The 127,341-nt window shown below is 35.7% G+C and overlaps 1 protein-coding gene across 1 annotated transcript; it reads left to right on the forward strand.

Moving 5' to 3' along the window:
* The first annotated feature begins 12,246 nt into the window (after positions 1–12,246).
* HCRTR2 (hypocretin receptor 2) lies at positions 12,247–98,387 on the forward strand. The gene is made up of 8 exons (XM_045843904.1): positions 12,247–12,472; positions 69,810–69,988; positions 73,251–73,494; positions 80,256–80,371; positions 90,839–91,059; positions 93,681–93,802; positions 95,777–96,004; positions 98,383–98,387. The coding sequence occupies exons 1-8, from the start codon at positions 12,247–12,249 to the stop codon at positions 98,385–98,387; spliced, it is 1,341 nt and encodes a 446-aa protein (XP_045699860.1).
* The last annotated feature ends 28,954 nt before the right edge of the window (positions 98,388–127,341 follow it).

A 127,341-nucleotide genomic window follows, 5' to 3' on the forward strand; every position in this document is an offset into this window, starting at 1 on the left:
CCTAAATTTCTTTCTTCAGTGTTGTGTAGATTTTTGAGTACAGGTCTTCCGCCTCCTAGGTTAGGTTTATTCCTAGGTACTTAATTTTGTGTTATAGTAAATGGGAGTTTTTTCCTGATTTCTGTTTCTGATGTTTCGTTGTTGGTGTACAAAAATGCCTTTGATTTATGAATATTGACTTGCATCCTACTGCTTTACCAAATTCACTTATTAGATTGAATAGTTTTTTGGTGGAGTGTATAGGGTTTTCTATGTGCACTATCATGTCATTCTCACAATGATAGCTTTACTTCCTCCTTTCCAACTTGGATGCCTTTTATTTCTTTTTCTTGTCTGATTGCTGTGACTAGGACTTCCAATACTATGTTGAATAGAAGTGGTGAAAGTAGATATCCTTGTCCTTTTCTTGATCTTAGTGGGAAAGCTTTTAGTTTTTGCCCGTTGAGTATGATGTTTGCTGTAGGTTTTTCATATATAGCCTCTATTATGTTGAAGTATGCTTCCTCTATTCCCACTTTGCTGAGTGTTTTTATCATAAATGGGTGTTGTACCTTATCAAATGCATTTTCTGTATCTATTGATATGATCATGTGATTTTTGTCTTTCCTTTTTTTATGTGATATATTACATCTATTGATTTGCAAATATTGTACCATCCTTGCAATTCCACTCCTGGGATTATACCATAAGAGTACTGAAACAACAATTCAAAAGAACCAATATACCCCAATGTTCATAGCAGCACAATTTACAATAACTAAGTGCTGGAAGCAACCTAAGGGCTCATCAGTACAAGAGTGGATCAAAAAACTCTGGTACATTTATGCAATGGAATACTACACAGCATAAAAGAAGAAGGAGATAGTACATTTCTTGACAGCATGGATAGAACTAGAGAACATTATGCTAAATGAAGTAAGCCAGTCAGTGACAGACAAATACCATGTTATCTCACCTCTAAGTGGAACCTAATTAACAAAACAAACAAGCAAGCAAAATATAACCAGAGACACTAAAATAAAGAACAAACTGATAGTAACCAGAGGGCTGGGGGAGGGCAACAATGGGGGAAAGAAGGGGTAGGGTCATCAAGGAACATGCATAAAGGAAACAAGGATAAAGCCAAAGGGGGGAAGGATTGAGTGTGGAAGGTGGGGGTGATTGGGATGGGAGAAAGTGGTGATGGGAAAATGTAGACAACTGTACTTGAACAACAATAAATTAATTAATTAATTATACCACAAAACTACAGTAATCAAAACATTGTTATACTGGTATAGAAATAGAAATATAGACAAATGAAATTGAATTGAGATCCCCCAGATGAATCCATACATGTATGGATAATTGATTTTTAACAAGAGTGCTAAGGTAATTCAATGGGAAAAACAGGGTTTTAAAATAGTTTTAATGGTTAAATGGTTATAGACTTATTATAAAGCTATAGTAATTAAGACAGTGTAGTATTGGTAAAGGAATAGACAGAAAGATCCATGGGACAAACATAAACCCAAAAATAGACCCCCATAAGTATAGTCAACTGATCTTTGCAAAGGAAAAAAAGGAATACAATGGTGAAAAATACTCTCTTCAACAAATGATTTTGGAACAACTTGACATTCACATGCCAAAAAACCATGAATCTAGACAAGGCCTTATGTCCTTCACAAAAATTAACTCATATCTTTCACAGACCTAGATATAAAATGCAGAACTATAAAACTTCTACAAAATAACATAAAAGAAAATCTAGATGACCTTAGGTGTGTTTATGAATTTTTAGATAGAACACCAAAGGTGTGATCTATAAAATAAGTTATTGATAGACTAAACTTTATTAAAATTAATTCAGTGCTGTAAAAGACTCTTTCAAAAGAAGGAGAAGACAAGCCAAAACTGGGAAAAATATATACAAAAGACACACATAAAAAAAAACCTGTTATTCAAAATATACAATAAAAATCTCTTAAAACTTAATAATAAGGCAACATACAACCTGTTTTTCAAAATGGCTAAAGACATTAACAGATGTCACATAAAATAAGATACACAAATAGTAAATAAGTATGTACAAAGATGTTCTACATCATATGTTATCAATGAAATGCAAAGTAAAAAAAATGAGATACCACTACACACCTATTATAATGGCTAAATTCTGCAACACTGGTAACATCTAATACTTGTGAGGGTGTAGAACAACAGAAACTCTCATTCACTACTTGTGGGAATACAAAATGGTACAAGCCACTTTGGAAGTTTTGTGGTTTCTTCTAAAACTGAGCTTAGTCCCACTATATAATCCAGCAATCCTGCAGCTAGGCATTTATGCAAAGGAGTTGAAAATGTATGTCCACACACACACAACTGCACATGAATATTTCCATCAGCTTTTTTCAAAATTGCCAGGACTTGGAAGTAACTAAGATGTCCTCCAGTAAGCAAATAGATAAACTGTGGTACATCCACATAATAGAATACTTTCCAGTGCTAAAAAAAGAAATGAGCTATCAGCCATGGAGGAAATTTAAGGCCATATTCCTAATTGAAAGAAGCCCATCTGAAAAGCCTACCTAGTATATGATTCTAACAATATGGCATCCATAAAAAGGTACGACTGTGGAGAAAGTATAACGATCAGTGGTTTCCAGGAATTTGGAGGGAGGAAATGCTAAAATAGGTGGGGCACAGAGGATTTTTAGGGCAGTGTGAATACTATGTATAATAATTTAATTAAGGATGAATATTATACATTTGTCCAAATCCATAGCATGTACAATACCAAGAGTGATCCCTAAGGTAAACCATGGACTTTGGATGATTATGATGTGTCCACATATATTCATCAGTTGTAAGAAATGTACCACTCTGGTGGGGTTTTTAATGGAAGAGGCTATGCATGTGTGAGGTTGGCAATATGTGAACATCTCAGTGCTTTCCCCTCAATTTTGCTGTGAACCTAAACCTACTCTAAAAATAATAAAGTCTTCAGAAGTGGAATTAAGTTAATCTTAGTAACACAATAAAATGGATTATTTATTTTATAGGAAAAATCAGATCATGTGCCTAAATAAGCCCACTGCTTACTGCTAAGGGTACATTTTTGTTATCTTAACAAACATTATTTTCCAGGAAGAGCCCAGTCTAATAAGCTGAAGGAAAAATAATATTTATGGAAGGGGACATCTCAGTGAACCAAGGGTAAAGTACGGTCTCATGGGGCCAGGGACCAATCTTTGGGAAGGCAAGTATTGCACTTTCACTTTCCTTCTTGGGTGGTTATCCTTCAAGGTGGTTGAGGGTCATATGCAGTTCTCAGGAAAGAATACCAAGAATGGGAAAGCACCCCAAAAGTTATGGTCTACACTTTATAACTGTATTGAAACCTATATTTTTCTACTCTCTATTATTATGTTTCCATTTTTTTATTGTTCAAGTACAGTTGTCTCCATTTTCTTCCCACCTCAGCTCCCCACCCCACCCATCCCTGCCTTCCACCCATGAACCTACCCCCTTTGTCTTTGTCCATGTGTCCTTTATACATGTTCCTTGATGGACCTTCCTCTATTTTCCCCCATCATCCCTCTCCCCCGCCCTTCTGGTTACTGTCAGTTTGTTCTTTTATTCAACATTTCTGGTTATATTTTGCTTGCTTATTTGTTTTGTTAATTAGGTTCCACATATATGGGAGATCATATAGATTCCATGCAATCCCCATTAAGATACCAATGACATATTTCACATACATAGAACAAACATTTCAAAAATGTATATGGAACCATAAATGACCCCGAATAGCCATAGCAATTTTAAGAAAGAAGAATCAAGTAGGAGATCACAATATCTGATATAAAACTATGTTACAAGACCACAGTAATCAAAATAGTCTGGTACTGGCATAAGAACAGACACATAGACCAGTGGAACAGAACAGAGAGCCCAGAAATAAACCCAAATCCCTATGGTCAATGAACATTCAACAAAGGGGACAGAAGCATAAAATGGAGTAAAAATATTCTCTTCAAAAAATAGGGTTGGGAGATCTGGACAGCTACACACACACAAAAATGAAACTTGATCACCAACTTATACCACACACAAAAATAAATTCATGGTGGATAAAAGACTTAAATATTATGTTTCCATTTTAATCAATTAACATTTTAAAAAGGAAAAATAACCTTTAGGTTATGGGAAGAACTGAATTAATAGATTAGCACATTAGATGAAGAGATGAAGTCCTTTCCTGGCTAAAGATTTAGTAATAAGCAACAATATATACTTATATACTCAGACATTCCCATGGTTTTCCATAAACCAGGGTGGCACATTTTTATAGTTTTTCATAAAATATTTAACTTTTGAAAAGGAGGCCCTTCCTTTAATTCAGCTCGGGTCTGATAAAGTGACCGTGACTGACCTATAGCTACGTGCAAATTGCTGTGCTGAGTTCCGGGATACAGAAGTGAGATGATGTTTATGCCCTTCGGTGCACAGCAGTGACAAAGATGCTTGTACCCAAGAGAACAGAAAGACACTGATTTGTTTTGGGGGAGACATCGACTTGAGGAGTATGAAAGTTTCACCTGTGATTCTGCTCTTCAACATTACTTAAAATATAATAAGAATTTTTAAATACACAAAATGTATCTCATTATACACATGCTTTTTAAGAATCAAAACTTGAAATATATTTACTACTAATAAAGTAAGCAGATGATCATACTAATTTTGGGGAGTGGTGTTGGGAGTGCTTTTTTTTTTTTTTTTTACTGTGGAAACAGAATAGAGAATGCTCTCTCCCCCCCAAAAAATCTGGAATGTAATCGTGACTGCTCTGCTCAAGGACTCTGGCACTTTCTAGCTATGTGACCTTGGACAAGGTCTTTAACCTCTCCATGGCTCATGTTCTTCATCTATAAAGTTGATACACTTCATAAGACCTCCTCAAGTTGTGAAGATTGATTTAGTTAATGCATATATAAGGTGCATTGCATGCATTAACTAAATGCAGAGCTTGGCCCATGTAAGCTCTCCATGAGTGCTGACTGTTCATGTCTCCCAAACAAGTAACTGGCTTTCAGCTGGTACCACCTACTTCTCCCAGCCCTTTCATAATCTGAATACCTTTCTCATTCTTCATTTCTGAGCTTAAATAATATGTCCTCTGGATAGTTTTCTTGACCCCACTTTGAAAAAGTAGATGGCTCTTCTTGCACTTCCAATCCTTTCAAGGTATACACCTAAGGGCATTTGCTTTACTGAATTAAATTACTTGCCTACTTCTCCATGCTCTTCATGAGACAAAAAAACCGAGTAAGAGAGGAACACCGTCTGTCTGTGCTCACCTTGAGTTAGAATTAGAGCAGGAGTTTTTCATATTGTTAAACAAAAGCACCATGAGAGGGAAATGCCAGACCTTATAATACAGGATAGAAGAGAAGAAGGAACAGAGAGAACCTTATCTGAAATAAGAAATGATTAAAAGAAGGAGGGGGTAAAAGCGGATAGAAAGAATAAGAAGCACAAAGAAATGTTCTGTAATAACTTGCAACAAATTAGTTTGTTAATTTCTGAGATTTTTAGGGCAGGAGGTTATTCATTCTCAGTAACCCATTCAAGAGTCATTCCTGATAGTAACAAGTTATCAGAATCACTTTCTCTCCTTTTATCTGAAAACAAGATTTCTAGACTTCCCATGATTCAGGGACTTTTCCAGAAAAATTTATCTCAATGCTATATTGTAAGAAAATGTGGTATTTGATGCCTAGAGATGTCAGATAATTTCCATGAAAACTAATGTGTTTATTCAGGAAATAAATAAGCTCAGTCATTACTGAGAGTGTTCAGGCTTGATTTGAGTTTCATTCTGACAGATAAGAAGGAAGGAAAACAACTTATTTTCAAATAACAGAAAGTCAACAGTGGGACACCTCTCTCTTTCTTTATTGAATGTATCCTTCAAAATAGACAGAGAAAGAAAACTAAACCTCCGCACACCATTTCCATGTAGTCAGCCTTCCTCGTGGAAGTAATAAAAAAAGATGTCTGCATTCTAAATGATGCCTATTAAAAGTATTTGAATAATATCCAACTCCCCTCAATTCCCACAGCCACTACCTTCCTTCTGGCAGCAGAATCAACATATTAGCATACTACTTTGAACCCTTATCTCTTGCCTCACCCTTCTTTAATTATTCTCCACATTACTGCCCGAGGTTGTTGTAAAAGCCTGACCTTGCTCACTTCACTCTGCTTTCTCCATACACTCCAGGTTTTCTCCCATTTCCACGTCTCCACGAAATTCTGCTCCCTCTGCCGCCCCCCACCCTTAACCAACTAGTGATCTCCTTTGCTTCAAGAGGGTCAGCTCAAGAGTGACTGTCTCTGAAGGAGAGCCATTGATTCTGGTTTTCTCCAGGCTGGGTTGGTGTTTTTTATTTTTTTTTTTATTTTCTCATGACACTGTGCATCCTTCTACACTACAAGTTCACAGTTATTCTGTCACCAGGGGACTGTGAGATCACTGAGATTGCAATACATCATATTGATCTTTATGCCCCCACCCCCCCAGTACTTAGCTAGACTCCTGGACACATAGAACATACTCCAAAATATTTACTGAAGTGCATCCATAAAGTTATCCATATTATAGAACTGTAAAAATATGGTCTCATACCAGGGATAAGAATGTAAAATCTGGGACAGCCCATATAATCTGAGATCTCAGAGCAGCCTAACTTCAACCACTGAAAGGAAAACAAAATTAGTGTTGAGTTTTATTTTTCTTTTCTTTGTCATTTTTAATATATTTGGATTAGTGGGAGAGCTAAAATAAAAGTGACAGGCAAACATTTAAGTTGGGTCATTATACAGAATTATGCAGACTATTGTGAGCTACATTTAAAAATATTTTAACACTTAGAATAATTGGTATGTATGGCAAATAATATTCATGTCATGAGAGCATATAGTTTTACATTCATTCATCAAACATTTTCAGATCATTTTCTATGTAATAGACATAGTTCTAAAAGTATCAGTTCATTTAATTCCCATAACAATCTTAAGAGGTCATAACCAGACCAATCTGGAACTTAACTTTACTGTCTTGTGATATTAAGCTGACTCCTTTCCCCTACATTCAGCAGAAAGATTTTAAATTGAAGAGAATAAAAATACACAACTAAAAATTCTTTTCAAATGTCCCAAATGACATCAAAAGATCTCAGAAAGAATGAGTGCTGCAATAGTTACCATCTCTAATGTACTAGCAAAAGATAAATAATAATTTGAAGTTTTGAGTAGGATTTTTGATGGCATTAGAGTGCCACGTATTTAAAATAAATCACTTGATAAATTATGGACAGAAGGCAATGGATTAGTTTCAGGATCAAGATAAATCCAAGCTTGTCACAACATAAAGCAGATGACAGAACAGAATCTTGAAAAGAGTCTTACTTCTCCTTATTTAACACATTTAGTAAAGAGTGATGATTAATTGCAGATAGAAGACTTAAAAAGAGCATACCAAAGTCTAGACACATTGAAGTGCCACAAAATGAAAGTTAAGGGCACTGAGTCCTTAGTAAATGGCACACTGGGTCCGGACTTACGGACTGTCAACAGTGAGGAAGTTGCAAGCATTAATGTATATAGACTGGCATTGAAGTTGCAACAACCTTTCCAATTTTGAAAAGAATAGTACATGGAGGTGGAAAATATAGATGTTTATAAATCATAGGAACACATACACCACACGACAAAGTTAGCAGAGTTGTATCAATGAACTTGAATGAAGCTACAGAGGGCCTGCTTGTCAAATTTACTGATGACAAGAGGTCTGGAGAAATGACTAATGCTTTGGATAATAGGGTCAGCATTTAAGAAGATCTGGTTAAACCTCAAATTAATATGATTAAATTAATAATATGCATATATCATTTGGATATACTACTTATACACCCATCTTCACAAAGGCTTCTTTAACCATCTTTTTCTAATATGGCCTTCAGGATTCTCCACTCACCATCACTTCACCTGTTTGGTTTTCAACACAGCACTTACCCCTTTCTAATATTTTTGTTATGTAATTATTAGGTGATTTGTTTTCTTTCTAACTTCATTGGAAAGGAAAATGCATGAAAGTAGTAACCTTGATTAACTTGTAGTATCATTGAGAGTATAACAGGAGCACTAAATAAATATATGTCAAAAGATAAATGCTTATTTACTTATTTATTCCCTTCTCTTAAAAACAAATTTGGGGTCAAGATAGAGGCATAGGTAACCATGGCTCATCTCCTTGCATAACTATAGCAAAAAATTATACTAGATTCCATCAAATATCACCCAGAATCATCAGGAAATCAAGCTATATGGAAGTCCAATACCAAGGAATTAAAGAAGCCACATTCATCTAGAAGTAGGAGGGGTAGAAATGCAGAGATGTATGGAGAGGCATGGAGCTGTGGAACAGGCAGTCCCACACCAATGTGTGGTAGATAAAAATCAGTGGGAATATCTTGGGAGTGAGGGATCGCAGCCCAGCACCAGACCACCCAGCCCAGGTCTCCAGTGCCAGGAAGATAAGTCCCCATAACATTTGGCTGTAAAAACCAGTAGGGGTGGGGCCACAGACGAAACTGCAGGATTTTCAGAAGTATCCTCTTAAAGGGCTCACAGCAGACTTAGGACTTTTGCAGACTCGCTCTCTCTGGGATTCAGTACCAGGACAAGAGCTGGAAGGGCATCAATGGTATACGGGAAGAAATTAAAGTGACTGGCATCAGGGCAAGGGCTGGGAGACAGCTTCCTCCCACACAAAACTCCAAAGGTCAGGCAGTGGCATTGTCCCCTCTCTTAGCCTTCCCCCACACAGAGCCACAGACAACCTGACAACACAGGTTGCTCTGCCCTGGAGATTACCTAAGGTTCCATCCCATATAATTTACTGGTGTGCTTTTCTACAATAGGCCATGCTACTAAGGGAGTCACAGCAGCTCTCCCTAATACAGAGAAACAAACACAGGGAGGCTGCCAAAAATGAGGAGACAAAGAAATATGGCACAGATGAAACAATAGAACAAAACTCCATACATAAGAAAAACTAAATGAAATGGAGATATGCAATCTACCAGATGCAGAGTTCAAAATACTGATTATCAGGATGCTCGAGTAATCCATTGCATACTATAACAGCATAACAAAGACCAGGCAGAAATGAAAGTTACACTTAGTGAAATAAAGAAAAACATACAGGGAACAAACAGTGCAGGGGATGAAGCCAAGAATCAAATCAATGATTTGGAACATAAGGAAGAAAAAAAAATTCAATCAGAAGAGCAAGAAGAAAAAATAATAAAAAAAATTGAGAATAGACAAAGGAGCCTCTGGGACATCTTCAAATGTATGAATATTCAAATAATAGGGGTACTGGAAGGAGAAGAGGAAGAGCAAGAAATTGAATACTTATTTGAAAAAATAATGAAAGAAAACTTCTCTAATTTGGCAGAGAGATCAGATATACAAGTCTAGGAAGCACAGAGAGACTCAAACAAGTTCAACCCAAAGAAGACCACACCAAGACACATCATAATTAAAATGTCAAAAGTTAAAGAAAAAGAGAAAATCTTAAAAGCAGCAAGAGAAAAGGAGAGAGTTACCTACAAAGGAGTTCTCATAAGACTGGTAGCTGATCAAAAGAAACTTTGCTGGCTAGAAGGGTCTGGCAAGAATTATTCAAAGTGATGAAAAACAAGAATTTACAACCAAGATTACTCTATCCAGCAAAGCTATAATTTTGAATGGAAAGGCAGAAAAAGTGCTTCCCAGACAAGGTAAAGCTAAAGGAGTTCATCTTCATCAAGCTATTATTATATGAAATGTTAAAGGGACTGATTTAAGAAAAAGATCAAAAGTATGAATGTTAAAATGACAATAAATTCACAGCTATCAACAATTGAATCTAAAAAAAACAAACTAAGCAAATGAACAGAACAGAAACAGAATCATACATATGGGGATATTTGGACAGTTATCAGTTGGGAGGAAGAAGGGGATAAAAGGTGGGGAAGGTACAAGGATTAATAAGTACAAATTGGTAAGTACAAAGTAGACAGGGGGTGTTAAGGATGGTATAGAAAACAGAGTAGCCAAAGAACATATATGCACAAACCATGGTAATGAACTAAGGTGGGAGGGAAGTGCCAGAGGGAACAGGAGGTACTGTGTGGAGAGGGTGCAAAAGGAGGAAATTGAGACAACTGTAATAGCATAATCAATAAAGTATATTTAAAAAAACAAACTTGACTAGGAAAAATGGGTACATACAATAGTATTTATTATGAAAGATGACATCTGTAGAATAATAGATGCACCAAGCTGGGATAGAACTGGATGGCTTTGTGACTAGTCACTTGACCTTTGATAAATCATATAATTTCTTCAGGAACAGTTTTCTCATCTGTGAACAGGCCTAATAACAGCCCCCCCGCCGGAGGTTTTAAAGTGCACAAAATAATTTTGTAAACTCTAATGTACAAAACAAATGTGAAGAATTATGACTGAGGGTTGGGGTAGAAAGTGACTAAATGCTCAGTATGAATCCTCAATGTGTTGTGACTTTTGAAAAAATAATTAGGTACAAACATTGTTTGCATCTAAATAGTCGTTTTGTACTGGCAAGACCCACACCACGTTCTTGTATTTCCTCTTAGTTGCATGTTATGCAAGGTTATTGACAATTGTCTAAGGAAGATCAAGCAAATATAGGTTGTAGAGATAGTGCCATTTAAAAAAAATGGAAATAATTGGAGAAAAAGTGAATGCAAGGAGTATGGAAAGGGGAGGGAACTGTGGTGCTTATTTTGAATATGTGAAGAATTGTCTTGTGGAGGATTTATTCCATGTAGCACCAAGGTGCAATCTAGGAACTGGGGATTAAAGGCAAAAATGAAAAAAACAAAAAAACAAAACCCAAAAACAAATGTTGGTTTTAGACCTTGTTTCAATGTAAGGACCAGTTTTCTAAACTTTACAGCAGTCCTATAAGGGTGAAGATAATAAATTATGGTGGTTGCATCCAAATTAGGTAGGGACACATCAGCAATGTTATCAGAAGGCTTCTAATCTTTAGCTAAAGGTTAGCCTATGATTTCAAGGTCCTTCCCAGTCCAAATGCAATATTCCAAACACACTCATTGAGAATGAAAGGATCCTAAGCAAAACCCAGACAAATCCCAAAAGACTTAGAGACCAAATAAATTAATGAGAGAATGACAGGTGATATCAGTAATGAGTCAATGAGGAGAAAGACCAGTGGGGTGTGGTATTCACCAGAGAAGGAGCACTTCTGCTTATTTCACTCCATCCTGCAGAGAATCTGTTTCAGGCTGTTGGGTATGTCTCCTCTGCTTGACAACATTAACTAGGAGCACACTTATGACCCTTAGTGCCCTTTAAGGATTCGCTGCTGTATTTCATATGACATGCTGTTGTAAATACAAATTCCAACTAAATATATCTTATATAGGGTCTTATTCCCCAGCTCAGAGGATGGAGAGAGGAAGAGATGCCTTAAAGATGCAGCAACTGCTAAATTGGCAAAGCCAAACACAAATGTTAAAATACTTCTCTGAAATTACTTCTGCATAGTCCTGATGGAGGAACACAGTGGCTCCTCCCCATTACCTTTATATTTACATGAAGGAGACAAATGCATCAATAAACCCTGTGTTAATCATGTATTGACATGCGCGCTATGTCCACAGACCTACAGTATGTATGGTTTATACAAACTGCACGTGAGAAGTGGAGAAGAAAAAAGTAGAAACGAGGGAGATTGAACCCACAGAGAAACAGGTTAAAATAATTTTCATTACTTTTTTTTTCTCCTACTTCAGCTCTCCGTCAGCACGGGAGGAGGCTGTGGGCTGCAGACTCAGTGCTGGAATGAGGAGTAATTGAGCTTGAGCACAGACTGAGGTAGCGTCTCCTCCTCTCGGTGTCATTGCTGCAGCCTCTGAGTCCCAGGGTGCAAAACCGTTCGCAAAGACAGTGAATGCGCCGCAGAAGTTGCCCAGCATAGGACTCCGGAGGCATTGGCTCGATAACTTTTCACGTCATTTTCTGCTCTGGAGCCCCTTCTCGCCTCTCCACGCAGCCTTTCCCACCGCGACTCACCAGTGCTCATGGGGAAAGGGAAGAGCAGCTTGCAGCACTGAGCCGACTGGACTCTAGCCCGTGATGTCCGGCACAGATTTGGAGGACTCACCTCCTTGTTGCAACTTGTCATCTGCTTCGGAGCTGAATGAAACTCAAGAGCCCTCTTTGAACCCCACCGAGTACGATGAAGACGAGGAATTCCTGCAGTACCTGTGGAGGGACTACCTACACCCGAAAGATTATGAGTGGGTCCTGATCGCTGGGTACATCATCGTGTTTGTGGTGGCTCTCATTGGGAACGTCCTGGGTGAGTGTAGTCTGGAGAAGCCCTCCAGAGGGCTGTCACTTCCCCTTCGCCCCAGGCTGCAAAGGCTCGGAGACCCCTCCCTCGCGCTCGGACGCAAACAAAGAGGTCGCTGTTCTCGGGGTGGGGTTTTCTACTAAAAAAAAAAAGTTTTTGGTTTTTAGGAACCAGGACCAAGCCCTGGAATGGTGATTCCTTTTTTCTGCAGGGAGAAGCGGGGAACGGCGTTTCTTAGGCGACCACCTGGGTTACAAGTGCCAGCAGAGTGGCAGCGATGGGGATCTCCAGGTGGATTTTGAGTATGGGGAAATTAGTCATCCTTCTGTGTAACGTGGCTGGGTGTTTGGGGGTCTGGGGAGAAGTAAAGCTGGCAGAAAGCAAAGCTGTGCCTCTAAGGAGCAAGCTTGCTTCGGCTTTTGAAGTCACAAAGGATTTGCAGACGAAATAGAGTGCCCTTCGGCGCGGAGGTTTAGGCTCTGTCTAGAGGTGGTAATAAAAGGGTAGGGTGTAGAGACGGAGGAAAAGCAGGGGGTTCATTCATGCACTGTAGCTGATTTACACAGGAACCGTGCTGGGCTCAAGTAAGGAGAGGCATCTGAGAAAAGTGCCAAAAAGATGACAATCAATCACTCATTCATTCATCATTCATTCATTCATTCACTCGACCAACACGGCCCCACCCCCCACACCCCCACTACTGCCCCGGACGTTTGTTGCCACGCTTGGGAAATATTTGTAACTGATTTTTTCCCCCCAAAGATGAGACCAAGCTTAATGCTAGGCTCTCTCTATTTGTCTCTGTCTAGGTTTGAATGTAAACCTCCCCTCTCCCCACCTTTGCACAATTTCTGAGGTTTGGGGAGTAGGTGCAACGGTGATATGGTGGCTGAGGTGGTTGAGTTTATTAGGACAGCTGGGGAATACACTTAAAAAGCAGCTTTGCAAGGGACAGGAGGATTTAGCATGAATTGTGAGTGGAAGGAGCCACGTACCTGGATGAATGAAGAGTAGGAGGCGTTTCCTATGCAGAGGGCAGTGTGGAGGGAATCTCTGTTGAAAATAACAGGAGGAGATGGAACTGTAAAGGGGGGACGGACTAGGAGAAGATGCTTTTGATTTTCAATTATAAAAATGGAAGAAGAGGAGTAAGGTGAGAGGCTGAGAGGCTTTGAAGCCCAAAGCAGAGAATTTGTAGCTGCAGTGGAGGATAATAAGGAATTTATCAGGCTTTCATCACTCACCTCATTTTTACCTTCTCTCCCCAAGTATGTCAGTCTGGTCAGAAGGCACTGAAAGTCTCTCACTCATTCAACAAGTGGAGTAGTAGGTAGTATGTTGATGGACAGGTGTTCTGGGAAAGTTGGTAGAATAGTATGTGATAAGAAAAATAAGACTCCTCTGAGAACTTTAGTTTTGTTCTTCCTGTATTATTTTGGACTATTTTTGTTGGATTTTTGAAGATACACATAAGGAAATCTTTGGGGGATGTAAATAAGATGGAGAAAGGTGAAAATATACATGGTTAGGGCCCTTTGTTATAAGGATACATATATTAATATAATACCTTTCTTGTTTTCTTTCTTCTTGTCATCCTTAGTGTTACAACTTTTAAGACATGGCCACTAGTATAGCAATATTTCCCTGCATTATGCCAACACTTAATGATAAGTGAATATTCCAAATTGAATATCTGTTGAGTACCTAATGCGCGACAGACCCCTTCATATACACTCTTTCACTTAAGCCTCAAACTAACCCACATTTAACAGAAGAAGAAGCAAGGCTTAGAGAAATGAAAGGACTTATTAAGGAACATGATTCAGATTCGGTTCCATTTCATCTGACCTCAGATCCAGAATTCTTCATTGATATTCCACTCTATAGCTGAAACTATATAAGGAATAAATTCCTGACTCCTGATTGTCTGCAAGCCTATGAAACACACTTCCTGTTCTCTTCTGTACCTATGTTCACTGCTAATAAATTACCACAAGAGGTTAATGGTTCTGTCATTCTCTCCAACAAAGACTTGGTCATAGAGAATTGTTATTGCAGTGCAGCAAACTTTTGACATGTCTTGCAGGAATAGCTACAAATCATAACGATTTCCCTTCTCTGATTTTATTTCAGGCTTAATTTCTGTGATAAAAGTTGCCCCACTTTGCTGTTATTTCATTACAGCTTTGCACAGACCTGTGAGGCCTATTATATCCTAATTGAGTAGTTTAGGGGCGTCGGCTTGCTTGCCTGGGGAATGCTTTAATCTCAAGAAGGAAACACCTCTACAGTAAGAGGACTTGTTTCATTAGGTAAAGGAAGAGAGCACTGTCCATAGTGCCAAGTGCTGAAATAGCCAATTGCATTCAGCTTAAAAAGAAATATTTACTCAAAGCACTCTGCTCTCAAGATGCTGACAGCTATTTTCCTCAGCATTGAATGACACTGAGATTGTCTCTGGCTGAACTGAAACCTATTCTTTGCTGACATATTCCCTGAGAGTTGATGAAGTTAAGTTTGACATTTAAACAAATGAGCAGTGTCATTACTCACAGACAGCTTCCTGCTCTTTGATGTCACTCTTAAATTTGCAAAATGGATTACATTGAGAATTGATTTTTCCTCCCTCTGGCATATGTAATTCTATGCAGAGAGTAATAAGATGTCACCTTACTTTGTAAGATAAAAAGGCAACATTAGGTTTGAAGGTGAAATACCACAGTGTAGATAGCATATGTAATCTCTGACCCTTTGGGTCCATTCACTGTTTGCACTTGCATGTAACTGAATACTTGGAAAATCTCAATCTTACTGAATTTACAAATGTAACATACTGGTTAGAAGGCATGCCCCCCACTGCCCTTTTGTGAAGTCATATAACAGGATGACAAAGTCTTGATCATTCCCACGTTATTTTCTTTACTCAACAGTTCCTCTCTTTCATTATATGCCCTCTCCACTATCAGGTGCTTTTTTCTAGAGATAGAGAGCAGTTTCCTGAACAAAAAAGTGACAAAAGTCATTAAAAATAAGGCAAATACTCTGCTACACAGAATTTCACTAGTGTTGCATTCTAATAAAAAGTACATGTATGTGTAATTACAGAATTTAAGTCCTAGAAGACAAGGTGGGGCAGGGTTCTTTTTGAAAACAGTACTTTTCTCATAACTTTAAAATTATGCCCTGCAAAACCTATCCCCAAGTACATCTTGTACTAAATCCAAGTGGCTGCATTCAATTATTTAACCAGTATGCTTTGAGCAATATTATGTTTTTAAAATTAATGTGTTTTGGGGGAGAAAGCTCTTGGGGACACTCAAAGGAAAATATTTAATTTCCTGTTTGCTATTCTTTTGAGTTGAAACTGGATGGAGAGATAAGTTCTAGTCAGTTCAAACATTAAACTTTGGAGGAAGTGAGTAATTCTCTGCCTTTTTTACTTCTGCATTTAAAGATATCTTCATTTTTACCTGGAATGCTTTTATTTCTCCTGTTGTTGTTTCCATATGAAAAATGAGGAGAATATTCAACAAATGACATGAGTTCACCTATGCTTTTTGCTTCTTGTGTGACCATTAACAAGTTACTAACCTCTCCAAATCTGTTCTTTCCAACTTAAAATTAAGGCTGATAATATCTGCCTTATAGAAATCTGATGAGGCTATAATATATAGATATCCTGTATGTAGATATATAGAGAGGAATATATATGTGTATATGTGTGTGTGTGTGTGTGTATGTAGGTATGTATGCATGTATACATACTAAATATATGTGTATATTGTATATGTTTTCTCAACTCACAGTAAACACTAAATGCTGTTTTGTATGACTTCATTCTAACTGTTGAATATAAGCCACTTTCTATCTCTCTGTCTGTGGTTCTGTAGCTCTTTATGGCCTCTGTTCTAGCCTTTTTCTGAATTGAATGTTTTACTAAAAGATAGTAAAATTGATCTTGCCTTTTCTCAATTGAGTATTTTGCTAACTAAAATCAAGTTGGCCCATGTTACTCTCTTTTGTCACACCAGCTCTAACAGGTGCTTCATGCCTTTGTACTGAGTACTTAACATTGCTTTCCCACCTCTCTGTGAAAGTCATTCCTATCATGATATTTTTTTCCTCTGACACACACACAGTTTCAGTGTGCCTGCACTGCATCCCATTCACAGAGATTTGCATTGTTGGTGGGTTGGTCTACCACTGTTAATGTTTTAAGCAGCACCCACATACACACAAATGCACACTGGCAATAATATGTTGGCTTAGCTCAGTTAAAGCACACTGCCTATTAAGGATTTACCCAATAACAGTTAACCTAAGTTCAGTGGATGGGATAGGAAGAATGTCTGTAATAGGATTCCTTCTTACAGAGCTAATCTTATGCCCTGATTTTGGAAGTGGCAGTTACAGGTTCTCACTACTCCTCAGTCTAAGAAACACTTCTTTGATGGCTCTCCTAATCCCCAGTTCAGATCTGTCAGTATGTGCAAACCCACCCTTTCCTATGCAGGAAGCAGAAAGAGAATAAAGATAATATATTACTCATGTCTTCCAGGACTCTGTAGAAGTCAAGAATAGTGACTGTAAAAGGTAATATGAATATACTCAATAAACTTTAAATGTGTGTTTTTAGTTACAGAGTGCAAAACATGCTTAGCTGAATAAGAATTAAAGTGATGCCTCCACATTTTTAGTAAAATCACAACCACTTAGTTTTACTGGGTAAAATAAATTGTGCTTTCGAGTTGCACAAAAGCTCAGTGATAATTTTTTAAATGTCTGTCTTAAATATAATAGCAACAATTACCATGAACAGACACTAATTAGATAACATGTGCTACTGATCATTTGAATGTAATGGACTCTTTCTATAGTTGAAAAAACATGAGTAAAGTGTGATAATATAAATAATACCAATTTCCAAAAGAGGCCAAATCTGACATTCAAACACAAATGCCGTATTCCAGGTTTTTAATTTTATTAGGGCATACACATGTATTTTATAGATATATATGACTTAGTCATTGAAGAGTTTAGAATATATTTGCAAATCCTCAGATACTGCAGCTATATTAGCATTCCAAAGTCTCTGAATTCTCACTCAGCTCCTACCATTTCAGGAGTATCCATCACTGGTGTTATTTCACTAGTGAAAGACGATGTTTCCATCTTTCTTCTTTCAGCATTCTGACATATTCCCCACCATGAGTGATGTTGGCTTCATTAATTAATGGCTCACTGGTAGGGGTCAGTCAATGTCGTGTGGTGGGTGAAGTGGAGGATATTCATCTCGAGTTCCTTCCCCCACTGCAAAGGAAAGCAAAGAATATTTATTGAGTACTATGTGCCAGGCTGCACAATTAATGTAACTATTTCATTGATGCTTTATAACAAGCTTTTAAGGAGGAAATTAATAGCTTTGTTTTACAAACAAGAAAACTAAAATCCAAAGAGCTATTTTAACTGATTCCAAAGTTTAGTCATACAGCAAGTAGCAGCACTAGGTTTCAAATACAAATTTATCGGGTTCCATGGCCCTTTTGTGTTCCATTACTTTATCCTGTCTCTCTCTTTTGCTTCTAATTCTGATTGAGAAACACAGATGAACAGAAAGTGGAAATGATACTTAGGTGTGCCCTCTAGACAATTTGCAGAGTTGTTCTGGCATGTTGCCACACCAGTTCTCTGACAGACTATAGCTGTGAGCTCATCTGATAAACTGATCAAGGTCAGGCTCGTGTTACCTCAAAAGAGAAAATTTCAAGGTAAAGTAGGTGCTGCCAAAAATGCTTTTGCCTGGTCAAGGGGTGAGTCACTGGATACATGTTAGATAATTCTGGCCAAGGATTACGTTGTCATTGAAGGTGCTATGTTTAGACATGATTTAACACTGAGGGTCTAACACTCACTATCTCACATGATCTAAAGATCTTTTTTCCCTTTTTTTAAAATTACTTAATTAATTAATTTATTTTTAGTTGAATTTTTAGGGTGACACTGGTTAACAAAAATCATACAGGTTTTAGGTGCACAATTCTACAGCACATCTTCCGTATGCTGTATGCGTGTTTACTTACTGCCCTAAAGCTACCCCAAGTCTAGTGTCTGTTCAACACCATATACGCCCCCCACACCTTCCTCCACTTCCCACCATCCCCCTCCACCTGCAGTCACCACACTGTCATCTGTGTCCATGAGTTTTTTCTTTCTTTTCTCTGTTGCTCAATCCCTCCACACCTGCACCCAAATCCCCTGACAGGTCAGCCTGCTTTCTATCTTTTCAAGTTTTCAATCCTATACATGCATTTTATTTTTTCCTTCCTGTGACATAATTAATGTTAACTTTGTAAAAATGATAAGTTTCTTTTGATTTGACTGAATAGGTCCATCTTTATATCACACAATACATTCCTAGAGCATAAGGGTGTTACCTTTAGACACTGACAATAGACCACTTTGAGATGCTACTAGATAAAATGTACAATGTATATGACCAGTATTTTAATAGACGGTTTGTGGGACTGAATTTGTTCATTTCACCTTTGTTCTGAAAGAGAGATGATCTCTTAACAAAGTAAATGTATTTTATATGTATATTTAAAATAGGTTATGTTTTCTCACAAACAAAAAAACAAACTTCAGAATAAATATGCACTTTATTCTTTAAAAATATTTTGGGATTGTTAACATTGAGTCATTTCCAGTAACCTGCTTTTAATATCAAATACGAATGAACAATATTCAATATTTACATGGCATTTCACTCTTCAGAAGATATTGTTACATATATTGTCTAATTTATTCTTCACTACAATATTAACAGGTAGGTCTTAATTAGTGAAGAAATAATTCAAGTACTTGAATCACCTTAAAAAAGTTTGAGTAGATGCAAATATGAAGGAGTCGTGTGTCAGCCTGGGAGGAGTTTGTTAGTTTCCTATATAGAAGAGGCCAGGATAGTGATGCTAACCATGCTTGTCTGGCCTTCAGCTGCAATGTCTTTGATATCTGGTTTTTTAATTTATTTTTTAACCTCTAATTTGGGACATTTTATCTCATGACATTTCAATGTCTTTTTTTTAAAGATTTTATTTATTTATTTTTAGAGAGGGAAGGGAGGGAGGGAGGGAGAGAGAGAGAGAGAGAGAGAGAGAGAGAGAGAGAGAGAGAGACATCAATGTGCGGTTGCTGGGGGTTATGGTCTGCAACCCAGGAATGTACCCTGGCTGGGAATTGAACCTGGGACACTTTGGTTCCCAGCCCACGCTCAATCCACTGAGCTACACCAGCCAGGGCTGATATCTGGTTTTTTTAACAGTATGTGTTCAAATGTACACTAACCAAACTCACAAACCTGGCAAAAAAAAAGAAGAGTTCTAATGTTTTAATTTAAAATAGGAAGTTACTCTCACAAGCTCTAGAATGCTCAAAGTCCTTTCAATCATCACAGCCTCTTTCTGTAGGCATTGCTGTATGAGAGCTTTATTGGTCTGAATAGCTAGACTATGCCATACTGTCAAATAAACCCTGAATTCTCACTGGCTTTGTATCACAAAAGTTTATTTCTTGCTTATGTAATAGCTAAAGTGGGTTGGGGAGTCTGTTTTACCCACTAACTCATTGTCCAGGTGTCCTCCATGTTTTGTGCACCACCTTAACATGTGGCCTCTGTGGTGACCAGCCTCCAGGATGGCCCCACCTCCAGGTCTTCATGCCCATGTGTAGTCCCCTTGTCACACTGTGCCAGGATTGGGCCATGACCAAAAACAGCACAGGGGGCAGTCTGTCACTTTCAAGATTACATTATAAAAGGTTACAGCTTCTGCTTTGAGTCCCCACTCTTTCTCTTGCTCTTGGATTTCTTGCTTTGAAGAAAGTAAGATGTTTCATTGTTAGCAATGCATATAGTAAGACATTGAAAAACCCATCCAACAGCCATAGAGGAAATATGGCCTTTCGACAACCACATGTATGAATGTGAAAGCAAATCTTCCAGCCAGGTTGATTCTTGAGATGCCTGCAACAGCACCCTGAACTGAAACTTAATAACAGGCAGAACAGTCTAGGTGAATTTCTTCCTGATTCCTAACCCTTTAGAAGCTATGAGATAATATGTTTGTTGTTTTAAGATTTTTTTTTAATTTGGGGGTAAGTTGTTATATAGTCTCCTAAGCTTTCATGGTAGCAGAAATGTGAACTAGAAAAAGTATACTGGCTTTTAACTACCTATGCCCAAAAGCTACACATGTCAACTGTACCCCTAATCATTTGGCCCAAACCAAACACATTTTATCACCCTACCTGCAAATGGGACTGAAAAATGTAAAGGAATCCTGTCTTTGTCATGGAAACCATGCAATAGTTAAAAGTATTTTTAACTTGTATAGACTCAGAATAAGGAAATTTAGCAATCATATTCTTAATGGCATAAGGCTAAGATAGCTGATAGCTATAACCACTTCACACTTTAGATCTCTGCCAGTAAAAATAACTTATAATATTGGGAAACTTTTCTAAGTTGATTATCATCTAAGAATCTAGAGGAAAAGATAATAGAAACCATGAAACCTACACTCTAGGTGGAGAGACAAACATATTAATAGATTATTTCAATATAATGTGGCAAGCGCTCTGGCAGGATGTAGGATGTAGTGAAAGTATATAGAAAGAGTACTTCATTCCACTTGGGGGATTAGAGGAAGATTCAGGAGGAGATGACACATACACTGAATTTTAACGCTTCAGTTAAAGTTATACAGGTGAGGAAAAGCGGGTAAGGATGTCCTAAGCAGAGGAAACAACATGAGTGAAATCAAAGATGCGTGAAATAGCATGGGCTATGAAGAGAATGTTAAGCAATTGGGTAACTCAAGTGTAACTGAGGATGAGGGGAGTCTAGAGATGAGGCTAGAGCATTAGTAAGGGTTGGGTTAGGGAAGGCCTGTGTACCTTACTGAAGGTCCTGGCTGGCTTTGATGCTGTAGTTTAAAGAGAGTCTTAAGAGGTTTAAAGGAGAGTGCTGCCATTGGTGTGCATTTTTCATGCAAGCATCCTGGGGTTAATGTAAAGAAAGTCCAAAAGGAGGAAGACTTGTGAGGGTTTTACACTGATGTTGGGGCTCATTAAATCAAGCTGGCTTCAATAAAAAATATTGATAATAAAAGACAATAAAAACTATCTAAATAATTACTTCTATGGAGGTCTCTATATGCTGTATAAGAAAGAAAAGGAGAAAAGAAGAAAGTGAGAAAATGAAAAGTAAAGGAAGGAAAAAGACTAAAATTAGAAAAAATGTTGGTATTTTTTGCTTTACAGAATATTTAAATTTGAGAAGAAATTTCTGTTTAAATTATTTTTATATTTTTCCTGAAGGATGCATATAAGAATTGTACATGTCATGGCTTTATTAATATTTTCCAATATTCTATATAGTTTTCACTAAAATCATTTTTATAATAAATTTTTTGGGAGGTTTCAAAAAGTTACAATATTCCTAGTCACCCATTATTTTGGTCTTTAGATCATTTTTTAGGCTCAAACTAATATCAAGAAGATGGAAAATTTGAGTTCTAATGAATTTTTTTAATACTGTCTTTTAAAAAAATTTTTATTACTTTTAGAGAGAAGGGAAGGAAGGGAGAAAGAAGGTGAGAGAAATGTCAATGTGTGAGAGAAACTTCAATCAGTTGGTTGCCTCTCCCAGGCCCCAGCTGGTATGTGCCTTGCCTGGGATTCTAATCTACAAACTTTTGGTATTCGGGACAATGCCCAATCCTCTGAGCCACAGCAGTCAGGGTGAACATTTTTATATTTTCAAATGAAATCCCTATTTTTTTTACTGCAACGTACTTAGAATTGTCTAAAGATGCTCATTTAAAATTTATTCTAAATGGCATTTTTATCATTAAAATAATCAATGAGCCCCCATTGACCCCAGGTGAGTCATGAGGGAATTACAGGAAACATTTCTCTACAAGTTGACTTGACATTTCAAAATTTTTAAAACTGTGGTTGGCTTAAAAAACTTTTAAACAGTGGAGTAGCAAGATGTTGTATCATAAAGTTCTACACCAGAAATTTACACATTATTAACAAATGTTACACCCAGTACATTTATTTTTTAAAATTAAAATAAAAGTATATAGAAAGTTTTAAAATAGAAAATAAATAAATAAATAAATAAATACTTTAAAAAAGCTTTATTCACTACTCTTAGTTGACAATAGGAATACAGTGGAGACTAAAAATTATAATATCCTTTTCTAGGTTTTCAGTGAGTTTTTTTTTCCTACTGAGACACTCTAAAATGAATTTATAAAGGACATGGTTTGTAACCATGTGAGGCCTTCATTTTATCACTACATTTCTAGAAATGGGGTCAAAAATGCACTGTCTATATTAATTCATTTCATCAATTCAGAATGAATTTGATGAGTCATCCACTTCGGTAGAGAACTATATTGCCTATGAATTCTATTCTGAAGTCAATTTGTCTTTCTTAAAATGTGCAAATTGTGCAAATATTTCTGGATAGATGTACAAAGATATGCTTAAGTGCTTATGAAACCATTTGTCATTGGGTAAAACTGAGTCAACTTTTCATTATGATAAAATAGCTTAAAAGTTAATCTTTCCAATTAGAATACTTAATATAAAAATTCCTTAATTTTAGAAAGCTTTAAAATACACATTAACAAATCTCACTAACTGGTATAAGAAAGGACTTCATAACTACTGGGACATTTACACGCTTGGGCTTAATTTACACCTCAGACACAGGAAGCCTAGAAAGACCTTGTTCTTTGAAGTCATCAGAGATGGTGGTGGTGACTCATAGATTCCTGAAAGTCCGTAACCCAAGTTTATAGATTTATATGTTTTGTTTTTCCCAGGCATAATGAACTTTGCAACTAATCACTGAAAAAAGCCAAACAATGTCAGTGGAAATTGACGAGTAAGATTTTAAGAACTAAAAAACTCATAACTAAAAACCTGTGTGTGTGCGCACAGACACATTTGGGGGACTGCCCTGGCTGGGGACTGAACCCAGGCATGTGCCTTGACTGGGGATCAAATGGCAACCCTTAGCTTTGCAGGACAACGCAACTAACTGAGCCACATTAGTCAGGGCCACCGGAGTTTTTTCATGCAAGAGTAAGAAGCTACCTTCTTTGAACTTTAAACATGCCAAAACTGGTATAAGGCCTTGACTTTCCCAGAGTTAAGAGCTATTTTCAACTACCCTCTGAGTAAAAGAACTAGCTTTTTGGAAGCAAAAGAAAAGATAAAAAAAAGATAAATATACCAAAGATGCATAAGTCCTTGAATTAACATTCTTATAAGAAGGAGTACCTCTTGTTCTCATTGATTGTTGTGGCATAAGTTCATTCTCTTGAACAGACTCAATATATTTCTGCTTTAGAGCCTTCACTGTTTCTAACCTCTCTGACCCTCTCATGGGTGACTCCTTCTCAGGTCCCCTGTCACATCTTTTGACAAGGTCTCTATGAAGGCCCAGTCTGAATTATCAGCCCCTTCATGTACCATGATACCACTTCATTTTATTTTGTCATAGAACTTATTACTTTTGAAAATATACTCTTGGTTTATTTGTTCATTTTTCTGTGTCTCCCTTAAGTATCATGTAAGCTCCATGAGGAGAGATCCTTTATTTTTCTCTTTTGTGGATGTGTCCTCACTGTCTAGAACAGTGCTAGGCATGCAGCAATTTTTAGCTACCAAATAAAGTATCAGATTTCCACCAAGAGAAATGCTTTAATTATGAGTACATTAAAATAGGCAATAGAGGCTTTACATTTTTTCAATATACAATTTTAAAATAAAACCTCGGTAATCTGAATTATGTTTGTGATAATTTTGGTCAATATCTTAAGGAACACACTCTTTAAAATGAATATTATATAGTTACTAAAGAAATGTTTTGGGGACCATTTGCAAATCTCTCTCCAGCACTGAAATTCCCTTAACATTACCAATAAACTATCTGGCTCTTGTCAAGTGGGATTTAAGACTGTGCTACAGCAGGTTTTTTGTTTTGTTTTTTTCTCCTCAAGGAAGTTATACCAAGATCCTTCCAAATAACATGACATGTTCTACAATAACTGCAGGGAACACATAATGTACACAATTCTTACTTAAGCCCTCTTTGCTCTTTGATTTGAAGTAATTCTTGGTGGTTTTCTTTTATGTTTTCATAAAAGTCTAAGGAAACATTTGACCATTTATGTCCCATATGCAGGAAGAGAGCTGAGGCTGAATGTTACCAGGACCCCACACTTTCTGCAATAAAAAGAGCCAAACATACCTTCATGCGAGCCCCAGATGTTTCAAGGATGCCCACAGAGACTCAGCCTTAAGAATCCTTTTTCATTCTGCCCATTGCCAGTGACATGACAATTCTAGTCACAAGTACATTAGACAGTGCAGACAATTGAAAAAAATCTATTTTCAGATGGAGCACAAGAGCAGTGTTGGTAATAACTGAATAGTTCAGATACTTCATTTAATGGGGAATAAGAGGGAAGAAACCCTTTTGACTAACTCTGGACCTCATTTTCCTGAAATATCCATTAAAGTTATAAATTTTTAAAAATGAAAGTGCTGTCTTGCTCAGAGAAGGGAGGCATTGCTAGGAGACCCTTGACTAATTAAACCAATTTAACCAAAATTTCTTATTGCTGTGAATGAAGTAAATTATAATAGAATTTACATGTTATTTTTTGGAGTTGTTATATGGCCATAATTACATAACTCTTTAACATTTTAGTTAATCCTACAACAACCTGTGTAATTGGGCTATTATTCACTCTTCTTTCAGGTAGTGAGTGACATTTAATATTAGAGAGCTGCTTTTGTGTCACTTGTTTGAATAGCTGTCCATGTTATCACTTTGTTTCCCCATTTCTGAGTACTAAATAAAAACAATGCTCTGTTCTCCCTTTCCATTCCCCATGGGACAATGCAACTATGAAAGTGTGTGTAGCAAGTTGAGAAACAGAATGTGTGTAGTTTAAGAAAAATGCACAAATTTTTATGTGCATTTTTTGGTAAACTCAACTGAAAGAGTCTGAAGATTCAGTGACTAATCACCAGGGCTGCATTGGTCTGTAACTCAGTGCAGGAACCTGGATGCAGAGAAGGGAAGAGGAGCATCAGCAAAAGTCAAGCCTAACACAGATTTTCTCTGCTGATACACAGGTGTTCTTGAGACTTCTCTGAGTGCTCAGTCACAATGGCAGTATCTACCAACTGTTGGTGTGATTTGATGTCATGCAAATATACCTTTATCATCCAAATGCAGGTAAAAGCAACTCAGTGCAATTGTAGCAGCAAAAGGTGCACAAAATATAAAGCAACCTGAACCACCACACAGGTTTTCCAGGGCTTACCTAATTTGGAGCTATTTCCTTTTCTTATTTCATTCAGCAAATATTTATTGAATGCCTTCAATGTGAAATCTGTTCTATTACATTCTGTGGAGGAAACGGAGAAGTGAATGAGGCCTGGATCTTACCTACAAGGAATTTCTAATCTTGCAGGAGAGACTGACATGTAAACCGTAGACCATACTGTGAGGGTTACTGAAGAAGCATACGCTAAGTGTTAGAGCATGGAAACGTAAGAGTTAGATTTGAGTTGGGGTAGGAAGTAGCATTTGAGGTATTGTTGGTATATGAATACAATTTGAAAAGTTCCAAAGGGTGAAAAGAAATTGTACCTAAGTTGATGCAGTAACCAGAGTAAATTTATGCTTGCTTACAGATAGATAAATAACTAAGCTGAAAATGTCATTCAGGGAATTCCTGAATGTAAAACATAGATTTTCATGAACTTTTCTGAGTAATTTCAAGTAGCAGAAACTTCACATAATCTCCTCTGATGTTTTGTATTCCTTTTATGGCCTTATTTTGTGGGTATCGCCACACAGATACCTGTGATGTTATATTGTGGTAGATTCAATGTAAAAAGTCTTAAATCCCTAGAGTTGTCTGAAAATAAGCTCTGCTATATCAGAGCTCCCAAACGAAGATTAATATAGGGCAATGGTAAGAAGTGGAAGTTATTTGAGACCAGACACTGGGAAGCTACTTAGGAAACTGTTGAGACTTTTCAGGCAATTGATTACAAAGGTGAAACCAAGGCAGCGAAATTGAATATGGAAAAAAATTAAACAAATATACAAGACACTTTGGAGATAGATATTGACAACCCATCAAATGTAGGGAATTGAGAAAAACATAAAATAATCTTATGATTAATAGACATTTTTGCCCAAAGAAAGAGTATTGATTGTCTTATTTGTCATTTTCTTAATATAGGCAAGCACTGTAGAAAGAAAATCAAGTGTTGTGAGTAAAGGGGTCAACACGAATTTAGCCAAGGCAGGAAGAGTTATAATAAGAGTGCACTTGTAGAGCTGTTCAGTAGGAAATAAGGTTTGCCTCCCCATATGCCACTTAGTTTGCTACTCACAGATTTTTTTCCTTGTGGCTGTGCAAGCAATCTACACAGGTTATGTGAGGGTTATTTAGACAATGTGTTCTGGAATAATTAGAATCATACAAGGAAATAGAAATTTGTTACTAGGTGAATCAAGTTGCAAGACCTTTTTTTACAAACTAAAATTCATTAGTTAAAAAAAAATAGCTATACTGTGCCCATACCAGCTACAGAAAACAGGCAAGGCTCCTTTGCTTAAGAAACATATTCTAGTGGTGATATTTAAGACACATTTTGATAGTAGGACCAACGGGATTTGCAGATGGATTGCATACCAGTGTGGGAAGAATAGATAAGTCAACATTTTCATCACAAGTAAGTGGATATTGGTGCCATTTATTGAGATATGTGGTGCTGGGGGAGGAGTCAGTTTCCTATAGGGAAGGAGAGAGAATCAAAAGTACTATACATTTTAAGACAGTTAAGGGAGATGTACAGTGAACATTTGAATATAAAGTCAGGAGTGTTAAGTTAAGCTAAATGAAGTAAACCTGTGATTTATAACAGTCATCTTTTATGTTCATACCTTTTTACATATTCCTGTTATGGCCTCTGATATGAAAGACTATAAAAGGGACTACATAGTGAATACAAAATTCTTTCTTACATATATTTTATTTTTGGCTTTCTTCTGTATGAAATCATCTCAGTTTCCTTAAACTGGGGAAAGAATCATCTTGAGCCACACATCAAGAAACAAAAACAAAAAATTAGGGTACATGGTAAAAAATGTTTGTGTTCATTCCTGACTTACTGAGTTAGATTTTAGGAGCTGGTAACTCTAGAATTGACATTTAAGATAGTGTCCCAGTACACTGAGTATGAGAATCCCTGTCATAGAAAAAGGGTAAAAGGGAGCTTCCTATTATATGGGACTCCTGCTTTTGGAGACCAACTTGAAAGCCAGGTGACGTTACAGTATGACACAAATTCAAGTGTGCCTGTAAGAGCTACCAGAGGAGAGAAGATTAAAGACCTACTTTAAAAAAATGATTAGGCAGAAAAACAAGAAGTGCAGCAGAAATACTAATAGGAGATATTAAAGGAAAAAAGGGCAGGTTAAACCAATAAGAATCCCAAGACTTCAGTGATAACTTTGAAATAATAGTTACATAACACTTCGAACAGAGTTATCAGTGGGCACATTGGCTCAATTTATTATCATAGCAGTCAGTACACACGTTTTTGTTATCCAACTTTGCCAAAACAAGGACATTTCAGAAGTCTGACATGACAGGCAGAATTTACTGCATGTGGAATTCACTGCCTACAGAATTAGTAATGCAAAGATTTAGAAAAATTCTAGAGAAAAATTAGAAAAAAATAGTAGTACAAAGATATACTTCTAACTTGCATGTTTTTATTTACAATTTTCTATATGAAGTCAATGTTTCAGGATTGATGTGAAATTTAATTCTTTTTACCATGTCCCTTGAATCATTAAACAAAATCTACACATATACTTCTATGCATAATAAATGTAGTTAATCATTTATGTCAGAAGAAATCTGAGTGTTGCTATGAATAGGTGTTAGCCACACAAAAGTATGTGAAAGACTGGCTTTGATTTAGTTCTAGTGGATCTAATTTATTAAGTTATAAATGTGAGGAGCTATTAGTCACAGAGTAGATCTAGGATTATGTAAAATTATAGTAACATCAAAAGCTTGTTATCGATAATATTGATAATATTGGATGGGTATAGATTAAAACAAAGAATAAAAGCTTTCCTCCAAGGGTTTGTCCACATTGAGGTTTTAGAAATTCAGTTTCTCACTGCAATAGCCTTATCTCTGTGTGTAAAGAAAAAGGAAACATAAGACTCTAGCAAGCTCTATCTAAATCCATTGCAGAAAGATGCTTACCTACCTTTTTCTTCAATATATTAAAGTTTGCAAATATTCTACTTCAAAAGAATAGGTGTTATAAAAATATTGTGAAATATTTATAAAACTTGAGATATATTTGGTGATAATAGGTTAGAAAAGAGGCATTTTTATTATGGACTATAATGATACAGACTTAGAATATGTAGTCTAAATTGTTTCCTATACTTTGCATATATTGCATATATACCTGAAATCCTGGGTATACTCACCAGTATTTTAAGGGGTCAGTGGCATTAGTTATAGATAATTTGATTCTCCTTTACATTCAATTCAAGGAACTCACATTTAAAGTTTCTGTTTTCATTAAAAAAAATATTTAGGATGTGCCTTGGCTTTTATTAAGAAAGCCATTATCTTCAGCTTTCCTGCAACTGGATCCCAGGTTATTACTTTTTATCTCCTTAGAGTATTGATTAAGATAAATGTTGATTACTAAAACATGTTCAATTAATTCTTTACTAAATCTAATTGTCTTCCTCCTTTTTGGGGACTCTGTGTTATAAGTTAATCTATATGCTCTGAATATAACCCAGGAACAGGATATGTGTTCTAGTTTTATGAGCATTTTTCTATTCAACATTCTAATTAAACACTTAAAGTTCTATTTTTAGCATTGTGTGAGTATAAGAAAACATGGTCTGTGCTCAGGCTTAAAAAGTAAAGAAAATTTACTGAGGGTTTCTGGAGAACAATACAAGGCCTTAGGGACGGATTCCGTTGGAAGGCCATGGGCTGCCATTTTCTTGAGAGGAAATGTCGGCCTCTGCGGCCCGAATCCTGATGTTCTCCAGGGATCTGGTGTGGCTGGCTGCTATTGTTGAATGGGTGTAAGTGAAAACTGAACAATGAGAGAACATTCATTCATTCACTCATTCACTTGCTCACTTATTAATGAAACAATCATTGAACATCTATTTATTGCCATGCATTCTCCATCACACCAGCAAGAACAAAGATAAAAAAAAGACAGCATTTTTTTTCAAGGGGTTAATAGTCTCCTGGAAAGGCTAGAAATACAATATATTACAGAAAAACACAGTGTAGTATTTACTATTAAATAGATACAAATAGTGCACTGAAATATAAGATTGTACATATAATATTAGCTTAATGAATGAGAAGGAAACATTAACACTGTAGTTCTCCCTGGGTATCAAGAAGTGAAGGGCAGGAGGGACAAAAGATGAAGTAAAAAATGTTATTGAGGCAGGGCATAAGCAAGCTAAACTTTGCTACCTCCAGCTTTTAGTATCCTCAGAATGATGGCAGGACAAGTCTGTGTCTTAGAGAATGTTTTGTCCCTTTCACTCCAAGAGGCAAGCCATGGGGTTTAGTCACCTCTCTGGCAAACCACAGTTTATGGAGGAATTTTCACTGTCCCCATCCCAGCCTCCTGTTGCCCTGTGAGAGTTAATCAAAGTAGCATTAGCTCTAAATTTCTCATCAAACATAATAGTTTGGTTGCTTTATTATTACTGTCCTTTAAGTTTATTTTTTAGAAATAAGTTGTTTAGTGTTAGCATCATTAATTTCATCAGCGTAGGACAGAGTTAATTCCATTGATGAATGCAAATAGCGTGTGCTTTCTGGCTTGGGCATGGCTTGTCCTCTTCTGTTGCCACCTGAAGTCTGGTTCTCAACTGGTTACCTCCTTGGCAATGGAGCATAAATTGGTAACACTTGGCAACATTTTATTTTTTCCATAACAGGTTTGAAAATAGTGGCCTGAGAATGATTTTGTTCATTTGTCTAGATTCCCTTTATTTTTCATGGTCACAGCTAGATGAGCTACAAGAACAGTATCTCCTACATTTCTGTTGTTAACTTATGATTAGGATCACGGGCAGTAGAACATTACCAATCTTAGAATGGGGGTTTCTGTTGCTAGCTTAAAGGCTGAGGTTTCTCTTATTTTCAGTAGCTTTGGGATGAATATATTATTGGAAATATTGGTCATTTGCAAGTTTTTTTAATTTAAAATTCTACTAGAAAAATATATAGGGATAGGCAAAAGTAGGTTTATAGTTGTGAGTATGCAAAACACAATTGATTCTTATATTATTATGATCATAATCTATAAGTCTTTTTCCATATGATCAACTGCAAACCTACTTTGCCCACCTCTAATTTATGTTAAGTAACTGTCACATCCCTTTAAAGGAGAACAATGCTTTATTTTTGAACAACAATAACAATAGTAGATGAAGTAGAATTCTTTTTTTATCTTAAATGTATACTTCATATTATAACCCATTTTCTTTTAAAAAATAACAAGTATGTCATCTGGCAATGCAAATCATTTAGTGGAATTTTTTAAATGATTTTATATATATATAATTAAATATGGATACTCATTTTCAAATTTCAAATCAGAAAATATATCTGAGATGCTAACTTATCTCAAATTGTTATTTTTACTTCACTATTAACACAATAGGACTTAAAATATGAATATTAGAGTCTAACTTAATAATAAATGTGGTGAAAAAAGTGAGAAATAAACTTCAGATTTACTTCAGGAAATTTGGTTCTGTTCAGCTTCAGCGGTTAGTTTCCATGAGTCTGATGTTTAATTATGTTTCTTTGTCATTGAGGGGGCTGGAAGTATGAGTATTGAAACACCAAAACAATGAGGTAGTAATGATAGTTCTCTGTTTTTAAATCTGGTGCTTTCTCAATGAAAAAGATGTTGACCTCTTGAATTTCTATAAAACCAAAAATGTGGCTTTCAGTGAAAATATAATCACATGGGAAGACAAAATTAGATTAAGACACAAACATGGCATGATTCATATAAAATATTTAAAACCCAATAGTGCAAACAGAGACACATTGTTTCCTCTAGTCACGTTTTCTGGTGTCTCACTGAAAATAATTACAAAGTCATTAACTTTCAGAATAAAGGGCAGAAATAAAAAGAAAGAAAGAAGGTACCTGGTAATAAAACAGAACAAAAAGCATAAATGAAGATAAAATGAAAAGTCAATAGGATATTGACATCTTTTTTAAAAGACAGAAACAGCACAATATAAAACACCTCAGGAGGGAAACATCACACACATGCACACAACGCCAGAATAATAAAACAAAAGGAAAAGTGTACCGAAATGAACACTGACTTAAAACTTTTGAAATGTATTTAACTAAAGGTATCACGAGGAAGTGTTTTATCAAGGTGTTCCCAGCATTATTCAAGATAAAACCAGAACAAATGGCTTAAGGTAAAATCAGAGAGAATTACAATAGCTAAAACAGACATAGAAAGAGTACAGAGGAGAAAAAGGCACACTGTCCTGTATATCCCAAAAATGCCTGAATTTCGAAAATGTCAAATGTCACTGTAGCACAGGGGTCTATAATAGATACCCAGTGCTTTTTCCAACAGCCACATCTCCTGTTCTTCACATAACAGCATTACCTCTTCCTTTAGGAAGCTGTGCCCTTACCATTCCATGGGAGTGTGGTGGAGAGAGAAAAGAAAATATCAATCACAGTACCACCCACTCCTCACCCACCCCAACCACTTCCACCCAGCTCGTGAGAATCAGAGAGAGAAAGGACCAATCATTTCCTGTCCCCCAACCACAGTGCTTGGCAAAGGGGTGATAATCTGATCCCAATGAAAATCACCAGTGTTCCTCTGTTTTTTGCTACTTGGGATGATTAGACCTAGAGATGCCTAAAATCCTCTCCTTTTACCACTCAGAAGAAAATCATACCTCCTAGGAGATTTAAACCAGCCTGCAGAGAAACAGATCGAGAGATGGAGAGAACCCTAATGATAATGTTAGAATACCAAGATCTAGTTAGATCAACCCTTCCCTAGTATACGAGGTTTATTTGTTTACATTTATTAGATTTGGATGGTTGTACTGCAAAGCACTGATTAAGACAAGAACCAGCCTGCATGATACAGGTAGTGAGAAGGAAGAAGAGAGAAAATGAGAGTGAAAGAAAAAATAAAAACAAAAGCAAATGGAGAAGGACATGAGGAAATCTGACTACTTTTATTCTTTGACGTAGTTTACACTCTTCTGAGATTGTTCTTCTCTAAATTAATGAGGATGAAGATGACACCTACGCTTGCAACCTGGGTGGTCCTCCAGAGTCCTGACTGAAAGGGTACATTGTTCCCTCAGGAACCTTGCATCTGCCTTTCAGTCTAACCATGTTGTTACACCAACATGAAACCTGATCCTTTCTACAAGCCTAACTGTACCCCAATACTAACCATCCTAAGCCTAACCTAACCAGAACCCCCAAACTAATTCTTTTTTTTAAATGTTTATTCACAACTTTTTTAAAAATTGTATTTATTTATTTTTAGAGAGGGAAGGGAGGGAGATAGAGAGAGAGAGAGAGAAACATCAATGTGTGGTTGCTGGGGGTTATGGCCTGCAACCCAGGCATGTACCCTGGCTGGGAATCGAACCTGGGACACTTTGGTTCCCAGCCCGCGCTCAATCCGCTGAGCTAAGCCAGCCAGGGCCCCTCAAACTAATTCTTATTCTGGTTATAGTCATAACTCCATTCATCAGCTAACTTGGACCTGAAAACCAATTGTAAAACTAAACTCAACCTTACCTCTAAAACTTAATCCTAAAACTAACCAAGAAACTCACTCCAGCAATACTCTAACTCAAACCCTAACACTTACCCCAAACCTGTCCTTAATGCTGCCTCTAACCATAACATTTACCTTAAACCTATCTTATATTACTTTACCTAATCCTAACCCTAATCTCAAATTTACCTCTAATTTAATTTATAACATGAACCCCAACTTGCCTGAACACTAACTCTTACCTCAAAACTACTTCAGATCCCAAGCATAATGTAAATTTCAACCCTTCTCCTAACCCTAACCCTGACACTACATATAGCCCCAAATGTAACGCTGACTGATGATCTAAAACTAAACACATTATCTTGACCCTCAACCCTTACCCTAACCTCCATTCTACCTGTAATTGTAACTCAAATATTGGCACCAAAACTATCTCTAACACTTGTATAACCCTAACTCTAATCCCAAACCTAACTCTAATTCAAATTAATTATAATCCAAGTCTGCCTCAAACTATAACCTTAAAAATAATCCTAATCCCTTTTTTATACTAACACTAACACTAACCCCAAATCTAACTCTAGTTATAACCCTATCTCTGTGACTAACCCAAGATTTATCTTTAATCCTTTCAAAAAACTCAGGCTTACCTCTAAAGCGACCCTAATTGCAAATTACATCAAATGCAATTTGATATAGCCTAATGCAAAATTTACCCCAAAATATAGCTTTAACCAAAACTCAACTCCTACCTACAACCCTAATCCCATACTATCAATTAACCTAACCCTAAAACTAACCCCAGTCCTTATCTCTACTCCAGCCCTAATACTACCCACAATCCTGTTTTTAACACTAACCTTAAATTCCAAATTAACTCCAAAACTGTGTCTAATCCTAGCCCTAACATTAACCTCGGGTCTATTTTTAACTCTATGTCCAAGTCTAAAAGCCCAAACCTAATTCTTACCCCATCTTAAAATTAACCCCAATGCTCTCTTTAACTCTAACCCTAGCATTAACCTCAAACCTACCTCTAACTAACCCAAATCCTGCTCTAACCCCAACCATAATTGCAAACCCGATCCATAACTTAGCACCCACTAGTGTTCTGAGCATCACTACTTTGCTTTACACTCTTCCAACTTTGCTCACTGCATTTTGATAATGAGTCAGCAAATAGCACTGTGGAATCAGTCTTAGAACTATTGCATGATCCAGATTTCTTCTCTGCAAGTGACAAAACACAAAAACTAGCTTAGCAAAATTAAGCAGAGGTGTGTGTTTTGAGGTGGGATGAGGGGCAGGAGTGATTGACTAGAGGAACTGAAAATTCCAGATTACATTTCACAGATGCTGAGGGATTCACAGTTCCCAGGACCGCGATCAGGCATTGGTCTGTCTCCCAGTCCAGCACCCTCTCTGTTGGCTTCCTTTGCAAGTTTCCTGTGACAGCACAGCTGCCAGCAACTTCAGGTAACTTACCTGGACCAACTCAGTGGTTAAAAGTCCATAGGAAAAGTCCTCTTCCTCATCATTCGAGCATAAATCCTAGGCACAACTGTCCATTACGAATTTTGAGGAAGAATTTTCCTTCCTTATGTTTATTTAGCCCAGCTTTGTATTCTTAAGAATGAGGGTATTGTGGGTTTGACCACTATTTTAATGCAACATGTCACCAAGGTGGGGATGGATCATCATCTTGAAAATTTGGAGACTACTTAACTAAAAATGTTTAGAAAGGAAAGAATTGAGTACTTCCAGGAATGCAAACAGTGGCCTATCTTGGATCATGTAGGTGCTTGCTAGGAAAAGTTGACTCATGCCTGTGTTTTCTTTCTAACTTTTGATACTATATTTTGTTTGTAAAGTTATCTCCTTTCTTTTGTTAATTTATCTACCACAAGGACACATATTCAAATTTATGCATTAGATTGATTTTCCTAGTAGTACATTATTTTAAAAAGCAATGGAAAGGTATACACCAAATACAATCATGAGTTTAAGGATAATAATGTTCAATGCCTCTTTTGAGAATTTTTTTAAAAATTACACTTGTTTTATTTTGAAAAAATAAAAAATGGAATCAGGAGATAATTTAAAGCTAGCAAAAAAAGACAATTCATGATCATTGATGATGTAAGAAAAGTATTATATTAAAATTCCAGGTTTCTCCTCTGTTTCTGTGAATGAAATGAAAATTTCATAAGGGAAGGATTTAATCAGTCTGTCAAAAATCTAAATCCATAACAACATTATTCATTCACTGTGTACTCTCAATGTGTTCAGGACTTAAATGAATGCATTTTAAAAATCTACATTTTGTACTATGAATGTAGCAGTGGTTAAAGGTTGGTCTTTGGTGCCTAAGAAAACCACGCCCTGCCACTCACTGCCCAGGTGAATGTTCACACCCCTCTGATCTCTACACCTGGAAGATCCACTTTGATTGCAGCCATCAAGATGAAAATGTTTATGATTTATGACCTTTTTACAAAAAAATTTATGTGAATCTGGATGCTCTTTTACTATATGTATTCTCTATCCTTATTTTTTTTTTCAGTTTCACTATATTTTTGTGCCTGTTTTCTTCCTAAAATCTTTTTTAGTGATTTTGAAGGGGGATTTGCAAGCTTAATTCTACAATGGTTGTTTTTAAATATATCAGCTGTTTAGGAAAGGTGTCCACTGCTCATTCTCACTCTGCCCTGCTTGTAATTTTTCATGATTCCATATATTTCTTTATAACTTTCTTGATCCTATTTCCAAAATTAAAATCTATAATTTTTATTTTTTGCTTTTACATTTAATATAACTTTGACTCTTCTTATCCACAATTGTAAGCTCAATATGTTTTTACATATTATATATTCTATAAATCTGACTGTGAAATAGCTTTCAGCATTCCCTTTAAATTTTGTAAGCATATTTACAACTTATTTTTAAAAAATAATGTATGTGGTTACACTATTTAACTATACTTTTGTATACTTTGTTTTTCCACAGTTGATATCTTGTTTTTTTATATATATTTATTGGTTTTGTGGATATAAATTCCTCTCTCCTGGCAGACAGTATAATTTTGTTATCTTTGCAAGTGAATGTAAGATTGATTGGACATAAAATTCTTTAATAATAAAGTTTTAATATCTGAATCTGTGCACATTTTTCCAAATGTCTTTTCTCTTTAGTGCTGTGAGGAAATGATTTTAGTCAAACCTACTCATTTTGTTCTTTGAGAAGTAACATGTTTTTCTCCCTCCTTGGTAATCAATCATATATGAAATTGTATTATGAATACAGTCCTTCTGATTTGAGTCTATGTTTGGAAAATATTTCTATTCTTTTCTTGGTGCTTATTTTTGTAATAGTGCATATATTTCTTAAACTGTATATCTATTCTATTATGTTCTCTTACATAGTCTTATCTCATTCTCTTTTTCTACTGAATCCTGGGATGCTTCTCTGCACATTATTAGTTCTAGATTCTAGTGCCTCTAGTGTGTTTTTAAGTTCTTTCCCTGAATTTCATGTCTCATTGTGCTATTTTTAATCCATCTACTTTTTGTTCTCTATCTTAGCTCATTCATGAATCCTTACTCTTTTCTAGAAAGGTCACCATGTTCTTCCATTTTTGGAAAAATTCAAGCAAATGTTTCCCAAGATTCTCATCTTTTTTTAGAATAATATTTAGCTATGCCCTACTTTTCATCTTTAGGCTAATGTTTGGTTTTGACTCATGTATCTTTCTTCCCTCCATCCATTTTTAAAATCCTGGAGTTATATCCATTCCCCCCTAATGGTGTTTTTCAGAGCAGTTTTACCTTCCTTTACTGCCCACTTGACTGCAGGCAAATTTCCCTTGTCAGATTCAATCTACAATGTCAAGTTTATGAGCACATAACCTATCTAAATATATGAAATTCATAAGGAAGTCTTTTTGGTCTAGTATTGAAGCCTTTTCTCTACAGTTTATGAGCTATTCTAACAAAAGTAGAATTAACTGTGGTTTTGAATTCTTGAAATAAAAGTTGAGCCTGGAAGATTAAAAAGATTGAACCGTTCAGCAAACACTGATCCTACCTCATTCTCCCTTGCCTGAGTACCATTTGCATTTTTTTAAACTTGGATAAATAAAAATCTCATTTCCTTCCTGTTTGCCTCCACATCCCATGCTTGTGTGGGCACAGAAGGAGTTGAACAGATCAGAGTAGCAATTAAGGAGTCGTGTTTGGTAAGTTTTCTGAAATTTTCTAGGATGGCCATCTTCATTTCTTGGTCATTGAAGTTCTTTATATCTTATAATTAGGTACAGACAGAGCAGATGTCTCAGACTTTGTCTTCCTTAGTGCCATTTGTCCTATTGTGCTTTAGGCAGAGAAGCGTATGTAGCCCAAGAATGACCATCCAGCTACATCAATGATGCAATTAGTAAAATTCCATTCAGACTTGGAAGTCTGCTGTTCTCTTTGTGGTGGTTAGGTCATCCAATCATTTAGGCAGTCATGAACAGAAAGCTTAGAGAAGGTACATCAAAGTACACATATGTTCAGTTAAAAAACACATGTGTGAAATTCTAAAAGTAAATTGTAATGGACACAATTCTAATTTATAATGGGAAAATTATATGATTTGGGGTAATTTTTCTGCATTTATAAATATATTATTAAATGATAGATATAATACATGTTATTTTTATTGCTTAATGACATTGATTTATTAGTAGCAAAAGAAAAGGCCAGTCAAAATAATTTTTCACAGATGTAAATGAACCCATAAGTGATATACATAGAATGCTTAGAAGGACTTTACATAAATTTAAGAGTTACATTTCACCTCCTACCTCCCTGGAAGGTAATAAATATTATATATTTCATGAAAATTTTGGTAGATCTAGTTTACCAGGTTATTTAAATCCACAAACTGAAATTTTATAGCAAGCATCTAGAAAATTAAGCCAGAAACATCTATTAATATCTTATATCACTCAGATTTATAATATGATTACTGTTTTTGTTGGCTTTGAATAGTTTTTGACCGTAAATATAAATAATACATTTATTTAAGGAACAATTTTAAGAGTCTAATATCAGAAAGGAGCTAGAGATAACATAATATTTACAGATTAAATGAAAGTGTCTGCATTCACAGTGGAGGTAAGTTCTAGGTTATATAAGGGTCTATAGGATTTCAGATTTGGGAATAAGTAGAGAAAATTTTTCAAATCAAATAGGTTAATTACATTTTAAAGAAAACCCTTGATAATCTAGATAAAATAAAATTGTTTTGTTTCTATTTTTGCTATCCTGGCAGAAAATAATACTTGCTGCCTACAGAGACCTGTTTCTTTTCTTTCTACCACCTATTTTTGCTAACACTGTTATACCCATTCACAAAAGTTAATCTCACTGGAAAATATTTATTGAATATGCATAAGTACAAGATGGTTTTTTTGGAGGTGATAGCTCCATTAAAGGAAGAGTCCATTTAAATTCTAGCCCTGGTTATCTTTGTCTTATATGTACTTGTATGACTTTAGAAGCTAAGCTATTTTCATGAAGTGACATTTCTCTGGATAAAACCTTATCAAAAATATGGCAGGGACAAAGAGTATGGCTGACAATATCTCCCCCCATGCATAACACCCCATTTGAACTTCAGCAGCTCAGATTTTGTCTACATACTATTTGACTCAACATTAAATTTGTTTTAAATATATTTCCATTGCCTTAACAATGGGAAAACAACTGGTTTAGAAGAAAAAGTCACCTTCCATTACTCAGAGTTCTCTGGGTTTTACTCCTATGTCAAAATTAGAATTAGAAACACCAACACAATTAGGTCAAGATACCCTAGAAAATCTCTCTCTAAAATTGCCTCTATAAAGAAACAAACTGTGTGTCCTGAGATTTATATTCTCTTAGTACATGAGTGTATAAAATTAAATTCCTCTCAGGATAGAAAATTTTCCTTTGTCTATATATAAAAACTCATTTGACAAAAAACATACATACCTCAATGCTTGAGAAACAGTTTATTTTTTCTGATTGCTTGCTATATTTCTTATTAAACAATGGTATTCAATGCTGTAGTCATGGTGTGGGTTTCTTGTTTCTTGTTTTTCCCTTGTGGGTCTATCATGTGGTAGTTTGTGTTAGGAGTATGGGGGATACAGGAATGAACAAGCAGAAACAAATGTCGTCTCCTTGTGGAACTTAATTCTATTGGGAATGGAGAGACAATGAACAAACACATAAATAAATATGCACATTAAAACTCTAGATGAAATTAAGTGCTATAAAAAAATAAAATGAGAGAAGAGTTAGGGAATGCCTAGTGAGTATAAGTTTACTTTACAATTAGAAGGTTAGATATGTGCTCAATGAAAAGGTTACATTTGAGCAAAGATCTTCAGAAGGGAGAAAACAGCCCATGCAGATAGTGTAGGAAAGAATATTGCCAGCAAAGGAAGCAGCTAGTAACCATGATGCAGAAGTGTCCCTAGAGTATGTGAGGAAATGTAAGAGGGGTAGGGAAAAGAGTTAGTGAGTGATAATGTTGAGGACTATAAGGGATGTCTGATAAGAACTTATAAGCCATTGTAAGAATGTAAGTTTTTTATTTGGTTTTTGTTTTTGTTTGTTTGTTTTGTTTTGTTTTGTGGTGTTTGTTTTGTTTTGTTTTGTTTTGTTTTGCCTGCAAGTGAAATGGGAATCCATTGGAAGGTTTTGAACAAAGGAGTGAATGATCTGATTACATTTCACATGTTCAGTCTGTCCTGGATTGAAAATAGACCGCAAGGGTACATATCTGATGCTATTTTGACTCTACCTTATCTGCTTCGTGTTAGCTCTCCAACCTGACTTTCCATTTTTGTGACATTTTGCATAAAGCCTTTTTCTTTGCCCTTTCATGAAGGCTGTACATGTTTTACTTACTGCTTTTGTTTATTGTTTCTCAATTCCTGGTAGAATGAAAGTACCGTGGAGTACAGACCTGAAGCACTCTCAACACATGTCTGAGTAGTTGGTGGGTAAATGCCCCAACTTTCTCTCCCTCCTGGGTGGGACGAGGCTTAGGTGGGTGCTCTATGGTATCATATGAAGGCTCCCTCTTAATTAAGCTTGAATTCCTGACAGCAAGCAGTATGTTGCTCCATGACATTATTTTTATTAATGTTCTCCCCTTCCAACCTCAATTCCCTATTTCTTGACAGTGTTTCTGGGGAATATTTTCCAAATAAACTACATTTACTTGAATTTTTTTTCTTAGAATTATTTTTAGGGGAACCTGAGCTGAGACTGAAGTCAAGAGTAGAAGGAGAGGGAGAGAAAGAGAGAGAATTCAATGGTGTCACCAAAGTTGTTGCCCTAAGTAAATGAAAGCCTAGATTTGGGAGAGTTCAAATGTTCATATTCAAGAATATCAGAATTTTACTTTCAATTATTTGAATTTGAGATGTCTATTAGATATCCAAGTGGAAAAGCCAAGTAAGTACTTAAATATGTGAGAGTCAAATTTGGTAGAAAAGCCCAAGTTGAAAATATACAGGGTCCAGTAGAAGAAACACCTGCTTGAGTGTGGTTGGTAGGATAATAATATGAGTGTAATAATTTATAGTTTTAATTTGAACATTTCACCTAAATTGTCATATGGTGTGATACTTGAATGTGATATTGTTATGTCAGAGAATACCATTCTTATGATTTTGTAATAAAAGAGTTTATAATTTTAAAAAAATTGGGGATCATGTTGTCTGTGCCGGACCCTGTATATTTAAATGTCACCAGGTACTTGATATTTAGTAATGAGCCTGGATGAGATCACTAAGTAGGTGAGTACAGATGAAGAAGGACTGAGGTGTGGAGTACTTTAATAAATGTTAAGAAAACAAGAAAGAGACTGAGAAGAATGGCCAGTGGAGAAGAAATCTAAGGGAGCCAGGATAGTTAATTGTTTTAAGAAGAGTTCAGTCTTAACTGTGTCCCATGGTACTGATAAGTCAAGTGAAATATGGAATGAGGACACTAAGGTTTACCACTGTGAGGATAATTAATGATCTTAAGGAAAATGCTTTCGGAGTGGTAATGGGGTAGGGGAGTATACGCAAAATGAATTTAGGAGACAATAGGAGATAAATTAGAGACATTGATTTGGATGATAATTCAATGATGTTTACAATTAATGTAAGAAACAAGAAATGGGAAGTACTTAAAGGGCACAATTGTCTTGAGTGATTTCTTGAGTTTTTGTTGTTGGTTCACATGTTTGTTTTTGAGATAGGAGAAATATCACCATTTGTATTCATATTCATATTTTTAGCCTTGTTCTGGCTGCCTGCTATCACACAACTGTACTTATTCTTAGTCAATTATAGTTTACTTAGCCTGGGTTTCCTCATGTACTTGTTATTATGCTTGTACTTTCATTTTTAAGACTTTTTATGATCTTGCCCTGTCTGGTGTGACTCAGTGGATTCAGCACCAGCCTGTGAACCAAATAGTTTCCAGTTCGAATCCCAGTCAGGGCAAATACCTGGGTTGTGGGCCAGTTCCCCAGTAGGGGGCATGTGAGAGGCAACTACACATTGATGTTTCTCTCCCACTCTCCCTTTCTTCCCTTCTCTCTAAAAATAAATAAATAAAATCTTTTAAAAATTTTTTTAAACTTTTTATGATTTTTACATGTGTTAAATAATGTTAATTAACTTTATCACTTATTGAAAGCATTCTTTCTTTTTTTTTTTTGAAGATGGAGGCCTAAATAAGTGTTTAATATGCCTTTGAGAAAAATTTAATAAAACTAAAGGAAAGCCAAGTATTGACTGAAGAAAATTTTAGATATTTTGATAATAGAAAGGACTAAGTTATGTCAACCAGTTTGAATACAAGTGTATAGGTATAGTTCTACATATTACCAATTAATTTTTATAAAAATTAAACTCTTTATTTGAGTTTATATTAGAAAGTATTTGAAAATTAGAGAACTGGCAATAATTATAAAGAGGTAATAGTGATATTGCAAAATAATTATAAACAAGAAATGATCACATGACTGAGATTATACCTGGGATTTTTCTTTAGTGTTTTAAATAAATGCTTAAACTCATGTTTATATTTTTTAATGAAACTATGTGTTCAAAAGACAGCTAAGATTAAGTATGAGAAAAGACATAAATTTTCAAAGAGAAACTGGAAGTTATGGAAACTGTGAGGCTAGTAAGAATTCAATAGGCATTTGGTTTATTTTAAAAGAAAAGTGACTACAGGGAATATGGTGAAAATAATATCTATCAGGATTTACAAAACCACTAATCTTTTAAAAATGTCAACAAATTGAGAGTTAAGGTTTATGTCCTTGATTCATTCTAACTAGATAAAAAATAACAGCTGCAATAATAAGATATGTGACATTTATGGAAAACAAAGAAGGTTTTATATACACCATGACATATTAGGCAGATTTTATCATTTAATTAATTTCAAAAAAAATTTAACATGACCTGTTCCTCTTGTAAAGATCTCACCAGAGAAGGGAAAAATAATTGAATGATTAGAGGGATATAATTTTTTGTGTTATTGACTTAGGGCCAATTTCCAAGTTCAGGATTTATTACGCAATGAGAAAAAAGTACTGAAGACAGAAGACTTCATTATATTCCTGCCTTTAAAACTAACTGATGTGTAACCATATAAAATATGCTAACCTTCTTGGTCTTGATTTCCTTTCCTATAAAATGGGAGGATTGCAGATAAATTACCCCATAACTCAAATAACCCATTCAGTTAGATATAAAAATTTATAATCATCAATAAACAAATACATTTTACTGAAAAGTTAAGAAAAAATTATTTTACTGGTGTTTTTCTAGCTTATAAAATAAAAACGATTATGAAATATGTAATATATAGAACAGAATGTTTGCTTTGCTTTGAACTCACTTATATATAGAAGCTAATAAGTTAAGGATTCAAGTTTACCATGAGTTTAATAATTATTTTCTCTTTTCAATGGTTCCCATATCAAGTCTGAATATATGGATGTGATTTCTTTTAAACTTGCCATTTGAAAAAACCTAAAAGCCCAATTAGATTGAGTATGTAGGAGACAAGGACCAAACTGATACTTTTGTGGGGTTGTATTAGGACCAAAGGGTGGAAATGATAAGGGGAAAAATTCACATTACAATGAAGAACTCCTAAGAATTATTGCAAACAATGGAAATGCTGAAGTTATGACTTTACTTCTTAAACAATTTAAGCATTTAAACAATTCACTATAACAGGGACATTTTACTAAACATTTTTGCCCTGAGTGGGAGGTCAAACATGGTGACTCATAAAGGTTATTCCCACAGTAAAATAGCACAACTCAGTTTTATCTATCCTCTAAAAGTATCTGGTATCAAGAGAATTCATGCAAGAGGCCATCGCTGAAATGTCAATTTATCTGTTTTTATGAAAAAAAATTGCTCCAGATATTGGGAAAAAAGTTTGTAATTTATATAATCCTAGAACAAATTTAACTTTTAAAACCATGCTAACATGTCTTGTTTTAATATCTCTTTTGTGGATCTAGCTGAGCTTTAATGATAGCATACTGGGATAAGGTTTGAGATTTTTATTTGGAAAAGCTTTGAACAACCTGGACTGCTACCTTAATAAAGCACAACAGTCAATCTTTTTAAGAAGGGCTGATGAGGCAAGGAAGGGGAAGTGTCCTCAAGGAACGTGTATAAAGGACCCATGGACGAAGACAACGAGGGGGGAGGGGAGAATTGAATGTGGGAGGTGGGATAGGTATGGCAAAGGAGAGTAATTGTGGGGAGGAAGGGGACAACTGTAATTGAAAAACAATAAGAGAAACTATTTTTTGTTTAACAAAAGAAGCAGACTTACGAATTTTATCTGTAATCCCCCATTTAAGAAGGTATCACTCATAAATTTGCCTAATTGCTGATTAATCTAAAGCCTCAGGGATATATATTTTGACAGGAACAGGAAAGTAATTGGAGGTTGTTTTCCATGCCATCTATTGATTTCTGTTCTGGTGCATTTGGATGAAGTTGCACCTCACACTTGAAGCTGCTGTCATTTTTCCCTAGTGTGTGTGTGCAATGTGCATTTCAGGACCTCCAGATTAAATCTGGACTAGAATCCAGTGATGATAAATATTTTATAGGTATATTTAGATAGACTCAATGATGAGCTATGTTTTAATCAACATCAGCCTTAGATGAGCTATGAAATGAAAGAATTATGCATTAAATTGGCATTCATGCAAAAGCATTACTTACTAAAGTTGAAATGAAGCTGAGTACTTACAATAAATACAAGAACTATCTTAAATTACACTGTTACTTAAATCATGTCTTTTGGACCTAACTCAAGGTCCAAATACGGGCACTGCTGCTGAAGCATAGCTCAGAAAAGAGATGTGAAGTACTGTAAAATATTTGCAAGTTGAAAAATTATTTTTTTTATATTTCCTTTATTATAAATGTATTTTTAAATGAACTCTTTGCATATTAACATTTGTGATATGTTAACATAATGATAAATAATCCAGGCTGTCTTTTAAATCCATTAAAATGAAGGCCTCCAAGGAAATTATAAACACTTATATTCTTTATGTTATTGGTATACTTTATAAGACATGATTTAATCTCTAGGCTACCTGAAATCACATACTAAAGAATCATATAAGAAAAGAGGCTTAAACATGCTACTGAAGTATCATTTTAAAGGGTTTATTGATCAACAAGACTTACTTAGAAAAAGATGATATGATACCTCATTAAATGGAATAGTTTTCCCAGAAAATGACCTTTGGTTTCTTTTTCAGACTGATACCATTTGAAAGTATGTAGCACAACATAGCTTCTTCAATATTTAAAGTGCATAGATAAGGAGGATTATTAGAAATGTGTTATTTTTAGGATGGTATGATAATAGATATAGTATGACTACATACATTAGATTACTAAATACAATTAATAACACAATTATTAGATAAGAGAAGTCTTTATTGTGTTAGCACTATAATAAAACTTTTGGGCCATTCCTATCTGAAACTAGCATCCTTTGGGCACACCTGCTCTCCAAAACCGTAGGACTGGATGGCCAGCAGATATACACTGTATGTGATTCTGACCCTTGCTGAATAGACGAAAGGTAGACATCTGCCCTGGGGCCCTCACATGGTTTTTTCTTTAAATTTATGGTATGAACTGAGAAGCTGTGGCTAATCTCTGCCATCACTCCCATTAGAATAAGACCAGCACATATATTCCACTTTTTCAGTGCAGATCTGAGAAACCCAGACTGCAGGGACTGCAAAAGAAGAGAAAAAAAATAGTTAAGCAAAGACAGCAATGAAAATGAGATCTACAGAGATGGCCCTGATGGTTTTCTATCTCCTGAACACAGTCCCTTTCTGTGGCCAGATATAAACATGACTCTGGGCTCTGAAAGATGTGCTTGTTTCTTTATAGCACACTTTTTATCTATTTTCATAAGCTAGAGTTGATTTCTTTAATGCAACAAAAAGACCTTGACCAGTACAGCCAGATTTTGCCACATTCTCCTGGATTTAGAAGCCCTTTTGGAAATCAATTGGCATGATTTTAACTTCTTAAGATTATTATGAAGACTGTTTTATTTTATATCACTACATTTGGTAATGAGGTCATTGAAAATAAATAAATATTTTGAAAGCACAGTAAATTTTCAGCAGTGAATATCCTGGACCATCAATCTCACAAGTATTTTGCAAAGCATAAAATGATAATAATTCATATTCCTGCTAAAATATCTGCAATTAATACTCTTCTTGGTTCTGGAAAAAGCATATTGCATAAATGTTTATAGGAGAAGACAGCCCTTATTTCCCCATCCCTATAATCTCCATTTTGCTTAGTACCTCATTTAATTTAAGGGTTAAATTAAAGGCCTATCTGTATCTGCTCTGAGTGGAGACAAATTCTGAGTATCTTGGTATTTTTAAGATCCCTTCATAGTCTAGCCCCATCTTTTGTGACTTTCCTTTCCAAATCTGTTCTTTACCTTTATGGATTTCCCTCAGATCATTGAATACAACATTTACTCCAAATGTTGAGGCTTTGCATATCTAACAGTCTTGATGTGGAGCTTTGGGGCCAATTCCCACTCCTTTAGGTCACAGTTTGAACATCACTTCCTCTGGGATGCTTTCAGTGATTTCCAAGGTACTGGGCTGTATGTCATGATACCTGCTCATTTGATTGTTATCATTTATTCAGTGATGTCTTATGCTAGGCATGAGTGGTGTTAGAGCAGAAATGACACTGTCTTGTCCCTATTTAGCACAGGGTCTCTTCATAAATAAGTGCTCAACTACAAAATGACAACAAATGTTAAATTAATTAACATTCACATAGAGAAATGCCTGTCTTTACTGATATGCCATAAATATGCTGAAGGTCTAGAATTTGTTCACAAATTTCTATGACTATATTGAGGATGAAAGATGAATAGGACATCTCCCAAGAACCCCATCAAGGCTGAAGTTTTATCCTGAGTATGAGGTTTGGTTCCAGTGTGATTGGAGGAATTTTGATCCCTCCAGACCACACATATTTGGAAATGACACTGGGTTGGACATAGATACGTAGATACTGACCCAAGTCATTTCATCTGTTTCCTTACTATAAGCATCCCAACTTTGTTCAAGCAGCAATATGTCGAGTTTGGCGATGAAACATGATTTTTCCAAAGCAACCATGTGAGTCTTATTTCCCTCTCCCAATGAATGGCACAGAGGTAGACATGTCAGCAACTTCTATGCATGAAATTTAAAGGGAATTCAGTTTTAGGGATTTTGATAATGATTTTGCTTTCTAAAGGAAAACAAAAACAGCATCAGGAGAAGATACTTTTTAAAGACTTTTTTTTCCTCTTCCTGGTTTCAATGCTTGGAGAAAATCTGATACTAAGATTGGAGGTAGATGTTTTTAATTATCCAACAGCTAACTTGAGAAAAAAAGAATCATGCTGAAGTGGCAGAGTGGAAAAATAGAAAGAAATTGGGTTCTTTTTAGTTCACGAAGTGCTGACCTAGACCTGAGGCAGAATTTACCGGGATTTTGGTTAAACAATAAGTGTCCTTGTACTTTAAGCTGTTCTCTACAAATAAACACATCATAAATGTGCAATCTTCCTTTGGTCTAATCAAAATATAAGAGGTCTGTCCTGAAGGTATCCAGACATATAATATGAAAAATGGAAACACTTATTGATGAAGATACAAGATACAAGAAACATTGTACATAGGACAATGTCTCCTCAGCCCCCTTCAAAGTAGGCACCTTGGGACCTCACACAGTTCTCCCAATCACCATCAGCTGCCCCATCGTATTTTCCTGAATCTTATTGATTGTCTGAATGCTCTTCCTCTTCAAAGGTGATTTTAGTTTTGGGAAAAGACAGAAGTTGCAGGGTGCCAAATCTGGGCTGTAGTAGGCTGAGTCACTTCGGTGATTTGATGTTTTGCCAAAAAATACTGCATGAGATGTGATACATGAGTGGGCATGTTGTCATGATGAAGCTGCCAATCACCAGTTGCCCATAGCTGCAGCCTTCTGAATCATCCAAATAGTTTCCACAGATGAATATTCAAGCTCCACCAAAATTTGATGCAGATTTCTTGCTTTCCTCACTCATTCATTTTGAATGCAATGGCCACACAGTACACATGCTCACTCAGTGGCATCTACCACCCCCACTGACTAGTACAGTGAGTTCATCATTGTTCACACATGTGCATTCGAGTCTACTCTCCTTACTCTCCTTATGTTGACGTCACACAAACCATTCTTGTTATATTAACAATGGCTGAATTTTTTTCAGACACATCTCATACCTGACAAGGGGTCACCTAGTTTGAAAGTCTCAGAAAAGATACTACCAAGGTGTTCATGTGTTCAGTGGGGATAATTTCCTATGCTATTTTCTTAGTGTTGTAACTATAACTCTTTGTTTCTATTCTGTATGGATCAGATCTTGACTGGTTGCCTTTCAGGGAAAAAATAAAATTAAAGTACATTAAAGGAAAGAGAAATAGGAAGAGAGAGAGCAGACAAGGAAGAAAAACAGCAAGACAAGGTCAAACCCTGGGTGGGAATAAGAAGTTGCCAGTGTGGAATGTAATGGCCTGAGGCGCTGGGGAGCTAGGGAAGGTAGAATGGAGTGAAGAGAAAAATAAGCATGGGGAGCCTTGTGGAGCAAAGAGTGTGATCGGCTCTGTAGTAAAGGTCAGGTTTCAGTACGGTGACAGTCTCATGACATCTTTAAATTATCAACATGTAAAGCAAACAACAACTATCTAGAAGGTTTTCAGTGGGTCTTGCAACCTATTAAAAATTTGAGGAGAATTAAAATTGAACCAGCAAGTAGATGATGATATCAGCCGAAAGGCAGAATAGGAAGCCTTAATCCTCTTCACCCAAAAGAGATGCCAGCTCAATGACAATACATGGACCAGTTCCTTTTGTGAGAAGTTCAGAAAACAATTAATAAGCTCCTGTATCTCAGGCACACATGAAATGAGCCATATCAAAACTGGTAGAAAAATCTGTGGTGCTCCCTCACCACAGTTCATCTTCTTGACTCACAGCAGAGCAATTGGAGGGAAATTCCCTGATCCTAATGTCTCTCTGGGAAAAAAGAAGGCTGAGACAAGCAGATTTCAGGGACTGCCCACAGGAATTGTTTCTGATTTGCGTGAATCAAAGCACTGATAGGAAAGGGAACCAGGTGGGACCCCTGAGAACAATGTCAGTGTTTAGACTATCAGGCGGTCACTCACCATAGTCCCTCCCCCATCTCAGTGTGGGATGAGCACGCGACAACCTCCAGTCCAGCTTCACCCCGAGAAAGGACTGAGTCAGAGCACCTGTCCAACGTTTCCAACTCAACTGTATATTAAACATTTTTTAAGATGATAGATTTTGTGTTACGTGGTTCTTACTACAACTGAAAAAAGGAACCAGTTGCTAAAGACTTTGCCAAATATCATTGCAATAATTTGAGTTCACACAAGATGCTTTTTAAAAAAAGGAAATAATAGAATCTACTTAATTTATCAATATATCTCTATTGTTATTTTAGGGGATTTTTACTGAGGCAGAGTATATAAAGTTTTTTTTTCTAATACATTTTTCCAGTTTATCATTTTTTGAACTACTAGTTAATTTACCTAAATTATTGACACCATATTTGACATTTTATTAGACTCTCCATTAGCACCTGGAATCATTTGAACTATAAGTGATGTCACGCAGTGAGTAGATTTGGTTCATTTGTGACAACAGCCCAACTGGTTACCTTGGAGAACAGGCCCTTATTCAACCTTCCTTTATGCCTTCTCTGAATTACGAGCATCCTGTAAGCATGGACTAAAAATACAGCATCACCTATGAAACTTCCTGAAGGGATTTTTGCACCAGTAAATGGGACAAATAACTTCTGTTTAGTGTTCTTTTATCCTAATTAACTTTACGAAACAAACTATCCTGGCAAAATCATTGATAGTAGACTGGGGTCAGAATGGCTCTTTTTCTATGCATTTATCATTACTTTTGTTACTTATGTTATACTGGTTTTTATACCTAACTCTAGTTTTGTTACCAGTGATCTTTTATCACTTTAGTACTTTCTATACTATAGTTTTTCAAGTTCCTTATCAGTTATTTAAATGATGAGAGATTTTTTCAGATTTAGAGTTATCTTGTATTCTTTAGTCTCAATTTAGAATTTTTTAAAAATATTCTGTTTTCTTAAATAATTTGGGTTTCTAAATATTAATATTGATGAATAAAAAGTTAGAATTAGAATGTGTAAATTATAGTATATACTATTAGTTTGCATTCACATAAGTTTTCTACAACTTTATTATAGAAATATGCAAACAGAAACATCACTTACAAAATGGTGTATATGGTCATATATCTCTATAGTTTTTATAGAGATATTTTAGACTAAATTGTTTTTTTGTAAAATATACTCATATTCTCATTCTCACTCCCAATCCTCTATGAGTTGAATTATTCACCATAGTCCCAAGCAGCAGAGTAGTGTTCTAGTCCCAAATGGTGAGCCAAAGGCATGAGTTGTTATAAGCATGGGCACTGTAGGCAAAAGAAATAACTCAGTAAATGCTTCTTGAAAGGTTCTAAAACGATATGTTCCAGAACCTGTACAAGACACAGAGGATAAAAATGTGAGCACAACTCAGTCACTCCCATTTATTCATTCGCCAGTGTTCCAGTACCTGGAAATGCTGACACAGTGTATTATAATCCTATATACATATATTTACATTTTTTAAATGTACAAAGAATGATGTTGTAATTAACTATACATGCATTTAAACATTACACTATAGTCAAATAAAATAATAATAATTTTTAATCAACAGAAACTGAAAGTATAATTCTGTTAAGTATAAATTCTGTTACATGTAGCTTCTATTCAATGCCCTTGATGTTTTTTGCCTTATATGAGGGTCTGTGTACTTGAAATGTTTGGTAAGTCCTAAGTCATATGATTATCATTGACAAAAGTATGTTCATTTGGTCCCCACCACAACAATGAAAGAAAGACAGCCTAGGCTGGTTTGTGCTTCTTCCCTGGTGGAGCCTCACTGTGTAATGGGAGGGCGAACAAGATGGTTTTAAGTTCAGGGACACTGGGTTATGGAGTCCTTGGGAGCTTTATAAGAGCAATAGATATCAAGTGTCACCAATGCATATATCTTTAGAGGGTGCTGATCCTCATGCCTTCTCCATTATTCCTGATTTTCTCCTTTCTTATTCTCTTCTTTCTTTTTCTTTTTCCCTCTGTGGCTTCATGGTCTTCATTAAACCTATATTACAATGTAAGATGAATTAAATTGCCCTAAAATAATTTTTATTTGTTGAGGATGAACTCTGAGAGAAAAAAAATATCCTTATGGCATAAAGAAAATATAAGGATACCTAAATTCACTGGAATATGTTCAGTGTCTGAACTGTACAAGTTGTGGTGTGATATCAAATCCCAGCAGATTTTTTACAGTATAAAAGAACTCAAGAAAACAGGATGTGGGGATTACTGAAGATCTTTTTTTCATTAAAAATGTAACATTCTATTTCAAATGTAAGGCATCTATTTTACAAAAGTGATAGAGTTTAAATTTTAAAACATGGGTGTTAAAAAACAAGACAAAATTAGCATAATCTAATAATTATACTTGATATTTACTGAGTATTTCATTAGATGCCAGGCATTGTTCTGTTACTTGGATTTCATCACTTACCCCTAACAACATTCTATGAAGTCAGCACTATTTATATCGAGGTGTTAGAGATAGGGCTTAAGAGATCTTAAGTGACTAGCCAAGGTTATACACTAGTAATGTCCTTGATGCCCACTCAGTTGGCAAATGTTTATTGATTGTTTACTGGGGATACAGTCATGTAGATATCAATATACATTACTGTAGTTAATTTTTACATGGATTATCTGGTGTAGAAATTAATTTCTGCATTGTTATTAGGCTATTAAGACAGGTTTACCAAAGTCATAGAGCTATTCTATATTGGAACCTGAATTGGAGTGCAGTTCTGCCCAACTCCAGTTTCTCTTCCCCATTTCTTGAATGAGTGTGTGTGTGTGTGTTTGTGCATGCATGTGTGTGCATACCACATAAAATCCCATCCTATTGTTCTGTAATCCAAAAAGCATTAATGTTTTAAGATATGTGTTTGAGTGGGGGATTTGGTACTGCATAAAGAGCTCTCTTTTAAAATATACCTAGCCAATCACACAAAACTAATATTTGACTATTGACTGTCCCTGTGTGCTTCTACAGTAGTTTTCTATTCCCATGAAAACTATACTATTCTGGGGACTGGTTCTTCATCATCTCTGGTTTCTCCATGTTGTATAGTATTTGATTCAAAACAGATGCTCTTGGTTACACTTGATAAGAAAAATGTTGGGGGGATTAAAAATGATAAGTGAATTCCTATTGATCAGGAAATTGAGAAAGGAGAAAGGAGAACAAGGAAAGATAAACGGAATTAAACTAAAGGTGAAATTGTGATTTAGAAGTACAGATAAATATAAATAATGAAGATATCAAAATCCTGAACAGATAGTTCAGAGAAGATATATGATCATAACAATTATTACTTATTCAATACACAGCAACTTGACAGAAGACAGAAGGTTATTTGCACACTGGTTAGAGTATGAAAGATGATTCAGTAGGTTAGTTTGTTCAGGCTTAAGGCACTATGGTGAAAACAGACAGGAGGTGGGGAGTCAGCTAAGACTCAGAACAAACGTACAAGTCATGGTTGAAGTAGTAAGAGAATTACCAGGACAGTGATGAATAACAGAACCACAGCAGAAGGAATATGTGGACTTATAAAATGAATAATGAGAAGACCAGGGAAAATAAGTCAAGGAGAATGGGGAAAGAAAAAAGTTTCGAAATGTGTATGTAAAAGTTCAAAGAAAGATCTTAAAACCTGGATAACAATGGATTTTTAGTTCTAAATTGGAAAGAAGAAAGTTTAACAAGCAAAAATCAAAATGCAAAAGTTCAATACATGGTATTGTAGTGTTTGGCCACCCTGAGCACATAAATGCGGTTTGTGATGCTGTTTCACAGCATCTTTAGGTTGGAATGTAGATTGAAATGTTAGGACTTTCTGCATCTTAGTCTGTGACTGTTGAAAAGTCAGGGCCATAATATTCATTATGCTCATTTTCTCTCATTGGGACCACAACGATTTCTTCAGTACTCCACTAGTTCTAATCCTGGTAGACGTTGTACATGAACCAAATGTTTTCCAGTAACATGCCCCTGTCTTGTACAGCAAACAGCCCTGAAGTCTCATCTGCATTCCATTTATCTGTTGAGGTCTCCTTCAACTTGCTGGATCAAGTGGAAGCACCTTTCTAACACAGGTTCATTTGTATTCATTCCTAAACCTTTTTAGATTGAACAATTCAATGTCTATTTTTTTTCTTTAAAGTCATAACACTTTATTGTAGATCTAAATATAATAAACTACTAATATTTGACCACTGACTATAAACTTAATAAATACTTTGTTTTCATGGGTGCTATTTGCACTAATATTTCTAGTAATACTAATAATAACAAAGTAACAAGAAAGACCTTAAGATGATAGGGTCCTTAGAGCCACAGTATTTAAAGTATAGTTCATAGACCAATAGCAGTAATTCCCAATCCCAAAACTCTGAGAATTTCTTCAAAATATGTAATATGAATTAAAAAAGAGTTTATACATGGATATAAATAAAATTGATTTAATAAATGAAAGCAAATTTTAAAATGTATAATATGAATTAATTGAAAGATGAGTTACAGAAATGACATTACTTTTCCTGAATTTATGTCCATAGATGTGGAGGGGGGGAGTATTGAAGAGATGGTATCAGAATATATTTCACCATCACTTAGCATAGGGATGCACAGCATAATAACATATATTAGTATATAAATTTCCACTTAACAGTAATGGATGTATGAATCCATTTATGGAAACAGATTTTTAAAATCCAAACCACACTACATAGTTTTGTGTATTGCACAAAATGAACAATCATATGTTAAAATGTGTAAGTTCTTATTGAAAACTGAAATATTGTCTTGAATAAATATGTGTTGAAAGAATGAATTGATGAATGAGAATTCAGGCAAAAAAATTCAACTGTGGGTCAGTAATCTTAATGTCACTACCCAAGTAAATAATTTCAAAGATTTCTCTCCTAGTTTATTTCTAGGCAGAGAGACCAAGGCCCATTCCACATGTTCATCCCTGTACTTTCCTGACATGAGAACCAGCCACTCACTCCTTACCCCAGTTTAAGCATATATGTCTGGAATGATAGAGAACTTACTTCACCTCTGTACAAAGTCTTTTACTGAGGGTTGTGGCTCGGTGAGAAAGATTAGGTAATTTAATATGTGCCATGATTAGCCCAGGTAATTGCTACTTCCCATAACATCTATGCCTCTAGGCTCTTCCCCAGGCCTCTTCCAGACTAAGGTGTCATACCTTATAAGGTGAGGTGTGAGTAAGCACCAAGAAAAAGCACATTTTTTACTCTGAAAAAAAAATGGTCCAATCAATATCTTACTTATACTAGTCATCTACACATATTTTAATAACTAAGCAAAAGTGCATAAGATTTATAGATAACAATTTCTTGTTTTTTAAATAATAAACATAGACTTGGATATTCTATTAGGGGTACTTTTAATCTTTGACCAGCAAAAATTTCAATATCCATGTTTACTATTTTTTAAAGTTAATGGAACAAAATTAGACCTGTGTGGGGCAAATATTCTTTTCTAAGAAGAGAAGCAAGAATAAAATATCTTTATAATATTATACAGGGGATCTTTTCTTGTTTGCATTAATGGAGAACAGAGTTAAAAGGAACACCTATTTTACAACTGAAAGTGTCAGGGTTGTTGATTTCTAATTTAAGCTATGGTACTTGGAGTGTTTAAAGGAAAGAAAGCAAAGATTTGTAAAAGAGTTGTTTTTAAAGTAAAAAACTTGTCTACTTTGTGTCTTTTCAAATTAGAAATATATGACTCTAATATGGCAGATTCAGTTATTATAAAGTACTATTTAACCAAGAACTATGAAAGGAAAAGAATAAAAAGCAATGAACCATTGTTTTTAATGGCAAATAGCCATTAAAGGGAATAGATCATCAAGGCAGGGGTGAAATGACAAATTAAAGAAAAGCTAAAATGGGCTATTTGACAAGCCCTCCTGTTAATAAATGCCCTGTCATACATTTTGTTGTCATTGCTCTAAATTTCACTACAGCACAGCACATTTCCTGATGTATGTTACTTAAGCACATCATATTTTAAATGCCCCAATTAAAACCCACAATCTTCTCACCTCCTCCGGGCTCCTCCTCCTATGATTAATTTCTCCATTGCTGTTAATTGTCCAACATCTTCCATGGAACAGATGTGTCCTGCCCCATTTTCCTAAACACAATTTTGTATATCAAATTATTTTCTTTTTTTATTTCTGAGATCTATTCTAACAGAAACATTTGGCCTCAGCATATAATTAAAAGCTTAACAATACTAATAGTTGCTTCAGAAAGCATCCCCTCTTTGTCAATGTGCAACTATTTACATTCATTTGCATGTAATTCACTTTCATACCCATTCACTGGGGTATGAATATTACTTAGTCAAATGGGCAATTAATTAATACAACCTTTACATATTCACTTATTAAAATGTGCCATGCAATTCCTATTTCCTTGGGAGTTCTCACTGAATCCATGGGATGTGAATTTAGGCAGCTGTGGCCATTTATGCCATTGCTCTGTTGTCCAGAAGAGCCAGGTAGACATTCATTTTGTCTTCTCTCCTTACATACAGTTGAAATTTAAAGATCTCATTTTCTCTGACTTGCCGTCTAAAAGGATGTTACCTTCCCTTACACAGTGTGAGCCTTAAAACTATGAAATGTTTATTGATCACTGATTGCAAATCAAACTTTAGTTATCAAACAGAGATCAGAATCTTCAGTGAAATTTTAAAAATAGCTGGTGCTAGTTGTCTTTGTTTTTGGATGGCAAAGATAACTTATGGAGAATTTTATTAAGTTTCACTCTGTTGAAAATATAATTTTTAGTGGATTCATGTTGCAAGTGCTGTATCAAATACTTGTATATTCATTAAAACAATCTGTAGACATAGGTTCAGGTATCTTAATCTGATCTATGTCAAAACTGAAGCACAGGGAGATTAAGTAACTTTCCCGATGCTAAAGGATATTGAAGCTAGAATTTTAATTAGGTTTTTAAACTCCAAAATATCCCTGGCTGGTGTAGTTCAGTGGATTGAGCACAGGCCTGCAAACAAAGGGTTGCTGGTTCGATTCCCAGCCAAAGGCACATGCTTGGGTTGCAGGCCAGGTCTCCAGTAGGGAACATATGAGAGGCAACTACATATTGATGTTTCTCCTTCTCTTTCTCCTTCCCTTCTCCTCTCTCTAAAAATAAATAAGTAAAATCTTAAAAAATAAATAAACTCCAAAATATATTATCTTTACCTTTTGTCTAAAGAGAATATTTATAATACAAGTGGTATGATCATTTAAAAGCCAGACTTTCTTTTTTCCTTTCAGAAAACAATATTTCTACCACTCCAGACTTTTAGCAGTGATTTGAAGAACTTAGTGTTTTATGTCCTAAGAATAGTGAGATATAGCCGCATGGGAGACAAAAGTTCATTTTAAAAAATTAATTAGCCAGTTTAAAAAAAAAGGGTTATTATACAACATTATCAAACACCATTTAAATGTCATAATCCTGGGCAGCCTGAAATTAGTAATATTTGGGGAAGATACAAATAATTTTTCCTTGTACTTACTCAGTTACTGCAACTGTATTCAGAGCTAGGAAGCGAAATATGATTTAAAATTATTTAATAAAGTTAAGCAAATAGCAGATTCACTTATGTCCATTAAACATAAATTACTATAAAATAGAAATCAAAACAGTTAGTAGCAGAGATTGAAGTTTTCCTAATTATAATGTACCTATGCCCTAGCAGAAAGGTTTCCCTTCAGTCCTTAGCATAGGTGCAAACATGTTTAATGTGGTCCATTCTGTTTTCTGAAAGATCATCCCATTGTTTCCAGTCTTTATTCAAGACACTCTTAGACACTACCTGTATCAGGGATGTATGTCAACAGACTGAAAAAATGCCACAGTGGAAGTAGGTTCTACAATTTACATCTATTGAATTCTTTCTTTTTCAAGATTAGATAGTCATGGTAAATTCTCTAATGTAAAAAACAAAATCTGAACCATGTAAATTTTATGCAATCAAGCAATCACTTAGCAAACATTTATTGTACATCTACTATGTTCAGAATAGAGGCCCTGAATTTAGAAAATAAAAATGATAAAATATAGGTTCTTTAAAAATGACACAAGCTTAGGAAAAATAAAATATATTAGATGATAAAAAATAAAAATTGACAAACTATGGTAGGAAGAAGGGAGGAAAATGGCTGGAACAATTTGAAGGCTACCAAGTTTTAAAACAAGTACAGATTTAAATCAGGGAACTGTCATGTTAATTTTAAAGAAACTTATATCTACAGTAGCCATCAACATGCTCATAAAAATTTTAATAAGATTATTTAAAATAACAAATGCCCTGGAGAATAATGTTCTCTTTTATTTCCAAATAGCCAATAAACATAAAAATGTTAAACTTGAATCTAACATAAAAAAGTTGGACAGTACCTAGTGTTGGCAAAAATATAGTGACTGAGATACGAACCTTCACTTGTGAGAGTAGAAACTGAGGCTGCAATGGCAGTTTGGAGCTGGTTGGCAATTGTGTAGTAATTGTGATCACACACACACTCTGTGAAAGCGGTTTCACTCTTATATATATAATCAACAGAAACCCATGTGTATGGCTGTCAAAAAGCATAGGCAAGAATGTTAATTATGGCCTTGCTTATGATAGTCCTGAATTAGAGCCAGCTGAAATGCCCATCAATGGTAGAGTAGATAAATGGTAATATAATCACACATTGAAATACTATCCAGCAATGAAAATTATAGAACTGTATCTAGATCTCAGGCAGGAAGACAAACAGAAGTCAGATGTCATGGGAAGCATAGGTTGATTGTGAGCATTAATTAGTGCAAAGGGGCCAAGGATGAGGACTGATCATGTATCTATACAGCTCTGAGTACAGCACAGAGGTCCAGATGCAATTCTGAGAGGCTGCACTGTGAACAAGCACCTTTAGTGACTTAATCTATAAAGAGTAAAAAGACATGGGTAGCCAGGAAGTTGTATTCCTTCACAAAGTCTACAGAAGTGAAAGTTTAGCTACTAGGTGTAGCCATCAATGGAACTGCAGATTCTAAGACCATGGAGCCTTCCACTCCCCTAAACTTCCCCACAGACCAACTGTGACTAGGAATGCCTATTAGTAACAGAGCTGTTGTGGTCTTTGACAGCTCCTTCCATGCAGAAAAGCCTTGGTGCCCAGGAGGGAGCCCCTCTGGCTGAGGAACCACACCACACAGACAGGCAAAAAGTCACCCCCAGTCTCCCACTCCCCTCACTATGTTGTTCCTCTCTGAAGAATTTTTTTGGACTTGATTTTTATAATTATCTTCTTTGAATTTCATTCTTCCATGTACATTTCTCCCGGCTCATCTGTGTATGAAGACAATGTTTTTGTAAATCCCTTTCCAGATGAATTGTTAATTGTGGAGTCTTAATTTTTTCCCACATCGCCCCACTGATATCAATACCACAGTGCCATCAGTTAGTCTCTAGGAGAATTCCTGCCCATGTTAATGTAATGAGCAGGTGCCGATGAAAATATGTCTGTCAAATTATAGACTTTTATGTTTTCTTGAGGAAACAAAAACTGAAATGCACTTTAGACATGTTGTTGTGTGTACATATATAGTAACTTTCTAAAAAGTTCTTTCTGTTAACATTCGATAACCTTTTGGGTGTGACACATTTCACACCACAGATGTGGTTCTTGGCAGTGTCCTGTCAGACTTGTAAAAAAAAAGTAGTGGCATATTTGCCTGCTGTTCTGAGTGCAGACAGAGGGATGTATAGACATCCTGCCAAGGTGTGGAGGTGGAGAATGGGAGACTGAGCTTGGCATATTGGCATGTTGGCCCAGGAAGAGAAGGCTGCAATACTAAAAATAGGAAGGAGAGCCAATGGCAGAATGGTGGGGTGCAAAGAAGGTGAGAAAAAGAGGGAAAAAAACCTTAGGATTTCATGCAGAGATTGTAATGCCTTTTTAGACTACTAGTCAACTTCCCCGCTTCTTCAGTCTATATTCAGGAATGATTCTGGATGACTTCATCTGTACGTGCTTTCTTACGGGAGTTAAGTACAGGTTTTTTTCCAACATGTATTCAGTTGTTCTATTTGTTGTTTTACATTTTAAAAAATTATTTTAGTTCACCTTAACTCATTCATTGGTATTTAATTGAGACAATGGTTACCATTTTATCATTTTTAAAAATTGTATTTGGTCTAGAAAAATCACACTTGAAAAATATATTCATTTATATATTATAAAGAATATTAAATTACTTTGATATTTAGAACTCATCCCTGACTAGGCAGGGCAAGGACTTTTAAAGGACTTCACTGACACTTTGTGGCAAAGGGTGGAACTACAGTATTTTTCTAAAGACATTTCCTGACATGTTTATTTATCATTTTGTATGAATGTAATATAACAAATAACAATCAAAGAATTTTCTTACAAATCCATATGCATATATTTGCAAATTAAATTTTTAAAAAGTGTACAATCTTTTACTAGCATTTCTTAAATGTATCATAACCAAAATAAATATTCTGATTTCATAAATAAATAATAAAAATTGAATATAAAAATCATGTATATATGATTTTTATACATGATTTTCTATAACACAGCCATTAATCTTTTGGAATATAGTATTATTTAATAATTGTGTTTTCTTTGACTATTTTAGTAGTTTGTGAATTGTAAAACTTCATAAAATAAGGAATTAAGGTTCCTACCAGGCATTAACATTCTGTGTTGAAAATCATTGAGGGACATTATCATGTTTCAAAACATTATTCTCCATTATATAGCCTCCTTCTACATTGAAATTGATTTTTTAATTGTAATAAAATATATGTAACTTAAAATGTATCATTTTAGCAAGTTTTAAGTGTATGGTTCAGTGGCATTAGGTGCATTCACATTGTTGGACAACCATCAACACTATACACCTCCAGAACATTTTTCATCTTGTAAAACAGAAACTCTGATTTCCTTAAAAAATAACCCCCTATTCTCCTCTCCTTTCAGCCCTGGCAACCACCGTTCTACTTTGTATCTTAATGAATTTATTTGACTGAGTACTTAACATAAGTAGAATCATACCATCATCGTCCTTTTGTGCCTGACTTATTTCACTTGGTATAACATCTATACCTTTTTTTAATGTCACAGAAATTAAATAAATTTGAAAATCCTTAAAATAAAATTGACATATTTAATATACCTTTTCAAGATGCTCAGTAACACACAGTATACCGTGCATAATTACCTCTTGATATAATCGAATATTACTTGACATTTCAAGACATAAGTATATGGTTAGTAGGAGATGCAATCTCACCTGTGCAGTTTACATGTTTTTAACTAAGTCATACCACCAACAGATTAAAAGTATGTTGCCTTATATAGTGTTAGATTAAAACTTTCCAAGTACTAGTATCGATTTGCAATTGAAAGTAACTTCTTCCTTACGTGGGTCTGACAGATATTAAAGTAAAAAAAGAGTTTAAGTGCAAAGTAAAATGACAGATATTTTTAAACTAATATTTCCTTTTCCCCTTTGAAAGTCAGTTAAACCCTTTGCCCATAGAATAACAAGAAAATAGCTAAGGTTATTTCTAAACACATCACAAGTTGCAGACATTCCCATACATCCTAAGCCACTTTTCCATCTGTCATTTCCTGCAGAGAAAAGATAGGAGATATAGATCTTCAGATTCTTACAGAAGGAAAGAAGATAAACCACATGAGGGTGAGAGAGAAAGGATAAACAGATTTTAACCTTCTTGGCATCTCTGCATCTCAAAAATCTCTGTTTCATTAAAGTTGTGTTAGAGCTGGAGTTTCACTGACTTCCTTGTCACCTTCATTTTGTCCTTTTACCCTTATGCTCTCAACTATTCCTCCCTTGTTCCTGGTTAATGAGGGCAGACTTTTAAGTGCAAACTCACTACAAATGGACTTTAATATCGGTGGATCATGACCAATCAGAAAAGTGATTTCAGAAGTAGTACCAAGTTCATGTCTTGGGACCTACCAAAGCTCATCAGAATGTTGTGTATGAAGAACTTGAGCCAAAGAAGAATTGACAAGCAACTGAGTTTTCTGTCACTTGTCAGTCTTTACTCAAAGACCAATGAAGAAAATCAAGGCTTTATTCAGCCCGAGCAGCTTTTCTCTCCTTTTAAAGAAGCTCATGGATAAGTGTACCATACCAATGGCAGCATGCACTATAAGTTTATGAAAAAATATGCCATGAATATTTATTCATTGCAAAGTATGCTCTAGGCTGTGTTTGTGTTGGGGGAAAAGCTATCGAAATGGAGAGTGTAAAAGAAAGAGAAGCACCAGCTCAAAATGATAATGAGCCTTTGTTCCAGTAGGAAAATATGAAAAAAAAAGATACCCATAATAATTCATTATAATTTTAGATTATGATTCCTGAATAGAAAAGATACAACATGCAATAGAGTTTTTAAGAATAACAATGTCGTACAGTGTTAGACTGACTGATTTTGTGAAACAAACTTTTTTATTTGTTTGATTGATTTTGGATGGTTTTGGTAGGATTTCATTCATTGAAAAGAGGATTGAAATGGGTATGGTCATATACAAACAAAGCAATAACATTTGCAATGTCCTTGGCATACAATATGTTTATACCAAGTGAGATATGAAACTTCTACTATAGCTCTGAGTGATTTATGGACAGCACTGCAAGAGGTAGGAACAAGGTCAATGAGAACTTAATGGTGGAATGGCTATGTTTTTTTTTAACCCAATGAGGAAGAAAATGAGAGATCTTACTGAAATGAGTAAGTTACTGCACCTGAAGTGAGTGCTCTCAAGGGATAAATGGACAGGAATACAGATAGGCAGTGTGCAAGGTGAACTATTCCAAGATTATTGCAGTCTCTAGCTAACAATTACCAAAATGTGACTGGATATTTGCAGTAAGAATAGAAAGAAAATTACAGAAGCAGGAGATTTCAAACATAGACAATGGGGGGAAAAACAAAGGATATTAAACTCCAGAGAAATATAAAGTCCAAGCTGAATATTTTGGAAAAGATGGTGAATTTAACATTGCATATGATTCATGTGCTATCAAGAGAAGGCAGTGTTAACCTTGTACCTTTAAAACTTTGAATGAGTGGATGGATGAATAAATGGATATTTGTTTAACACAAATATAGAAAATTATGTACTTGAAGATCTGTGTGTAGTTCTCAATAGCTCATTTTGAGATATCTACTGGTAATATATGGAATTTTCAAAATAAAAAGACCAAGGTATAAGAAGGAATGTCCTGCTAGTGTATATGAAGGGTGTGGTGAGATTTAGCCCAAAGAAGCAATGTCATGAGAAATAGGCATGGCCATAGTCTTTAATATTTAAATATACTTAAGGTAAAGACCATACTTAAAGTATTTTAAAATGGTACTATATAATTATCTAACATACAGTTCAAATTCAATTTTCTTCAAGTGTGCAGATAGTGTTCTTTATAGATTTTTTCATTTTTCTCCTCAATTCAAAAGTAAAGAAACATCTGTACAGAAAACTTGTACTTGAAACTGTACAGAAAACTTTAGTACTTGTACACATAAATAATCTCAAAAAGTATGACCTGGCTATTAGGGAAGCTAACACCATCTCAGGCTATCTTCATAGAGAGATATTGACCAAAGCAATCATCCTGTTCCTTGCTGCCCTGGTTAAATAGCACTTGGAAACATGTGTGCAGTTACAGATAGCTCATTTTGAGCCATTACTGATAATCTTGAGTAAGTTCAAGATAAACGTATCAGGGTGATGTGGGATGTAAAACCTGCAGTTGAGCAGGATAGTTTGGGAGATATTTAGCCTGGGTAAGCAAAGCCTTGAGGTATGATCATAGGTGTGATCTTTAATCAAATATGAATGACTACTCTTACGGGTTGAATTGTATCCCTACAAAAAGATAAGATGAACTTCTAACCCCCAGGACCTCAAAATGTATCCTTCTTTGGAAATAGGGTCATGCAAATATAATTAGTTAAGAGGAAGTCATACTGAAGTAGGTTATACTGCTAATCCAGGATGGCTATGTGAAGATAGAAACACAGAGTTTGTAAGCCAAGGAATACCAAAGATTGCTGGCAAACCACCAGAAGCTAGGAAGAGGAAAGGAGGGACATCCCTACAGGCTCCAGAGAGTGGGGACTCTACCCTGATGGGCTAGGAGAACAGAGCACCAAGCCTCAGAAAATTATCCCTAAATTTTAAAACTAATGGGACTCACCCTACTGAGTTGTAGACTCGCTCTAGACAAGTGACCCCTTTTTCCTTCCAATTGCTCACTTTTAGGATGGGAACATGTACTCTATGCTTGTCCCACTGCTATATTTTGAAGACAGAGAATTTATTTTCTAGTTGTCACTAGACCACAGGTCCCTGGGAGGAACCATACCCCAAATCTTACCTATTCTTGACTTAGGTAATATTTAAATGAAATTTTGGATTTGAAGTTGATGTTGAAATGGGTTAAGAATTTGGGGATTATATTTTGCTTCCTTGTTTGTTTTGTTAATTAGGTTCCACTTATAGGTGAGACCATATGGTATTTGTATTTCACCGCCTTGCTTATTCACTCAGCATAATGTTCTCCAGTTCCACTCATGCTGTCGAGAAGAGTAGGAGCTCCTTCTTTCTTTCTGTTGTGTAAGATTCCACTATGTAAATGTACCATAGTTTTTTGATCCATGCATTGACTGATGGGCACTAGGCTATTTCCAGAACTTGGCTATTGTAAACTGTGCTGCTACGAACATTAGGGTGCATAGGTTCTTTTAAATTGATGTTTTAGGATTCTTATGGTATAATCCCAGCAGTGGAACTGCTGGGTCAAAAGACAGTTCCATTTTTAGTTTTTTGAGGAAATTTCATACTGTTCTCCACAGTGGCTACACCAGTCTGTATTCCCACCAACAGTATAGTTGGGCTCCCTTTTCTCCACAACCAGAGACAATGAAATAAAGAACAAACTGACAGTAACAGGGGGGAGGGGGATAACAGGGGAAAGATGAAGAAGGGTCATCAAGGAACATGTATAAAGGACCCATGGACAAGGCCAAACGGGGGAAGGATTGAGGGTGCAGTGGGTGAAAGTGGTGGTGGGAAAATGGAGACAACTGTACTTGAACAAAAAAAAAAAGGAAAAAATACATAAATAAAATTGAAAAAAGAATTTGGGGATTATTCAGATGAAATGAAAGTATTTTGCTATAGAAAAAAAACACAAACACAAATTTTTAGGGACCAGAGGACAGACAATTATGACTTAAATCATGTCCTCCTCAAAAAAGATATCGAAGTGCTAACACTCTATACCTAAGAATTTAACTTTATTTCATTGAGTGGAAATAAAGTCATTGCAGATATAATTAATTAACACAATATCATACTACATCAGAGTGGGCCCCAAATCCAATAGGATTGGTGTCCTTATAAGAAAACAGCCATGTGAGGGTGGAGATACCAAAGAAGACCACGTAATAATGAAGGTAGAGATTGGAGTTATTTGCATGTCAAGGAATGCAAAAGATTGCCAGCAAACCACCAGAGCAGGGGTATCAAACTCCTTTTTACCAGGGGCCACATCAACCTCGTGGTTGCCTTCAAAGGCCCGAATGTAATTTTAGGACTGTATAAATGTAACTACTCCCTAACTGTTAAGAGAGAGCTTGGTGCTGCTGCTGGGTAGAAACAAGGTGCCGGGCCAGATAAAACAAGGTAGAGGGCCGGATCTGGCACACAGGCCTTGTGTTTGCCACCTATGCACCAGAGGCCAGGGAAAGTCAGAGAAGAATTTTTCTATAGGGAGAAAGGATGGCCCTGCTGACTCCTTGAATTTGAACTTCTGGCTTCCAGAGCTGTGAGACAATAAATTTTGTTGTTTTAAAAGGCCCAATTTGTTATGTTGTTACAGCAGCTCTAGGAAACTAATATAGGTATAATATAGAAAAAAATGATAAGGTTTTGTTACAGAACAGACAGGAGTGGGGGTGAGTGATATACTTTTACCAAATGGACCCAACCTTGTGCTCAGGAGTCCCCCACCCTCTACTAGGTTTGCCTTGCCCGCTGCCAGGGAAAGACGTCTCTCAATGCCAGAGATTGGTGAAAAGGAAAGGCATTATTTATTTAAAGAGTTGCATAAACTTAAGAGTAATGACTTAATGTCTTCACTGAGATTCCAAAGTCCTTTAGAATACCCACAAATGCACAGTCCTTCCTTCTCCCTTTGCCCAGTCCGGGGTACTGTATCTCAGAAAAAGAAATATGAGTCAGTGGTTCTTCACTGCCCAAGCCACATGATCCGAAAGAGATGCCGCATGGCTGCCACACCTGGGTTTAAATCCCAGCGCCAATCTTCCTCTACTGCGCCATTTCTGACTCCTCCTGAATTGGTCACAGCTGCCAGCATAGTCTGGGCAGGTGTGTAGCCAATCATCTCCAAGCTCTTACACAGGCTCTGTAACCAGGGGAAGTTGCCTCCCAGTTATATCACATGTTGAAGTCACTCACATTCGCCTGGCTCAAAGCATAGCCACAGATGTTTAACATATCTATGAAACCAGTTAAAGGTTATAGACATGTAAAATGACCATTCTAGAAGTTATCTGCAAAACTGTTGCTATGCAAAACAGCTCTCAGTGGCCTTCTCCATGTGTTCCATCCCCCAGCTCAGATTTGTGGGGGTGAGGACACCTTGTATATACTTTTTCAAATATTTCCCAGACACCCTGAGTTTGGGACCCCATTGCAAATCCCTATTTGCCCCTGCACTCTGCACTTGACTGCACCCTGTTACAGTTTATTCCTTCAGTTCCTGGAACAATTCTAAAAAACCATGAGCAGAAAGAAAAGGAAAGCAGACATAGCCTCAACATAAACAAGAACTTGCTAGTAGTTAAAGGTATGGCAATATGAAGTCAAGGTCTTTATCAAGTCATGAATTCTCTGCTATTAAAAATGTTCAAGCAGAATGGAACAGTACTGAGGTGATCTTTGCATCAAATGGCAAGTTAGACTGAATGATCTTCAACTCTAAAATTCCATATGAACTGCTGTAAAAATTCCTGTCAAATCAATGCTGGCAGCTTCCTTTTCATCTCCTGATTCAGTAAAGAGCATAATATAAAGGCATAGCATGGTGCATAATATATAAATCTAAGCTCTAGCTCTCAACTAGCTATTTGTTCTTACGTAGTTTCCCACCTGTAAATAGCAATATTAATGTAACAGGGTGCAGCCAAGAATGGGGGGCCCAAATAGGGATTTGGAATGGGGTCCAGAACTCAAGGTGTCCAGGAAATATTCGATATATAAGATGTCCTCACCCCTTCCCCCACAGGTGTGAGCTGGGGGAAGGGACACATGGAGCAGGGCCACTGAGAGCTGTTTTGCATAGCAACAGCTTTGCAGCTAACCTCAGCCATGGTCATTTTACATATCTATAACCTTTAACTGGTTGCATAGATATGTTAAATAACTATGACCATGCTTTGAGCCAGGGGGATGGAAGTGACTTCCACCCAAGACATAACTGGGAGGCAACTCCCCCTGGTTACAGCACCTGCATGAGAGCTTGGAGATGATTGGCTCCACACCATGGGGCCATGCCTACCCAGACTTACTATGGCAGCCCAGTAAAGCTGAAAGGATATGGGAGTGCTGGCAAGTGCAGCTGATTGTGGGAGAAGTGGGAAATGGGGCTGCATGGAAGATTGGCATGAGGATTTAAACCCAGACATAGCAGCCTTGTGAAAGAGAACCATGTAGCTTTGGCTGGAATGGGGACTCCTGCAGCCATGTGAGGGAGAACCATGCATCTTTGCCGGGACAGAACTACGCAGTTTTGCCAGTATGGGGACCCCTGCAGCTTTGTCCAGAGTTAAGGCCACATGGCTTTGGGGTACTCCCTTTGGTGACCTGGTTTAGGAAGCAGAAGAGACTTTGCCTGCAAGAAAAAAAGGTGAAAGGACTTTTACCAATGGGCCATGAGAAGGTGCCACATGACTTTGGATTAATTGGAGATCCTGACGGCGACACAGCTGATGGTGCCAGGAGCCTGAATCACAGACTTCTACTTTTCCTGAGATTCAGTATCCTAAATTAGGGCAGAGGGAAAAGGAAAGATTGTGTGTGTTTGTGGGTATTTTAAGGGACTTTGGGATTTTGATGAAGACATTAAGTCATTGCTCTTAAGTCTGTATAACTTGAATAAATAATTCCTTTCCTTTTCACAAATCTCTGACATTGAGAGATGTCTTTCCTCTGGTGGCAGACATAATGAACCTAATGAGGGTCCTTTCAGTAGTAGCATACCATGCCCCCCTTGGACCCGTTCTATAACAATATCACTTTGTAAGCTAGTTAATAACTTTAATTACTTAGAACAGTGCATGGCAGATAGTAAGTAATATGAAAGTGTCATTTGAAAAAAATACTTGCTTTTATGTTGGTTAAACAGAATGCATTAACACTGTCTTTCTATCACTGCCATTTCTCATCTCCAAACATGGAAAATCAGGAGACAAACTAGAACTGCTTTTATTTTTTCAGTCTTCTTTTTTTTTTTTTTTAGTTTCAAAATTGTGCCGTTTGGACTATTTATTGACCAAGTATCAGAAGTATGATGCTTTCATCAATTTTCTTGTAATAAGCCATGATCTGCTTGCTGGTCACTGGCTAGGGTGGGTTTGTGCATGAGTGTGTGTGTGTGTGTGTGTGTGTGTGTGTGTGTGTGTCAGGTGTTTCCGAGAAACAAATCATCCTGCAGCATCATTTTTGGATAATAAAAAACAGTTCACCCTAATAAAGCTCACCTGAGTTTTAGGGTCCCACGGTGCTGAAGTTACATACAGGTGTGAAGTCTCTCAAAATTAAATTCTCAGACATTCAGGTATTTTATTAAGTTAGCATCTGTTGGTGACTGAAGGGTAATTTCAGGAGCTAATAAAAGCATTTTTAGTGTATGAAACTCTTCATAAATGGAACATAATTATCAAAAAGATATCCTCATTCAATGATTTAAATTTAACACAGTGTGCTTTTATTTCTTCACTATATAAGGTTACTCATCACTGCATCATTTGGGTGCATGAGAGACAGCTTTGGCAGGTTAATGATACCCCAGGCAAATTCACAGTTCCTTTCAATGAAGCAAACGATCAATGCATGTGGTAGCGGTGCTTGTACCCATATAATTCTGAAGCCAGTGATTATGTAACCTTCAGGCACACCAGACAGAGGGAGGGAACAAAATCAAGGACAGAGTGTTCCTTCTACAAAGAGAAACTCAGTGAGATAGCACAGCTCTTAAACATAAGGATATACTGAAAGGCAGCAAGGAAGAATCAGCTGGGGAAGCACTGAAAAACATGTTTGATTTAAGGTGATGTTTAGAGGCCATCAAGAGTAATAGAATGGAGGATTGCATTTCTAAAATATATATGTGCTTTGTGATAGGTCTTTTATTTTCACAAAGGAAGGCAACCAGTGTAGTGAAAGACCAGCCCTTCACTTGGTGTTTAATCCCACGGGTCCTTAGACAACTTCCATGAATTCCCTGTGTCTCCATTACCTCATGTGGGTAATGGTGTCTTCTGCTGGGATTGCTCTCCAGATTAAATGACCAGAGTATGTGAGCCATCTAGCTCAGTATTTGACAATAATAGGAGCTGACTAAGTATTGACTTTTGTCTTTTAAGCCTCTTCATCTTTTCACGTTTTGAATGCAGAGTTTGAGATCAGATAAGGGTAAATGGCATGGAGGAAGCAAACACCACAGTTCACTGCAAATAGCTGCCTCCTAATGCACCTCGATTCAGTAAATATTTCTTGGTTATCTACCAGATGTTGAACACTGAGGAAACAAAAAGAAGAGTCATAAGTTGTGTGCCTTCGGGGAATCACAATTCAAAGTCAAGTGAAAGTAAACAGCCTTATCCATTGAGAAATGTCTTACTAGGTAAATGAACTGATTTTAAGCATATATTCAGCATTCAAACAGATTGACCAATTCAGTGAAAACACAGCATGATCTTAAATACCTTTCCCTTTTAATATTCATGGGTGGACTTTATAGGAGTATTAATTAGCTTGATAGTGTTTCCTCATTAGCACCTATTGTTTTTGTTTGTTTGGTTGGTTGGTTTACTATCTTATTCTGTATGGGCTACTATAACAGAATACCATAACCTGTTTGGCTTACAAACAACAGAATTTTATTTTTCAAAGTTCTGGAGGCTGAGAAATTCAAGATCAAGGTGCTGGCTGGTTTGGGTCTGATGAAGGCCCACTTCCTAGTTAAGGGTTAGGATGTAAATGTGAATTTCAAGAGGATACAAACATTTAGTCCATAAGAGTTAATATTCCATTTGCTTTGTAAATTAGTTTGCGTGGCAGTGTGGAAGAACCACCACATGAGGACGGTAACCAACTACTTCATAGTCAACCTTTCTCTGGCCGACGTGCTCGTGACCATTACCTGCCTTCCAGCCACACTGGTTGTGGACATCACCGAGACCTGGTTCTTTGGACAGTCCCTCTGTAAAGTGATTCCTTATTTACAGGTAACTATAAACTAAATGTCTAACACATTTAAGATTCTTTGGACATTTACTAATTTTCTATGATTTATAGGTTTTTTTCTTCTGAATATAATACAACACAACATTCGGATTTATGAATGATTTCAATAACACTTTGGCACATGCTAAAATGTCACAAACAAATCTTTGATGAATAATTAAAATTAATTTCAGTATCTTTAATAATGCTGCAAATTCAAGACCATTAAAATATATTGGGCTGATTGCTGAATAATTATTATGAATTCTTTGAAAATTCTATGTCATTTTTTCTCCTACTTACAGGCACAGTTAGCTCCTTTTTCAAAGTGATTTTTTTAACTGCAAAAAAGGCTCTGCACAGGAAATGCCAGAAAAAGAAAAAAAACAACTGAGACGTGGGTGGTGGTTGCTGAAGGGTTGGACGGCCTCCTTCACTTTCAGTCACACATCTCCACCTTCCAGTCTGTTAGTCCCTATCTTCCACATCTGGGACATGACAAACTTCCACTTCTACTTGTCTTGGATCTCTGAAGTACATTTACCATTTCTATATGAAAATATAAAACAGACTCATTCTCCTCCAAAGAGCGCCTCCACCATGGCACTGAACAAAGAGTGTACCTGGCAGCAGAAGAAATTCACATCATCTCACTTCACTTCATTCACAACATTCATGATCCCCACTAGATTTATTTTTCAAATGATTAACTGTCTGGTTGATTTGAGCTAATATCAAATTTAAATGGAAGAATGTGCACAAGTGCACTCCTAGATTCAAAAAGCAACAACATAACTCTCAATTGTAATCACTTATGATAAGATGTAATTTTATATCCCCCCAAGAAAATCATGTAAATTGTTTGCTAGTGTGTATTATACACCAACAAATACAGTCATCAAACAGTAAAAATTAAATCATTGATTGCCAAGGGTCCATCTAGTGGATTCTATTGCTGGATCAGCCATACAGCATAGTCGCTCACATTGCCACGCAACAGACAAGGCATTGCACTCCAGCTAACTGTTGGCAGTGGATGATAGTCTTTCAAGTGAACTGTTTTGATTTATTACTATCTAATGCTAGGGGAGGTACTAGAATGACTTCATAGTTTGAACCATACTATGTCTATCTAATTCACCTACTTTGATTAGAATAACAAATCACTAAACCTTGTTGAATATTTTGCTCTTGGTTGGTTAAATATAGAATGTGGCACAGCAGCTGTGAAAGATCAACAGGGCTGATCTAAGCCTGTAACAATTCTACCCCCAAGTGAGCAATAATATTGAGGGGCCTTGTGTGCTTGGCATATAGGCAGGGGAGTAATGGAGGTTGGGAGGAGAAGGGGGTAGATTTGGGAAAGAGATTTGAATGCACTCTGAGGTAGCACCAAGGAATTCCCAGGAGTCACCAACCAATCTAAGCCTACCCTGATGGATTTCAGCTCTTTAAGATTATACTTAAAATGAAATTAACCCCCAAGAATTTAACATAGTTTAAGCTTTACTTGACTATTTCTATGACTGTTCTGCACTAAAATGTTGTCTGTTCCAACTAAAAGCTAAAACTCCAAGTTTGAGAAAGAGAAACCTGATGGTTCACTCATCATTATCATTGCCATAATTATAATGAGTGATAACAAACACAGCATTCATATGCCAGCCCAAAGCTAGACATTTCACATCTCAAATGATTCTCCCCACTTTAGTGTGCAATTTCACAGATGAGAAAACTGAGGCATAGAAAGGTTAAGTAACTTATCAATATCAAAACAGATGGGATTCATGTCCAAAAAACCTGGTTGCATAGTTACTGTCTTTCCCAGAGAAAAGCAAAGTCCTGTCAATCTCACTCTCTTAAAAGAAAAAAAAAATGACAACACATACACATTAAGCGTAAGGTAATGTGAGCGACCCAACATTGCACAGCTAGCTGGTGGGAGAGTGAGGGTGAAGATACCTGTCGATAGGTCACCCTGATCCTTGGCCCAGAGCCCTCCCTCACGCTCTGCTCTTAGAGCCCTTTCACTCACTGTTCCTATAGTCAATGCATCAGCAAGGAAGGTCCTGATGTATGAAGCAGAGATTGCTGACCTTCTACATTCTGTGGGATCAGTACAACTAGAAAAGAAAAAAAAAAGAGGAAGATGACTGGACTGCATCAATATTATTACTTTAGATTGAGGCTCACACCTATTTACTAATGCAAAATAATATTTATTAAGAACATAAAACACCATGCCCAACACGGAGGACACAGTGGTAGAGGAAGAAAAAATACAGTAGCAATTCCTTTTGCTCTAGAGATTTTCCCAATAGAGAAGACAGATAATAAATTAATTAATTAATTAAACAAAATAATTATACTAAAAGTACTGAAAAAATAAATAAAAAATTGTCATGAAAAATAACAGAAAAGAGAATGAGGCTTGGTTTTAAAGATGGGATTTCAAGAGTGATATCAGAATCAGCAATTCATCCAGTGTAGGGAAATAACTTAAATATAATTGTATAAACTGATCATGTGGAGGTAGATATGCTAAACATGTTTCTTTGATATTTCCTTAAGTCTAAGTTAAAATGCCATTTATGATGTTATTAATTATAGAAATCTTGACTAGGGGAATTTATTTGAATTTTAGAAGCAAGTTGCTCTTACCTGCAATGAGCAAACTATGGTACAAAGATCCATATACAGAATTTTCTCTTACCATAATTAATGACTTTCTTTGGTTACAACATGTTGGAAGTAAACTGATATACAAATAAGATTTATTATTTGAAAATATGGAATGATTCTACAATGTCAATTAAATGCAATTGCAATCAAATTCCATATGACAGTTTAAAAGAAAGACATGTCATATTATTCTCTATAAGTGAGAGTTTTTCAGTTCAGACCAAACATATGTGTTTTATTTTTTTCAGTTGAGGATATGATTTCTTCTATCAATGGAAAAGTATTAGGAATAGTAATCATGCAAAGACTACCAGATTATAAATGAAAACATTTGGCATAAAAAAAAGAAAAGGTTACAATGTTTTCATAGTCCCTTTTATATGTTTAAAAACAAATATTTTTTCTTAACACATTGTAAATATTCTTTTGACAGAGATTTTTCTAACTAGAAAACACTGCACAAGTTGTTTTTCAGCAAATTTAAATACATCTATTTGTTGTGACTACCTGTCTAATAAGGTAATAATATTAAGAGTGACCCACTAAATAGTGCTGCTCCTTTCACTGTGTCCTTTTTTCTAGACCGTCTCAGTGTCCGTTTCCGTCCTTACACTGAGCTGCATCGCCTTGGATCGATGGTACGCCATTTGTCACCCTTTGATGTTTAAGAGCACAGCCAAGCGGGCCCGAAACAGCATTGTCATCATCTGGATTGTCTCTTGCATTATAATGATTCCTCAGGCCATCGTCATGGAGTGCAGTGCCACGTTCCCCTCCATAGCCAATAAAACCATCCTCTTCACCGTGTGTGATGAGCAATGGGGAGGTAAGTCAATCATGGCCCTCAAGCTAATGTTTCTATTACAGCCACAAAGTGAAAACTGTACTTGCATAGCCATTGTAAAGCTGGGCTGGTATATTTTGTTGGCATTTGTTAGCATAGTTTTATAAAAACATGAAAACCAAGTTGAAACCCGAAGTGTTTTCACAGAATAACTCCACCTGTCTTGGTCCTGCTGTGTATTACTATCTAGTCTTCAGATAGAAAATGAAAAGAGGAGTTTATTCCATAATTCATCTGATTATGTTAGTTTTTCTTACATTGTCTAAAACAGAAAGGACTCACGTATATGAGTCCAAGTGTGCATTCTGGAATGATTTGCACTTTATGAGATAGTAGAGCATTATACTGCCCCAAGTGTCAAGTTCCCTAATGAGTTCCAAATACAACTGAATTTTTCATTTGAAAACCTGTCCTGCCTGGAAACTGACTGCAGTTGAATATGCGGACCAATGCTTTTCTCTGAGTCAAATTATCCAAATTTGCTTTCTCTGTTTATAACATATTAAATTGCTAAATGTTATCACTGGCATAATTATTCTATACTTTAATAATGATGAAAATAATGAATCATTTTTCCCCATCTGGTATGCATAGTAGTTAAATTTAAATAAGCAAGAGCTTGGAAGTCTTATGCTCCTATGACCCAAAAGTCTCAGAGACGGTCTTGGAGGTTTGTCTGTGACAGTGGACATACTTCTATCAATGCCTAATGATGACACAAACTTGAACCCAGCAACGAGTGACAGAACATAAAATAGTCCTTCATTTCAGCACAGCATATGCTAGTTGCATAATTATTGCATGAAATTTGAAGAAAAAATTGGCCCACTTCTGAATAAGTATGTATTCAAAACTTAGCAATGCAATCAAAAATTGCATATTAATATATTTTCAAGTATTTGCATTTTTAATTAATGTCAATTCTTACCCTGGTACTTTTGTTGGAACACTAAAAAGAAAAAAAACTCAGTAACTGAAAAATTAGGCATTTACTTTCACTAAAGCAAGATAAAATCTAAAAGACACTAGGATTATTTTGTACATTACCTAAAGTCCTATAATAGCTAAAATGTCACAATTTACTTTTTCTATTTTCCCAAACATTAAATATCCTTTATAAATATTTATCCCCAAAATATTATATCCTTTTTGTTGCTGAGATTTACTCTTATTTTCTAACATTTGGACAAGAATTTACAGGGGAGCTAACATCTCAGCAAAACATTAAAGGTGAGCAGGGAATCACCTGACAGGGAAGAGGAAAAAGGTGTCCCAGGGAAAAAAAAAGAACCCATACAGTGGGCAGCATCACTGGAAAAGAGAGAAGAGGGGTCCCAAGTGACAATTTCAGGAATGGAGGGTTATGTAAACTAATGAACTGTATTTGGGAAGAAGGTGGGTTGGGGGCTGGTTGTGATATGTCTCTTATCCAATTGCTTTACATTTGGAGTTATATTTGGAAAGAGCCTAAAGCTCTCTTGGTCAGAATTACTTAGTTAATTCTTGATGAAACTGAGCCATAAATTGTTTGCTCAATATTGGGAAGCAAACAAATATATCTAAACCTGGGCTTCTAACTCAAAAATTGGGTTTCTTTAGGTTTATGGAGATGGTTATTAGATAAAATGCCCACCTACTATTCAATATGTGTCCATAATATTTTCACTACGGTATTTTAGCAGTTTCATTTATAAATCTGTAGGCAGCTTTTATAAATTTTTCCTTTCCCATGTTGGCCTGAATAATTAAGTAACATTATTTCCCATTTTAAAAAGTTTACAAAACTAGGGAAATTTGAGAGTTGTTATAGCTAAGTAAATAGCCACATCACTTTCTAATTACCTTTGAGAATAAATATATAAAACTCATTTCAACCTGGAGTATTTTTATTTTCTAGCTAGAGCAGGCATATTTTCCCCCCACAAAGCAATTATTGTTGAGTACCTAAAAATCTGAACTTAGTCTTCAAGAGTCACTTAGGCTGAGTTTATAAACTATTTAAAGTCATTTTATATTAGCCACAATTACTTAAAATTATTATAAAGGCTAAAATTAAGTGTTACCAAATTGAATTTGCTCATCCTCAAAACAAACAATAAAATCTAAGAAATTAGCTTTCAAATATTAGATAAAATTGTTACTCCAATGTTTTTTAAAAGAGTATAAAAGAATTCAAAGCAGGTCTTTATTTTGCTCATTAGACATTTAGTTTATAATAATTTTTACATAGCATAAGCTTTATTAATTTAGGCTATTTATGTTCAACTGAAAATGTTATAATTCAGACCAAATGTGATACTTACAATCTTAAAACATCATAGGAATTATATCTTAGAGCATCAGTTCTCTAAAGCTTAAAGATCTTTAAAGTCAGAATACCATTTAGCACAATTTTTAAAACTTTGTTGGGAACTGTCTTTCTTCTCTTTATCTTAAGTTATAAGAACAGAATATTTATAAAAGCAGACAGTGGTATCATAATCATCTTATAACTAATATAACAGTGTGAAAAGAGCCAGTGAACAGTGTGGCCACTTGATTCATATCTGTCAAATCACATTTGGGAAACTCTGGAAAGTGCTATCTCTCTCCTGGTGCACAATAACCGAGAACTCTGTCACACTGAAAATATTACCAGAACAATGTAATATTTTATGAAACTCATTATATTTATCATTGCCTATGGCCTGTTCAGAAAAAGACCACAAACCATAAGTTTTGGTAGGCACACTTAACACTCAAAACCAAATAAATGTATTAATATTTTTAATGACCTTAAAATATGTCTTTGTATTTGTTCATTATTTGCTTCAATCACATCAATTCACACTTTTCAAATTTAAAAATTCTTCCAGAATTATGTTTATACTTTCTTGCTTGCTTGGTTTATATATGCAGTTTCACAGGACAAATTCTACTGGGAAGAATTCAGCTTTCTTTTTGCGCTCAATCAATGATATTATGGTCTCAGTTTTCAGTTATCCAGTGTTTAATGAGCTTGTACTATTTGTCAAACATTGTTCTGGACACTGGGAACTCAGTCTCCCCCTTTTTAGATTTTATTGCCAAATTGTTATAGTAGACTGAAAAAAAATAATGTATCTCTTCTTTACAGCCAAATTCATTATGGCATCTGGTCTCCTAGGAGATTTTTGAATATATACATATATATATGTTTGTATATGTATTAATAGGAACATTTATTAATATATTCATTAGGGAAAAGATAATAAAATATATTAAAGATTCAGGTAAACATTAATGGATCCATAAGCTTCAATAAGGCAGTCCAAATTAAATATTTGAAAAGTTATTTTTATTTGTCTATTAAATCCCTGATGGATATACCATGAAGGAGAAAATGTTTGCAGTTTTTAGGTAATTAGATCAACATGTTGGCTCAAAACTGGACCTTAACTCATCTGAGAGAAATTAAATTTGGTCTAATATATATTATTTAATCTCTGATTTCAAAGTAAAAATAAATATCCACATTTGTTCCTTTTTTGTTAGTTTGATGTATGTGTAATAATTTATTCAGATATGTCTATTCATCAGTTCAGTGGAAACACCAATTTTTAATGGCTGTCAGTCTTTAAAATGACATTTTGTAATTTAGATTATTCTTAAGTAGGACAAATTTTATGTAGCTGCATTCTAGGTTATATATAAATGTTTTAAAGTGTATTTAAGACAGTGCTTGCACCCTGGCTGGCATAGCTCAGTGGATTGAGCACGGGCTGAGAACCAAAGTGTCGCAGGTTCGATTCCCAATCAGGGCATATGTCTGAGTTGCAGGCCATGACCCCCAGCAACCGCACATTGATGTTTCTCTCTCTCTCTTTCTCTCTCCCTTCCCTCTCTAAAAATAAATAAATAAAATCTTTAAAAAGAAAAAAAAAAGAAAATGTTTCTCTCACACATCAATGTTTCGCTCTCACTCTAGCTCCATCCACTTTCTACAAAATTGAATAAATAAAATATTTTTTAAAAAAAGACATTGCTCATAAAGTACAGAGAGACTACAAAGATAGTTTCAACCATATGATCTCACCTGTAAGTAGACACTAATAAAAAAAAAAGCAAGCAAAATATAACCAGAGACATTGAAATAAAGAACAAATTGACAGTAACCAGAGGGAAGGTGGAAGGGGATAATGGAGGGAAAAAAGGGGAAGAATTTCCAGGAACAACTATAAAGGACACATGGACAAAAACAAAGGGGGGTAGGATTGAGGATGGGGGGTGGGGATGGCTAGGGTCAGGGGAGTAGTGGTGGTGGGGGGAAGGAGACAACTGTACTCAAACAACAATAAAAAAATGAATTGAGTGGGCCTGTAGGGGGAGCCCTGCTCCCTACCTCCATGGTGAAACACAATAGAGAGAACTCCCGTTTCCATAGTCCTCCCAACTTCCTTTTCCCTTCTAGAAAAGTTTCATTTCTTCGATTTTAGTGGCCATGCACCTGAATCACCATGGTGTGTTCCAAATTGCAATTATTTGTTGTTCCCGAATAAATCCATTATGGTGGGGGGAAAAACGATTTAAAATTTCAATGATATTTCTGAGGAATTTAAGACTATCATGTTAACCCTGTTATTTATAATAATCTCTTTATTAAGACAATCTATCCTAGACTGAAAGTATAATATCACTTGATCAACTTTTCTGTGTTCATTATCAAAATACATGTTTAGCAGCCAATTACACATTTTCTGACTATTTATATAAATATATTGACCTCTGAATGAGCTTTCTGTCCCATCTGTTTAAAACTTCAAACTGTTATCATAGTGGTGGTATCCATAACTGCAGTCAAGAGAAAAGAAAACAAAACAAAAAAACTACCAAAATCTACCTTCCTCTTCTCACTCAACTTAGCCTATTGCAGACATCCAGGCTTCACAGGTATGTAATCTTCAAAGCCATATTTTTATGTGGGAAGCTCATGTGATGCCTCTTCAAAACAAACAAAAGTTCAAAGCCACTTAGGTGCCTGGAAAGTGCTGAAGTCACTCTCTGGTGTCTTTGAAACTGGCTCGCCAAATGCTGGTCAGGCTATAGCACTTCAAAGGGAAAGGCTGTTTGCTATTCCTCCAGTAAGGCTGCTGGGATTCTATTACTTTTTAGGTAACTGGCCTGTTTTGCAGGATCAACTTGAAAGGGAGTTAGAAACTGATGAGATAGGTGTGAGCCACGTGGGCTACAGGAAGCTAAAAATGGCACATTGGGCTCTAGCAGCACACCTACCCTGCTGTCCCCTCTGAAGATTATGGTGGGGGAAACACTGTCAGAGAAATGAGAGAGTTTTAGAAAGAAGAATAAGGAGAATATTAAATTAAACTCAACTGACACTAGAAGATAAGACTCTGAAATCAAAGTGAGGATATTCAACTCAAAGATAGGTTTAAAATATATGCAGTAAAAATTAAATGAATGCTCAATAAATGTTATCACTACTATAGTGATCATCACAATTATTATTAGCTGATACAATAAATTGCTCTTATCTCAATTGATGGCATAACTGAGTCTGCATGCTTCTAATGCCCTTTCCAAAGCAATGAAAATAATAAGTGCATGGAGGTAATGGAATTATCGTTCAAGTAGGGGACCAAATCCATTGCCAACATCAAATTCAAAATAACTTGTGTAATTTTTAGAAGTGAATTAAAAAAAACTTTGTTTTGTTAGCTTTCAGGTAGAATTATGTTTAATTTTTTATTAAAATATCTGTGGAATTCATGTACAATATATTCTGTCATTTGTTTTACATTTAAGTAAAAGTGGCTATATCACTGTAATGTATTCAAATATCAGTGTAAGGAAAATATCCTTTAAAGTATTAAAAAAGTCAGTGATGGATATATTTTTGAAAAGCAATAAAAATTAATGTTGAATCACAATGCTGTTAATTAAGTGACTATTGACTACCTGCCTCTTTAATGAAAGTGTTCACTTGTGTTTCACTTGTAGGTATCACTTGTGTTTATATAATTAATGATAAGTAAGAAATAGCCACAATCTTAGAGATGCTTATGACTAATAAGTGAGATTGATATAAAAGAGAAAATACTTATATTGGTTTAAAAACTTTAAAATACCCTAAAAATCTCATTTTGTTTTTTAAAAGTACATACATACATATAACATACTTAAAGATTAATTTTGTATATGAACTAGTAACTCAACAGAAATATTATCAAATGTTTGCTGTATTGATTTTTGTTTTTTTTCCACATTTGAAGGTACATCTGGGAATACCTTCCCATTTCTCAGGAAAGTTATATTCTAATGAGGAGGAATCAACAAAGATTACATTCTCTTGCTATTTTAACAAAAGCATTAATAATTAGGTTTTGATTGAGTCATGTCTCTTCTTGTAAAAGCAAGTATAGGACAAACCAAATTAATCTTGTAAATTAGCCACATGTAATGAAAACAAAAAAAGGCCTCTGTGTTAAATGAACACTTGACTGGATAGACTCTGGCAGTGCAAATTAAGAAACAGCTAATTGTTATTCCTCTCTGAGCATATTAAATTAAATTAAGACTTCACGTTTATTACATATATACTGAATAAGTATAAGTAGTTAATATTGTAAATTATTTTTCCTTTTTCTGTGTGTGCCTGTCAAATCATGTAGAAGGTAAATCTATACTTTGAAAGCAAAGCACTGACAAAGTCACCTTTAAAAATAGCTTTGAATGATAAGATTTTATTATTTTGACTTTTGTTCCAGGTGAAATTTACCCCAAGTTGTATCACATTTGCTTCTTTCTGGTGACATACATGGCCCCCCTGTGTCTTATGGTGTTGGCCTATCTGCAAATATTTCGTAAACTCTGGTGCCGACAGGTATGTATTTCAAATAATTTCCTTGTGCTTTCTTCAATATGTGCTTAAAAGTAAAATTTAAGAGTGGATTGAACCAACATAGAATGCTTAGCAAAGGATTGTGTATGTTGCTAAAATAATGAGGCTGTAGCCATGGCCATATGTCCAAGCATTCTTTAGGGTCGTGTTTAGGGAATATATTTAATGAACTACCTAAATGATTTTAAATTTTAAATCTCTGTGATTAATTACCTTGATTTTCATCTGGGACTAATATTATAAATTTTACTTTTTATGAGGAATAACATAAAATTCCATTAGTTTCCTGAGATTATAAGTAAAGAACATTATATGTTTGATGAGATTTATGTAGTGCATTTGTATATACGGGTTTGATCTCCAACTTCAAAGTTTGTTTTTTGAAACAGTAAAAAAATCAAGCAAAATTTAGTGTTTTAGAAACTGTATATAGTGCTAACTTGTGAGGCCTAAAATTTGTTAGATAAGTTGTTTTTTCCAGTTAATGTATTAATTCTCTCAGTTGTTCATTCATGAAATACTTACTATATTTCATTTCCATGCATATCTGATTAAAAGCTAAAAATTGTAGGCATTGATGAATTCATAGCCTGCAGGAGGAAAACAGTGAGGTGCAGAGTGAAAATACCTTAATAAACATAAGCACAGGGAATCAGAGGACAGCGAGGTGGGAGAGGGACGTGATTCAAAGCAGGCAGCAGTTAAGCTAAACCTTGACTCGTAGGACATCAGCAGCAAACACATGTAATGGTTTGTAAAAGCATAGAAAAAAAGGATATAGCTCAGCCCCCTATATTGGTAAATTGTATATTATAATGACACATTACTTACAAACGTATATCTCTGTCTCTAAATATTCGCCACTACTTTAAGCTTACCTGGCTTGGAAATTTATTGCCAGCACTTTCAGCTTCCCTTAGTCTGTTTGCTCTGATGTATTTTACAGAACTTAAGTAATTTGCTGGGCCATTTTAATTCATTAAAATAATTTCACAAACCTTTTATTTGGTCATTGTCTGAGGATGAGCCTCAATTCAGGTCTTCTTCAACCCTTGTTTTTCAAAGCAGTTTTCTAGATCATTAGTTAGTGCTTAGATATGAGCAGTGGTTGCATTTTCAACCCTATGTGCATCACAATTCCAATTTTTTTCTTTTTCTCTTATTTTTACAAAGAAGCCCTTCCATAGGCTCATAAATGCAACCTGTACCAACACTTACTAGCATTCTATTGTCCAATTTCTTAACTAAAATAACAAATCTGTACTACTGTAAAACATAGGCAGTGATTTTTCTAGATCCTAATGATAGTTTCCTCAACACTGTCCACCTGACCATGAAACCAGTACCAAATATTTTAGGCTATTTGTTATTATTGTACCCCACTTCTTGATAACTGTTTCATGCTAATCAGTTTTCGTTAGGTTATCTAGCTCTTAAAGAAACCCAAAGTATGTGGGTTGTAACAGTAGTTTGTCTCAGTCATGTTCTGTGTCACTGGTGAGGGTGAACTGACACTACACCCCGCTTGTCCTCTCATTCCAAAGCTCAGTCAGAAGGAGCAGCACTTCCTAGAACATGCCATTCTGGGACTGAGGGAAAGGGCAAGAAAGCTGCAAAAAACATGTAGTGTTGCTTAAAATTTCTGCTTTGAGCTTGCATTGACTCCTCAGTTTTCATTTGTCAAAACAAGTCATGTGGTTAAGCTTGACCATGAAGAATGATCGGAAGTATCCTTTACTCACTGAAAGACACTGCAAGGCAAAGGGCAATGGGGGTCTTCTTAGAAGCTGGGGAGTGGAAGTGATAGGGCACAGAGAAGTCATAAACACAGACTCAAGGTCCAGACTGTACGAGTTTAAATCCTGACTCTACAACTGAATCAATACATGAATTTTGTTATTTACTTCAATTTCTGTGCCTCTCTTCTATCATCTTCAAAGTGCAGTTATATATCATCTACATCACAGTGTTGTTACATTTAGTAGATGGATATATTCAAGTGTCTGGTACATAGAAAATGTTTATTAAATAAAATACTTGAATAGCATATGCTGTTAATGTAGCCTTTCAACTAATTCTGTTTGCATTTCTAAAATCACAAGCATCAGCTGAATTGAGGTGTATGACTGCTTTCTTAAATAGATCGCTTCTGCAGTAAAATAACATTATAATGTGTTTTTTATTTGCCCACCTCCCCTACTCTAGTAAGTAGAAAACAGTACACTGTAATCTTCATCTTGTATCCTTCCAGTTAGTACACACTTCTCACATATCAGTTGCTTAATAAGTACTTCATTAAAAAAAGTGAGTAAAAGAATAACAGAAAGGGCTAAAAAATGTTTAGATATAGGAACACAAGGCAAATCCATTGCCTAGTTACTCAGAAAAAATTTTTCTCAGAGGAAAATTGGAATTTGAAAATATTCTTGGAAGAGAAAAAGCATTTATATGAGCATATAATACTAAAAATATTTTAGATTTATGTGGAGATTTGGATTTAGATGTTCAGTGTAAGAGCATTTCCTAGTTCTATATTTTTACTGGTTAGCAAGCATTACATAAATAGGTGCTTATGTTTTATTCATTTATTTACAGATTGACATAACTTTAAAACTCTTTGGGTGTACCTGAATCTGTCTTGTTCATAATCGCAACCCTAACACAATTAACAAAGTTCCTTGCATACATAAAGTGTTCAAAAATGTTTGTTGAATAATTGGGCAACTACCAAACCCCAACCAATGTACTTCTCTGTTATTTAATCCTATTAGTTCTCCATTTCCCAAACTCTAAAATATGTTGAAAATTGTATTACAAGTCTAGAAATAACCCACATTCCTTTGATGGATTGTCCTGGTTGGTACAAGCCACATAATTCAAAAGATTTGCCAAGGCTGTGAAACTAGAAACATTTACAAAATGCATTGCAGTAGAGAATGGAAAGTTCAGCTGAGTTCACTCTAGCAGCCACAATAAAGAAAATTAACCACAAATGAGTGATTATATGGAATTCTGCTTGAGCACCTCTCAATTTGCAACTGTTAATGTCTGTAAACACAGTGGCAAGGCAAGCAGTCCCATTGGCTAAACCAAATGAGCCATCAAATGGAGCCCTATCCTACCTGCTCATATTACAAAGATGCACTAAACCTGTTACATACTTTGGAGTTAATAAGTGTAAAATGATTAGTGAGCAAAGTGTGTGCCCTTCTCTGACTTTCTCAAGAACTTTCAGCATCATTAATAGAATTATCCAGTGCTTTCTATAAGCAGTGACTTAAATTCTATCTTTGATAGTGTGATTCAGAACTCAGTCTTGAAATGCTACAGACTATTCTCTAAAACTCCTGTTTTTTTAAGACCTACTTAATCTTATTTTACTTGGCCCTGTGTGCATCTGTAACCATTCTTTCCAATTCTAGGCCTCATATTTCACCTTTAATGCTAATCAAACATGTGGACTCATGTTAATTATTGCATAAATATGTATTAAGTGCCTATATGTCTGATACTGTATGTGGATATGGGGATGAATTATAATAGATATTTAAGTATGAAACTAAATTTCACCACTATAAGTTCTTTTCAATTTTGAAAGACCTTCCCTTCTTAACTTTTATCAGTCTCTTCTACATCCCTTTATTGTTCAATACTCTTCTAAGAGAACTTAATATAAGGTGATGACAAGTCAATCTAGAGTGAAGAAATAGACAGAAAATTGTAATTGCAGCAGCAGAATCAAAAGTAACTCAAGTCCACACAAAGAAATAAAGAGCATCAGTAAAGGTAACCATGTACATAAATACAGAAGAGGGTATAACAGAATCTTGTTTGTAATTATTTTCCCATTTTGACTTAAAAGATATTTTTGCATGAAACAATAATTATAAAACTCTGAAAATTCAGCTTATAATGTATAAAGATGTAATTCAAAGGAAAAATGGATTTAGAGGAAAGTTTTTATATATTGTGGAAACCAAGTTAGCATTAATTTTGTGGTATTTGTTTTTCTCTTTCTGCCTTGTTTCACTTAGCATAATACCCTCTAGGTCCATCCATGTCACTGCTAATGACACGATTTCATATTTTATGGCTGAGTGATATTTTACTGTGTATATGTACCAAATCTTCTTTATCCATTCAGCCATACAGTAGTTCTATTTTTAATTTTGGGGGGAAGCTCCATAGTGGCTGCACCAATTTACAATCTCAATAATGATGCACAAAGGTTCCCTTTCCCCCATGTCCTCTTTAACATTTGTTGCTTGTTGAGTAACAAAAATTGGAAAATACTTTGAAATGAGTGAAAATGAAAACACAATAACCAAAATTTATGACATACAGCAAAAGAAGTGCTTGGAGGGAAATTCACAGTTTTAAATAGCTATATTAAAAATAAAGATTTCAAATCAATAACATAACATTCTATCTTCTGAAATTAGCAATATAAAATATTAAACACTAAAGCAAATAATAGAAGGGCAATAAAAAGATTAGAGTGAAAATAAAGTACAAGAAAACAATAAAAATTCAATAAAACTAAAAGTTAGTTCTTTTGAGAAATAATGACAAACCTTTACTAAATAGCTAAGAAACAAGAGGGAATTCATATCACTGAAATGAGAAGTAAAAGAGGGAAACCATCATAGACACTACAGAAATAAAAAGAGTAAGAGGATAAAGAAATGCTATCCATCAGGAAAATATAAAAGTTGTATGCCAACAAATTAGATCATGTAGAAGAAATGGGCAAAATCATAAAAAGATGCAAACTATAGAAACTGAGTAATGGAGAATTAGAAATAACTGAGTAGACCTATTACAAGTGAGAAGATTGAATTAGAAATAAACTTCCCACAGAGAAAGGCCCTGCTAGCTTCACCATTAATTTCTACCTAACATTGAGAAGAGTTAGCTTCAAATCTTCACCAGCTCTTTCAAAAAATGGAAGATGGGGCAACACTCCCAGCTCATTCCTTGAGGTAAGCATTATAGATATTAAAACCAGACAAAGGCATCACAAGAAAACTACTGATATGCTTATGAATATATGTGTTAAAATACACAAAAACCACTAGCAAACCAAACTCAATATATAAAAATGGTTATACATGATGACCACGTGTAATTTAGTTCAGCAGTGCAACATGGGTTTAACACATGCATATCAAACAATGTAATACAACATATTAATAGAATAAAAGGTAAAAAACACATGATCACTTCAATAGTTGCAGCAAAAATGTTTGACAAAATATAACACTCTAAAGATGAAAGCACTATCCTGGCTGGTGGTCACCAGTTGGATTCCCAGTCAGAACACACGCCTGGGTTGTGGGCCAGGTCCCCAGTTGGGGGCCAGTGAAAGGCCCCCAACCTATCAATGTTACTCTTGAACATCAATGTCCCTCTCTGTCTCTCTCTCCCTATTTCCCCCTCTCTAAAAAATAAATAAAATCTTTTTTTAAAGATAGAGGCACTAAACAAGTAGGAATAAAAGAGACTTCCTCAATTTGACAAAGAACATCTAAAAAACTTTACAGTTAACTTGACACTTAATGGTGAAAGGCTATATCTCTAAGACCAGGAATGAGACGAGGATGTCTACTCTTACCACTTCTATTCAATATTGAATAAAACTAGATTTCATCCAGGTCAACTAGTCTAGAAATAATATTAATAATAATAAACATAAAAGGCATAAGATTGTACAGTAAAAAGCAAGCTATCATTTTTTGTAGATTATATGATCTCATATATAGAAAATTATTTAAAAATCCACATGCAAAAAATATATTAGAACTAATAAACAAGTTTAGTAAGTTACTAGGATAAAAGACCAATAGACAAAAATCAATTTTATTTCTCTATACTAGCAAAGAAAAACCAAAGACTAAAATTAACAGAACAATTTGATTTAAAAACCAAAAATATAGATTACTTAGAAATAAATTTAATAAAAGAAACATGCATCTTCTAAACTTAAAACTAAAAAATATCATTAAAATATCATAACTTTTAGTTAAAGAAGGACTAAATAATCGTCCATGTTCATAGATTGTAAAACTTAATATTATTAAGATTAAAAAAATTCCCCAAATTTATCTAAACACAATACCTACAAAAATCCCAGTTGTCTTTTTTTTTGCATAAACTGGCAAACCGATACTAAAATTAACATGGAAATGAAAGAGACAGAGAATAGGCAAAATAATCTCCAAAAACAAAAAAAGGACAAATTGGGAGGACTCACTTCTTAAATTTAAATCTTATTCTAAAGCTAGAGAAATCAAGATAGTGAGGTATTTATATATTTATGATCATATAGGTCAATAAAATAGAATTCAAAGTCTGCAAATAAACCCTTACATATATTGTCAAAGAATTTTACAAGGGTGCCAACACAAGTCAACAGGAATATTATAGTCTTGTCTACAAATGGTGGGACAAATAAAGGACTTATGATCTTCATAATAGAAGTTGGCATGTGCATATCAACTAACAGAAGTAAAAAAAAAAGCTCAAAAAGTCTTTGGAAAATATCACTGAGTTTTCTAACACAATCATCCTCAAATGGTACCCAGTATAAGAAACAAGAAACTAGGCCCATTGTTCCTGCCAGACAGAGCAATGTAAGGAGATTATAATTTCATATGAGACAGCACCTGCAAGTGTCAGTTTCACTCTATTATAATAAAGTGGGTGATGAATTAAAAAAGTAGAGGAAATACAATGTCCTGTTTTCCTGGAGCAGGCATTTGGCAAATACTAAGAAAAAGCATCAACCAAACTAGCATACCTTTCCAGCTGCCAATTTAACTCTTCCCCCTCCCCCATCCTTCTAGCTAAAATTCTGACATTTCCACTTGTTGGCTCCTTTTTTTTGACACCTTCCACCTCCCCTGATTTCTCAGCCCACTTCGTTCTGATTCAACTTCCACCACTGCACCGAAACAGCACTCCCTAAAGTAACCAGTGAATAACTAAATACAAGCTCTGTCCAGAAAGTATCCAACCATGTAATGAAAAATAGAGACATTTATTGAAGATACAAGATACAAGAAACATTATACATAGGACAACGACACCTCAGTTCCCTTCAAGGTATGCACGTTAGGACCTCATACAGTTTCCCAATTGCCATCAGCTTCCCTGTCATATTTTCCTGAATCTCATCAATGGTCTGACATCTGTTCCCTTTCAAAAATGATTTTAGTTTTCAGAAAAGCCAGAAGTCACAAAGTGCCAAATTTGGGCTGTCAGGGGGCTGAGTGACCTGGGTGATTTGATGTTTTCCCAAAAACTGTGCACAAGATGTGATGCATGAATGAGCATATTGTCATGATGAAGCTGCCAATAACCCATAGCTGCCCATAGCTGCAGCCTTCTGAATCACCCAAATAGTTTCTGCAGAGGCATGTTCAAGCTTAACACAAAATTTGAGCAGATTCATTACTCTACTTGCTCAGTCATTTTGAATGTGAACACCACACAGCACATATGCTCACTCAATGGCATCTACTGCCCCCACTGACTAGTACAGCGAAGTTGTCATTGTTCACCCATGAGTATTCCAGTCCACTCTCCTTGGCTTCTAGGTTACATGGATATTGCACAAACCATTCTTGTTATGTTAATAATGGCTGGACTTTTTTCTGGACAGAACTCACATATCACATGTGATGAAGTTTATAAATGGAAACCTTGCACCCTGATGGGAAAACATGAGCTTTGCAGTCAGACAGACCTGAGTGCAAATTCTGTCTTGTTAATTATTAACTATATAGACTTGGTATTTAATTTATTTAACACTTTATTTAATCCTTCTCAGAGCCAACTTGGTTATCTATACAATAAAATTTATAATAATCTACCTTTAGAAAGGCATTAATGATTACTCAAGATTATGCATATTTCCTGGTGCTCAGTTAATATCAGTGATTTTTGTATACATTATGCTTTCTCTAGGCATAGACAGCTGACCAATGGCGTCATTTGTACATCTCCTCAAATAAGTGCATATTAAATGTCTCCTACCCTTACTTAGATCATCTTCTGAAAGGATGTTACCACGGCTTTTTTTCCCTGGTTGCACGACTAGAGCCATGCTCCCTGTGACAGATTTTCTTTAAGGCACAGGTGGCAAACACAAGGCCCATGAGCTGAATCCAGCCCTCCACCTTGTTTTATTGGGCCCGGCACCTTGTTTCTACCTGATGGTGGCGCCAAGCTTCTTGCCTCTAGTTAAGGACTAGTTATAGTTATAGAGTCCTAAAATTACATTTGGCCCTTTGAAGGCAACCACGAGGCTGATGTGGCCCCTGGTGAAAATGAATTTGATGCCCCTGCTTTATGGGAACTGTTGCTGACGGTTACAGAAGTCATCAGGTGCAGATGGTCAAATCTCTCCTTTAGGGGAGCACACAATAATACAATTGCTAAAGTTTAAATGATCACTCAGAGATCATTTATAAGATGGATCAAGGCCATTTAACAGACATTTATATGGTTATTCATCCTAAAGTTCTTCTGGAACTTTCCATTGCAGCTTTTCCTCATTTTTTTTTAAATATCAATTTAAAAAGTGACTCAGAGCAGGAAAGATCCTCAGCACCTGTCTCCTGCCAACCCGCAGTAAGAAGGCTGAGGGGGGCTATCAGCCTGAAAAGATCAGTCTACAGGACAGGACAGATTTGGAAGAGAAATCATTTTCTAATTTGTTCTGTTTAAGGGCAGATTTTCGTTAACTGTATATGCCCCTTTTCAAGAGAAAATAGTTTTGGCCAAAAGGAACATTATGTTAATTCACCTGTGTGAAAGTCAAAGTAAAATTCTGTGCTCAAATTAAAGATTATCTAACAGACTTGGATCTTGTGATGTTTAAAGCAACAGAATCCGTCCAGCATCCCTTGGAGAGGCCACCGGGACATGCTGATCTGTCTGGGTGTGCAGCACAGACAGAAGAACAAGAGCTGAGTGGTCTTAATGGAACTGAGACAGCCATATGGTGTGCTTGCTGGGACAGTTTCCTTTTTAAAAAATTATACATGCTGAATTTTATTGTTTTGCTCACTAAATCCTATCAATCTCTATGAGCTTATAGTTAAGAAAGTATTATACTTGGAGAGACTCCCTCATTTTATCAAATAACTTTGAAAAGAAATGGGAGAGTACAAGCTGTATAACTGTTTTAACGCATTTCAGGTATTCGAAATGTTAATGTAAGGCCACAGGGGTATTTTGTGTTTGAGCATGTTAAAGTGCCAGACCATAATACTAGTCTCAGGCAACTTCATAGCAATACATAGTAAGCAACAGAGATTTTTATTTTTATTTTTTATTCCCTTCATTCAAAGGTTTGCATTGGCCAAACTTGAGAAGCAGAAAACCTACTAAAAAGCAAAAGGTAGTTAAGTCCTATTTTTCTACCTGGCAGTAGATGGCAGTAGTGAAACATGAAAAACCCATTCAGGTGACTTGCAATTACCTGCTAGGTTTTCCTTCTTTCAAACTTGGGAATCTGAGCTGAACCAGGATTCCTAAGAAGATGGTATGGTTGTTATCCCTTTACTGTTCTAAACCAGCTTTTATGCCTCTCTCTTTTTAAAATTAAGAGTTTGTCTTTGTTTTTTGTTTGTTTTGTTTAGAACAGTTTTGGTTCACAGCAAAACTGAGTAGAAGGTACCAGAGAATCCCTACTTGCCCCAGCTCCACCTATGCACAGCGTCCCCATAATCAACATGCCCCAGAAAAGTGGCTGCACTTGAGGAATCTACACGGACACATCGTAATCACCCAAAGTCTCTAGTTTACCTTGTGGTTCACGCTTGATGTTGTACATTCTGTGGGTTTAGACACTGTACCCAAATACTTTGTATAATATCCAATGGCATGTACCCATCATTATGGGTAATACAGAGTATTTTCACTGTCCTAAAAATCCTCTATACTTTGCCTATTCATCCCTGCCCACTTCAGCATCGCTGATCATTTTAGTGTGTTCATAGTTTTATCTTTTGTAGGATGTAATGTAGTTGGAATCATATCCTATGTAGTATTTTTAGATTGGCTTCTTTTACTTAGTTTTATGCATTTAAGGTTCCTCTTTTTTATGGTTTGAGAGCTTATTTCTTTATAGCACTGAATAATATTCCATTGTCTGGATATATACCTTTTCTTTTTATAAAGAGATATCTTTCCCATTTGTAGCTCTCTTTAGACCTTGACAATATTTTGATGTTTCCACATTTTTCCATTCAAACTCCTATTTGGCACTTGAATGTATTAAGAACATGCTCCATTCAGCAAATGTTCAGGAAATAGGCCCTCAAAGCCCTCCAACCTCTCAGAGCATGGTGTCTGGGACGCTGTCCTCATTGTGTCTTAATTACTTCTCCAAAGTGGAACTTTCCTAGTCAGATAGCAATAAAGGGTCTCTGCTTCTTTCAGATCCCTGGAACATCTTCTGTAGTTCAGAGAAAATGGGAGCCTTTGCAGCCTGTTCCACAGCCTCGAGGGCCAGGACAGCAGACCAAGTCCAGGATTAGCGCTGTGGCTGCTGAAATAAAGCAGATCCGAGCCAGACGAAAAACAGCCCGGATGCTGATGGTTGTGCTTTTGGTGTTTGCAATTTGCTATCTACCAATTAGCATCTTGAATGTGCTAAAGAGGTAAAGTTCATCTACTCTTTGAAAATGAAGTGATCTATCATTTCTTGCTTCTTATGAATTCTTTTTAAGCCACAGAAAAACCTAAATCCTTTGTCTAGATAGCTTGTCAGGCTTGATAACTTGGTGGTGTTGTTACCGACAGGTAAGGCAAACATCCTTTTAGATGTTCAGACTGTAAATGCTCTTGTTCATGTAAATTCTTTGTTGAATGGCAGACACAAAACAGATGTTCCCCTGACCTCTTCAAGCTAATTGCAGAAAAAAGTTCTAATGCAAAAAAATAAAAAAACAAAACAAAAAAAAACACCTCATTTACAGCTTGGAGTTCTCTTTTGATCAGAACAAATGGGTTTTTACAAAACATTACTTTCAAAGATTTGGGGAATTGTGACACAATTTTATCTAAATGATGAAAAGAGATAAGAATGTTTTGTTAGCATTCTAATTATAGTTGAAAGTGCATTTGTGAGCAAATGCACAAAAAATGAAACCACAACACATACTCTATTTTGAATGTTTAAACAGAAAGAAAATATATTTCCTAAAGTCAATGAATCAAGCTCAGGGTGAATATTAATAAAAAATCAGTACAAAACTTTTCAGCCAGGAAAAGTGTGTTATGAGTTACACTGCTGACACACTATTAAGTTAACACAATTAACGAACGCAACACAGCGGATGCAGGGGCAATGGTACACTTGAACTTCATGGCCAGCCAACTTTATTGAGAATCATCAGAACTATTGGACACAGGCTGGTCCCAAGGTAATATTAATTCTGTTTATAATAGATTCAGAACTAAAACTAGGATTGTTGCTCTCACTTTTCCGTGATTCAGAATCAGTATCATGTTCCTCACAGCTGGGGACTCTGGAGAGCGTTTTTGGCTGGAATCTCACAGACGAAAGGTGATAGACTCAGCTGCAAAGATTTCTCATTCTCTTCAGCCCTTTTATAGATTGCTTCATGCCTTTTTCTGTGGACAAAAAGAAAAAAATGCACTTTTTTTTAGTAATATTATTTACTATAGATGCAGTCTTAAAGGTAAATGATGTCAACCACTTGAGTCTTTGAGACATATACTGACTCATGAGAAAAGGAGTGACTTTACTCCCCATATCTCTTCATGATTTCCTTCTTAATTTTGCTTGTCCACAGCCATTGTATACAAATTTACTGTGGTCTTTTGCTGGATGACATGTTCTGCCCTTAAAAACTTTGTAAATATGCTGTGAAACTAGATGGACTCTTCTTTTTTTTTCTTTTTTGTACTTTTATTTTAGTCTGAATTCAATGAAAATTAGATTTACTGCTCTCTGGATTATTCCTTTGGATTTCCTGCATCTCAGCCCTTGTACTTTCCTTCAGCTATTTCCAAATACCTCCTTGTCTATAATGTTTCTCTTATTCTTTCAACTTAAATACCTTCCTTTCCAATGAAAGGAAATTGCTTTCTAAGTAGAAAGTACATGTTTAACTTAAAATATTTGAAATTTTTGAGCATCCTGCTCTTTTCCACAAACTAAAAAAATAAATTAATAACCTCAAAATAATCTTTCTCTTTACCATGCATATTTTCTTTAAATGTGTATCTCTTTGTTTGCCCTTATACATTATACTTCTTCCTCAAATAAATTTCTCAATTCCTTTTCTAGAAACTTAAATTTTTGCCTGAATAATTCAAACCAACCTTTTTAAAGCAGCTCTGATTTGACTAGGATTTCAGAGCTAGGCTGTGGTAGAGAGGCCTATCATTACTGATTCCATTTGTTCACATTCCACTCCATAGAGCATCACTTTATTCTGGAAATGCATTTCTATCAGGGACACGAATTACACAGTTAATGATAGAATTCTGGCAGGGAATGCCTTATAATCTTCATCTATAAATATATGGAGTAATTGCCAGTTACCTGCTGTTGGCTGGTGAATAGAATTAGATAGATGGAGTATTTCTAAATATGGAACAAATGTTTAAGATTTCATTAAGAATATCAGAATGAGTTATTTTTTAAAGTTAAAAATAATAAAAGCATTAAAACCCATGAATTTTAAGAAATTACCAGAATTTTGCCTTCTGAAAACCAGTTCTTCCCTAGGTATAAAAAAGTCCCAGAAGCAAATTTCAACACGCCTGGAAATATTGGAGTTGAAGAAATTTAATACTTTGATCAATGCACAAATTAAAGTAGGAAGACCTTACAGATTGCCATTCAGGACTGCTTTTTAAATGCTGCACACACAATGGAATATTCACAAACTTGCCCTATTGTATTGAGAGACAAAATGAAAAAAAGGAAACAAATATGTTTAACTATACGGTCTTGTAGTCTTTACTATAAGAACTATTATTGCATTTGCTGTTTAGAGGAGAGAGAGTCCTTCTCTAACCTGATTCAACATTTGATTTACTGATGGTGCCGTAGAGTTTCCGTTCATGTGCTGAAGTTTTTCTAAACCCACCGACCATAGTGCCATAAACCTATCAGTGGTAAATGCAGCAAGGAAGACAGGGGTCAGGCAGTTTCTATCAAGGGTTGTGTTCACCTTTGAATTTAATTAATGAAAATGTATTCTCCAGAATCAGACTAGATTTCCTGTTATCGTTATTTTTCTTGCAGAGTATTTGGAATGTTTACCCATACGGAAGACAGGGAGACAGTATATGCCTGGTTTACATTTTCACACTGGCTTGTATATGCCAATAGTGCTGCGAACCCAATTATTTATAATTTTCTCAGTGGTAAGTTTTCAACTTTTTCTTCTATATAAACCACAGTTCTAACCAAGGGTGAGGGACCAATGACCAGAAGTTTTGAACACCCTTGAACTGGATGAAGAACTTAGATGCTCTACAATAAAAAAAAAATTCCCTGATCTGATTTGTCTTGAGGCTTTTCCCTTACAAGCAGAACACATTACCTAAGTCAGCCGATAAAATTATCAAAGGAATTTTTTTCCCAATAAAATTTAGAAGAAATTTTGAAATAGGAGGAAAGTGAAAATTGTGAGAGCTGAACAACACAGAACCTTGCTTGTCATACATTAAACTTTAATTTATGAAAATGTAAAATAACTTTATCTGAAAATAAAACAGCTTTGCTGTAATATTTCCTTGGCCAACATTTGTAGCCTAATTGAGATTGAACTGGGAAATTTCCACTTTCTTGTACTTTTCTATTTACATTAATATTGTAGCTAACATCTCTTAGGTTTTTTTCAAGAATTCTCACTGACCATAAAAAAAATAAATAAAAAGATATTCCTCTGGAATAACACCTAAGCCAAATGACAAACATACACACATCTATAAGTTATTTAACCTATTTATGAATCAATACAATGATAAAAATCATTTAATTATTGTTTTATATAGAATTTGCCTCATTGACTTTTAGAATTGTGTTTTAATTAACTACATCTTTACATTGTCTTATACTCAAAGTGGTTGACTATTTCCTTTTCATTTCTATCTCCAAATATAATATGATAAATATATAGTAAAATAAGCAATTTATTTTACTGCATATTTAATAAAATATGTATATTTTGTAACTCTCCATTTGGCCTTCTGGATTATAAAAATAAAAAGGACAACCAGTCAATTATTTTTAAAATAACTTTTTCAAACATTGCATAGATCCTATATGTTTATTTTTATTCCATCTTTCAGAAAATCAGGTGGTGTTTGTGTGGAGTTTGTTCTATATTCAGTTGCCCCTTTTCATGCCTTCCTCTGCCACACCCAATTCCAGTCTCTGAAACAAAGACTTCATTCAGTCTGAGACAACCAGATTGGACAGCTCGCGTGGTGTTTGAAGGGACAAGGGGCCTTGTGGAGCTGTAGCTTGGAAAGCAGTAGGGAAGCAATTGCCAAGAGGTTAGGTTTGACTAAAAGTCTGGGTCTTGCACTAAGCATTTGAAATAGAAGACCAGTACCAAAGTCAAAGTGCTAGTTTGTAGTTAAGAGTGAGTTAGGGAATGCAGCTGAGGACTTAGGCCCCTGCTATTATCTTGGCCCTTAACCTTGCTCTTCCCATTTGATCATTCAATAACCCAATTTGGTCATTGAGGCTCGAAGAAAATGAATTATGATTTCCAACACTGCCATTTACCCTTAAAAAGGTAAATGTTTCATTTTTATACCTAACTTCATGTCAGTAATTTAATGGCAAGAAATAATTTATTTTTTTTTCAGTTTCTTGTGCTGCCTATGCAGATTATGAAACTTTAGAGACTTTGTAGATATTTTAAGATATTTTCTAGATATTTTGACAATTGATTGTTTTAGTAGAACAGTTTTTTTTTCAGAGTAAAATGGGTAATGTCTGTATAGTTTGGGCTGTGTACAGCATGAGTTTTATTATTTTGAAATAAATATTTCTAGGTATTCTGCTGATCACTTTTATTATAGTTAACTACTTAAAAATAACCCACATTCACAAACATATAAGGTTTAACTAGAAAGGAATGAAACACACTGCAAATATCACACATGAAAAGCAGTCTCGTTATTTTATGAAAATACCTCATCGGTTCAAGAGTCTACCATGCTTCCACTAACGCAATTTCCTTTTCCTAATTTCCCCATTTTTGCAAAATGTGACACCTCATTGTTAGTTTGGCTCAAGGGAGCAACTCGGTTGTACCCTACTCATGATTTGTTAAAACATATTTACGCACAGTTCTTTTTCCTTTCATTTCCCTGGTTTGCCAGGAAAATTTCGAGAGGAATTTAAAGCTGCGTTTTCTTGCTGTTGCCTTGGAGTGCACCATCGCCAGGAGGATCGGCTCGCCAGGGGGCGCACGAGCACCGAGAGCAGAAAGTCTCTGACCACCCAGATCAGCAACTTGGATAACATATCCAAACTCTCCGAGCAAGTCGTACTCACCAGTATAAGCACACTCCCAGCAGCCAATGGAGCGGGGCTGCTTCAAAACTGGTAGAATATTTATTCATATGACAAGGATACCTGAGTAAAACTATTCTTTTTTTTTAATCTCTGTACACAGAAATTTTATTATCTGAACGATCTAAAGCTAAAATTACTTTGTGGACCCATTTTTTGAAAAAGAAAAACCTACTGCTCTTTGGAAATAAAAGTCAGTTTAAACTAATTTCTCAATTTCTGATTTAAATATCTTAGAAGTTTAACCTTCAACTGAATTTATTTCAGGCTATTTCACTTTTAGTTTCGTGTATTATGACTGTGTCAATTAAATGTTTAAGTATTTCCTATTCTAATTATTTCAATCTCACATTCAAATTGGTTGCTAAAATTAACAAAAGTTCTCCAATAATCTTTTGGCAACTAAAAGAAGTAGCGATTACTAACTCTGAATTAACAAAACATGATAGTTGACGTTATAGTTTTAAAAAATCACAAAAGACTGTCATTATGATGTGTATCTCAGAGAATATTTATACACAAAATAGCGTATTAGATAACTGAAAAGCTACCTTTCAAATCTATATAAAAATAAATGCTATTAAACTTTATTTTCCATTAATTATATCACTCAGTAACACGATTTTCTCAGGTTTGTAACTTTACCATTTCTCATCTCAACATATGGCCAGTAAGACACAGTATTAAAATACAAATTTGGAGTAACTTACAAATACATAATAATTTTCATTTCTAAGACTCCAACATTTACGTAAGATAAAATCACATTATTATCCTCTTCTAACCAGTGAAAATGATGTAGTTAGCCTTGGTGGATTAAGTTAAAAAGTGCAATTTACAAAGAAAAAGAGTAGTGGACTATTAAATCACAGCTGGGTTCCGTATTGCACAGGTTAATACCATGGAGATTTGATGGTAAACATTTGCATTTATTGAAATCCCATACACATGTATCAAAGACGTACCAGAAAGCACCCTCTAGACAGGTTATTGCCATGGAGATTTGATGGTAAATATTTTCACTTATTTAAATTCTATAAACATTTATCAAACACCTACCAGAAAGCACCAGCTGTGCTAGGTGCTAGGGAATGAGGTGGGGGTGGATGTAAATGTGCCTTTAACAGAGCTCAGGTCTGCTGAGGGAGACAAGGGGACAGAGCCTGCAGGGCAGCAAAGCATTGTGGGGGATGGGTTCCCACACCCAAAGAGCAGTGATGCAAGCGGGTGGTGCTGTTCCTTACCCGGGGGGTTGGCGTTTTTTGTTTCTATTTAATTATAGTGACAATGCTGATGTCCGCGAATTCCACCTGGGCTTGTGGCTGGAAGCCAGGTGATTAGGCTAATGGAGGGGCTTGCCCTTAATCTCCACACGAATGAGTAGGAGTGCAGTATATTTTGTACAAATGTAAGCTCTGGGGTTCAAAGCACTGAATAGCCCAAATTTGTTTTCCTGCATTTTTTTTCTGATTCAAATATTCACTTCAAAGTTAAATTGAAAGTAAAAGATATTTTCATGAAAACTTGCTCTCATGATAGTAGCAGGTGTTCTTATTTTAATTGAAACAAGATCTGGTCAACAACATTTAAGACAGATTTTCACAGAGGATAAAAATTATCTTGTTCTTTTTTTGCTTTTACCCAGCTCATCACTTTCAGAAAGAAGTCATAACAAACAAATGATCCACTAGTTGTTTTTATATTTTAGAATTGGGGATTACCTTGTGCTTTTTACTACTTAAAACAAAAACTACTCTCGCATATGAGGTTTATTAAAATGATATTGCTAGTTAGCAAAATAATGGCAATGAACCTAAAGCATTGTAACTCTCTTCTCTACCCCCTTTGTACATTTGAGAACTTTTTTCTCATTTATACTGCACGAAAGGAGAGTTGTAATTTTTAGGTTGTGATGGAAACTAGCACTTTAAATAGTTTGAAAATATCTTCAGATAATATTGATAATATGCCTTAATAGTTAGGAAGTAATATCTCAGAGTAAGAGCTAACTCCTTTAGACCCTAATATATCTAGTTCTTTATCATGCAAGAATGAGAGAAATTGAAAGAAGGAGAGGGAACAGGAGGGAGAGAGAAAGAGAGTCAGGGGCTGTGTGATTGTCTACTAAGTTCAGACTCAGAAGTCAGAATTCCTTTGCTCTAAATCCATGACTCCCAAAGTGTGATTCCTGAACCACAAGCATCACCTGACATTGTATTAGACATGCGAATTTCCACCCTATCTCAGATCTGCTGAATCAGAAACTTTGGGAGTGGTATCCAGGAATCTGGGCATTAACAAGCCCTACAGGTGATTCTAATGCAACTTAAAATTTGAGAACCACTGCTCCAAATACTACCACCTGGCACCTGTTGATTAGGCCATGTGATGTAAAGTGTTTTACCTCACAAGCACTGACAACAGGGATCATCGTCATCCCTACTATCAGCCTGGTTGGAGGTCTGAAAGAAGAGGCTGAGTATCAGTGCTAAATGTCACTCAGTGTCACCTCAGTCAAAGAGATGATGGTTTGTGAAGCATTGTCCCTGAGTTACAGTGCAATGTAAAAGGCAACTGATTTTAAGGCCTGCATGTGCTTTATGGCTATCTGGATGACTCGAGTTTCTAACAAAAACTTCCCAATTTCCAATTTTATTAACATTTACTAAGGCTAAGTTTGAGGAAGCAGTTTCTAAGAGGGAATATTAACTGGGAGGAGAAGCAAACAAGCACCAGTTCTTACAAGAAACTGAGAGAGTGGAGGAATAATAGAATATGCATATTGCTCTCCACATGCTCAAGCCAGAATCCTTCTCAGAGGTCTAGATTGAAATCCTCTTAATGGGAAAAGGTAAAGGAATAGGTGTTTTCCAAACCTGCCAGTCTATGGAATAAAGGGTCAACTACTTACCTCATTATGTGCTAATAACACAAATGAGAAGACTTCTTATAAAAAGAATGTGTTCTGACTGTTTTATTCTATACAAAGAATGTGTTATTTTTATATATTTCAAAGATTTACTGTAAAATGTCATTAATGTTACTGAAGTTTGTTATTAATGGTATGAGATAATAATTTTATCTAATATAGAATCCACTTGCATTTCATTATTTTTGAACTACAAACCTATGAAAAGTGCCATAGTTGAATTTATTTATTCTTGGCAAAATATGACTGTAGTTTCTGAGGAAAATGACTTCTAAATTCTCCAGGGCTTGAAGCTTTTCTTGGATATTAAAAACTGTTACAAATCATTGATGGGTTAATTTCAAAAGTGTTACACACAATAATACTAAATTTTATTTCCAAGGTATACTGTTTTAATGAAGATACAGGTAAAAATGCCCATAACATATAGTTTGAATATACATAAACATGGAATATCAAGATGACAAATCCTGAAGACACTTAGGGAAACAAATGGTGAGGAGGGCTATTATTATTTTATTACTAGTGTAATAGTAGAATGTTTCACTTGATAAAATAATTGTACTCACTTGCATTTCAAAAAAGTCTGGGTAGTCATAATTTAGGAAGCTTTTCAATTCTAGTTAATTTTACAACAGATAACTTTTCTACTTCCTATAGGTTATGAATCAAAAAAGGAGACAATTTTATTAGGTCATGTGCAACTAGTTTTCAAATGGCATGAAGCAAAATAATAGAATTTTTTAGAGCAGATATGTAAACAGAGAAAATACTGTTAATATAAGTCTATTCTATTACCTTATGTACCACAAAAAATGAACTACAAAGGCATGAAAAATGCTGTTATCTCCCCAAATTTGAAGGAGATTGTTTTCTAGAGACTATTGAAATTAAAGAGGAGGCAAAAAACTCTCTCCCAGTTGCCACGTATTTCTATTATCGTATATTTTCTTGATCAACTTTGGAGTTAGAGTGTCTTTAAGTGTTTCATGAAATGTATTTATACAATTGTTGTATGCCGTGTGTGTAGCACAATGCCACTTGTTGAACCCTTACCTTACGTACTTCAAGTTCTTTCTGCCTGACTTACTATGTCTTCATGAAAAAAGTTTTATCACATTCAGCCATGATAGTACCCCCACAACTGTGAAGGATGCTCATTGTATAGTTTTTCAAGTAAAAAACATTCAGAATTCAATAATCACATCCACTTTGTCCTCTGTATTGTATGAAAAATCTTGTTGTTGATTAGATAAGTTGGATATTCGCTCATAATTAGTGTCAAATCATTGCAGTTAAGGATTGAATTAGGCCCTGTGGTACAGTTCTTAATAACCAAAATATTTTTTCCAATAAGTTTATATAACCAAGGATAATCATGATATACAAGGTTTTTAATCTTGTTTTAAGAACAGGGACTATAATAAAGAGGGTGAAGATTAATACAGAAATATTTCATAAAATTATGTAAAACCACATGTACATAGAGCATTACATTTTGGAGTTTTTATCTGAGTCAAGAGACTTAAAGAATATGATGACTTGTGATTTTTAATTTAGTAGACTAGTAACTATAGCATTTACATAAGTAAGCAATTTTGGGGGGGTGATTATATGTAAAACTTTTAGCACTATTTTAAGTTTAATGATAAATTAAAAATGTATATTTTCTACTTTTTATTTACCTAAATCATTCTGAGAAATGACAGAATCAACTATCAAGTATTTTGATTTAAAAATCATTTTTATTCAGCACTGTTTATTTTTATTTTTTAATATTTTATTTATTTATTTTTAGAGCAAGGGGAAAGGAGGGAGAAAGAGAGGGAGAGAAACATCAAAGTGTAGTTGCCTCTTGCACACCCCCTACCTGGGACCTGGCCTGTAACCCAGGCATGTACCCTGACTGGGAATCAAACCTGCAACCCTCTGGTTTGCAGGCCAGTGCTCAATCCACTGAGCCACACCAGCCAGGGCAGCACTGTTTATCTTGACTTGTATCAAAAATGAAGCTGAATTAACTCTGAATTAATTTAATCTGACTCCTAGAAACTATGATTTGAGGATAGGGTATTTTCTAAAGACAAAGTCAAGCTCTAAGTAAAAATCCCAAGGAACACTAGCTATTTCAGTGGGAGGATGCTTTGCTTTGAGTGATCCATTATCACAAACTAAAGACTCACCACTCCTCTTCCTCAGTCAGCCCTGGAGAGAGGACAGCCATCTTCACTTTCACCTAGATCAGTGGCCATTAATGGGAAGTAAGGTAGCAAAGAAAAGTTTCTTGAAGCATCTCTCTGACCTTGCCCTGCTTTCACTGTTTCTCCCTCTCCAGCTATAGTTCCTGCCCCTAGTCTTATCCCCAAGCTAAGCATGGGCTGACCTGCCTCCACAGCCTGCCACAGCCCACTGTTGGCCTACAGAGCTCCATGGCCTTCCCTCAACCCCACCCGAGCCAATGAGTATGACTTACTGTCTTAGGTCCTCATTGTCTCCTGTGGTAAACCAATGGCAAGTGGTCAATTTGAGAACAAAAATGAAGCAGAGCTCAAGGAAAAAGGAAAAAAAATTACATTTTTATACTAAAAAATTTGCAATTTCACATCTTTAAAAAAGCAGTCTATTTTCTTCCCAGAATATCTGCAATTGTTAGTGGCCTTCTGGGTCTGTGTCAGCTCCATTTCCAAGCTCCAGCTAGGCTTGTTGCCTCAACCTGGAAGGGATCCCCATTCTGAGATTCTTAGGCCAAGGTCATAGCAGGTCCTAGGGACATATGCCTAAGGAGGTACTGCTTGTGCCACTTTTGGGAACAAACATCTGTTCCATCCATTCCTGTTCATAGGCTCAGTCTCAAGGCAATAACAGAAAGATAATACTCAATTCAAAAAATACAAACTGTTGTTTGTTATGCTGTTTCTAATTAGTTTCATAGCATTTGAGTTAATATGATAATTTCCAAAGGGAGGATGATACAAACATAATGTTTGTGGGAATGGAAAATCCTTAACAATATATGGCAACATGAAGCTTAATTTACTGCAGATCTATTAACAAGAGCATCTCAAAAGAGAAGTGGTGTTCCCTTGCACAGGAGCATAGATGTAGAAGCTCTCCTTAGATATAGTTTGGGTCAATGAGGTGGGGAATTTGTGTATAAAGCTGTGTCTAGATCATGTGGAAAAGCCATTAAAGAATGAAAATAGGATTGTTTTAGAATATTACCAACATATACATGAGTGTATGCATTTGTGTGTATAACTGAGTTATAGGTAACTGATTGTGATCCTTCTATGGATAAATCAATAGATAGGTAGATATCTATATGGATATCACTCATTTAGTCTGAGAGTATCTCACAATGTATATTAAGTTTATATCCTGGTATTTTAAAGAGTTCCCTTTTTCATCTAGTTTACTCTCCTCTCTTAAATTATAACTTTTATTTTGATGGCTAGTTTTCTTCAATGTTTACAAATACCTAGGTTCCATATTTCTGCTGTTCTAGAAAGACTTTTCCCTAACACAACTTCCTTCCTCCCTCCCTCCCTTCCTTCCAGATAGAAGTTACTGGATACATATCTCGTGAATTAATGAATTGATAATCTACACATTACATTTTCCTCCATTTGGTTTGTTTGTTCCATTTTCTCCCAATTCTTTCCATGTGCCTTCTGGAACTTCCTTTCCACTGAGAGCAAAACATCTTATATTCTAAGAGTCTACATCACTCATACTTTTTTTCCTGTACACTCCTACTTTTTTTCCTGTACTAAAATTAAGCCATATGTTGAGAATGCCAATGACCATTCTCCAACCACCCTCCACCCACTCTCCTCCTCACCAATCCTAAACCCATGTAACTACTCTTCCATTCATAAGCAGAAGTTGACCCTTTTGAAGGACTTGACCACAATTGACCTCTCTCTGTTGCTGGCCTACCAGTCTCTTGATCTCTTTTCCCTTCACTCACATACATCAGTGCCTAACTTGAAGTCCGATTCTCCAGCCTTGGCTCCATGTAGATGATGCACCCAGAATCCAGCTTTATATTTCGTTGGTCTTTAATTTCCACTATTTTTCATTAAACCATTCTCATAGTTTTACATAATATATCTCATAGGCTGCACTTTATATCTGTCACTGAAGACAACAGATCCTTCTCTGAAATGCAAACCCTAATAGTCTATTCTGAGCCAACAATTGCTTATCCATCCTTTAATATCACATTCATGTTCTCACTACAACTTTCCTTCTGAACCCCAATGGGAGTCCTGGATTTTTTTTTAAATTTAATCCCAGTTCACTAGTCTCATCCTGGACTTACCTTCTTTCCCACCCAGAGACAAACAAGAACATCAGATAGCATTGTACATGTTCCCATGCACAATTTACTTTAAAAAATTCTTGTCGCCCTGATAAAGATCCTAACAGTTCTCATACAACCTAGAGCCTTCTGTCCTGTAGTGTTAAACATCAATGCATCAAGCAAGGCGTAAAAGCCTTACTGAATTCGATGCCAGGCCAGCCACTCTTCTTTTACATGGGACTGCACTCCAGAGACTCACAGCTCCTGGTAGGAAGTCTGCTGTGGCACTAATTACAGCACTTTCTTTACCCCAGCTCTGCTATCATTGGCCCTTATTATTCTTTCGCCTGTGCCAGAAGCTGTTCTGAAAATGTCATTATTTACAAATTCTCTTTAAAACCATATAACTTTGCCTAATTTGATTTTGCCAATCCTTTTAAACTCTTCTTATTGTCTTATGTTGGCTTTTAATGGTGTGTGGGAGCAGGAGTAAGTGACCTCATTTTTTCCTTAACTATTAATAATTTCCTTATGTATTCACCTTTTTTTAAATAGTAAATTATCCATTTCAGATCTGTCTGTAGCCAGGACTCTTTTACTTTATACACCCTGTGGCTTTACTCCGTCTTTTGAGAGCTGTTGTAATAGTAGGACTCACCTTCCCACCCTCGGCCTTCGGAAAAGGATGACGGGGATCCATTGATTTCATTATAAGGCTGATAATATTGCATTTTCCTGCTCCACAAGGATGGTTCTCCATGTGCTCCATCAAACATTTTGGCTTTTAATCATTGATTTAATTTATTAAAATACTTATTAGAAAACTCTATCTCTTTACAAATTATGTCTCTTTCTTTGCATCTATATTCTACCAATTCTAAGGGCTCACTTTCCTCACGTGAAAATCTAGTCTAGGCTTTTAGGATGTATTATTATAAGGAAGCATCTGTAAACGGTGTTTTTGTTTGTTTTGTTTTACCAATAGAATCATTTAATTTTAAATGATACTTCATGGTTTTTACACTCCTGTTGCTGACAGGGGACTTCTCTTTACTTCCTTGACCATAAATTGTGCTCATACAGTGATTTATTTTGCACATTCCTGGAATGGAGTGAGATCATGTAGTTCAGGTGATTAGGAAAGACACAATATTCCCCTCATCCCATTGGCAGGAATCTGGGGTTCAAAAGTCAATAACATTCTATATATTCTTGTGGGAGGCTCTGTCAGGCTTATCACTCATCAACAACTTACATGCAGGTGAAAGTAAGCCCTGAGTGCAACTTGTTCCAGAAACCAAAAGCATCTCCCTATCTCCTCTTCAGAGTTCAGGTAAGCCCCGCTGGAGATGCCTGACTGGTTCTGAAGCACACTATTTCTCGATGTGTCAAGATGGTCCCCTGACAAGTTTTTCCAATGGGGCAACACATTAGAGAGTGCTTCCCCTCACAATATTTGAAACATTTGGTTTAATACAATGTTTGAGTTTCATAAATATGTAACTCCTTCCCCCATTACATAGCATAGAATAGTAGTTAATATTTTATACACATATGACAAAATCACATTGCTGATAGGAGTATCCAAAATGGACAAATGAAACAGCTTTATAATTACTACCATCAAAAAGAGCTTTAAATAAAACATTTTAAATAGACATCATTATATTGTATAAGTGTGCCCCAATAATGCCACCAACAAAGAGTTGTACAATCTGATGTTCCTGACCTAAGATTCTAGCAGCGTAAATTGTGGTCACCCATACAACAAGACACCTCATCCAATTAAGTTTCTACTTGTTTTTCAACCATGAAGTGTATTTATATAATTGGAGGGTATATCAGCATAGTGATGCTTAACGCTGGCATTCTGTGAATGATTTACTAGGCCATTGTAGAATGACTGCAGTGTTTGATTATACTTTATTTCCCAACTAAAACTATGGTGGCCAGGCTCTCATGGCAGGGACCACCAACCCATCTCTGATTCAGGATCCCCCGAGGGTCTCATTAAAAATGTAGATTCCCCAACACCATCCCAATTCCCTGCTTTAGCAGGTCTGGGGTGAAACTCGGGGATTCCAACTTAGCCAATCCAGGGTGGCATTTGGCCACTGATGTATTTCCTGGGACTTTAGGAGGTCAGTTGCTCACTTTTCTGTTTTAGAACCAACAACTCCATCATATCTTTAGGAGAATATTTGTAATCATGGGCCTCTCTACCCACTTTGGACTTAAAATAGGCAGCATTTCATTTAAGCCATTGATTGCTCTTATTTGCTTTCTTATTTTCAGAAAACACCAGCCTAACACCAGTTTCATGAGAGCTTTGTTATATGACTCTGCTCTTTTCTGGTTAACACAACTATTTCAGGCTCTTGTCAAGATTCTCGGGTGTCCTTCCAGTTACACATTTTCAACTAACAATATTTGATAACAAAAAAGTTGTAAGCCAAAGCAAAACTCTATCACCACCAGATGGTATCACTTTGGACGTGACTATAAATAGACTTCCAAATGGCCTTCCAGAAACTAACTGGAGATAATTAGAAGAACTTATAGAGCACGCTATTGTCCTTTGCATATTAAAACTGAAGACAGGGAACAATACCCTAAGAGAATTTTCTGTAGGATACGCAGTCTTTTTTTTCCCTCCAGTTACTTTGAAAGTGATCCTTAAATTATTCCCAAGTGGAACTGTGTCCTCTTCTTCTTTCTTAGTACAGTAAACATAGACACATGCACAGACTTTGTATATCTTACCATACTTTGGTATGAAGATAGCACCCCTCACTGAGAAGCATTGCAAAGAAGTGCACAAAAAACATGTCACTATGTTTACTTAACAGTGTGGAGGGTTTGTCCATAGCATTCCAAGGTATATGATCAAGGAGAATATAAAGAAAATTTTCTGCCCTGGCTGGTGTGGTGCAGTGGATTGAGCACCAAGCTGAAAATCAAAGGGTTGCAGGTTTGATTCCAAGTCAGAGCACACACCTGGGTTGTGGGCCAGGTCCCCATTAGGGGCATGTGAGAGGCAAGCACACATTGATGCTTCCCTCCCTCTCTTTCTTGTTCCTTTCCCCTCTGTCTATAAATAAATAAAATCTTAAAGGGAAAATTTTCTGCCTAAACTTAGTCCCCAAATACTTGCTTTCATTTTAAGAACATTGCACAATTTGCTATTTTAAAAAATTGTACTCACTTTTCAAATTGCCTGCCAGAATCATTAGAGGCAAATATCTTGCTTGCCCACTCACACCTGGACAAGTATAAGTATACAGAAGGTCATGGCCAACATTGTATGGGCTAATCCACATGTAGCTTCACATTTGTTTATCTCCATTCTTTCTGATTTGCCACAATTCCCTGCATTTTATGTTTGTATTGGACCTAAATTATTTTTGACACAAATACATCTGTTTGAAAGCACAAAAGATACACATACCTAGAAAAATTTAAAGAAATTAATGTTAAGCAAAACTAACATTAGCTACAGAACTACATATACATTTGTACACTTCAGCAAATGATTTTTCTAAAAATTAATAACCTGTAACGGAAAGGGAAGACACAAACTTATAAAAACTATGAATAAGGTATAAATGCAGATTTTGGTCCCCAGTATCTCTGACTCTGGCTTCTGTGGTAGACATTGTACTGGCTCAACATTGTCTCTGCCATGTCACAGCTGAAGAGTGAGCGTCTCTGCTTTATGTACCTCAGGCCCTGCCCCCATAAGGTGGAATTTGGTAACCCTCTATACCACAAGGACTCTGTAATTATTTTGTTTACAAATATCTATCAGAAATGATTTTTGAAATGTCAAATTCATTTAAATACTTTCCCAATTACTAATGGCTTTCAAATCCTAATGGACATCACTTATGATTTTTTTCACAGCACTATGCAATAAATCTAAATTTTTTTCACTTCAAAAAAATTTCCTCCCCAAATTAACTTCTTGGCCAGTAAGTATATATTAGACTTAATATTTACATTTTTTTCCTATCCTCCACCCTATCCCCTTTGAAAACTGCCAGCTTGTTCTCTATACCTATGGGTCTATTTCAGTTTTGGTTTTTTTACCAATTTATTTTGTTCTTTTAGATTCCACATGTAAATGAGATCATATGGTATTTGTCTTCCTCTAACTTATTTCACTTAGCATAATATGCCCTAGGTCCATCTATATTGTCATAAATGGCAAGATTTCACTTTTTATTGCTGAATAATATTTCTTGCACAAATACATATACATATATACATATATATATACACACACACACAAATACAACTTCTTCTTTACCCATTCATCTATTGGCTATTATTAGTAATGCTATGATAAACCTAGGTGTGCATATATCTTCTCAAATTACTGTTTTATTAGTATTTTTATTCCACTTCTCAAATTAGAGGTGGAAACATTGGGTATGTGACAGCTTTATTTTTATTTTTTTGAGGAAACTCCATACTGTTTTCCCCAGTGGTTGTACCAGTCTGCATTCCCACCAACAGTGCAAGACAATTTCCTTTTCTCCACATCCTTGCCAACACGTGTTCACTTATTTATTGATGATAGCCATTCGGATAACTGTGAGGTGATATCTCATTGTGGTTTTAATTTGCATTTCTCTGATGACCAGTGATGTTAAGCATATTTTCACATGTCTATTGGCCATCTATATGTCTGCTTTAAGGACATGTTTATTCAGGTCCTCTATGTTAAGTCGCAGTCGCTCAAGAAACCGGACAGACACAGTGAGCTAAGGAGAGCAAGGTTTATTAGTGGGGAATAAGAGGGAAAGTGTAGCCAACCAACAGAGGTTGGGGAGCCAATCAAGGGAAGTTGTTCTTAGGTCAGGGTTTTTAAACACGAAAACCTATGGTTGGGGTATTAGAGTCTGATTGGCTAGAGCTGGTTGCTGGGTGAAAGCTGCATCCTGTTATGCTGGATAGGCTGACCCCAGACCCTAATATTCCTGGGTAGGGCCTGCAGGAAGCTTCCCATGGTGTTAATTTCTTGCCTGGTGATTTTCGTTCCTCCTAGGCCTGCCTAGATCTAACACTCTGTCCATTTTTTAATTAGATTTTTTTTGTGTGTGTTGAGTTATATGAGTTCTTTATAAAATTTGGATATTAATCCTTTATAGAATATATCATTTATAAATATTTTCTCATTTAGTACATTATCTTTTTGTTTTGCTGATTATTTCATTCATTGTGCAAAAAATTTTAGTTTGATATAATTCCATTTGTTCTTTTTTTTTCTGTTTCTCTTGCTCAAGGAGATAGACCCAAAAAGATATTACTAAGAGTGATGTCAAAGAGTTTAATGCCTATGTTTTTTTCTAGGAGTTTCATAGTTTCAGGTCTATGATTTTTCTTAAGGCTAACATGGTTTAGGAAGTATAAACAACCACTAATTTACTAAATATCCTTCAGAATCCTGCAGTACCAGTTATCTTCTCAATAAATTGTAGTTTAGGTCTTTTTATTTAATTATTTTCTTCCCTATTAGCCTTTAAGGCAGGGCTATATTCATAAGATTGGTGTGTCAATTTCTAGGACTAGCACAGTGTCTTCTAAGATGTAGGCACTCAATGAATCCTTGTTGACTAAATCAGTAAATGAAGAACACCTATCCAACATTGTGCTTTATATCACTAAATTATGAAAAGAGTTAGGATCAATGTGGACACTGTTCATAAAGAAAAATAAAATATTGAGTGTTTACTACTTACCTAAACACTGCAATAAGAGGGGAATACAGATGAAAAGAACTAAATCTTTGGCCACATTAAGCTAATCCTTTGGTGAAGAAGAATATAAACAGAAATTTAAAAATCAATTTTTAGATGTTAGATGTTAGACAGGATATAACTTTTGGCTCTGCCTAGAGGAAAGTGGATTTAGAAGAAAAAAAGCTTTGTTGGAATTTCAAAGCAAAAATGAGGATGGCATTTGGGGCTGAAGGGACAGATCCACAATGGGAAGGGTGTGTAGGACAGTATGACTCCTTCAGGAATGACACATATTTTAAAGGGAAAGTGGGGGACCATGACAGGAAATGGCATTAAATTGGTAGAAAGAGGTAGATAGTATAAAGCTTTTCATAATGTTCAAGGAAATTTGAAACTTGTGTTATATAATAGGGAACAATTTAGGAATTCTATCGAGAGAAGTCATATGATTAGATTTTGTTTCTGAAGAGTACATTAATAGCCTTGTAGCGAGGAATTTGAGAGTGGGATATTGAAATTTCAGATATCAGGTAGATTTTTATGGAACTATTCATCTTCAAGAATAATAGTTGTATCTAAACCAAGCCAGTGGTAATGGGGCTGGAAAAGAAACATTAGATTTAATATATAGATAAAGATTTGGGAAATAAGAGAAGAGTCACATTAATGTTTAATTCTTTTTACAATGAATCCAAGCCACCAACCATGTTAACAGAGGTAATGCTCTTCTAGTAGCTGAGATGATTGAAATGCCTTTTTAAATCTTCCCTCCTTCCTTGGTAACATGCTCTGTTCTGATTGTGTATATTTATGAGTGAGGCAAAGTTAGGTAGATGTTCACTCTGTGAGTTGTCCTTTATCTCTTTTACCCAAAACAAATGACCCTCATCTTTCTGTAATATGTTGCCTCAAGAACCACAAAACTACTGCCAGTGTGCCACTCTTAGAGCCAAGAATCCTGCTACTAACCTTGACCAGCGTGCTTTGCTAGCTGCTGCCCGGCTTACGGTGGTCTTGGTGTACAAGCATGGCCACTGAGGGTTCTCTTCTCTCCCCCTCTCTTCCAGTGTGTGTTTGTGGGTGTATATTTGAGAGTGTGGGTATGTCTAATGAATATACAGGAAAGAGTAAGCCAAGTTTTCTGCTCTTGTGTTCCACATCAAAATCTGTCCCAAGTCCAAGTCTTATGGGCTCTTTAATGGTACAGTTTAAACTTGGGTTACTATTTCTCAAGGGGCCACCCTTTTGTCAATTGAAATTCAAAATTCCATTTCAGTGTCCCAAGCCTGTAGTTTCCTAGATGTGATAGATTATGTGGCTAGGCAGAAGCAGAAGTCAAGTGATATTAGTTATTGGTGAAAGGTTGAAAGCTTTTCTTCTATGATCAAGAACCAGATAAAGGTGTTCCCTCTTACTACTCCTTTTCAACATAGGACTGGAAGTCCTAGCCAAACCAATTAGGCAAGACAAAGAAATAAAAGGCATCCAAATTGAAAAGGGAGAAGTAAAATTGTTTTTATTTGCAGATGGTATGATCTTATATATGAAATATCTTATAGATCAACACACACACAAAAAAACCTGTTGGAACTAATCAATGAATTCAGTGAAGGGCAGGATATAAAATCAACATACAGAAATCAGTTGCGTTTCTATGTGTTAACAAGGAAACATCTAAAAAGAAATAGTAAAGAAAGCTATCCCATTTACAATAGCATAAAAAAGAATAAAATAGTAAAATTAAATTTAACCAAGGAGGTGAAAGATCTATGCCATGAAAATTATGATACTTTGACGAAAGAAACTGAAGACACGAAATATATGCAAAGGCATATTATGTTCATGGATCAGAATTGTTATTGTTAAAATGTCCATACTACCCAAAGCTCTCAATAGATTCAGTGTGACCAATATCAAACTTCCATTGTCATTTTTCATAGAAGTAGAACAAAATCCTAAAATTTGTATGAAACTTCAAAAGATCATGAATACCCAAAGCAATCTTGAGAAACAATGAGAAGCCAGAGGCATCAAAATTCCTGATAACAAACTATATTACATTGCTGTAGTAATCAAGATAGTAGTATACAAGTGTAAAAACAGACATACAGATAATTGGAACAAAACAAAAAGCCCATCAATAAATGTATACTTATACAGTCAGCTAATATTTGACAAAGGATCCAAGAATACACAGTGGGGAGGAGATAGTTTCTTCAAAAAATAGTATTTGAAAAACCGAATAACCACATCTAGAAAAGTAAAATTAGACTCTTGTGTTACATAACTTATAAAAATTAACTGAAATGAATGGAATATTTAAGTGTAAGACCTGATATCATAAGACTCCAAGAAGAAAACGAGTAAATGAGGTGTCTGACATCAATCTTGGCAATAATTTTTTTGGATATGACACTAAAAACACAAGCAACAAAAGCAAAAAATAAACAAGTGGGTTATAGCAAATGTAAAAGTTTCTTAAAAAAAACCAAAAGAAACAATAAGAAATGAAAAAGCAACCTATGGAATGAGAGACAATATTTGCAAAACATATACTGGATAAGAGAATAATATCCAAAATATGTAAAGAGCTCATACATCTCAATAGCTAAAAAATAAACAATCTGATTTAAATGGGCAGAGGAACTGAATGCCCACTTTTCAAAAGATGACATCCAAACAGCTAGCATGTACACAGAAAGATATACAACATCACTAGTTATCAGGGAAATGCAAATCAAAACCATTCTGAGATGTCTCACATCTATTAAAATATACTCTAATCAAGGAAATATGAGATAACCAGTGTTGGTGAGGATATGAAGAAAAGAGAATTCCTGGGCACTGTTGGTGGAAATGTAAATTGTGCAGCAACTATGGAAAACAGTATAAAGATTCCTCAGAAAACTAAACTGGAACTACCATATGATCCAGCCAACCACTTCTGGGTATATGAGGTCTGTCTGTAAAAGTCCAGCCGTTGCTAATATAAAGGGAAAGGTTTGGGTGACATCTATGTAACCTGGCAGCCAAGGAGTGTGGACTGGAATACACATGTGAGAACAATGACAACTTCACTGTACTAGTCAGTGGGGGTGGTAGACACTGTTGAGTGAGCATGTGTACTGTATGGCCATCACTTTCAAAATGACTGAGCAAGTAGAACAATGCATCTGCATCAAATTTTGCATTAAACTTGAACATTCTTCCACAGAAAGTATTCTGATGATTCAGAAGGCTGCATCTATGGACAGCTGGTGATAAACAGCTTTATCACAACATGCTGGCTCATGCATCATGTCTTGTACAGAGTTTTTGCCAGAACATCAAACCACCCAGGTCACTCAGCTCCCCTACAGCCCAGATTTGCCACCTTGTGACTTCTGGCTTTTCCCAAATCTAAAATCACCTTCCCTTTGAAAGGAAAGAAATTTCAGACTGTTGATGATACTCAGGAAAATATGACAGGGCAGCTGGTGCAATTGGGAGAACTGTGTGAGGTCCCAAGGTGCCTACTTTGGTAGGGCTGAGGCATCATTGTCCTACACACAATGTTTCTTGTATCTTGTATTTTCTTCAATAAGTGCATCTATTTTTCACAGTACATGGCTAGATACTTTCTGGACAGACCAAAGGAAATGAAAACAGGATATCAGATGGCTATCTGTACTCTCATGATCACTGTAGCATTACTTAATGCTACAAATAACAAAAATATGGAAACAATCTAAATGTTCAACAAAGAATGAGTGGATAAAGAACATGTGTATACATATATACAATGGAATGTTGTTCATCCATGAGAAACAAGGGCATGCTACCATTTGCAACAGTATCAATGGACCTTAAGAACTTCATGCTAAGTGAAGTAAGTCAGAGAGAAAAAGACAAATACTGTATGAAATCACTTATATGAGGAATCTAAATAAGGCACTCTCATAGAAACAAAATATGTTGGTGGTAACCAGGGACTAGGTGGGTGAAAGTTTGGGGAAATAATGGTCAAAGTGTACACACTCACAAGTAGCAGATAAATAAGTTCTGGAAATGTGATGCACAGCTAAGTGATTATAATAAATAATACTGTATTACATACTTTAAATTTGCTAAGAGATTAGACCTTAAATATTCTCACACAAAAGAGAAATAATAATTATGTGAGATGATAGAGGTATTAGTTAATACTATGATGATAATAGTATTAGGATATATTTCAAATGAGTACATGGCATATATTAAACTTATATGATGTTATATGTCAATTATATCCACTAAAAAGTACTAGCAAAATATAGTATAAAATAAGAAATAATACAATTCAAATTATCAGGCAACACTAATGTGTTCATTGCAGAAAGTAATATATCAAGTAAAAACAAAAATAAAAATATCCATGTGTATGTATTTAAAATATACATTACACTATTCAAAATAAGAATATAAATCAATTTTTAAGAAGCTAGAATATTTAAATTGGTAATTTTTGGGTTGCTCAGAAAACCTTAATAAATCTAGAAAGGTACAGACATCAGCCAATTTAATAATAATTTAATAGCATTAGTTATAAATGGAAGCAGTGTGATATAGTTGTGAATAAAAACTATATAGTTAACCTATGTTTCTGATGGAAAACTTGAAAAGCTATATATCTTATCTCTACCTCAGTTTAGTTAACATAGTATAGGGATAGTAATATTAGTTTCTGTAACACAGAATCTTTTGATTCTCAGATGATTGACTGCCTTTTGACCCGGCAATTCTACTGCTGGGACTATACCCTTAAGAACACCAATTCAAAAGAACCTATGTACCGTAATGTTCATAGCAGCACAATTTACAATTGTCAAGTATTGGAAGCAACCTAAGTGCCCATCAGTAAATGCGTGAACCAAAAAACTATGGTACATTTACATGATGGAATACTGTGCAGCAGAAAAAAAGGAAGGAGCTCCTACCCTTTGCAACAGCATGGATGGATCTGGTGAATGTTATGCTAAGTGAAATAAGCCAGGCAATGAAAGACAAATGCCACATGATCTCACCTATAAGTGGAACCTAATCAACAAGACATACAAGCAAGCAAAATATAAACAGAAACATTGAAATTAAAAACAAACTGATAGTAACCAGAGGGGAGGTGGGAGGGGATAATGGGGGGAAACAGGAAAAGCGTTGTCAGGAACATGTATAAAGGACTCATGGACAAAACCAAAGGCAGGTAGGATCAAGAGTGGAAAGTGGGGATGTTGGGAACCGCCCTGACTGGTATCAAAAGCTGAAACCCCCGCCTAGGCTAAGGCTAAGGGAACACTTTTGGAACCGTAAGCCAGCAAGGAGACAAAAGCTTATCTCCCTGGCAGGAATGCTGCTTCTGCTGCTTTATTCATAACTGAACCCCAAAAAGCTTGGTCGGTTAGCCAAAGACAGGTAAGATTCCCCACGGGGGGGAACGACCAAACACAGGCACGATCACTTTGGGAGGCCCCCCAAAAGAAGGACTTGGGGGGCTGCAGCAAAAGGGCATGATGGACCCTTGCTCCTCAGCTTTGACATAGCTTGAGTTCTCATCGCCTGGGAGAAAATCTCCTTGGTTGCCTTAGTTCCCTTGCTCCACCTAAGCCTGAAACAATGACAGGGTGGTACAGCTCTGAGCTGAAAAGGGCGGATTCCCTGGGTAATCAGGGCTAAGAAAGAACATGTAAATTACTGTGAAACCTTCTTTGTTTAGAATGCTCTCAGTTGAATGAGAAGGGTCTTAGGAGGAAGTTAGTTTGTTCCCCAGTCTTACAGCTCTTTGACCCCAACTCAAAATAGACTGGCAGTGTTCTTTGTTCATTCCCCCTAATGAGTACTGTACTTTACCTGAATTATTATGCAAAATGAGCCCAATAAAAGCAGGTATGGATGGTAAATCTGCGCGCTCCCCACTAGGGGGGGTGGCCATTTCGTCCCTACTTCCCCACAGAAACTAGGTTGTCTCTGTGCATGTGCTTTTTCTCGTGTGTTTATCGTTGAGCCATCCGCAGCGTTCTGTGGTCACTGCTGGCTGGGGACCCATGCAACATGGGGATAGCTGTGATGGAGCAGAGTGGTGGAGGGAAAATGGAGGCAACTGTACTTTAACAACAATAAAAAATGTAAAAAAAAATAAAAAATAAAAAATAAAGCACTTAGAACCATTTTTTGGCATACAGTGTGGGCTAAATACATCTTAGTTTAGAAAGTTAGGAATTGTGCTTTTAAATAGTACTTGATTTAGAATAAAATTAAAATTTAAATTATATAAATTCAAAAGTTTAAAAGAACACTTCAAAATCAATGCACAAAAAATAGCTATATCTATAAAAAGGAAACATTAGAGTATTATTTCTTTTTAAAATTATTTTATTGTTGTTCAATTACACTAAAATTTATTCATTACAGTATAAATTTCTGTTAAAAGAAGACCAACATTTTTGTTGATAGGGGAAAGTTGTGAAAACTTATATTTTAGATAAGTGGTAAATGTTTGCAAAAGCCATATTTGAGAGTGGGGAATATATACATATATTTTAGTTTAAATAAAGATATTTTACTTAATTTTTTAATTTTATATTTTAATTGCAGTTGACACTTAAAATCATTTCTTATTAGTTTTATGTGTACAACATAATAATAGCAAGACAATCATGTACTTTACAAAATGATCCCCTCAATATTTCAAGTACTCACCTAGCACCATACATAATTATTACTATAATATTGACTATATTCCATATGATGTACTTTTATATTCTCATGACTATTTTGTAACTACAAATTTGTACTTCTCAATCCTTTAACTTTTTTACCCAGCTCCCCAATCTCTCCCCTCAGGCAATCATCAGTTTGTTCTCTGCACCTATGTGTTTGTTTCAATTTTGTTTGTTCATGTATCTTGTTCTCTAGATTCCATATGTAAGTGAACCCACATGGTATTTTTCTTTCTCTGACTTACTTATGTCACTCAGCCTGTTACCCTTCAGGCCCATCCATGCTGTTGCAAATGGTAAGATTTCATTCTTTATATGGCTGAATAATATTTCATTGTATATATGTACCATTACCCTTTTATCCACTCTTCTATGGGCACTCGGGTTGCTTCCATATATTAACTGTTGTAAATAATGCTGCAATGAACATAAGGGTACATGTTCAAATTACTGTCTTGGGTTTCTGCTGATATATATCTAGAAATAGAATTGCTGGATCATAAGGCCGTTGCATTTTCATTTTTTTTTTTTTGAGGTAGCTCCATGATGCTTTGCACAGTGCCTGCACCAATCTGCACTGACACCAACATGCATGAGGATTCCCTTTCCACCTCATTTTCACCAACATTTGTTGTTTGTTGTTTTATTGATGATGGCCATTCTGACAGGTGGGAGGTGATATTTCACTGTGGTTTTAATTTACATTTCTCTGATGACTAGTGGTATTGAGTGTCTCTTCCTAAATTTACTGACTATCTGTACATCCTCTTTGGAAAAGTCTCTTTTCAGGTCCTCTGCCCATTTTTTAATTGCATTGTTTGTTTCTCTGGTCTTGAGTTGTATGAGTTCTTTATAAATTTTGGATATTAACCCATTATGGAATGTATCACTGACAAATATATTCCCCCATTCAGTAAGTTGTGTTTTCATTTTGTTGGTGGTTTCCTTTGCTGTGCATAACAGTTCAGTTCTATGTAGTCCCATTTGTTTATTGTTGCTTTTGTTTTCTTGCCCAAGGAGATATATCAGAATAAATATTGCTAAGAGAAATGTCAGAGAGTTTACTGCCTATGTTTTGTTCTTGGAGTTTTTTTTGGGGGGGGTGGTTTGAGTCTCACATTTAAGTCTTTATTCCATTTTAGTTAATTCTTGTATATGGTATAAGAGGTCTAGTTGCACTTTTTTGGGCATGTACCTGTCCATATTCCCAACACCCTTTATTGAATAGATTGCATATAACCCATCATATGTTCTTGCCTCCTTTGTCAAATATTAATTGACCATGTAGATGTGGGTTTATTTCTGGGCTCTGTATTCTGTTCCATCATTCGACATGTCGGTTTCCATGCCAGTACCATGCTGTTGTGATTACTATAGCCTTGTAGTATAGTTTGATGTCAAGTATTAATGAAACATTCAGCTTTATTCTTTTCTCAAGATTACTTTGGCTATTTAAGGCCTTTTGTGGTTCCATATAAATTTTTGGATTATTTGTTCTAATTCTGTGGAAAACATCATTGGTATTTTGATAGAAATTACATTGAATCTATAGATTGCTTTGGATAGTATGGACATTTTAATGATGTTAATTCTTCACATCCATAAGCATGGTATATGCTTCCATTTATTTGTATCATCTTTAATTTCTGTTTTTAAATGTCTTATAATTTTTAATACAGATCTTTTACCTCTTGGTTAAATTTATTTCTAGGTTTTTAAAATGCAATTGTAAATGGCATTGTTTTCTTAGTTTCTTTTCTGTTAGTTCATTATTGATGTATAAAAATTCAGAGAATGGGGGATATTTTTAATTAGTTGACAAAGAACACTGCTTAGTAGTATCATGTACTCTGGTTAAGGATAGAAATTAATATTACTACCACTAATAATAATGTCAGCAAGCAGTAATGGAATTTTTTGTTATGATTCAACAGTGCAGAGGCAGAGTTCATTTGATTTGGGAATTGACATATTTACTGTATTTAAGGATCACAAGTAGAAGACATTTGAGGATAGTGAAGACTGTAAAGGAATTTCTTACCACAGGCTTCAGAATGGGAGGCAAGACAGTAGAGTTAGGGGAGTAATGAGAGAATAAGAAGATCTTGAAGAACTGGAGATTACGATGAAGTATAAGAACATAATTATAAGGAAAACAAGGTTTGAAAAGGAAAGAAATTGGCGTGCTTGGGAGGTGTAGCAGGCTATAATCTTTCTAAGATGGCTGGACCAATATATATCAAGTTCCCTGTGCTGCTTTTACAACGATACCATGATGTTCCTCCCTTAGAAGGTGAGGGGGCATGTCCCTTTCCCTTGAAACTAAGTAGGATTGTGTCATTCTCCGGACAATAGAATACGGTGGAAGTCTGGTCATAATGTTTCAGAGGCTAACTCACAAAAGGCAACACTGTCTTCCATCTGCTTTTCTCTTGGGACACGCACCATGGGAGACTTGAACTGACATGTAAGACTCTCAGCACCCTGAAGTTACTGTGCTGGAGAGCCTATGTGAAGAAACTACATAGAGAAAAAAAGACTATGCTCAAGAAGTACCAGCTGTTCAGGGCTTCACAATATGGGCACCAGACACATGGTAAAGAGTCTTTCAAGATGATTCCTCCTAAATATCTCTCTCTAACATCAATGGAGACCTGATTCAGAACCAAGTAGCCAAACCACTCTTCAATTCCAGACCCACAGAAAGAGTAAGCTATAGTAAATTGTTATTATTGTTTTAAGACACTAAGTTTTGGGGTGATATTTACATTGCAATAGAAAAAAACCTGATGAACTAAAACATGGATAAAAATTCAAAGTAAGAGGAAATGGGGGAAATAAAAGAAGGGAAAATAATACAGTACTCTGCAGAAAAAAAGCTTTCAAAAGGAAAAGTTTGTTCTAAGCATCGTAATGAATGAAGGGTCAGATTACATGCACAGCTTCAGATCCAAGTACCATTATTCCCAGGCTCTATTTGTAGTAATTGAACTATTAGGAAAATACAATTTGGAAATGAACATTACATCAACAGATATGTTTAATTTATTCAGAAATCTGTAACAGAAGAGGAAAAACAAAAGCTTTTGGAAAAGATTGTTTTATGATAATTCTATTAAAGAGAAAAAAGTTTCTTCCAGGAAGGAATTAAAGGGGAGTAAAAATATGATGATCTGTTTAAAGTGACATGACACATTAATAGTTTCCATAAAGCAGCAGACAGATGTAGAATATGGATGATGGAGAAAAAAGAAAAACTAGAAATGACACCACAATGGAGGAGGAGAAACTAACCTCAGGTGAGTACTTCTAATTTGGGAACAGAATGGCTATAGGAAAGGGCCAAAGTGAAGTTATAGCTGTGACTCAAAAACTCATTGCAATTTTATTTGCAGACCAGAAAAATGCTTTAGGTGTAGAACAAATATAATTTAATATCCCCAATATCTTTCCCTTGACCTCACATCCCTCCCCAGATATTTCCCCAATTCTCTGTTTCAGTACAGCAAATTCCCTTGAAAGAGAAAATACCTATCATCAGAAATTCTTCTACTTCCATTTTATCCTGAGTCCATTCCAAATTTAGCACTTAAAGTTCTCAAATATTTGTATTATCATCACCAATGATCTCTGCATTGCTAACTCAATAGTCTGTTCTTATTGTACTTAAGTTATTACTAGTCGATTATTCCCTTCTCCTCAAAATTTTTCTACTTGGCTTCTAGGATGCCCTATTATCATGGTGTGCCTTTGACTTCATTGGCTATTGCTTCCTAGTTTCTTGTTGTCTTCCTGACCTTGTATTTCAGTGCACTACAAGGCAGTGAACTAGCCTCCCAACTAGGCTTTCTGCTTCCACCTTAACTCCCTTTATTCCATTCTCCACACAGCCAGAATTGTAATCCTTTTTTTAAAAAGTAAATCAAACCCTGTTACTACTGACCTCAATACTTTCTACTGGATTCCGCTTTTACTCAAGTAAAAAAAAAAATCAATGTTCTAACTGTAAGCCTGCATATATGATCTGGCTCCATAGCCACTAGGACCCCATGTCCTATTACTCCCCTTCACTCACTCCACCCCAGCCACAGGGGCCTAATAGCTCATCTGTGAACATACCCAGCACTTACCCATTTCAAAGTATTGCACTTGTTCCTTCCCTGCCTGAAATCTCTCCCCACTTGTTCTGGGCATGTCTTGCCTATTTATTTACTTATCCTATAGAAAGTAGTAATTCTTTGGCCCACAACTTGGGCATTTCATATCTCATTTACTCTTCCTAATTTTTCTTCTTAGAGTTATAGATATCTGGTATAGATGGTATTTAGTTTTTATTTTCTTTTAACTTGTACATTCCAACTAGAATATATGAAGACAAGAGCTATGTCTCTTTTATTATCCTTCTCCCAAAAAAGAGTTGTGCCTGGAATGTAGTGGGTGCTCAATAAATATTTGTTGACTGAATAAATAGATATTAGACTAAATAAAGCTTAAAATATCACCATAATAGAATACTCAGTGGAAATAAATATGACAATTTTAATATTGACATATGTATATGGAAAGGTGTTCATGGGCACCTTGAACACATTGTTAATGGAACAAACCAAATTATAGAGCAGCATGTGAAGTATAATGTTAAAATATATGTGGTGTATACTTATAAATATATCTAGAAATTTTTGAAAGTTGTACATTCAAGCTTAGCATGATGTGTCTCAGGGAGTAAAATTACAAAATATTTTTATTTCCTTATTTATAATTTCCTGTATTTTCCAAAATTTTAACAATGATTTTAGGTTTATTTTTACATTTATGAAAGACAACTGACTAATTTCCACATACAGAAAAAAAGGCATTAAGTGAACAAATGTTTATTTTATGTGCTACTCATGGAATTTCTATTACTGTTTTAACATTTAGGATTTAGAAAGCCTGATTAAAAAAATAATAATATCTTAAATTCAAGAAGTAAATGTAGAATTTTAATGGAAGTAGCTGAAAATTCCTAGTAGATACTAACTTTCACCCTCTTTTTTCATGTTATTGCCATCTACAAACTTTATGAGTAATACTGTGCTCTCAATGCTTTGAAAATGGTTTATAGGGTACAGATATATATACACATAGGTATGAAAAAAACTAGAAAAATGAATATTTACATTAGTTACCCATAAGTCATAGGATTATTGTGATTTTTTTCTCCACATTTGCAATCAGAAAAAAGGATGGTTTTAACATTTTTGTACAAGTGTGTATACAGTATGATAATGATGCTTTGAAAGTAATTAATAAATACAAAGTGAAAGAATTTATTAAAAAATACACCAGCCCTGACTGGTGTGTCTCAGTGGACTGAGTGCCAGCCTGCGAAGCAAGGGGTCACAGGTTCCATTCCCAGTCAGGGCACATGCCTGGGTTGCAGGCCAGATTCCTAGTAGGGGGTATGTGAGAGGCAACCACACATTAATGTTTCTCTCTCTCTCTTTCTCCCTCTCTTCCTCTCTCTCTCTCAAAAATTAATAAATAAAATCTAAAAAAGAAGTTTAAAATAATGAAAATATACCAAGAAGTAAATAATGAATATCTCTTAGTGATTTAAATATAAACATTTTTAGTTGTTTTTCAAATGCTATAATTAAGTACCAAATATTTTGAAATGTAAACAAAATTTGCCTTGAAAAGGAAAAGAAGGCAATTTAAACAGTATAATCTGTTTCCAGTAGCCTTAGCAATATTAATAATGGCGTGTTCCTGGGTGTTATTGTCATGTGGGATATACAAATCCTTTTTCTGATACTTCTCTGGGAGAACTGATCTTACAGGAATTGTTCAGTCTGTAAGTTAACAGCAAGTTTTCCCTACCTCCAATTATTTGTTTCTCTGGAGGACAATCCCTGCACCATGCGTGGATGACCTGATTTCAAAGGCTACTCTATTTTATAACAAAAGGAAGAAGGCATATTAAATTTAAATATAAATATATGCTGATTTGAGGTTATCTAGTAATAACTAGTCTTTCCTCCATTTTATAATAAAATGGCCAAATCAGCAGATACATAACAACCTACCAAAGTGATGATCAGAGTGTGCAGTAGACTCCAATATTAACATGAAATGGGATGCAGAGAGCACAGAGTTAGGAAAACAAAATTTAAAGGCATTAAAAATATTTTTTAGCCCTGGCTGGTGTGGCACAGTCGATAGAGTGCCCGTGGACTGAGAACTCTTGGTTTGATTTCCAGTCAGAGCACATGCCTGGGTTGCAGGCCAGGTCCCCATTAGGGGGTGCACAAGAGGCAACCACACATTGATGTTTCTCTCCCTCTCTTCCTTCCTTCCCCTCTGAGTAAAGATAAATAAATAAAATCTTTTAAAAAATATTTTTCAGCAGCTGGTCTTGATTTTATTTTTAGAGGTGTCATAAATTCTTCAAAATTAGACCTGACTAATAGATTTTCCTGGAAAAGTCAAAGCAGTGCTACAGAACTGCTGTGTTCTGCTAGGAATAGGAGGTACTTTATAAACATTGTCCATGTCACACATCTGACTCTTATGATTGGCCCAATTGTAAATGATGTTTTACTATAAAAAATTTAAATTATCAGTGTCAAAGCAGTGGTATTATTAGTATGTTAGGGTTTCAATATTTCTCGAGGGCTTGCAAGAAAGATTATGTACCAAAATTTAAACTATAAAATCAATAAAACACAATCACAAAGAGAGATGTTTAATTTTAGCTGGAAGAGCAGCTTGGGCTGCTCTGTTTAAATACATTAATTTACCCAAAGAAAGCAAAACTGTGGCATTCACTTCATTATCATAAAGAATGATATCTGAGACCATTCTAACCTGATGCCATTAAGTATTCAGGTTATATAGAATTAACTATAGAACGAATCCTCCTCAATCTAAATCTTTCATCTACCAGCTTTCCCCTGTTGGCATGCCTGCATAAAGTAAATATACTATCTAGTAATTGAAATTCTTTTTGTGAATAAATAAATTGGCAATCTAATTAACATTTCCATTTTGATAATCTTTTTTCATGTTAGTAAAGTCCTATAGGGCAAATCCATCCTTGACCCTGTTAGAGTAAGAACCAGACCTTGTATGACAGTAACAACCCACAACGATGCTGTCTTGTGAAACTGTTCTGACCCTTTTGAAAATAGCCAACCTATCCTCCCTAGTGACACATGGACCATGGAAACCACTGTCTCACTCTAAATTATAAGTTTTTCAATGGATAACCTTATATTGTATATAGAGTACCAAATTTTGAGCTGGCACCTCAATAAATGACAACAGTGAACATCAAGTTACACAAACCAGAAGTAAGGACACGCCCTGGACTCCTGCATCCCACCTCCACCTCAAATGCTCATCAGATCCTGTAAATATCTTTTACAATGGAGAGGATCTACCAGCTCCTCTCCATTATCACTAGTACTTAGTTCAATCATTCCAATGAGACTATGAAACTACTGAAATAGCCTCATTACTGGTAATTATCTTTGTTTCCAAACCATCTTCCACAGTATTCATTGCTCAAGCAGTTTTTCAATACACAAACCTGGTTGCTTTCTTTTGAAAACTCACTAATAATACTCCCTTTTCTCTGTGGATAGACTTTAGCTATTCTCCTTGGTAAGGCATAAAATTCTTCCCATAATACAATTATTTATCTTTTTTCCCCCACCCATCATTTCAGGGAATTTAGTCCTTCTGAAGTCTCAGAACAGACTTCAGGGTCCTGTCTCTATGGTGTTTCTCAGTTTCTCCCAATCCTGGCTGTCCTGTCTCCTCATTCATGGCTACCTCACATCAGGATTTCAGGGAGGATACCAGCAGGCAGCTCATAGTAAGGTGATTATGTACACCATCATGTTTAACTCATTTTTCCTTTCTAGAGAAGCCCTCCAGTAAAGATAATAAGAATCTCTTATTTCCCTCTAAAATACTGTGTAATGTCTTCCTTTATTACTAAGTGTCTTAAAATAACTCTCTCTGTATGTATGTATACACACACACACAGACACACATTCATTCTTTCCAGAACTGTAAAGTTTAGGTTGACTCTAAATCAGAGGCTGATTAGATTTTATTTCTCTCCTCCAGATGAATGTCTTATGACATTTTAAGTAGACAAATACAGTATAAATTCAGGGGTGATTTTAGATGAAGTCAAATATTATTAAACACAAAGTAGTTTCTTTGTTTTCATTCCAAAAGGAAATGTATTCTAATGTACAGATGTTTCACTGATTTACTATCACTTGTTTTTCAACAATTTTTTTTCTTTTCCTATATGTAATTTTATTGGCACCCTGTTTTATCTGATCTGTGAAAGAAGGGACCATTCCCCTCTTTTGTTTTTGCATGTAGACTTGGTTGGATATAGTAGGCTTTTTAGTAAATATGTGCTGAATAAAAATCCTAGGGTGATAAAGTATGAGGTCTTATGCATTTCACTTATCTTTTATAAGAATGGATTCTTTATGGGGAAAATTAGAACAATTAAATGAGCTCAGTGGGTTTGAATAGGAGTCCAGGAAACTTTGAATGCTCACTGGCAGCTGTGGATGGTGATGGCAAAGGCTACTGAACAGAGGCAGGGCTTCCCACCCAGATTTCAACCAAATCAACTCTACTTTCTCCTGTTTTATTTATTCATTACTAGCATGCTGTTCAAAACATATTTAAATCTCATACCGATTATCATTGTAAACTATTGAAACTGATGATTTTTTTATTACCTCTCACCTCTAAAATGTTCTGATTTGATGGCTGGTTTTCATTTGAGTAATTGAGTTAAAAGTACTGTTTTTGTTGACATTAGAATAAGGCTTATTAATTTGAGGTTTCTGCAGATTTTCCTGGGGCAAAATTATGCACTGTTTTACTAAACTCCAACTGAAATTCACTACTTCTTGTGCTATCATTGTCACCAATAGAAATTACAGATGTTTTTATATGACACTGTTTATGCAAATTATCCCAAATTACCCTTTTTGTCATCACCACACTGAAATTACAGTATTATTTAGACCCATCTATGACATTTATGCCTGTAGTAAAGTAGCATATATATTACTTTCTCACAAATTTGTTTTAAAAAATATTTTGATAAATATATTTCAATATGGTTCTTTGCAATCCTTTTAAAATTGTACCTTTAAAACAGTCATGGCAATATGGAGAAAAGGTGCTGCTGGCACACTGAGATGCCAAAAATCCCCCGATTTAGACGGTGACACGGTTGATAATTATCTTGGGATAAGCAGCTATATGACCACAGGTGCTTTCTACACCTGCATGATAGGCCTCAGCAGCTGTACCTGTGTGGTGAAGATCAGCCTCACTCACCCAGGGTCATATCTTCAGGCATGGGTATCACTCTAGAAAATCATAGTTATATCCCCTCCCTTGAACAGGACTTTGTGTTTTGGTTGGTATTCTTTTCCTTTGTTTCATCAATTTATTTAGCTTGTGGTAACTCTACATAAATTCACCCTTTAGATGCTTTGCTGAGTATGTTTGCTTTTTCTCTTTCCCAAGATCCTTTCAAAGACTTCTTTTGATACAGTGATTATCCTTGGTGATGTACTGTTCTCCCAACACAAGCACCTGTGGCTGGAATAGGGCCAGCTCCACCTACACCTGTGATGCTGGGCAGCAAGTAGGATCAGTTTTGACTAGTGAAAATGATGGGCACAAGACACATGTAGAACTCAAGTGACTCAATTCTGGAATTTTAATAAGGAAAGAGTCATACTTCCAAGTCTGGCTTCTAAGAGAAAAGAATGCATCCCCAAGACTTGAAAACTATCTTCCCCCTGAAGGAAAGAAGCTTCCCAGGAATGAAGCTAATGAAGAAGAGAGCAGCTCAGAGACGAGGGGGAAAATGCCCTCGGGCCCAAAATACAAGGTTTAAAACATGCCTGAAGTCAGTTCTACACCTGGACTCTTCAAGTATGGGAGCCTGCTGGAGGAGGTCAGGAAGAGGACGTGACTGCCTGTTGACCCTCAGGCTGGACTCGGGAACTGCAGGCTCCTCAGCCCTTCCCCTGTCCCTGGAATGCGCATTCTGTTCACAGTTCCCACAGAGGAAGCTATTTCAAGGACATAACCATGAGAGAATAATGCATTGTTGAGACCATCTGGACTGAATATGTGACTGAACCCAGTAAAGGCTTTTATATAAACTTTGACGATTCTGGCAGACGGATGCAGAGATCTATTAATCTTTCAGTCACCCAAGACAAGTGTCATCACAGGTAAGTTCCCTCACATATTAAATCCATCACGTGGCCTGCTTCCTTTAGGTCTCTCCTTGCCATCCATGTTTGGGGGCCAGTTTGTGAAGCAACAGAGCCACCAAAACCCTCTCTGGCTTAAGCTGTTTTTAGTTGGCTTATATAGAAAAGGACAATTATCTTAGTAAAAGTTATAATACAAGTTTAGTGACTCAGTGCCTGTAAAAGGAAACAACTGATTAATTTTGTGACATTATAATTATTTTGTTAAATAACAATTAAGTGATTGGGCACAATATAACTGGCACTTGCTGCTCTCTGTGATATAAATCCTATCTATGTACTTAATATTTATAGGAGCCATGAATACAATTAGCTCATTTTTACAGAGGAGTAAATTCCAATGTAACTTCCTATGTAAAGTCATTTACCTATGTTTGTAGAGAAAACAGTGTTACAATTTCAGTTTTGGGGGCTCCAGAGACTGTGTTTATTCATCATGCATTCTGAAGACAAACTATAACTTATCTCCTTGTATAAAATAAACATGAACAATTGCAATCAACAACTCTTTCATTGCATAACTGTATATACACAGATGCTTCCTCCCATCCCAATAGTTGGTTATCTACACCTATTTTTTCCTGATCTCTTGTCCAAGCAGCATTTTACTATTTCTAAGCATCCATTACAGAAAGGTCTCAGGGGGGTTAAAAGTGGAAGTCTCATGACACCCCACAGGAGATGATGTGTTCTGGGTTCTTGTGAGGAACAACACAATCAAAGGATGAAATAAATGATTCCTATCTAGCCCAGGCATCACATATTTCCTATAGCAATATATTACAGACTAGGAGGAATATAAAACAATGGAAATTTAGTTCACACAGTTCTGGACACTGAAGTTCAATATCATGGCACCTGCACAGTCATGTTCTCACGAGGGCGCTCTTCCAGGTTCACAGCTGGCACCTTCTCACTGTGTCCTCACAAAGTGGAAGGAAGGAACAAGGGATCTCTCTGCAGCCTCTTTTCAAGGCACTAATCCAATTCATGAGGGTTTCATACTTACAACTTGAGCATCTCCCAAACTCGCTGCCTACTTGTACTGTCACCTTTTGAGTTTAGGATTTCAATATATGAATTTTAGGTGGACATAAATATTCTTCTAGACAATAGCAATGCTTCTCATTGAAGCTAGCAGAAAAATAGTTGTCAAGTGATGAGCACATCTGGAAGATTACATTCCCAGTGAAACAGAGAATTTCCACATCATGCTCACTGTGTTTGGAGGCTTTGAGGGATGGTAGCTGGAGCAGCACACCTCTTAGGCATCCTGGGGCTTATGGCACATGTTGAGAGCATCTCTAACTTAGGAAGATTAAGTACACTAGTTTCAAACT

Source organism: Phyllostomus hastatus, unplaced genomic scaffold (genome assembly GCF_019186645.2).
Source record: "Phyllostomus hastatus isolate PE091 unplaced genomic scaffold, TTU_PhHast_1.1 phas_contig_40, whole genome shotgun sequence".
NCBI classification, from domain to species: Eukaryota; Metazoa; Chordata; class Mammalia; order Chiroptera; family Phyllostomidae; genus Phyllostomus; species Phyllostomus hastatus.

Coding starts and splice junctions, on each gene's coding strand:
- HCRTR2 (XM_045843904.1), top strand. CDS start 12,247: ATGTCCGGCACAGATTTGGAGGACTCACCTCCTTGTTGCAACTTGTCA. Junction 80,372..90,838: donor GTAAACTCTGGTGCCGACAG/GTATGTATTTCA, acceptor TGCTTCTTTCAG/ATCCCTGGAACATCTTCTGT. Junction 91,060..93,680: donor ATCTTGAATGTGCTAAAGAG/GTAAAGTTCATC, acceptor TTTTTCTTGCAG/AGTATTTGGAATGTTTACCC.